Here is a 121,896-nt window from a genome sequence, read left to right on the forward strand (position 1 = left end):
CCTGCAAGCACAGCAGGTATACCTGCAGGTAAGAGCCTGCAGGGAACTTCTAACGGTGGAGCCATTTCCTCTGGGACAGCCACTATTCGCAGGACGCCATCCTCCAAAACGGGTGTGAGGCGAACACCGTCCACATCTGGCCCTATTCCCATCCGGCCCCCTATTGTGCCGGTTAAAACCCCCACAGTGCCAGACTCTCCAGGGTACGCTAGTCCGTCCCATCATCGTACAGGCAGTGAGGAGTTTCTATATGGAGATGACCCATCGCCTAGTGATTACATGAGGGCTTCTCCAAAGCGGATGAGTCTCCCTGACACAGCTTGGGGCTATGGAGAAGGAGGAGGAAGGGTAGACAGGACTGTTTATACCCAGCAGGCCCCTGGCATGGCCGCCCACAGTGCAGAGGAGGACCCTCTGCTTGCTGCCAACCGTCACAGCCTGGTGGAAAAGATAGGAGAGCTGGCAGCCAGCGCCCACGCCCTCGGTGAGGGTCAGTTCCCATTCTCCAGCCTGCTACCAGGGGATCCAGCTCAGTGTGCACTCCAGGAGCCGTCCTCTGCGACTCAAGGGGATGTGGATATGCTGGTGACCATACGCCGGGGGGTGAAGCTGCGCAAAACAGTAACTGATGACAGGTCAGCTCCCAGGATCCTTCGGTAGTTGACAGAGAGGAGAGGTTTTGGGGTCGCAGCTGTAGTGCCCTAGCTTACAAACAGTGTGTTTGTAATTAAATCTAAGAGCACTCGTCTGACACATGAACCGAAGCACAAGTAACAAAGAGGATGTTACGTGTGGTGAATAAAGGCCAGTCGAGTACGGAGACTGCAAACAATGTCAAGCCCTTTCATGTTATGTATGTATTGCATTATTGATTGTATTGATTACATACAAGGTAATCTTTTTTTTTTTTTACTATTCTGTTTTGTTTGTTTAGTTGGCTTTGTGACTGTGCTCCTTCTGCTCCCTGTGTGACCAGTAGTTTCAGTCCAGTTGGCCAGTTTGTCCCTGTGGACTCTCTAAACATCACTCTGCTGGGGATTGAATGCATTGTGTTCTTCTTATTGCTCTTATGATTATCATGATACTGTGCATTTCTCTGTTAACGCAGCCACTTATAAGTGGAGATTGAAGGGCGCAGTGCTCTGTGAGCCTGTCAGTATGTTGTGTTCCTCATTGTTACTGTCCAAGTACGGTATTACTATTTCATTTAATGAGCTGGACAGCAGCTGTATAATTTCATGTAAAAATAGAAGCAATATGGCAGTGTTTGTATTGCTGTACTGTACTGTCAATATATTCTGCAATTAAACTGGCTTTTTTCTTTAAAACAACTTGTGGTTTCTTTTGATTAGTTTCTTTTAACGGAGTTTTTTACATTGGGGTTGTGATGGCCTTAGATTATGTCTTATTATCATAAATTTGAGTTTGCCAAATGTGGACCAGTGGTTATTACTTGTTCTTGCAGCATAAATTAACTGAGGGGTATTTTTTAATGTGAAGTCACCTCCAGCTGTTTTTCTCAGCCTTTTGAAGTTCTGCATTCTTTCTATATGTTATACTTTTGAAATGTGTAATTAAATTAGAAATGTAATCCCCTATGGGCTTTCTTTATGTTCTTTTTTTAAATGTATATTGTTAATTATGAGTATTTTTGTCAAGCACACTAAAAACAAATTTCCAACCATTTTAAAACTTGAAACTGGAGATGAATTTTTCTCTGGGGCAGCTGAGATGTTTACAGTGCTGCAGTACTCTAAAGAGACAGATGGGGGCGCTGGAGATCCTTATAGTGCTGAGCATGTAATGTTAAATGGACAGTGAAGGAGGATTTCTGAACTTATTGCCTTAATGAGGTTATTTGGCAAGTTGTATAAATGCCAAGTTAATGGTTTAAATGAAATGAAGGGGACTTTTTAATAGAGTAACCAAGCTTACTGGGTTCGCTTAACTAAATAGTTTGCTGCAAAGCAACAAACGGAGACGAAACACCAGGTAAGCTAATTGTTCCCCAAAACTACAAGACCCACAAATACGGAAAACCAGGTATACTGTAAGAAAAAAAACCCAAAACAAACAAACAAAAAAAAAAAAAAAAACGACGGTATTTTACCATTAATGTTAAACGAAACTGTGAAAACAGCAGAAAGTACCTCATCATGTTAGCCAAAATACCCTGACAGCAAGAGCTTGGACTCACAGGTGTGGTGCTTGTTTGTATTTGTAAAACAAACTCTGGTTTATGTGGAATCTGTATTATCGAGAGTTGCCCCCCACCCCCCATTTTTCAGAGAAATATTGGTCCTGCTGCTAAACTGACTGTATAAAATATTTTACTCATGGACAGCGTAGATGATGAACGACAACTCCCTTTCCTGGGAGAAAACAAAAAACAAAGCTGTTTTTGTACTGGTCTATGATGTATGAGCATGAAGTCGTTTCAGAATCTTATTAAGGAGAGACACTTAACAGCGTATGCCTCTGAAAAATAAAATGCATATTAGTCATGAATAAGTGGAAAAGTAAGTCTGGAATGAGTGTGTTATTGAGTCAGAGAGGGGTCTATTCTACCGTGAGACAAATAACAATGATTTGCTTGTTATTATATATGGGTTTTGTACCAGAAATTAGACCAGCATATGAGGTTTCTGATTTGCTGTATTCAGGTATACAAGTAGAGTGGCAGCAAAGTGGAATCGAAATGAATTACAAAGACAAAATGCAGGTCTAGATAGGACCTAATAATGAAGAGGTGACATCTAGATCTCTGGTTTGACGGTTGATGGTGAAGGCTGGGTGTGTCTGGAAGCTTTCTTCCTTTTGGAAGTTATTTAGAAGATGCTGCAGGATCCACACGTCTGAGGAAATCATCAGTCTGATCTGCTCACTATGGCTTCAGTGTTTTTCACATTCTACCCAATGGGTCCCTCACAATGCAGCCGCCCTCGTAAACAGCTCATTATTGAATTTACACCATTAGCTTATTGCCTTGAACTGGTTGAGAGATGGAAACCTGCCTAATGGCAGTAGCTTGATGTGATAATTAACTCAGGAAAAAAAAGAGCTGCAGTATTTTATTATGCATCCAAGGTTATGTTCTTGCTGTCTAAACTGTGTTTCAAAAAGAGCACCAGCATTGCATCTTAGGAATATCTCACCTCTCAGTTAGGCAGAGTAATAAAGACAACTGAGCTGTGCATCTTCTTTTTTCTTCTGTGATGATCTCCAGTGGCTTTTGATGGTAGGAAAGATCTTTCAATTTGAGATTATTCAAGGCAACAAAGAAGATACTTTTCAGATGAGTGTATCATTTCTTCATGTGCTAATCACAGAGTAAACCCCAGGCTCCACTAATAACTCTGTAGATATGATAAAAAAAAACATTTCTCAGACAAGATGTGGCCCCAAGTGTTGTTTTTTGAACACAAACCGGAAGCATTTATTTCCATTTTACTTCAGTTTGCTGTTATTCTCATTTAATAAACTTACCAAATCATCAAATGAAGAAAGTCAGCTTTGTTGTAGGTTCATTCTAAGTTAAAAGGTTAACCAGATGCTCAGTAATGACATAGTTTAGTTTAGTCAATATTTTATTTTACTTTCTCACAGCCTCACAAAAGCTTCCTCTACAACATCATTAGTGAAGGTGAATTCTCAACCTGGCTGCACACGTTTCTCCATAATTAATAGCTCTATTAATAAACAGTTATAGTTTCCACAGCATAGCTTACATTAGGTGCTAGGTGCCTTAAGGGGTTCACAGATCAAATCTAATTAGCTGCTGTACCTAATTCACAAGGGGAATGCCTTTATATTTATCCAGCCCCTTCAACTTACTTTTTCCTTCAGGTTTTGATGAGGTAAAATGTCCTGAGGGCCTCATATACACAGGAACACTACAATAAAAAGCAATGCAGAACCTCTCCTCCTGTCAGGTGTCATGGTGTTCCCAGAAACAGCTCTTCACATCAGGGACAGGGTTTCCGTGAACGTTCACTCAGAGTGTTCACTGATGAATGGCAACCACAGCATTGGATGCTTAGTCATCAATTTTAATTGTCCTGTCATTCTTTAATAAACCTGCCTGTCTCAGCCAATTATTCCACCGACTTCTGCTGAACAGTCTATTTTTAAGACTTTTTAAACACTCCACTCTCTCTATGGCATAAACTGCCCATGAACTGATGTTAGTGCCAAGTCCTGTTAACACAACCTTCCATCATTTCCTGATGTTTTAGTCAATTTTCCTGGAAGAATAATGGATGATGCGAGTCTTACGGAACATACAAGTGACATAATGGAACCTCTTTTCCCAGAATCCCTCCTGGTGTACACAGAATCATAGGTAGATTGTTCTAAATGTTACAAGGCTACAATTTTTGCTTTTAGAAGCTGTGCCTGCCTCTGTTTGAGTGAAGGGAATGGATTTGGTCAATTATTCATTAAGTAAGCATGAAGCTTTTTAATGTTCACTGACTGCTTTCTTTGGTGTGAGTTTTTTTCTTACTCTTTAATGCCTTGCAGCGCCCAGTTATCTGTTAGAGAAGAGGGGTGATGAGGCTGTTTCATGATGTTTTTTGAGAATTCATTACAGCTTTGTTGTTTTTATGTGGTGTATGTTGGCGTTTCATCTCAGTAGATAACTGCAGAAACCCTCAAGTAAGCTATTCCTCACACTCTGGCCTGGCCCCTGTGATTGAATTAGCCTTTGCTACAGCTATCTCCCACACTAGCAGTCACGGTGAATTTCACCATGTGAGACAACGTGATAAAAGACAGGAGTTGATTTGCATTCATGAAGCACTTAGGAAGTTCAAAGAAATGTAACAGAGTAGGATAGAGCACATGGGTTCCTCTCTAACAGTGTCTCTTTTTGACATGCAAGTAATGCTGCATGAGGTCATTTCCCATCAATAGGTCCCCGTCATAAATAGGCATGAGATTTTTTTTTTTTTTTTTTTGTCTTTGGTGGACAGATTTGGAAATGTCCATTCCCTCTTCAGGTCAAAGATCGTACAAAATGCCAGCCGGTATACGGGATGGCTCATATATTTGGGTGACACAGCCTGGAGCTTGTGCCACATAAAAGAATGCAACGATCAACCAATATGAGATATGTGCTCCAGTTGCACGCTGTGATTCAGAATTGTCTGGAGGCTCGCTGCCAGTTTCCAGAGTTATTGCCTGAAATGAACAGTTTACTGCAGAGAGTGGATTTGGCAAAAACTGCTGTGATGGATTGTGGTTTCTGATTGATAAGAATCATTCAGTCGGCACTTTGATAAATTTTCAGATGTTTTCTGAAAGCAGAGAAATATTGCATAACATCCCTCCTCTGATGCATATAAGTATTGATCTGTGCACATCACGAGGAAAAAAAGCTTGACATGACATAGAAGACAAAGTCAACAGAGCCTGCTTTTTCACCTGTTATATCCTTATCCTTTTGACAAATCAAAGTGAGATGTTCAGCTTTCTGACCTGTCTCAGACAGATTTGTGAAGGAAATTAAAAGTTTTCACTCTGTGGGAATTAGCAGCTGCCAAATACAGATTATGATTTTCTCTGGGTGTTTGGTGCAGCAGAGTGAGAAAGGAAAGAAGAGCAAGGAGTGTGACAATCATATGTGCACATTCAGGCTGCAAAGACATATGGAACTACTCGGTGTAGGCTGCCATAAATCATCATGTTTACACAGTTTAACAGCCCAGATCCTCGAATTTGCATTTATATTGAGGCATTTTGCAGTTTTTCCTCGTTTCTTTAAGCTATAAATGAAATGTGTGATTGTGTAAACATGTGTGCAGTGTGGTTTGGGAACAGTAACCTAAAATTCAAAGGCTTGAGAGCATTAGGTCGTAGGTTCAGTTCCTCAGGGAGAGGATGAGTGTTGTGCATGAGTAATTCTCCCTTCAGCAACTAATGCAGACTTAAGGAAGGCACAACCAGTATTGGAGACACTATTGGCTGGATAGAGCGTGGCAAAGAAAAGGAGCATATGTGTTGGGTTTAGCCGACTTTCAGTGGATGGAAAGCATGAGTGATTTTCCCTCTATCGACAATTCTTTATGCTGAGAGCGGATTTATGTGGCACACAGCTGCGAAGGCGCAAGCTGCGTGTGCACAGGCTCAGCCGACGTGAGGAGGTGTGAGGCAGACACCCTCCTGACCATTGCACAGGGTGGGGTTCACCGAGGAGCTACATCCCCGTGCGCCGCCACGCCCCCGCGTTTGGCGCTGTCCGGTGCTCTGGTGCTGAACGCTGGATAGGAAAACAGCAAACTGCCTGCAGCGCTGTGGACTGCTTGCACGCAGCCGTGCTGCATGGAGCCAAAAGACGGATCTTCCAGGATGAAAAAGCTTAAAGTTCAGAGGGTTCTTCTGGAAGGATCGTGCCGTGGATAACTATGGAGGAAATGTTTCTCAAGTGTTTTTCTTTTCTTTTTGAATGATTTTCTGTCATTTCCCTCGAGTCGCTTGGAGGTAATAACTTGCCACCAACATGATTTGGGGTGTTCTTTTATTCTGCCTTCTGATGCCGGCTGCTGGGTATCAAACACACGGGCGATTGCCTTTCTTTCACGGGCATGTTTTTGAGAACTCGCCACCGGCTTCCAAAGTAAACGGACTAAGCATTCCGGTGAAGCGCATTGACGCGCAAAAATGGTGCCCTTTCTCCGGGATGCACTTCAGACTGTATGGAAACGGCAGTGAAGATTTCCGCGTCTTCGCCCACCACAAGCGGGGAAATGTATTGCTGAAAACTTCCAGGGTTTTGGACAGGGAGACTCGCTCAGAGTACCTGCTGAGCGTAGGTTTGTGTTGTCAGACCTGCGCGTCGGAGTCTGTCGTCTTTGAGGTTGCATTGGTAAAAGTGGACGTTTTGGATACCAACGATCACGAACCGACTTTTCTCAGTGCGGACAGAATCCACATAAGTTTAGATGACACTGCTGCTGTTCGTGGTGTAGTTTACAGGCTGGAAGCTGTCGACGAAGACAGTGGAAAGAACGCAGAGTTGACGTACGTCTCCATCCCCAAAAATGGCAGTTTCTATGTTGTCCCTAAAACGGGCGAAATTTTGCTGGTTGACTCTATTTTGGGGCTTAATTCTACTATCAAATTCTATGTTTATGCCAGAGACCACGGATGGCCCTCGCTGACCAGTAAAGCGGTGTTGGTTACCATTGCTCCCCAGAGGTGGGCGACGCGTCCGGCCGAAATGATGGGGTCAGCGAGGGCAGGGCGGTCGCCCAGGGCGCTCCTTGAACCTGGCACTGTGCTCTCCCTCAATGTATCCGAAGATGCGGGCATCGGCTCAGTCATAATGACCCTGAATCCCACCAGGTTTCAGTCAGCCGCCTACGAGTTGATTTACCCGGAGCCAGATAGCTCTCCAGTCACCGTGGGCCGCGACAGTGGAGATATCACAATAAGCCAAAGGTTGGATCGAGAATCAGAGCCTTTCGTGGAGCTCACTGTTAAGATTCAAGACAAACGAGGTGTGTTTAATATTCCTCTATCCATCCGCACTAAAGTTAGGCCACGCAACAGGCCCCCACCACCCTCCTACCTCGCTTCCACTTCCTTTCCCCTGCCATTATTTGCTTTGTGATTATACCCTGCTTCAAAATGCTGCACATTACATACACATAACCATCACTGGAACCCTCTTATGAGACCTGACATATCGATCACATACATACTGGTCCAGTTAGTGTAGCTGCTGTATATATTGCAGGCTCAATCCACAGGTGCCTCATTATTGTGTATCCATCCACATACCTGGAATATATTCACCAGTAACGATATATTCAGCCGAGAATTTCTTTTAATATAACACACTCAGATATTTGCCCAATTAAGTATATGTTTTAAAATTATTGAATAAATAAGAGTTCATTTGTAGCAGAGAGATGATTCATGAAGGGTCTTTTTTTAAACTGACTGAATTATGTCCTTGATTGACATAGTTTGCGACTGTGAAGTTGTTTTCAGAGCTAATCCTTGCAGAGTGGCAAACCACTGTGACCCTCTTTCTCTCATCTACTGGCATTACCCCTCTAATCCTCCTCTCATTCACTCTCTAGTCCCAGGGATTTGAAGTTGCATTGCCACAGTTAGGAAACCCTCTCAAATACTTGGAGGAAAGGTGAAATCCACATCAGTCAAGCTCTTGGTTTGTCTCTACCTGAAGTTTTGCTTCAAACTAAAAAAAAAAACAAGAACATGAAAAAAAGAAGAAAGAAAACATTGAATCCAAATGATTTGCTTTGTAATTGAGCGTCACAGTGTGCAGGAAACAGTGTGCACTGTTTTCATTCAAATTACCTGCTGCTGCTATATTTTACAGCATGTTCTGCATTCCTGATTGGGATACGTTCTTTTAAAGAGAGATGTTTGGAGATATTTTGGAGAGTACAAAAAAATAAAAAAAGAAGTCAGAAATATGACTTTTTTTTCATCGCATTCACAGATGAGTAATAGAACTCTAGTCTGACAGATATTCAGATACCGTACTCCATTTTACCTCTCTCACCTGCAAAATTCTCCTCCCCTGATCAAAGGCATGGCATGTCCTTTATCCTGCGACTCTGGCTTTTCAGACAGAATCCTGACGGGAGTCTGGGAGGACAGGCCTTTCTTCTGCTTGTTTCACTCCCAATCCGTGCATACACATCTCTGATAGAATGAGTCCATTTTAGCTTTTTTTATGATTCTTTGCAGACATTGAATCTAATCTCCCTGGTGATTTTGCATGTGGGTTCACTTTGGTGTGGGAGCAAATTTGTGCTCTGCCTCACAGATAAAGGCGTAAGCTAATGGATGAATAAGGGAAAGAAAAAAAGGGCGAGAAGCATTTTGGATTTGTACATCTGTTTTTGTATGCGAGTGTGACTGCGTAGTCATGTGCAAATTAACCCCAGGCACAATAACAACAGATTTAATGAGGTCTTATGTGTTGCATCATTTTGGCTTTTTTTTTTTTTACCACAGTGAACTCGCTGTGGCACAGAGCTGTCCATGTTCCTGACAGTCACCTGCTGAATTTAAAACATGTGGCGTCAGGCAGCAGCCCAAAAGCTGTTCAAACAAAACGTCAGTCAACAAGTAACTTTAAAAATATTGACGCAAGTGAGGTGGACAAAACAATACTCTAGCAGAGCTAGAGCAGCTACTAGTAGAGCAACATGAAAGGTATGGTCTCAGAAATCAATACCACAGCTAAAAATTGCTCCCAAAGGTAGTTGTTTTTGCAGCATCAGTCACTTATTATTAACTTTGCCTGCAACTGAGGCATACCATCAGTCTTATTTTATCTTTCAGCTCTGATTCCCTTTAGCCTCTGATCCTTTTTTACAATACCAACCCTCCTGCTCTGTACTTTTACTGCAGCTGTTGCAATTACCCACATAAGCCATGTTTTATAGAGTAAAGTTCTACTTTAAAGTTTGCGAACCTTCAAAAACATTCTATATTTCTGAATAGATATGACTGAAAACAACATCCTACGTGTCCTAAAATCCTAAAAGGAGAACCCAGTTGCACAAATTAGACAGAGTATGATATATGAGGGACATTATGTGATATGATTGAGCACCTTTTTTTGTTTTGTTCTTTTCTTTTTTTTTTTTTTTTTTTTTTTGGGTTTTCTCTTAAAACAAGAGAAAAAAAATTTGACATTTCAGAAAGTTTGGACTCCAAACAGATTATATCCAAATGGAGACAATTCAAGACCAATAGTCTTTACAGGCATGCGTTAATCTGTGATATCACATAGGAACTGACAGGAATTACTGTAAATGTTAATGTTCATTAGTCCACCTTCAAATGAGGCCTGAATGGTTGTGGTATACATGGCAGGGCTGCTAACAGAAGTCTACTGCTCTGAAACCACTACATTATTGGACATGTCAAACATGGCAGGGGTGATATCATGGTCTGGGCTTGTTTTGTTGTATGTGGGCTTCGACCATCACTGAACAGTGAATAATGATTTACACCAGGAAGTTTTTCAAGAGGAATGGGCTCATGTGCAGGACTGAAACATGTAGTTGTGACTGCACCAGATATTTTTTCACTTGTAGATGTTTGATCATGATCCTTGATGAATAATGAGAAATTAAGAGCAGTTGTTAGAATCTATGTTTTGGGTTCAATATTTTAGCAGATAAAGAGAAAAATGTTAAACTTCCAGACACCACTGTGTATTAATGTGTACATTTGTGATTTCTTTTTTCTATTAGTTAGCTGTTCGTGTCCCTCAATATTTCCAAGATTACACAGGTTACATTTTGTTTTGGGAAAAAGTACACGTTGTGATGAACTAGCAAATATGGATATGCTTAATGTATATTGAAAGCATTTATTAAATGGTTAATGTGGGCATGAAAAGCTAATCACAGTGGTGTGAGGCTGTCTTGCGTTAATAAGTTTGCTGTGAGTACAGAGTTATGATTAGAGCCATCTGATGAGATGTAATTAGTGTTGTTCAAATGGAGATTAAAAAGCCAAGTTTGACACTTAGAAAAACTGGCACGCTGCATATAAAGGAGAGATGGAACAGCAGGTCTGGATTACTCTCAGTATGGTGTCTATCCTTGCTGAGTTACTTACCTAAAGAGGATGTGCTTAGCCAAAACTCAACACTTGTTCCACCCGCGGGTCTAAGATGTGTCATGTTTGAACCATGAAAACTTCATCAAAGCTGCTGCGTGATTCAAAAACAATGTTAAGAGTATTTTGCCGTATCAAGGCGTACAGTTCTGTATGAACCAATGCTGATGTTCATAGTCATGCATTTGATTAAAGTAACTTACCATAAATCTGAAATCTGCTACAGATGTCTTATCATCAGACATAGTTTTGACTGGTATTTTCTGCAGTAATTGATCAGTTTATGTAATCATGCAGCATACTGTAACATATGACTGCCTCTCTTACCGGTTTGTGCTAGTTCATTACTCAAGCTCACTCTGAAGTGATATGCTTCTCTCACATATCACCGCCAAAATGCTGATTCATTACACTGCTTACTTTTAAGTTATATCCCCAAAGTTAGGCATTACTCTTTAGTAAAACAAAAACATTTTCAGTTGATTTCTTATCTTTTAATCATTTTATTTTCTCAAAGTTAAAAAAATCCATCATCATCAGAGCATGTCTGGAGCAACTTTTCTTATTTACTTGTACATTTTCAGAGGTCATAACAAGATATTTTAGATAAATTAGACTTTTTAAAAAAATTAGATCTCTGGAGCCCCTGTCAAGTTTTTACAGTGGTCCTCCCACTATGATGTGTCAGATTTAGCACACAGTAGTATCACCTTCTTTGTTTAAAGAACTTGTTCTTCCTCAGAGCCAAATGAAAGTGTCCTTCTATTCCTTGAAAAAGATCCCCTGCTAATGCTGGAGAAATATTTAACTTCTACGCTGTATTCAGTGCAACAATAATCCCCAGAGAAAACATTGATATTTTTCTGACAAAGCCTCTGTGTATCAACCCATCTAAAAGAAGGTAAAAGTAATGGAAGTAGGCCATGACTCATGACTCAAAGAAACTGGCTATGCAGTGTTGTTCTGCAGAGAGGGAGTGAAGGACCACTTCAGCTCTTCCTGTAAAGGATTTTCACTGGTCCACCAAGAATGTCAGTTTAAATTTGTGGTGGGGATTTTTCCTTTTTGGTTGTCCCACCCGAACAATCCCTTTCTTTAAACCTGAGTGGAAATCTGTTAATGGTATTTGATAGCTTCGAAGAAGTATTGAACTTGCAGTGCTGTCCTAAGTGGGTTGGAGTGGAGGATATTGGAGCAGCTTCTTCCCCTCTCCTTTAGTTATCTGTGGGCAGACTGGTATTCAGTTTGTGGTAATCACCTCTTCGCAGCCTGTTTTGTCTGGGAACCTTCACATTCTCTCCTCCGCCTTCGTCTCTCCTCCTGCCTCTGTCTCACAGTCAACATCTCGCCTTGTGCTGCCTTTAATCCAATTTCTCCTTTCCTACTTGCCCCACCCACAAACTACTTTGCATATTCCCCTTGTGATGTGAAATGAATTGAGAAGAGACTCGATCTAATTTTTGTTTGTAATTTGTGACTGAGGGGCTGTTTGTTTAAGTAGAAAACAATTTCACAAAAAACTATCTGCATTTATTAAATTTAGTTTTTAATGCCTTGGGGTGATTATGCTTCATTTTTAGAGTGATTGTGAGCATGTGTGTATTGTTTTAAGTAAATTTGTTTGTGCAACAGTCGGTTTAATGTTAACTGCTGAGATTAGTATTTCTGAATCCAGATTACCTGCAGCAGAGAATCTTTGTTGCCTCTGACGATGCAGCTTCAGAGCTGTAATGCAGCCCTGCAGCAGTGGATTTCTGCTTTGTGGTCTCTCATAAATCAAATGGAGGTGTCTAACATCCTCACAGTCCTCTCCTTTAGCCTTAGCATGCATCTGCTGTCATGTAGGAGGGAAGGATGTGTGTCTGCTAGTTTTTTGGGATTAAGCAGTAAGAACAAGAAGAAGGAAAGGAGCTCTACATGTAGGAGAGATAGTTAAGGTGGATATGAGACAGTCAAAAAGGTCAGAACAAATGGTACAGCTGAGGCCAAGAATGCTGCTATGAGATCAGGGAAGTTAAGAGAGGCAAAGGTGAGGAAGATAGAGAAGCACATAGGGAGAAAAAGATAGGAGTGTGTTAATACATGCCAATTCATGAACCTTTTTTTTTCTTCCAACACCCCTGCAAGCTTCACTGGAAATAAGTAAAGGGCAGCCAGATGAGAGACAGGGTGTTGTAGACTGCTGATGAGAGGTCAGCTTGGTGAAAAGTAATTGTCAAATGGTTATAGGGCAGAAGTGAGAAGCTGTTGGGGTGGCAGGAGGAGAATGAGGTGTGCATGTACTTTAGCCTGTAGTGCAAAGTGAATGGTTACAGGGCACAACAGGGTTGGGAAAAATATAGTGCTGTACAACTGTAAAAAGGGCAGTGTGTGCTGGTATTTGTCTGAAAATTGTTGTAGGGCAAAGAGTGAAGATGAGAAGACAAGAATCACCTGCCCTTGGGAATGGAATGAAGAGAGAGAGGAAAACAGTGCACGATAGAAGGACAAAATACATGTGTGTTGTCTAGCAACGATGCTTGGATTTCCTTTTCTGCCCTGAGAGTAATTATCCTATATTAGTGCGCTGTTTGATGCACAATTAATAGATGGATTAAGTGAGATTGTTTTATGTAGGGTAGCACGAGGAGAAAGTTTTCCATCAGTTGGAAAAGTAAAAAGTTCCTTGAATACGTAATGGAGTTTGAGTAGAGTTTCATGAAAAACATATACAGACTAGAAGCACAAATATCTAAAATTTGTCTTTACCTACAGCAAATTTTCTCGCTTTGCACCATTACCATTTACTTGGTTATGCATAAGGTATGTAACACGGACTTCTACAGGACAGAAACAGAAAGGGAACATTAAAATTGGCTTTGAGTCTCACTGGAGACATACTGATGATTGCAGTGTGGTGTAGTAACGTGGCTGGAGAGTCACTGAAGTAGTCAGGTTCCCTTTGCCATTTTTCATTTTTTATAAGAAACGAGAAAAGAATAAGAAAATATGCACGGAAAGGAAACCTTCAGCTTACATGCAAAAAAGCTTCTACCCTCGCTTTAGGTGGTTTTTGCTTGTTCAAAAGAAGAGGAATATTGGAAGCAAGTTTTAAATCCGGTCTGACCTGGAAAGGATTAAAATGACATGACTTAGCAGATGTTTCTGCTCTTACCCAACAAACAATAAACTCAGATTATTGGCCAACATCTTCCCTAATATGATAAAATATTCCTATTCTCAGAGATGAAAGTAATTCCTGTGGAAAAGCTCCTTCCATTTTCCACTTGTGGAAAACAACATTGTTTTTACCTCCTTGAGGTTTGTCTTCAAACCTTCACGTCCCGATTCAGTTATGTTTCAGAGGGCTGCATTGCAATTATAACGTGATCACTGGTGCATCTTGATGCATTCTTTATTCTTTAAAGAAGTTTGTTTGTGCTGTTTTTTTTCCTCACTGTGTGATTACATGTTAATTTCAAAGAATTTGTAACAATCCATAATTAATTAACTTGAAACAGCTATTATTGACAAACCAACTGGAGATTTAGACCATTACCTGGAAACATATTTCCCAGTATTGAACATAAAACACCAGGAAAGGAAAATTGCTTGTCGCTTTATTTTTGTTGAGATATATACAGACATCCAATATATTATGAATCACTCACAAAAAACATGTCACTATTTACAGTTTATGTTCTTGTTTAATGTTTTTGGTTGATCTGGGTTTCTTGTATTTAGGGTCATGTTTAGTTCTGTGTTCTTTGGTTTCTGCTCATTAGTTCACCTGGTCTGATTAGCTCGTTCACCTCACCTGTGCCTTGTTTATCCTTCAGTGTATTTAAGCTGTCGGTTTTCAGTTCCTCCTTTCTGTTTGTTTGTTGTCAGTTAGTGTAATCCATGCCATCTTTGTTTCTGTTGGATCATAGTCCATGCCATATCAGCGTTTTTGGACTGGGGTTTTGTTATGTAAGTTAGTTTTTTTGTTATTAAAACCTTTTTACCTACACTGGTCTGCCTCCTGCCTCGTCTGCCTGCATTTGGGTCCTTACGTCCATGGCTCCGGGACAAAACAATCAATTCTAACCATCATCCCATTGCTGCATGCATTAAGCAATATAATCACTCACTTGGAGCTATCTGCTAGTCAACTGTGGCATGAGATTATGTGACAGTGGGATGCCCATCACATGTAAGAAGCTACCATACCTGCTTTATTCAATATTTTCACAACTTTGGGTCTGGTCTTTTTGCAGCATGTGGGGATCACTTTGTCAATAAAATATCTCTGAGATGGGATTTTTTTTTATCTCGTCTTTGAAGTGTGTAGTATAGTGCAAAGTTCTGATTCTTAGCCTGAATGCTGTTGTCATTCCTTGGTAATAACAGCTGAAGTAGAGTTGGTAGAGTGCTTTAGCTTTCCCAGGTTGGGATGAGGTTTTGTCATTGTTTCCTCAATGGTCATCAGGTTGGCAGCAACTAGATGTTTTCATACATACTTTCACTTCAAATGTGTAATGTGGTTTCTCATGTTTGACACATTTCCATAATATTATAGTTCAATATTATAGAAGCCAAGGTGTTTCCATAAACTAGCTCATAATACAGGTCAGCTTTCTTTGTCAGCCATTTGTGCATGTGATAGATTTTACAAGCATTTAACTTCCACTTTTTCATTTTCTCCTTTTTGCATCCCATCAATGCTGCTTCAGTCAGTTAAAAAACTTCCATGTCTGCATAGAACAGATTAGAATAGAGTGGGATATAATAGAAAACCTTTGTCAGCAAAGTGAAAGTAATTTGGTTAAATACAAAAAACAAGAATAAACCCCAAAAGAAAGAACATTTTAACCACTGTGTCCTTTCACATTGCCATTCTGCATCTTGATGCATCTTTGATTATTTCCACTGTCCTTAATTTTCCAATGGGACAACTACTTCTTCTACTGAATTATAACAAACTGGCAACTCTACACAGCCTGTATCAAAGCAGTCTATGGAAATGTCTCTGGTTCTAATTTCTTTTTTTTTTTTTGCTGCTAAATGACTGCCTTAGATTTGCTTTTCCAGTAAATGGAGGCCCCGCTTTTAATGCCATACAAAATTAAAATCTTTTCCATTAAATTTGGACATTGCTGAAATGACTGATGCTGTTGTTTTTTTTATGGAGGGAGAGTCTCCAGGGAGCTTGCAGCTCATCATGACTTAACACAACTGAGGATAGAAACACCCCATCTTACCAGGACAATATGACAATGACAGCAACTGCATTTAATGTGAATCACTCATGAATCAGACATAAGGTTAATATTAAACTTCTATGTGAGATCAGACTGGTGAATCCTTTCTATTATCACAGCTAGAAGAGGGAAGAAGCGGCCAAAAACATAATTAAAGTCAAGACATTGAATGAGTGAGTATGTACTGTATCTGTCTCGATAAGGCAGAAACCTCATCCTTCAACCCACATGTATTAGCTTGTGTGTGGTGTTGCTGGAAATGTGACGGGTGCATTTGGCACAGCGCTTTGAGAACAGTCATGGCGACAGGGAGTTTTTATTGGGCCAAGCGTCTGCATTATTGATGCCCATTACCACAGACATGGTCAACTCCAGACATTGCACAGAGGAAGGCGCTGTCAGATAAATGTCTTGCTGACCTCCAATCGCACAGATTCCCTGAATGTCTCTGTGCAACCTGATGTCTACCTTTGTGATAAATGAGCACCGCTCGCACATTGTACAAGGAGCTTATCACTGACAGTGAAGGTTTTGTTTTATTAAATCTAATCCATGATGCGCTGGCACAAGCTTAGTGGGAGACAAAGGCTTGCGTTTGAGAGTTTTGTTGACATAATTTAATCATCCGTGGTTATGTTTGCTGTGATTGCCTAAATGTGGAAGAAATTTCTGATGAACAGTAACATTTCAGTTCACTGGCTGACTGCCTGGTCTTTTCCACACCTTTCCCCCTGTTCATTTTAAACTTTTGTTCTGGCTCCACTTTGGCATGCTGGGCTGTCTCTCAGTGGCATTTCCCCGGAGAGCTGAATTGATTTTGTGGTATTGATTAACCAGGAGCAGTTTTGCTCCCAGTCACAAAACATCACTTTAAACAACAATTTATATGTCGCAGAATAGGCTGTGACAGAGGCTTGCTGATAGTTTACCAACTCAAAGAGAGGTAGGTGTGTGATTGAGTTGAGGGGCTGATAGAACTCTCCTGAAGTGCTCTAATGAATCAGCCTTTCAGACAGGCCTGCCTTTTGGCTTGAATGAAAGGGGGAAAATTTGAGCCAGCGCGTGGCTCTGTCATGGGAATTCGATGCTTGTGCTTATTTATCTATTTGGTCTTGAATTTCTCAACCTTTTGTACCCAAAGGCCCAATTAACTGAGCATAACAATGGTTGCAGCCCTCTTCTCAGTGGCCCAAAGAGGGACTGATAAGCTAACAGGACGCAGACAACTTTGAAAGCTTTGCTGGTTGAACTGTGAACAAGGAGATTTTTAATGCCTTAAAAAAGATCACATGGCTGGCCAAGTTGCCTAGTGAGATGTTTTGACATGCCATGAACTTTGCTTTGGAGTAAAGCACACAAATTGCAGAAATCGCAGTAATTGTGGGACACCAATTTGCACAGTCAGTGTGGCTTTTGTTGAAAAGAAGAAAATGACTGCCATGCTAAAAAGAGAATGAAGACAAAGATCCTCGCTAAACTTTAGGCTGACTGAGGATCAAAAAGACTATGTAGAAGACAAGGGAATTGGGGCTCAGATTGTAAAAATGTGTTTGAAGATGATGTCCATCTCATGGTTCATGGTTCAATCAGTTTCAGGAAGACAGGGAGACAGAACAGCTCCATCACAGCCAGAGAATTGCTGATTACAGAAGCAGGTGTCTTTGATGCATAGAGAATGTAGTGCCTCTTAGGGCTGATGAGCATCTAAGGGGTTGTTATATGGATATTTTAAGATGAGAGGTTGTCTGTGTTTGAGAGAGCTGCAGTGATATAGAGAAATGCAAACAGAGGATCTAAAGATGACATTTCCCTTCCTGTTTGTTTTGTGATGTGGCTTTGGCTGTCTGTTGTATGCTTTTGTTCGGCTTTCCTCATCTCATTTTGAACATTTCTGTTCCACACTTGACTCATGTATATGTTTGTGATTTTTTAATCTGTGGAACCAGTGGATGTGCAGGGCTGTCTTTCTATCTTTCACTCTGCCTCGACAGTGTAGGGGCTTAATTCTGTGGACTAATCAGACCATATGGTCTCTGCAGTCTTATAAAATGATGAGAAGGATGCGATAGGGATGTTGCTGTGCCGTTAGTAGAGCCAGCTTTACCTTTGAAACAGAAAGACAAGCACCACTGTCTGTCATGCATTAAGTTTCTTGCTGCCTTTGCAAACCCAATTATTCAAAATGAAACTTGGAAGCTGAATGGACACAAATATAGATGAAAAGCAATAATTTGACTTTTTCTTTGTTTCCTACAGCAAAATCTACAAATCACTTGTTTAGACTCTGTCTGTATTTTTGCAATACATTTTCCACAAGTTATGGGCTCATAATTACTTCTGCCCTTTCTGCGTTGACACTGCAGCTTCTATTTAATCGTGTAATTTCTGTAATTAATTGTGTGACTGTACGGTAACTTGGTTTTGATGGATATCTCTGACTTAAAAATGGCTGCGTCTGTCAAACATTAAATTGAAGATCTGTCTCTAAATGTTCGTGAAGCACCATGAATAATTGCGTGTTCAAAATTACAAATGAGACACACGTTTGACTCAATATTTGGATTATGTTCATGTTTAATCCTACTGATGGAGCATTACTTTTAATAGTAATAATAATAATAATATTAGATCATGCTTATCCAATGTGAACACCATCACAGATTTAGGGCATTAAGGTTGATTTATGTTGCACTTTACAAACATATGTATGCTATAATCATAGATTTCCGTCATTAACATAACTGTGATTGCAGATATTGTGATAAACGGAGATGTGTTGGGGAGTTAAACACTTGGTTTCTCTTGCACACAGTGGGTGATCAACATTGATCTTGTTTAATCTTGCAGGCCTGCTGCTAATGATGGGAGATGATGGTCCACACAGGACAGACTGCTCACTGGATTAGATATCTAAATGAGGACTTTATCCTCATCCTCTCTTTCTCTTTCCCCCATTACCAATAAGCCAGAAAGCAGCCACATGCTGATTTATAGTTTTAATGCATGTGACTAGTAATGTGTAGCATGTTTTGTGTACATGTGGGTTTGCAGTGCAGACAATAGGGGGGAAAAAAAGCAAAAAAAAAAACAAAACTACACATCCTTGTGTGTTTTGTCCGTGTGCATTCATGCAAGTGTGCAGTGTTTACATTAGAGGAACACTGTCAGAGCTCAAGTCTAACTTCACACTGCTGCTCCATACTAATGTGCTGTACTTCTATGAGAATACATCTGCAGTGTTCAATGCATTATTCTGCCTTTACACAATAATAGACAGTCATAGGGGGTTCCCAGAATGCCTCCCTTTCTGGTGTGCTGAACAATCACAGACCCAGGTCTGGTTTCGGTGATAGATTAACGCTGTCTAACCCATACACTGTTGCTTGTTTTCCCATTAAACCTGTGCGGCAGCCTCTGTTGCTTCTTCCTGGCACTGGTCTTGCCTTTGTATTTGTGTGTGTTGGCATCTCTGCCTGTGCACAGGCTATATGTGATTGTTTGCCTAGAGACGTGTTTCTATGGAAAGATATCGAAAGCGCTCCATGGACCACCTCCATCAATCACCAGCTCAGAGGGAAATGGAAAGAGGGATGGGAGATGGAAAGAGAGATGGGGGTCACCAGAGGAAGCTGCATCTGGAGAAAGGGAACAGAGGAGACAGAAGAAAAGTGGATGAATGGATGGAGCAGGCAGTACCCGTCTCTGATTGAGCTGGGTACTGTAGTTTATATCCTTTAGAGATAAGGCCTGGGAGCACTGCTCAGCAACTTCCTCCCCTGTAGCTTGAACTGAGCGCGATAATAAGAAAGCGTGAATGGGGCAAATTGAATTAATGCCGCAGCACACCATAAAAGCCCTAACTATAATGCATTTTAAAATCCTATAATGAGGAGAGAGCTAAAATAATTTCACACTTCAGTGAAGAAGATGGCCCTGTAACAGATTTTGGGCCTGGCTGACACTGCCAGCGCTTTTGTCATTTAATGTGACTTTAGGTGCAATGTCGAAACGATACTTACTTTTGCTTTCTGGCGCGCAGCAGCACGAGACAAACTCGATGAACAAACGTTTGAATTTCGTGCAACACATACAGAGTTTAATCAGAGTGGGGAGCGGCTGCTTGCCTGCTGATGTCTCACTAGGGTCAGTTTTACAGTGTTGAGGTAAAAGTGTTTCAGCGAGGACACATCTGCCATGGTAGTATTCCCTCATTACTCTCCATTAGCAGCCCATTCAGTGATGGGGACAGCGGTAGGAACTGGACCTTGCCCTGCTTGAGTTCGCAAGTGCGTGCATGCTTTTATATCCATGCATATGTGTGGAAAAAGCACAAATGTGAGACTCTGTATGTACATGTGCAGAAACACCCAAAGCATTTTTCGCTGTCCTTGCATGCTCTCAGCTATCCTTTCCTCATCATTGGAATCATACTGCCATAAAGCTGAAATTACCTCTCCATTATCAAACCATAGGGAGAGAGAAAGATGGCTCTCTGACACAGTAACACCAACAGACGGGTGTTGATAGAGACTAATGACTAAATGAAAGCTGCTGCTATGAACAGTGCACCTTTCTGGTGGGAATGGGAGGGAGCAACATTACCTGCTTCCTCTGTCCTGTTCTGTTCTCTTCTTTCCTTTTCTCTTCTTAGCCATCTGGAACATCAAAACACAGCCTTTCTCACTACTCCTTAAGGAATAAAGTGTTTTTCTTTACGATTATTATTTTTGATGTGTGCTTCTGTTGAGCTGTGCTGGCTTTTTTTTCCATTTAACCTGAAGGAAGTGTGCGCTGAGGTGAGCACAGGAGCACATCATTCATCTGTTTTCACATGTACGGTGCACAGCTGTTGTTACACATCACTAGATAGCCAATGCACATGATTTAAGACAAATATACCTCTCATCCATACATGCACATGCAATTCCACATGCTTGAGATCCAGCAAACTCACATGGATGCACAAACAAGGCACGATTCCATAAAACATCAACACTTTTACATATCCAAACAAACCTTTGTGTAGACATAAGCACACACAAGCTAGGTTAACAAACACACCACATATTGTACTTCCTGTCCCAGACATGAGAATGAAAGCCCAGAGCAAGGTGTGAAACATGGCAGGGAGAGGTCAAACAACAATTTATGTATGTTTGCCTCATGCTGAGAGATTGCATTGGAATATTCCATCTTGTGGTGTCACTTAGATTAACAGTCCTTGCCAACTTTGCAAATGACTGTGAACTGTGTGACGGGGTCTGCACACAGTGTGTGCCACTGTGTATCATGTCATTTACACTGAGGGTTGGTGGGTGGAATGATGGGTGAGAGCACAGTTTTCTGTACCGGATATATGCTGGAGTGCATTTTATTTCTACATTAAGTACCTGATTGGACTGCTGCAGCATTTCGCCATCACAAACTTTACTTCTCAGTCAGCTCTAATTATGTGTGATATCACAGATTGTTGAGAAGTTACAATACTTGACTGCAAATCCAGTGCTTATAGTTGCAACCTGATTAACTGTTCACCTGTGTTTACAGCTATTTATCCAACTTTCATTTACGTAGAGGCAAGGAATCCAACACAGTGTCAATCATTGGACTTGGAATTTGATTTTTAAATGTAATCCAGGAAGCATCATTTATATATTTATCTTCACCTGCCCATCAAAAGCTCAGAGAAAATACAAACATTTATAGACATCAAGAGATGTGCTGTAGCAGAATGTATTTCAGCTTTTTATTCTGCCTTCCAATCAATTTCCAAGCTTTAAATCCTATTCCTCCACAATAAATGAGCTGCCTGCAGCCCCTTTTGGAGTGCATTTACCTTCCAATCATCAGCAATTCTAGAGAATAGCAACAAACAATTGTTTTGTTCAGACTGTTTGATCTTGATTGACTGATGGTTGATAAGAGACTGGCTCTAGATAAGAGATGCACCACTGTATATTCCTTTAAGACAACTGGAAGTCTATCTTCTATTCAGTCAACCTGTTACTGCCCTCATTACGCTGTAGGACTAGTATTGATTTGCTGTGAGCACCGCACCTTGTTGGCTTTGATGGTGTATTTAACATTTGCTGAAATATTGGGAGGACTTTGAGGTTTGTTTTTATGTATTGTGGCTGCACTCCTTTTACTGTGTCTGTCTAAACTGTTTTGCTTTAGGTTTAAAGGGGCCATAGTCTAGATTTTCTTGTTAATAGTTAAGTTAAACAACTTCTAAAAAATTTCCTGCTGATTGAGGTAGTTTGAAGATTTCTTTCAAGGTTTTGTCAGGGAAGGATCCTCACAAGTCCTCACAAGAAAAAATAGGAATTTAGAGTTACTCAGAGTGTGTGAGGCATTCGTCTCCATAAGCTACATGTTAAAGTTGCACAACTTAGTCATGGGTGAAAGATGTTATGTAGTCCATGTGTACATGCAATATCATGTGCTCCTGGTGCTGAAATGTCAAAATACTGTATGTCATTAGGCAACAAGACCTTCATAAAACACTGATTTTTGGATGGTATTGCTGCTATGCTAATTTAATAATTAGTCTAACATTTAAATATTTTATTCAACTCAATTGGTGTGCAAAATAATGACAATAATTGTTGTTAAAGTATAGTTTAAATTTTACACATATTCTAAAATCTAAAATCTTTAATGTTTATCTCTAATAGGAAGAAATATAGGATAGCTAATGTCAGCCCTTAAATAATTATCCACAGTCATTTAAACAAATAATTATTTTCTGGTTCAGGACATACTAAAAGACTATCTGTTCATTGCCAGGTCTTAAAATGATATACATACAACCACGCTGACACAATGTCCGTTCCAGCATGAGTCCAAATGCAGAAGAAGTGGTTAAAAAGCGATACACAGCTTAGTAGCAACCAGGTGCTGCTGATCAAATGCACCTGTACAAATCAAATCAACTCAAGCTTTATTGTCATCTAGCTACATACAACAGAAGTGCAGGTTAAATGAAACAGTGTTTCTCCATGGACCAATTAAAACAAATAAGTTACACCCACATTTATACAATCGCTCACCCAACACATAAACACATCTCTATGAGAGAGAGAGAGAGAGAGAGAGAGAGAGAGAGATTAATTTGTGTTTAAATCGTTGTTTTTCTCTTCTTTTTATTATGCAAATGCTTCCTATTGTTGTGTAAAGCACTTTGTGCTGCTCTTGTATGGAAAGTGCTTTATAAATAATATCTGATTTGATATAAAAGTAGAGGTTTTGGTAGTTTACTTGTCTAGAGCTTTGAGATATGTGTTAACACAATGCCAAAGAAAGACATCAGTCTTAGGAAAGCAATTGCTGGTCTTCATCACTTTAGGAAATGTTACAGGGATGTTTTGTTTGTTAGAGCTGCCAGGAGAAAACCTCTTCTTTCTAAAAACAACATGGAATCATGGCCTGAGTTTCCAAAGTTACATCTGGGGCCTCTGGACTGATGAGACCAAAGTGGAGATGGTTGGCTATAATGCACAGCACCATGTTTTGTGAAAACCAAACAGTATGTCAGCGCATGGTGGTGGAAGGTTGATGATTTGGGTTTGTTTAGTAGCAACAGCCATCTTGAAGTCATTGAGTTGACCATCAATCTGCTCTGAATACCAAAGCAGCGTTTCCCCTACCATTATATAAGGGGCGCCCTGCCCTCCCAAGAAGGTCAAGTTAATTTTATTTAATGGCGAGATCTATAAAATGATAAAATCATATCATATCAACAGGAAAATGCTGGTGAACAATAATCTTCAAAGCTGTGTATATTAGTTTTAAGAATTATATTATTATTCATGATTAATGGGGCCCAGTACTTTGTTGTCATAACTTAAGTCTAAGCTCTGTTGTGTTCAGCCCAGCAGGCTGCAGAAGTTTGTACATTTGTTTAAAATACAGGACTATTTTATGTAAAAGAATTTTACAGAACCTTATTCTAAAGCAAGCAGCAACATAAGTTTATGTCTGACTGTTCACTTATAAATTTTGTCCCATGGTCTGAAATAAAATGTGCCTTTTTGATGGAAATGCTTTTATTAGAGCAGAAAAGTTGAACATTTTTGATAGTAAAGCTTTGTCCTTGCATCTGTACTCATCAACACTGTCCAAATCCTGTTGAATTTAAAGTCATTATTCAGTATGCTTTTTCAATTATTGCTGTAGATTTTTTCTTGACTGGTGCAAACAAAAAGTGACATTGCAGCAAAGCAGAATAATGGTCAGGATGCACAAAGCAATATACAAGGATATTCTTGAAAGGTGGTGTCAAGGACACACGGAGGATTGATTCAAGTATAGAATTATGTTTGATTTCAGACATTTTATTTCTGATCATCTGTCGGCGGGTTCCTGAGTAAAACTGATCCTGTGGAGAGGAAGAGGCTGTTAGCTGTGGGAATAATCCTCTGTTTTTATTCCAGCATGCTGCAACCAAGGTAAAGAGGGATAAGGAGCAATAAAGTAGCCGTTTTTGAAAGACAGCTGTCAAGAGAGTGAAGTGACTAAACATAAATGTGGCTTAGTGTTTGCACATTTAGATCTCTGAGTCACAATGACTGTGATCATTCATGTGAAGGTAAAGTAAAAAAAAAAACTGTTGGTTTCATCCACAAGAAAATTCTAATGTTTTCTTTCCATAGAGGCAATTATTACCACATATAGGCTCTCAGAGTTAATCAGGCCTTTTTTGAAGTTCATATTGATTATCAGTAAAGTTTCTTTTATCTGTGAAGGATATGAAGGAGAAGGGAGAGAGAGACATTCATCCGTATGAACACAGAATGTCTCACATCAAACTGTTAAACAACACTGTGAATTTTTAGCAGGATTCCCCACATGTTGACAGCAACTATGAGAGCAACAGCCATGACGGCAAACCGCGGATCTTCTCATGACACAGACATCTTTGTGTGTCGTACTTTGCTGTGTGACAAATACAGAGCTGTGACTAAAAAGATCCATGACCGAATGAATCATCCTCCCTTTATGACTGTGCCAAATATTTTGTTGGCATCGAAATTGGAACTGGCTCTATCGACAGCTATTGACTTGAAAGAAATCTCCCCTATACGTATGTTGAAATAAACTATGTGGAGATTGCATATCGGAATGATTAAATAGAGACTTAGAAGTGAGGGAATGAAAAGGTGAAAAATACAGCAAAGATTTCTCCTGCCTCAAAGCATGAAACACCTTTAACTATCTGTGGCTGGTAGGTAGTTTTTCTGATGAATAATAATGATTCAAGCATTAATTTCAGCCTGTGCTCAATATCTTTCAACATCATTCCTGCCTACCTACTGATCACACACCCTGGGTTCCATTACTCTGGATTAACACTGACAGCATCCATTATCTACATTCCATATGTTGTTCAGCATACAATACATTGTGGGTAAAATAATAAAAAAATAAATCCTTGTTTTTATGCTAATAAATAAAACATGAATAATGTTGGATTTCACATCAGTTATTAATACAAACAAAGGACGTGAAGAGTAGATTTGTAATAATTTATTAGATTTCAGACTGTGATAAATTATAAGTTCTGGTCGTGTTTTGATTCTTTTCCATCCATCCATCCATTTTCTTCCGCTTATCCGTCGGGTCGCAGGGGCAGCTGCCTAAGCAGGGAAACCCAGACTTCCCTCTCCCCGGCCACATTCACCAGCTCATCCGAAGGGATCCTGAGGCGTTCCCAGGCCAACCGCGAGATGTAGTCTGTCCAGCGTGTCCTGGGTCTGCCCCGGGGCCTCTTTCCGGTGGGACGTGCCCGGAACACCTCACCAGGGAGGCGTCCAGGAGGCATCCTAACCAGATGCCCGAGCCACCTCATCTGGCTCCTCTCAATGTGGAGGAGAAGCGGCTCTACTCTGAGCCCCTCCCGGATCACCGAGCTTCTCACCCTATCGCTAAGGGAGAGCCCGGCCACCCTGCGGAGGAAACTCATTTCGGCCGCTTGTATTCGAGATCTCGTTCTTTCGGTCACTACCCACAGCTCATGACCATAGGTGAGGGTAGGAACGTAGATCGACCGGTAAATCGAGAGCTTTGCCTTTTGGCTCAGCTCCCTCTTCACCACCACAGACCGATGCAGAGCCCGCATCACTGCGAACGCCGCACCGATCCGCCTGTCGATCTCCCGCTCCATCCTTCCCTCACTCGTGAACAAGACCCTGAGATATATAAACTTCTCCACTTGGGGCAGGACCCCATCGCAGACCCGGAGAGAGCACTCCACCCTTTTCCGGCTGAGGACCATGGTCTCGGACTTGGAGGTGCTGATTCTCATCCCAGCTGCTTCACACTTGGCTGCGAATCGCTCCAGTGAGAGCTGAAGATCACGTCCCGATGAAGCCAACAGAACCACGTCATCCGCAAAGAGCAGAGACCCAATCCTGAGGCCACCGAACCGGATCCCCTCCACACCTCAGCCGAGGTGTGATTCTTTTCATTTTGTATAAAAGATTTACTTGCCCTCGTCCTGCAGGTTTTAGATGTTTCCCTGCTCCAACACACCTGCTTCAAATGAGTCACTGTGCAGGACTTGGTAGTTGTTAGATCCATTTGATTTAAACCAGGTGTGTTGGAGCAGGGAGAAATCTAAAATTTACAGGACTGTGGTCCACCAGGACCAGGGTTTCCATGCTTTGCTCCAAGCATTTATTTAAAAATTTACATTTTCTCTTAATGAGACAGTTTAACTGTGAAGATTGTATGTGCTTTAATTAATTAATCATTATTTATTTAAAAGGTAAGGACCTTGACTTGGGTTTCCTTTTTAGATGTCAAAGTGTATCTTTGTAAGCCCAAATCTCTCTTGCCTAGTATATTAATTTGGCTGCAGTTACAAGGACTTAGATGGGAGGAAGGAGGCTTTCTTTTCAGTACAGGCATCACATTTAGATTAGCTAACTTGGACTAATTTGTATCCCCATCTTCATGGCTAGCAGGTATTTTTCTGAGTCATTTTCAAAGTGATTAACATACCTGTCATGGTTTTTTTTTGTTTTGTTTTTTTTGCTTCGCCTCACTGCTGTCGCTTCATGTTCAAATGATATTTAGTCAACATGTTAAACTATTTGTATGGCACATTTTAGATTTAGAGGATTTTTTTATGTTTTGAATGGCATTGCTGCAGAATTATTCATTCAGCCTCTATCAGGCAAAGATCACAATTTTGACACTACAGACCCTTTTTACAGAAGACATAACTTGTAAAAGCATGGAACAGCATGAGTGGAAATGTTAACATTAATGCTGGCTGTTTTCCATTTGGGTGAGGTGGTTGCAGGGCTCTCGTATCGTGGATGTTCACTCAGTGACATCCCATACTAATGCACTGGGATGTGTGACAGTAACGGCTTCATCCAGAACAAACCAAACTAATGGCACTCTTATATTCAGATGCACAGTAGTCGGTATTATGCAAGACACGCTTCACGAGAGGTAACTACAAGTTCAGTTTATGCACTTTGAACTCTTTCAAGATCGTTGTTTACAACACCAGTTAAGAGCTGAATGCTCAGTTAGAAAAACAGATGTTTGTTTTTTTCAGATGCTGGACTGTTTTTTTTTTCAGTGAAATCCCTTCCTTTCAGTAAAACCTCCCCATAGCAGCTCTGAATAATTGCCACTTCACTGACTACATGAATCACTGTTCATTACTATCAAATCACAGACTTTTAAAAGCCAAGGAAAAAAAACAATCTGAGTGTATGTTTTACCACTTACGATTGGTTTACTGCTGTAATTCAGCTCCATAGGAGTTTTGAAGAAGTGTTAGTCATAGTCTCACACTCTGATAATGATTTCTTATTATTAGCCAGTGGTAAATATTCTCCATGACTGCCTGGATGCTTCAACTTTGTGTGCCTTGTCAAATTGGTTACAGATGCAGCTGATGTTTGGGCTAGTTTTTTTCAAGCCATGGTGCAACCAATAAGGGTATGCGATTTTTTTTCCCATCCAATTCATTGTTTGTTTATTCACAAAACTCCTTAGATTGTTAATAATTCTGACAACTACACGACATGTTAAAGATCTAATTTGAAAGTCATCAAGGGAGGTGAAATGCATCAGAGGTGAGAGATTTAAGGTTGCTGTGTTTTGTTGCACTTGCAGTAGCAAATGTGGTTAACTTTAAAATTTTAAATTAGCCCCCATATTAACTTTGTTTCTGAACACTTGATAATAAAAAAAATACTAAATGTAAGGCTGGAAAATATCAAAAACTTCCCAAATAAGGAGGATAAAGAGGTTTTTGGTGAATTTGTTTCACAGCTGTGATAAAGCACTTACAGTCAGGTCCATATATATTTGGACACTGACACATGTTTTGCTGTTTTAGCTGTTTGTTGTTTGTTTACATCTCTTTTATATGTAGCTGCCTTTTTCAAGGGACTAAAATAATTGGACATTTAGCTTTAAAGCAATTTCTTGGGCTTAATGGGCCATTGCCCTGTGAATCCATCATCAATTAAGCAGGTAAATGGTCTGTAGCTGATTCCAGGTGTGGCATTTGCATTTGGAAGATGTTGCTGTGAACCTACACAATGCAGTCAAAGGAGCTCTCAATAAATGTGACACAGAGAGACAGTAGAAATGTAAGGAGTAACTAGATGAACAGTTTAGTACATTCTGGGAGAGAGCGAGGACAGTGGTAAGCTTGGGCACTCAAAAAGTTCTGGATGTCCATGGAGGAGAACAGAGGTGGAGCTTTGCAGGATCCATGCATAGTTATATAAAAAAATCCTTCACAACATCCACCCAGTGAAGAACACTCTCCATGAAGCAAATACAGAGTGCAAATACAGAGGGTTCACCACAAGGTACAAGCCATTAATCAGCCTCAAGAATAGAAAGTCAAGATTACACTTTACCAAAAAGCATCTAATGTTCTGGAACAGTACTTTTTGGACAGATGGAACTAACACCAACCTATGAGAAAACTTGGACTTGATCCAAAGTGCTCCACATCTTCTGTAAAACATGGTGGAGGCAGTTAGATGGTATGGGCATGCGTGGCTTCCAGAGGCTCTGGGTCTGGTGTTAATTGATGATGTGACAGCACACATAAGCAGTTGTGTGAAATCTGAAGTGATGGGGATTTACATTCTGTTCAGATTCAGCAAAGCTGTCAAAGATGTCAAAGTACTGATGAACAATGACCTAAAACATACTGCAAAAGCAAGCCAGGAGTTTTTTTTTTTTTTTTTTTTTAAGGCAAAGAAGTGGAACATTCTGCCGTGGCTGAGTCAGTCATCAGGTCTCAACAAAGATTTAACATGAATTTCAGAGAGGGGGAGGGCAGAAAGCCCCACAAACAAAAACTAAAGACAGATGCAGCAAAGGTCAAACAACAGATCACAAAGGAGGAAACCCAGCGTTGGTGATGTTCATGGGTCATTGTCTGCAAAGGATTCTCAACAAAGTAATAAAATAAACATTTTATTTACAGTAATGTTGATTATCCAATTACTTTTGAGCCCCTGAAATGAGCAGGCATTCTATGAAATGATTGTAATTCCTAAATGCTTTATAGGATATTTTGGTTCAACCCCTTGAATTAAACCTAAAAGTCTGCACTTCAGTTACATCTCACTTGTGTCTTTTTAAACCCAATGTGGTGGCATACAGAGCCCATATCATGAAAATCGTGTTATTGTCCAAACATTTCTGGGCCTAACTGTAGGTTTTGTCATGTTCATTTGGTTCAGGGTAGCAAAAGTAGTTGAAGTTTGATAATAGATCAGTACAGGAAATGTGAGTGGAAGGATGCCAGTGAGAGGCTTCTGACATTTTTTTTTTTTTTTTAAGTAGGCTTGTGTGAAGTACTTCTGAGCAGTCAATGTTTTACCACTGGACAGCAGTCAGAGCATTTTAGACTGGCAAAAGGAAATAATTCTAATGGGGGAATTCAGCCAACAACTTACAAGGGAGCCACTGACAAGGGCAGTTTAACCATTTTGTCAACTGAAACATAAAATCAAATCTAGCTGTGTGAGCAAAGATCATACATAGTAAAAATTACACTGTCACTTTTGCCCTAGGTGTTTGCTTTTATTACTCTATTATTTTCTGTCTTTGAAGGCATAATAACTTTTAAGTGTATCCTCCTGCTGAAAAGTTTCGAAAAGCACAAATAGTTTTTGCCATCCGACAAGCCTGACACAGCTGACAAAAGCTGCTGTGCATGCAGTAATGCAGAGCAAAGAGGACTGTCTAACTGCAGGTAAGACTCGTAATATTTAACCCATGGCATCCATTCCACACCAACTGCCTCATAAAGTGATGTCCCTTTAAAGCAGGATTATCTGGTGTTTACTGAGCAGCAGTAACAGTGGCATCAGTGGCCACAGTTGTAATTAAAACATTCAGGTTCTTCTTTAAGCAGTAAAGAACTGTAACAGAAATTCATATAAACAAAACAGCATGAAATGGGCAGTCAATGTATACAGACTCTGAATTAAACTACCATTGTACTGTTTACCCTGAACTTTAGGATATTGAACTTGGCCACAAACGGCAATAAAATAGAAGTGTAATTCTCCCCAGAGTCACTTCAACACAACATGTAATGTCTGTAGCAAAGGCCACTTTTAGACATGTCATTAGAGGAAATCAGATACTCTCCTTCAAAGAGATGTCTTGCTAGTGTGTAATAAGTATCTTTCCAAAGAAGATTTGTAGCCTTATTATCAAAAACTAGACATATAAAAATAATATCAGCATCAAGCCCATGCTTACATACACACCTTTGGCATTCAAACAGATAGTCCTGGCTGTAGATTATTGTGTTGTTTGGAGCACCAACACTGGACCAAATGGAGTTGTATCTGGATAGATCCAGTTGTATACAATTTTTTGTGTATGTCACATGCATATAATATTTACAGAACAAATACTAGAAAATTTGATCTGTAAAAAATGCTTAATTCAAATAACATTTAGGTGACTTTTGTCACTTTTCCATAAGATATTTAAGTCATGCCACAAATCACATCTGGTGAAGGTATTAGTGGATTTTTGGGAAGTTTACAGGCAATGCAGACCTTTATCTAAAACATGTGGTCTGACACATATTCTTACATGACAGGATAGCTTATTGTTAAGATGCTAACACTGTATAATTTATTAGTGGTCTTGAATGTAAGAGTCCCAATTTGATGTTAGTGGAGGCAGTTTGGAGTTTCAGCTTCACCAGCTGGCTGTGCAGAAAATACCAGTACAAATGTGTAATTCAGTCCAGAGGTAATCGATCTATATCTATCTATATGTACATATCTGTAGCACTGAATAATAACAGTCATGTTAGTATGACTTAAGCCTGGTACATACATAACGATTCTTTTAATCTTATGAGATTTTTCATCTGGTCCAGACCTCACATGTGAAGATAAAAAATCAGTTTTGATCGTACTGTGTGTGGTGTTCTCTGATAATGTCATAACAGAACAACACACACATGACGACGTTGTTCTGCAACTCATAGATATCTATACAAAAGCTAGATGCTTTATGGCGGAGCTTCAAACGTCCTCACTCAGCGGCCATCTTACCACTTACCTGCTCTCTTGCAGGATCTATTGTATCTAATGGAAAGTGAGTGAGCTGCACAAACATAAATACTCTTATTTCGCTAAAATCTTGATGGATTTTCAAACAGTTTGGTTTCTTTCAAAATTTATTAACGTGGCTATAATTCTGGATACTTGATCATATTAAAATTGCAGCTTTTGTCTGTGAAAAATAACTTAAACTTGTAGCGTAGTTGTGTTCTCCATCAGAAGGCACAGTAAGGGTCATCAGAGCAGCACAGCGGCTCATTCTCCAGGCATCAGCAAGTTCCAGACAATCACAACCCATCAGACTGCTGGAGGTCCTGTACATGGTACGGAAGAGGATCAGGTCGGAGGATGAGTTTTTGCTTAAGGAGCACATTGGCTGCACACAGTATGACATAAATAGTTACCACCATGCTGCTGACATTAGTTGTGTGTTTTTTAAGCTAAGGCTGCACCACATTGGCAAGATGACTCCACTTAACTTCCAGAGAAAAAACGTGCACCAGAAGCCCAACAAAATAGTCCTGTTCCATGGGTTTTAGCTGAGCCATGTTTTGTTTAGGTTGTTTGTGTGTATATCTCCATGTGAATATCTCCACAACAGTGTAGTTCTATGTACAGGGTGGGGATTTCAACAAGCTGCATTCCTGGATGTATGTGTGTAAATAGTCTACCTATTTTGTTTTCCAAATAAATCTCACTTTTATGTCCAAGATTTTACAGACATTGAAGAGAATGCAAATGCTGATTAGCCTAAATATTGATTTAACATACCTTGTGCATGTGTATATTTACTGCATCTATCAGTTTATTATCATATGAAAGTCTATGGTTAAAGATCTGCTTAAGAATCTTATGAGTTGTCATAGCTACATCTCTGGCGTTTATAACGAACCAAACCTTTTGAAAATTGAGCAAGTTATGGTTATTTATAAAGGTCATGCACCATTAAAACAATGTTATGAGTGCGCAAGTTCACTGTGGTAAGATGGCCGCCAGCTGCAGCCGTTCTAACCCATTGGCCAACAGCGGGGATGAGACATCTAACCTTTGTATAGATATCTATGCTGCAACTCATCTACAATCTAGTCCTCCGAGCTGGACAAATATCGAAACATAGAAGAAGAACCATAGCAACAACTGGCAAATGAAGAAGAAAAATTGTATCAGAAAACACAACACCCAGCATGGACGAGGATATATAGAACAAGGGAATGATGGTGGTCTTGGGACTATTGTTAACAGAAAAAGCCAGAACTTAAAAAAATAACAGCCTGGAGACGGCGTGAACACAGGCTGTATCCGAATGTGCACCCTACTCCCTACATAGTGCCCTATATAGGGGTCACACCATTTTGTAGGGATGTCTGAATGTCCAGAGAGAAAAAAGGAGGGCACTTGAAATTACCCACAATGCATCTTGAAAAGTAGTGAGCATCGATGGTCACTAGATGGGTCAATATAGACCACAATGCATTGCGGGCAGAAGCTAAACATGGCGCAAGGAGGCGAAAAAACATTTTTATTTAATAGATATGCAACAAAGAATAAAATACAACATGAGGAATAAAAATAATTAAAGCCGCAAGCGGCATCCATCGGGTCCGAGCTGCCTGGACCCCGCCACCCGATGTCGCCATGACAACAGGTGCTGTAATGTTTTTTTGTATTAGAAAGATTTGAGGAGCGTTTGGTCCCCAACTTGCCAGGAAGCTTCACACCAAGTTTGGAGTCAGTCGCACGAATCCCCTCAGACTAGTTTGTTCAAATGGCAGTGAAATCCAAGATGGCGGGCACCCTGTTGCTATGGCAACAGGTGTTCGATTGACATCAATGCTGGACTTGGGTTGTCAGAAGTATGAATCCTGTCAAGTTTGGTGCAGATCCCACGTATTCCTATGGAGATATAAGCAAACCGTGTTTCATGGCGAGGGCATTTTTCGTCAGTTGCCACGGTTACACGCTTTTTCCTATTAGAAAGATTTGAGGAGCGTTTGGTCCCCAACTTGTCAGGAAGGTTCCCACCAAGTTTGGACTCAGTCGCACGAATCCCCTCACACTAGTTGGTTCAAATGGGAGGGAAATCCAAGATGGCGGGCAGTGCGTTGCCATGGCAACAGGTGTTCTATTGACATCAATGCTGGAGTTGGGGTGTCACAAGTATGAATCCTGTCAAGTTTGGTGCAGATCCCACGTATTCCTATGGAGATATAAGCAAACCGTGTTTCATGGCGAGGGCATTTTTCCGTCGGTTGCCACGGTTACACGCTTTTTCCTATTAGAAAGATTTGAGGAGCGTTTGGTCCCCAACTTGTCAGGAAGCTTCCCACCAAGTTTGAAGTCAGTCGCACGAATCCCCTCAGACTAGTTCGTTAAAATGGCAGTTAAATCCAAGATGGCGGGCACCCCGTTGCCATGGCAACAGGTGTTCTATTGACTTCTTTGCTGGACTTGGGGTGTCACACGTATGAATCCTGTCAAGTTTGGTGCAGTTCCCATCTATTTCTATGGAGATATGAGCAAACCGTGTTTCATGGCGAGAAGGCTGTTTTCCGTCGGTTGCCACGGTAACACGTTTCCTGCTATTAGAAAGATTTGAACAATTTTTGGTCCCCAACTTGTCAGGAAGCTTCCCACCAAGTTTGGAGTCCATCGCACGAATCCCCTCAGACTAGTTCGTTCAAATACGATGTGTGTAAAGTGCAAAAAATGGCAAAAAAATGGCCGAACACGCCAAGATGGCGGGCGCCCTGTTGCCATGGCGACAGGTGTTACTTTGAGTTTTTTGGTCAACTCGGGGTGGTGCACGTGTGTGCCGAGTTTTGTCTTCCTACGTTGAAGTAGACTTCCGGGGCCCCATTCATGTGGTGATTTTTGGTGACTGTAGGTGGCGCTGTTGAGCCAATTTTGCATTGAAGTGTATGCGGACCTTATAATATCCGAGTTACGCCGGACGTGACGTCTGTGCCAAGTTTCACAACTTTTCATGGGTGTTTAGGGGGTCAAATTTGGGGTCAAAGCGCTTAGGAGAACGAGAATAATAAACATAGCAGAAACAATAGGGCCCCGCCATACTTTGTATGGCTCGGACCCTAAAAATATTTACACACAACTTAGGATCTGATTTGGAATGACATGTTGACGCGCGTTGTGGTTGCCGTGGTGACGGCTGGTAATCACGTGGTTTGTGGCAAGGAAAAAATAGGCAGTTTTTGTGTCTGAATCACCAAGAGAATGAGTGCCTTATGTCGTGTGCTATATAGTGCAGCCCTATGTAGTGAATGAGGGGTTAGGGTTGGACATTCGGACACAGCAACGAACTTTATATACTTCCTTGTTCCCCAGCCAGCTCGCTCTCTGATTGGCTACATTCGATACTACGTCACCATCCAGTCACAACGCAAGTCGTCAGCGTTCCTCAGAAAATGGCTCTGAAATATAGAACATGTTCAATATTTCTGATTGTCGACTATAAACCGTTTCGGAGTGGACAAATCTGCTCGTAACACACCTCAGACCAAATGATAATTATACAGGGAAATCTCACAATGATCGGATGTTTGCTGTCCGAAGTCAGGAAGAGGCAAAATCGGGACAAAAACAGCCCCAAAATCGTTATGTGTGTACCAGGCTTTAGGAATTTAGCTGTAACAGTCCCAATTTCACCACTGCATGGGGGATGAGGCTAACTTAATCAGCCTTTCTGTCCAAATTTCCTGGTATATGTACAGCTGGGACTGAAATTATGTGATCCATAAATAAAGATAAGATTAAGTGAGGAAGTTGGCTGGCTGGGTATAGAACCAGTTTGGTGGATTATGTTAAAATAAGAATGTGTCCACAACAAATAATATAGTAAATTAAAAAGAAGCTTCCCATAAACTCATGAATTTTCCATCTGAACATCAAAGTAATGCTTGTGAAGTCAATTTTTAACATGGTGGACAAAGCTGTTAGACTGAATTACAGCTTTTTTATGTAGTTTACAGTTAACAGTAGAGATAGAGATAGTTTCACTTACAGTGTACAGTACATATTCCAGTCAGAACTCATTTTTCCATTTTTACAGTTGTTGCTATACCTTTGTTGTGTCTCATAAGAATACCTGCTTTTCCTAAGAGGGTGCAAGCAGTGTGGTCAGGAAGAGAAGGCTGAGGTTCAAGGCTTAAAAAGCAGCAGGAATTTGTGTAGAGATGTACAGCGGACACTAGGGGCATTATTATGTGGATTCTGTGCAGCTGTAGAGCTGGTATGGTCTGCTACTCTGCAGAACTCTACACAAATCAGTATAAGTACCACAGACTAACGTGGGTGGGAGCAATGTGGCAGTCTCCAGGTAGAACAAGATACAACATCCCTAAGCAAGAAAAAAGAAACACCTATTATAAACCAACAGAAAAAGAATTGATCATTGATTGAACTACTTAGTACATACTGTCTTTACAACTGTGTTTGCTAATTGCTTGGTAGAGATTAACTCTTGTGATTCGGTGTGCATATTACAATATAGATCTTATTTTAAAATATATTTAGAACATTGTAAATAGTGTGGTTTTTTTTTTTTTTTTTGTCCAGATAATAAAATATAGGACACAAATGAACTTGAGAGCATTTCTGCTTAATTATACATTTCCTTTCCCTGGAGGCTATACATACACTACCAGTATATCTCTATGTAACACTTGCTCCCTGCTAAATCCTCCTCTGTTATGCGAGTGAATAGGGCAGATTTTTCTCAGCTCAAAGCAATAAAACAAAGGGGATTGAATAAGTTTTGTAATTCTTTTGGCTAAACTACAAGAAAAATGAGCTTACAGTAACACAAAGGAATAGCTGTCAGCAGCCAGTTAGAAGAGATCCATCCATCCATCCATCCATCCATCCATCCATCCATCCATCCATCCATCCATCCATCCATCCATGTCTGTAATCAGCTCCTGTTGATATATTCACTAAATAATTCCTTGGTTGATGCTCCAAGTACTGGCTCCAAGAGCTTAAACCTCCCCACAACTTAAATGATGAGACAATGCTTACTTTTAATGTAAACTACTTTGACATTAAGACATTGTAAAGTTACGGTGAAGCTGGGAAATGATATTTAAAGTCTGATAGGACAAAAAAATATATCCTCTCTTTCTGACCTGTTCAAGTATGAAATTATTTCCAAACTGGCCACTAGCTCATGAATAAGAAATAAATCAGGTAATGAAAAGAAAACGACTTGTTGAATAATGTAGTGACTTTGTATTTTCTTTCAGAAGTTGGCACCTTTTGAATCGATCAAAGCTTTGATATATTTGGAGCCAGATCCTGTTGGCTGTCATTGGTATTGCACTTTAAGGCACTTTTCAAACCCAGTTGGTGTACTCAAGAATCGATTAAAGTACAGGTGAAACAAAAAAGAAGTTAGAATATTGTGCAAAACTTAATTTATTTCAGTAATTAAACTTAAAATGGGGAGCTAATATTTTATATAGACTCATTATATGCATTATTGCACCAGAGTCCCTGGGCAGGTAAACAAGCAACAGTGAATACAGAATATAAAAACTGTACATTACATAAAACAGCTGACAAACAATTTAATAACAAAAACAAATACAGATGATATAAACTGCAGAAAACACAAATAATGAATAATAGGCCATACTTTAGTTATAGCATCATCTTTAAAAGGATCAAACCCAATCAATCAATGCCAAATTTCCCTGAGGACTCTCCAAAGGGATTAATAAAGTATTTCTATTCTAAGCCCTGAGTGTGATTCAGTCCAAAATAAGTGAGCTGAGGCATTTAATCATGGTTACAGTCTTGTGTGGATTTTAGCCAAAGTTTAAGTCGTTGTTTGAACACTGCAAAGCTGCCACTTTTACAGTAACCACTTATTTTTCCATAGTTGTTCTCTTAAACTTTGGTATCCAGTCTCCGCTTGAGGATGCTCTGGTTCCCACCCGCACAGTTCTACCACTGTCGGGTGGGTTCAGGCACGCTCTAAGAGGGGGAGGTGTCAGACCATGAATAATCTTGGACATCAGGCATATGTCTGAGTAGAAAATGTAGTTTTCAAAGATAAGAAGATTATATATTTTTTAGAATATTACTGTGGCGATACTGCCATGGTTTTTATCTAACGTTTTAAGATCTGTTTGTAGAGAGTATACTGGTTTGAGGGTGGTCACCTCTGCTTGGGACCAAATTGTTATTCAATTTGACTATCGAGGAAGTATTGTGAAATGTTTTTTTTTATTTATTTTTGCAGCAGACATGGACATTTGATGCCTGATGCTCTTAAATAATATTCTAATTGACCTTTACATTTGTACATGTTTTTAAAAGACAAATTACTGTCCATAATGACGCCTAAGTATTTAAAGTGCTTTACAGCTTTGATAACTTCCCCATGTATCATGTTTTAGTAGTTTTTGATGTAAAATAATATGCAAACTGTTTTACTTACATTAAGATTTAAACATGATTTTGCAAGCCAATCAGACACCTTGTACGTGGCGTCTGTTAGTTTAGCTGCACCTTATAATTTTGATGATTATGGCTAATAGGTCAAAAATCTACATCTCAGAAAATTTGAATATTACATGAAATCAATTTAAAAAAGATATTAAATGCAGAAATGTTGACCCTTTGAAAAGTGTAGTCATGCATATGAACTCAGTACTTGGTTTGAGCTCCTTTTGCATGAATTCCTGGCTCAGTGTGGCGTGGCATGAATGTTATCAGCCTGTGTTGACTCTGGACTTAATAAAGCCCAGTGGACCAACACTAGCAGGTGACATGGCTCCCACATCAACACAGACTGTGGAGACTTCACGCTGGACTTTATGTGTCTTGGATTGTTGCCTCTCCATCCTTCCTCCAGACTCTGGGACCTGGATTTCCAAATGAGATGCAGAATTTGTTCTCATCAGAAAAGAGTCCTTTGGACCACTGTTCAACAGACCAGTTCATTTTTTCTTTAGTCCAGGTAAGACGCTTCTGACATGTTGTGTTCTGGAGCGGCTGGACTAGAGGAATACGACATGTGAAGTCCAGGTCCAGGATCTGTCTGTGTGTGGTCGCTCTGAAAGTCTTACCTCCAGCTTCAGTCCACTCCTTGTGAAGCTCTCCCACATTTCAAATGGCCTTTTCCAGACCATCCTCTCCAGGCTACTTATCCCTGCTGGTTGTTCCACCTTTTTCTTCCACACTTCCACACTCTACTTTTTATTGATGTGTTTTGATGCAGAACTTTGCTGCACAACTTTCAGGTCAGCAACCTTCCTCATGGTTATGAATTCTACTGAAATAGACTGAGAGACCATTTAAATGCTCAGGAGTCCTTTGCAAATGTTTTGGATTAATTAACTGTTTAGAGTGCGGCACTTAGAGGCTATAACATTCACATTATTCTAATATTCTGAGATTATAATTTTTGGGTTTTCATAAGCTGTAAGCCATAATCGTCCAAATTATATCAATGAAATGCTTGAAATATCTCACTTTGTAATGTAATGAGTCTATATAAAATGTTAGTTTACCTTTACTAACTTAAATTGCTGAAATAAATTGTTTTGTGTGACATTCTAATTTTTTGAGTTTCACCTGTATACAGAAGCAAAAAGTATCCAAAAAAATAAATACTTAATTAAATAAACTGTACCAGCAAGATTATTAATGACACCAGTGGCTAGCCCACAGCCAAACAGTGACACGGAAAACCGAGAATGCTTGACTGGGTTCATGCTAGAGAGAATAAATTAATGAAAGCCACCCAGTTTACATGCTAGAACAATTAACTGATTTATGTTTTTTCTTCTTTTGTTTGTTTGTTTTGTGCTTTCATATGGGCCAGTTGAATTGTCCATTTTGTTGTATCTGTGGCCAAGGTGATAAGAGCTGGTCAGGATGGACCTGATGTATTTCATGATAAAGGTCCATCCTTTTCTAAATGGGTTTAAGTCTATAAATCAGTGAAAACCATTCCATTCACTTATTCCTTTTTACAATTTTTCTTGGTTTCTAATTTCCAAACTTTACTGGTTTTTCCCTGTTCAGAAAACAAACTAAAAACTTTTATCACCAGGAAATTTTACAGTTATAGTCTAATATTTGCAGCTAAATTCACTATGGGATTAGGATTTTTACTGTTTTTACTTCTTCTTATTGTTGTTTTTTGGGGATTTGTTTCTGTATCCACATTGGCAACAATACTTTCCTAGTTTGCTTGGCTTTGTTTACTTTCCTGTTTTTGTAAGTTGAAACACAGACGAAAGCTGATACAGAAAAAAGAAACTGCCGCGGTGGTGTTGGCACCCTCCGGCTTCTGTAAACACAAAACAAAACCGAAATAAACTATATGCAAATACAGCATGAGTGGTGCTGCCGCTCCAATAGGAGACAACACAATGATGTCAGATAACAGCCAGTACAGGCTCAACTAAGGTGTTCAACCTGTCATATTTCACTAATGTCTGGAAATGTAAAGTTCTTCTGTTGTTATGCCACTTAACTCTTTGTTTTAAAGGAAGTGTTAGAATAAAATAGATCACTTAGATCAGTTTATTTAAGAGTATTGATGGGGACACCAATCATGGGAATCTACTAGTCTCTCTGCAAGCAACGGAAATTATGGAAATCATAAATGTTTACTTGAAATAAGAATAATTTTACATTTGTGCAATTTGAATCTAAGGATGCAGAAGTTGTTCATGTCTCCTGATGAAGCTTGTTAAAGTGGAACAGTTTATAAAACAGCATTATATTCTGTAGAATTTTTCATTGTGAAGTACCATTTAGTTAACAGTGTTAGGTTGCATCATAAAAGACAATAGCTGTTAGATCATGCAATTATAAGCCAGTTTGTCTACATGTGTTGCCTCTGTGTTTTTCTTATGTGACTTGCAGGTGATTACAGTTGCAATAAGATATCGATGCCACACCTTCTACTTCTACAAATTCACTTTTCATAAAAGTTATAAAGCCTTCTAAAATGCAACAAAAACCTGAATTGGAATTTTTTTATTTATTCATTTAAAAATATATTTGACAGACACAAGTACAAATTAAACGATTTACACTGACCATCCTTGTTGGAGTTACAAAAATTTAAACAAATCCAATATTTGTTGCAAGTTACATACTTGGATGGATTTTACACAAAGTGTGTTTGATGGGCCTCCTGTCCAGATTTGTTTCCTATTAAAGGTTCGCAACCTGGTGTTACAATCCTTGGAGTTTCTGCATTTTTCCTGCCAGAATATGGATGGTGTTAGGCTTTATGGAGGGACGACCCCTTGATGCATCGTGAGTTGTGCACGTCAACAACAGTGGGCGTTTCAGCCCTTTATCACAAGACACCCTCCATTGAGGCTGGCCCATCACAGTACGATCAGAGCAGGGTGTGTGTCAACTGGTTGCCTCACCGGGTCACCAATGGACCCAGATGGGATCCTCTTCAGCCACTTGCTCATTCTGTTGTATTGGCCAGCTGCTTATATGTGGAATGGTTTATTGTGAATGGGAGGATCAGACCACAACGACCACTGGCTATTGGGCAGCTGAATGTTAAATTCTGCAAGAATGGACATAAAGCCATTGGAAAAACTACAAAAACTGATTTCCCTCAGTTGTTAAACGACTGTGAGTGTTATTAAATCAAAGGGTGATGAAACACAATGGTGATCATGCCTCTCCCAAATTGTTTGTGCTGTTGGCATCACTTTTTGTGACTTTTGTCAGCTAAATAGAGATTGAAACAAAAAACAATGAGATATTTATGTTTTTCTTGTATTTTAGAACATTATTTATATATATATATATATATATATATATGTATATATATACACCTTGATATATGTGACCTTTTATTATTTTTCATTACCTGCAGCTGTGAGATGGGCCAGAATGATGTTGATACTCCTGCAAATTATTTGTGCATGTAGCTGCTTATGATCCCTTTATCAAACAAATATGTGTACTTCAAAGGAGGAAATTTTAATTGAAAATAATGAGCAGATCTTGACACCCACCGTTTTCTCTGTAATGAAAGTACCAGAGTGTGTGTGAAAGTCAAAGCTGCAGAGTCCAGACTGTGTTGCATGTCTTGCCTGAGTTAATAGATTTCAGTCCCCAGTGTTTTTAGTGTGTTGATCTCCTGCTGACGGCTTCACACTTTGCTTTAAGTGCAGAGGTTGAGAGAGGCTTGGAATAGAGCCTCCTTAACACTGCAAGCATTTGGTTAATGTACCTCATTACTCCCCCTTTGAGCTGATTTTCACTTTCCGTTCATTTGCTGCTAAAAAAGCACCCCTGAAATTCTACGTCTCACATGGGCCATTGATGTTTATGCTTGCAGACGCAGTTTGTTTAATTCCACACAGACATGTTTGTATCTTAATTTCTTCCCTCAATGGAGGCAGCGGGAACAAGGGATGCATGAGACAAACCCTGTGTTATTAATTATACTGCATGCTCTGTCTTAATTTTCTCCTCTCATGAACTACTATTGTATGTTTTCTTTCCAATCAAGGATGCGCTCAGCATCTTTTGTGGTGCTACGCTGTTTGTTGTTTTCTTGCGTCTGCTGTTATTTTACACTCTCTTCTAAGCATCACACAATACTTCTTCTACCATACTACTCTCCCGCCCCCCCGAGCCTCTTTCTATCTTTCTGCAGATATTTGTGTTCCTGTATCTGTGCTTCACTCTTTCGCTGTTTCCTCTCATCCCCTTCCCACACACACTCAGTGTCCTTGTAGTGTGGGCACTGTATATGTGCACAGAAGCACTTGAAACAACTTTTTTTTTTATACTGGCAAGCCACTTAGCAGCTTTATATAGCAAGTTCCCAAGGAGAGGATTAACAGCAGGAAACATCAACAGAATGGCCTGCAGTGAGATAAAAAATTCACACACACTCATGCATAGCTCACACACTTGCAAACACACCACAGTTATTGCACACACTGTGCTTTGGCCAATCACATATTGCACCTCTATCTTCCAACTTTTCATGATGCATTATTGTGTTAGTCGTCCAGCAGATGCTCTTATCCTTATGGGATTGTATGGTACAGTATGGACCAGCTTTTCATCACACAAAGTGCACAATATATTTGACTTTGAAAGATCTACCGGAGCCTGTGAGCCGTCGGCTGTTATTTCATCCCATCTTTTTGTCCTGGTCAGGTGAGGCAGCTTGCGTCGGTTTGTTGCTCACAGGGCATCGCTCACTGCTGTTCTCTACCTGACTCACCAGATCAGACAGAAATTGGACAAGTCTGCAGCCTCAGACCATGAGGTGTGCGCTCTCTCTGGCCCATATGCACATCCAGTCTTACACCTCACAAACATGCGTGCAGACAAACGCACTGCACACTCATACATTCTTCATTATCATTCCAGAGCTGATAGGCTCTAATTATCTGCCTTGGCTCTGATTAGTCTCTCTGTAACAAGCTAATTAGATGGAGCCTTGTAAAATCATCTCCACCATTACCACAGAGACATGGCTGGGAAAGACACCAACAAGGCGGAAGCAAGGAGTGTCTTACACCACTCCTGCAAAGATTTGATAGTTAACTAAAATGTTAAGCGCTAGAGCTCTGATTTCTTTTTGATTAAGTGCCTTTTAAACCCCCTCCACTTTACCATAGAATTTTTATCCTTTCTCATTATTCATCACAAAAGGATTGTTCCATCTTGCAAGGCAGGATGATCTGGCTTAAAGTGCATAAATTGCCGCTGTCAACATTTTAGAAGATAGCATCTAAGCATTGATTGGTTTCTCTGCCCCCACGATACAGTGGCTATTTATTCAAAAGGAACTATTGTCACATCTTAGTCTGAACTTTTTTCTCCAACAGAGCAACTTTAAAGCCTGAGCAGAAAGCCAGATTAATTCTCTCCTCTAGCTTCTTCCTCCCTGTGTTATTATTCTTCTAACAATCCTTTTAGGAGCTGTCACACACTTTGTAGCTATTGTGTTTTAGTTGTGAGTGCTCCAGAGCTAGTGTCGTGTGCATCACATTGTATTTTCCATCAAGACTTCAGTGTAGGCTGGTGAAAAAATAGGAACTGTGATCTCTTCATGCGTTTTCTGCTTTCCGACTCATTTAAGCGAACACAGGGTGCTGCAAAGGATTTACTACAGCAATTCATTCAAAATACTTTATACTATTAGCTACCAGTGTAATGCTACCAGTCATTACATTTAGTTTTATTTATCAGGTAGACTTTGGAGGGATGTTGTGTTGCAGAACATTAAGGAAACCATTAGAGTAAAACTGTTTCGTACATCACAGCATATCTGTTGAGTCAGGATGCATCACAAACTCTTACTGCTTTTGTCAAGGATTAAAAAGCACATGTACCTTGTGGTCACAAACTGGAGATCTGTTACATAATAGGATTTAAAAGCCATAGCCACTTTTAGCTCTTAGGTAGTTCACCTTGTACTTAAGTGTTCGGTGGTGTGTGTTTGTCAGATGGAGATGGTGAGGTAGAAGGAGATATCCTAATTAAAGCTATATCAAGTGTGCAGGCATCTTGTGTGGATGTGACACAGTAACTTACCAGTATGTCAAATCTTTGCACTTGTATTCATATCTGTATGAGCATGTGTTTGTCAGTGTGTTTGCCCTGGCAGGGGATTTTTCTTCTTCTCTGGGGTGAGGCAGATGGCCTCTGTGGATCGCAGCTCGCTGAACTGGTTGGCAGCTCTTCTGACATTCCTTCATGCCACATTGACATGTGATCACAGCCAATGTTTGCAGAAATAGTGTCTTAGCTCACCATTCTGTTTTGCTCGTTCCACTTTCATGCAAAGCAACTGTTCTATATTGTGGCTTGTGACATTGTAAGTCATTTTTGTGAACATTGTCTCCAGATTTAGAGCTTAATATGGATAACTATGCCCCTACAACTAGTTTCAGCAAAAGTAGTGCTACGCTCCTGTCATGGCGATGCAGCTGTACGTGGCCTTTCCTTGTGTGATGCTGTGCTCTCTTGCAGTCTGTATCAGCTTATACTGAGTGAGTTGGTAATTGGATTCTTGGAATCTTCTTATTCTCTTCAGTGAGGCAGTGTGCAGGCGACAAAGTGCCTGCTGTCTAGAGGCGTCATCGCAGCACCCCTGTGGGAAGATCAAGGTAGCTTTACTGGGCTTGGTAGATGAGGCTGGGGCTGTGGCTCCCTCCCATGGGAACCTGGTTGCCTGGATGGAAGAGCTGATATGGAATGGATAGATGATGTCACATCCACCAACCTGGGCCTTTGCAAAGCTCCTGGCATTCACTAGAACAATTCTCTCAGCATAATAGCTGTGATAAAGCAAAACATAGTTAAAAGATAATGGCTAAATCACTTCCTTTTTCATATGTTGAGTATTATGAAAAAAAAAAAACTTTTTTCTTTGTTCTTAAGAGCTCACATATTGATGTCTGAAGGGACTACCAGCTCAGAAACTCTGTGAAATCCTAACTCTTTTTGGGGCCAGTGAGTCAGCTGGTGAGATTTTTTAAATTCTGTTGTTTCACTGACCCATCTTAGAGTAGAATTATCCGGCCTCCACCTAAAAGATCATATTGTAGTTCCAGTTCATATATTATGGTATAATTATTATTATTGTGTATTATGGTTTAAATATCCTGATGAAATGCTGTGAAAGTTTCTATATATATAAGTCATTATGCTATAAATGGTTAGGACTAGATAAGTATTTGACCTCATTTTATGCCCCTTTAATGGCAGGTTTGATTTTGTGTGTTAAATGTTCACTTCTTTTGGAGGGGGACGTTAGAATTGTAGTTTTAAATAAAATAAAATAAATTATGCAATTATGGTACCTTTGAAGTGGCAAGTTGACAGTGTTTTGCTTAGAGACTTTTCTACCTCTTAAAGAGATCCCCATCAGTCATTTTGCCAATACAGGCCAAAACTATTCATATTTACATTAGAAGAATATATGACCTCCGCTTACTGTAGGAAATGACGACCATTGCGTTGATAGTTATGCCAAAAAAATACAATGTTTTTAGTCCAATCTTGATTGTTTTCAAACCTTAACCACATGGAGTTAAAATAATTCCACAGATAAAAACAGTGTTTTATCACATGTTAAGTGACTGAGTTATCCACTGGATTTATACACAAGCTATTTTTGTTTAGGTTTTTTTTTTAATGTGTGTGTGTGTGTGTGGTACTTTGGTTGTTGTTGTTTTGTTGTTTTTTTTTTAGGCACTCCGAAGGACTGTCAGCTTAGTTTACCTGTAAAAGCTGTAGGAAATTCTCTGTTGTATTTCTGTACAGGTGTAGCGGCCTGGTCCAGCAGGATTACATAAATCCCATGATACCAAATAAATAAGATTTAACAATATATTTAACAAATAAAGAAATTAAAGCTAAATGAGATTATCAAGAGGAGCCTTATATCCATAAAACTCCTCTTGGGAGAGCAAATTTGTTCAGCACAACACAGCAGCCAGACCATCATTCTGTTTCCTACAATGCTGGACAGGACAAGTTAAAATAAATTTATTCATTAATTAATAAATATAACTGAAGAATGTATCTGTCTTATGTTGATCTTGAACACATGTTCAGAAGCAGGAATGATTAATATTATAATATGTTAATCCACCATCTCCTCCCCATCTAATGAAGAATTTATTGCTTCTTTTCCAAGGAAATGTGTGAGTATAAGTTGCTCCAATGTGGAACCTCATGTGACTTGTATGTCCTTGTATGTTTGCTTTTGGGGTGGTACTTTAGAGGGTGCTTTTATGGATGGTATTTATGAATAAATCTAAATAGTTGCTTTGGTTGGAGGACTTTGGTTTTGTTTTGCTATTAACAGCAAATTTTCATCAGTAGTTGCAAATTCACCAACATATAAGGCAAATGACCTAAAAGTGCTTTTACTGACATGTGGTCTAATGTTTTATATTACTACTAGAAAATCTGACTATTTGTTGGCCTCTAATTTATTTTTTAACAATCATAAGCCGAAAATCACAACTTCCTGTTTTTTACTAATTTGGTTCATTTAAAAAAAAACAAACAAACACAAACTTGTGAATATAGTTCAACTTCATACAAGCAACAGTTCTTAATGTTTGTCTACTTTGACTAGAGTGATGGATACATTCTGACATGACTATCTATCTATCACACACCAGCTGTCTGTGTCTGGGATTTTGATGAGAGAAATGTGTTTGTTTGAGAGTAAAAAAGCTGGTGATGTATTTTTCAATCAGTTCTTGTATGTCATTGTTTTTTGTGTGAACCAGTCTGAACTCTCAAATGAGAAACTACGTGCTCTCTTATACAGTGCAGTGTGATTCAAGGGTTATTGAGTCTATTTTGAATCTAAAACAATGTTTGTATGGTTGCACAAAGCTATAGGAATGATCTCAGAAGAGGTGCATCCCATTAAGGACAGGTGTGTTGAGTGGAGTATTTCTTAAAACTGGCTGTTGTAAACAGAGCTGTAAAGACACGGTTTAAAAGGTGCTGTTGTACTATACCTCCTCAGTCTTTTGACAAAGGGATATCATTGCTATTTTATTAGGACTTTATAAACTTGTGTCAACTTGTGAAAAAAAGGACATAATTAGTCTCCTGGGAGGGTGATATGATAAATTGACCAGAGCTGTGAGCTGAATTTAGAGCAGTGGGATCAGTTTCACTTCTTACACAAGAAACACTGACATTTGTTATAACCCTGCTGATTTATCTTTCTCCATTTATTTGAAATAATTTATATCTCAAATACCTATACCCTTGGTTGACCCGCTGTTGGTATTTCATATTTCCCTGGTTGCTTGTCTTTCCTTTACACACACAATTACATGACAGCTGTCAGTTTTAGTAACCACAGCTCTGTCACTCTCTCTGATATATCCCCAGGCCCAGACTGGTACCTGAATAAGGTGAAGCTGAAGATCAGTGATGTCAACGACAATGTCCCTGAATGGAACATGAAGCCGTACCCTTACTTGGCTGTTGTGTCTCCTGAGGCCCCTGCGGGAACGTCTGTCTACCAGCTTCAGGCCCATGACGGGGATGAGGGCAGAAGTGGAAAAGTTGAATACTTTTTGTCAGATGGTAAGCTTCCTGGATTTCTGCTGCTCATATACATGTATATAAACATGCAAGTCATATAGGAGGGATGTAGGATATGTCATGTAGCTGGTAAGTAAACTGACAGGCTGTGGAGCTGTGGGTATAAATATAACCAGTCTGGCACCAGCACATTCGCCCAGACACACAGCCACAGGCCTTCACATGTTCATTCATGCATTTATATACTCTTTAGGTGTCCATTAGCTTCTCTGTCTTATTTTCACCCTGCCTCTCTCTACCTCTCTGGCTTTATCTCCCCATTTTCTCTGATACGTATAAACACAGACCCAAAATCACACAATCAGAAAATCCCACACAGCCAGAGGCATTCACACATTTGTTTATGCACTTTTTATGCACTCTTGTTTGTCTGCTTCTCTCTGTTTCATGCACACAGAGAATCGTGCAAGCACACATTCGCTCATACAGAAATACATGCAGGGGACTGTTGGAAGTCAGCCAGGATAGTAGACCTCCTGTGGTTGAAGGGATCGAGGCATGTTGGGAGAGGTTGGGGATGTGCTGATGGTGCTGGTGGGATTTACTCTTTCTCACAGCAGCCTGATTTAAGTTAAACAACAATTATCATGAGGTGCCCATTGATTATATGACCATGCTAGAAACTCTTAAGCCTTACTTTTGCCATCTAACATCCTACCCACAAGTTTCTCTTCTGTGTAATGTCAGCCTGCTGTGAGGATTTTACGTGCATGTATCCAACTTTCTTATGTGCTTAACTTTAAATACTGCAGGATAAGATGAGAGTAGCTGGCATAGTGATGATCACAGCATGACCCTGTTTTGTACTTAGCAGGGGTGGAAAAGTAAGACGTCCTGTGTAGTTTCCATGTGAACAAACATGATTTAGAAATTAAATACACGAGCGCTGATTAGAACTGTTTCAGCTTGTCAACAGGAAAAAAAAAAAACAACAAAAAAAACAAACACTAATGATTGTGTGTAGATTTCATTTTTGCTACTACAGTTAGAGAATTTAACCAAATGTGATGATGGCTGCCTTAGTAGCAAGAATGGCCCATACCTCTACCAGATGAGGAAGAAAAACTAAAAACTAAAAACTAAAAACTGAAAAAAAATTATATGCACTGCCTCTAGCACTACATGACAGCACCTGGGTCCAACTGGACTCACAGCAGTCTGACTACCACTTAATTATGACGTCCCATCTTGTTTGAATTCTTGCTTGTGTTGTTCTTACTCCCAAATGTAAGTTGCTTTGAATAAAAGCGTCTGCTAAATGACTGTAGAGTAGAGAGTAGAGGAAGAAGGAGAAAAAGGGAATCCTACTCCTACTTGAATGCTACTCAATCAAGGCAAAACCACAAAGTTGAGGCTTTGAGGAGCAGGCCTGGGGCACTGGAGTGATGGGACATGTGCCCTACACCCGATTCGTTGTGTTCTCAAAGCTGGTCCCCAAGAGTGCAGTAGTATGGCAGAAAGCAAGGCTTTAGTGTGTGGTTTGACCAGGGAAAGCATGTCTTGCAATGGCAGACAGAAAAAATACATGAGGACCGGGTAGCAGATTTTTGGAGTGGAAGGAGTAGAAGAGGTTGTCAGATTGCTTTAGACTAACCTGCGTAAACACCAGCAGTAGACCCTCCGCCATTGCTGTGGTGGCGTTTCTGTGCATGTGTAAGTAGAACAGATGACAATTGGACTATCTTTTTAACCACACCAAGGAAATCTGGAAGGACTTGTGCATTTCTAGGCTTTTTATTTATTTATTTTACTTTAATTGTGGTTAAAAAAAAGTGAATGCAAAGATCACAGAGCTTTACTGCTTGAAGATTACCGCTGTCTGTCTGTGTGACGTCGATGGCGGCAGCGGTTGACGCTGTTTGTCCGCTGATGGCAGTGTTTTTGCATTGGGGAGGAACAGAGGAGAAATTACATGCTGTTATTGCTGGGAAAACACTGGATTTTTATTCCCAACAATTAAAAAAAAAAAAAAAAAAAGACAAGTATATTTTGGTGAACAGTCATCAATCTGACACAAAATGTAGTACATTTTGCCACTCGGCACCATTTGACCAGCATAACAAATGGTGAATGTTTGTTATGCTAGTTAATGCTAACGGACTAAGAGACAAGCGTCTGTGGTGTTGCTGAGAATGATTGACTAATTTGGGAGATGTAATGTAATTTCAGTGTAAAGTTATTTGCTCTTATCAGGGCAACAGTGTGACCATAATCATTCAGTTAAATTTATATTCCCTGATGGTGCATTGATGACTAATTTAAAAAACACAATAGCTTGGAGATCTCCAGATGGCATACCCCTAACTGTAGACCCCTGTCTAATGTCATCAGTCCAGAAATCCATGTCCATGTTGGCAGATATGAAGTAATTAGGATTCGCCAGCTCAGTAATGTCAGTTCCACAAGATAACGCAACTCATAACAGCCGCCGGATTTATCTATACTTATGTTCCACGTTTGATGTCAACGCTGACTAGTTTTATCGTGAAAATGACAGAAGTAAACATTTCAGCCTTGGCTAGTGCAGAATACCACTAGATTTTAAAGTGACATTTCTAAAGGGAATTCTGCCGGCCACAATAATCATGATAAAAATCTGATATTGCAACAGTCCTTCATGCAACGATTTTTATCACTATCCATTATGCATATCCTTGTTGTCTAACAAATGTCTGAATACACATCCCTTTCCATTTGGTATTTATGAGGCTTTTTATTTAAATATTTTAGATTGTATCCCACATTGTTTATGCTTGCTTTCATGCTGACATCTTCCTCTGTGCCTTTGGCACTCTGATGGAAAACCAACAGCAAGATTGTAAAGTTAACCCTATAATGCCATATGTATCATATTTGATACACACAGTTTCTGAGACCTTTTTCTTCATTTTATGGTAAAAACTTTGCTGTACACAATCTGATACTTATCTTCTGCCTGGTGGATACAATAATAATACAACAGTGCTCTACAAATATTTTGACATCACAAAGTAATAAACTATAAATATTCAACAATTGGTTTTGGTTATTAAAAATTGTTAAAGGGCCAGATCTGCCCATTTTTTCTTGGTTTGAAAAAGGGCTTTAAAAGGATAAACGGTGTGGGTAGGATGGGGGCAACTGATCAGAAACTCAATCCCACAGGAAAAGAAATGGCAAAAAATCAAAATAACATAAAACCTTGCAGAAAGGTGAATGCTTTTATTCCATGAAGTAGAAATTGAAGTCAAGGGCAGGAACCTCTTCACTGTACTTTACTCTGGTGATAATCTTTATTTTTTACACTGCCAACAAATCCCATCACATAAGTCTGTGACTGTTTATCCCTTTGTGAATAGACCTCCACTGAACAAAGTCAAGGACACCTTTTATGAAGGACATGTGCTTTGTTACTGTTCAAAGTACCTTTTAGGTTCAATCATGTACTGTATGTTACCAATAATGTTAAGAATTAAAGTTATAAAGTTTTGTTTTAGTTTATTTATTTGTTTTTTTTTTTAATCCTGCACAGATTACACTACTCCAAGACGAAGTTGCATAGAATAATCCGGGAGGTTTCCCCTCTGTGTAACAAATGTGGGTTTATGGAGGCTAACTTGTCACATAACTATGCACTTTGCCCCAAATTACAAGAATTCTAGTGTAGCATTTTTCTTTTTTCTCCTGTAAATGCAGATAAATCCGGACTCTGTTTTAATCATTTTGGAAATACCTAATGAGCTTCCAAAACTGAATGCACCACAGTGATCCCTTCTACCACACGACATTATAACCGGAAAAAAAACAAACAAAAAAAACAGATCTATTATGGAAAAAGAAAAAAAGTGCCCTCCTCCAAACTCTGGCTTATAGAGCTGACAGATGCTCTGCATTTAGAGAGAATCAGATTCCTGGTAGCTATACACTCCTAGGGAGGGAGGTGGGTTTAAAAGGGTTACTAGAGTATTGTTAGTACAGTCTTTTGTCTTTTTTTAATGTGTGTAACATGTGTATCTAGTATTTTTGTCCATAATATTGCCTTTGAAAGAAACATGTTATTGTCAACAATAAATGTTATTTTATGTTTCTCAATAGACAGATTTAAAACACAAAGTTTTAAAGTGGTTTCCAATGTGCGTTCATCATTAGCAAACTGAAGGCAGGTCAGTCATGACTGATGAGTGATTATGCCTAATGTCTTTTTATCACCATTTTAAGAACATGTCAGCTGATAAAAGATGGCAAGAACGAAGACTAGTTGAATAAATAATCCATAGCAGGTGTAATTTACTGTAGTTTAACAGCTGTTGTCTTGTTTGTCTAACTGTTTGTGTACCTGTGTATGATATACTCTCTTAAATGCAATTCAGTTGGGTGCATAGCACCAAGTCACAACAAAGGTCTTCTGAGCAGACTTTTCAGAAAGCAGATCCCAACAAATTCCCTTTGAGTAAGCACTTGGTGACAGCATACACTCAATGTTCATGATTGAAATGATAACAAAGATGACTTGTTGTATATACAGGCACAAACCAACCTCTGTGATGAGAGTTTTTGTTCAATAAATAATCTTTCACATAGAACTTCAGAAAATCTGTATTTTCTGGAGACTTTGTGTGTGTGCAAAATGTTTTATAGATTACAGACATAAGAGCGTTTGAGTTTTAAGATTAATAACCATGAGTCAATGTTACTTTCTTTGCTGCATGTTCTGGTGTTTTGAGGATAAAAATGTGGGGTTTTGTGTTGTTTGAGTTCAAACAGGTGGACACAATTTTCTGAGTAGAGCCAACATTTTCTCCTGGGACAAAGCTGCTAGTGATGACCGGAGCTAAAATCTTCTCTGCTTGCACTGCTGTTACTGATAGAATTTCTTATAACAGGGCTACCTGAGGGTCGGTCCTCCATTCTCTTCTGACTAGAGAATTTAGGAACCTACAAATTGGTGAACCTTGAAATGGTTGCATGCAGCTTATCTAAACCAGTCATTTTAAACAACCTTTGGACTCATTTATACTTAGTGTTAAATATGCATGTACTTTACAGATAGAATCTTCCATCTGTCCTCTGCGTTCATTTCATGCATATTTCAATCTGTTTTCAGAGAGCTTGGGGATGCACAGTCAAATAGAGGAAATGGAGCAGTACCCCTGGAAATTATGGGGGCAGTGTTGTGCAGAATAGCCAACATGCAAGTAGTTAAAGGAACAAAAAAGAAGAAGTAGAAGCTGTGATGTATTTAAAGGCTGCACAGACCCCACCATCTATCTCTCTTTCTGAAAATGTGCATTATCACAATCTCCTCTCTTTTCCTCTTATTGTTGCTATGTTTGCTTTATTGCTTTTGAAACCAATGGTGGAACTCGAAATGAACTCTGAACTCTGGAAGATGAACTGCACAACAACCCTACCAAATTGAGCACATGCTGAGTTGCTGCCCAAAACCCTGGGGAAGGCAGAAACTGTGGCACCATGATCAGACACTCAAGACTATTATAGAAAGCAACTACAGTCCTATTGCCACATACTGAAGGCCCAAACCCAGGAGGCGTACCATCAGCTTCGTCAGAGATTGGGAAAAGCCAAGAACAACAACTAGAGCAACACCAGGGCTTCTTAACACTACACCGGACAGGCAGCTGGCATTGGAGCCAGCCAGGCAGCCCAAGTTCCCACAGCATGTTGCCAAAACAAGACCTGACATCATTTTGGTGTCAGCCGCAACAAAAAATGTTGTCAAACAAAAATAAGCTCACAGTGCCATGGGAGCAGAGGATGGAGGATGCTTTTGAGCTGAAGAGGGACAAGTACCAGGACCTAGACAGTAACTGCCACAGGCAAGCCTGGAAGGTACTTGCCTGTGGAGGTAGGGTGCAGAGGCTTTGCAGGTCAGTCCCTCTGCAGGGAGTACACGGCACTGGACCCAGAACACTCAGTGATTTCAGGATACTTCTGGCATCAGAAGATGTATCATCACAACTAAGTGGCATTGCAATGAATCTGTGACTCACTTTCTGCAAGTTAGGTGACATGAGGATCTGTGCTTGGTCCTCAGGATACCTTACTTGGTCTAATCCAGGGATCCTCACTTCCTGTTCTTGAGGGCCAAAGTCCTGCAGGTTTTAGAAGTTTCCCTGCTGCAACATATCAGAATCAAAGTTTCAAGTCTGCTACTTACCCATTGATTTGAGTCAGGTGTGCTGTAGCAGGAAGACTTCTAAAACTTGGAGGACACCACCTTTCAAGGATCAATAGTAAGGATACCTGATCTAGTCGAACATCAGTCAGCTACAACATTTAAAGACCATTAATAGTTGTAAGATTTCTGATTGAAGCTGATGATAACCCCGACGGATATGTGTTGTGACATTTATTTTTCTATCTACACTAAAATAAAAAAAGTTGAGAGCTATGCTAAATACATAAAATATGTGAGTTTCACTTCATTCTCCACCCTTCACCAGCTCCCGCTTGCTGTTAACATTAACTTCACTTCACTAATTTCACTCAGTGTGAAACACAGAAATATATAAAGACTACTGCTGGGTGATTTGCTTTGGACAAATACACTGGTCTAATGAAGCATAATTGTGATTTTAGCCTATGGCCATTGTTGAAGATTTACTGTAGAGCCCAAAAACAAAATAAAAAAAAAAATCCTCTCATTAATACTGATTTAAAAGTCTTAACTTCATCAGGTTGTCTGTTATTCTAGTCATTTGAATTAAAGCACAGTGAGTGTTGATCCATTTATCAAGATGCTATAATAGTAGCCTCCGTGTTTATGTCAGGGTTGTTCCTGACAAATCCAGTGTAGTATGATTTAAATATCTTCACCTTTTGATTTTAATTAAATTGTGTGAATTTAAATGTGGATGTTTAGAAAATTTGTCAGAAACTCAGTATGTGTTTTGAGCCTTAGTTTAATGAACCCAGTGAGACAGGCCTATTTCATTTCACTTGAGTAATTTTTCAAGCCAGCAGCATTGGATTGGTTTGGATCCAGCAATAGGAAATAATGTCATTGTATTTCCCCGTAGGCGGTGATGGTTGCTTTGCTGTGGACAAGAAGACAGGCCAGGTGGTGACCACCGGGCTGGTGCTTCAGAGGGAGAGAGAGTACTTGTTAAGTGTGGTGGCCCTCGACGGCATGGGAAGCCACAGTGCACCTGCCATGCTCTCTTTGGTGGCAGGGGCCAGAGCACCGCAGTTCACCAATGCCAGCTACGCCATCTCTATACCAGAGAACACGCCTGAAGGACAGCCGTAAGTGCTGCATATTTTATCATCCACTCTCATACTTAAGCAGAGAATAATTTAAGCTATGTGAAAGAGGCAGAGCACCATGAAATGTATATTTTACACCAAAAGTTTTCACCTTGCCCAAAAGTATATAATCGTTTTAAAAGAAATGACAGTAATGTGACATCCTACTGAGGTTCTGTATCGTATTTTAATACTGTCATTCATAGGTGGTGATCTCCCAGGACACTTTTTTGTTGCTATACATGTAATTTATGCAACATGTAAGATGTCCTACAGATGCCTACAGTAACTAATGCAGACATAAATGGAAACATATATTAGGTGTTGTATCTCCATTAAGACTTCACACTAGTAAGGCAAGGCAAGGGCAAGGCAGTTTATTTGTATAGCACATTTCATGTACAGGACAATTCAAAGTGCTTTACATAAAACAAAGACATTACAGATATTTAGAATAGTAAAAGGCATCAACACATAATCACAATAAAATAATAAATTACATTAAAATAATTAAAAGCAAGATAAGTTAAAAAAAAGTTACCGTGCAGATTTCATGCATAGGCGCATGAGAAAAGAAATGTTTTTAACCTGGATTTAAAAATGTCTACATTTGGGGAAAGTTTAATCTCCACTGGCAGTTTGTTCCATTTGTTTGCAGCATAACAGCTAAATGCTGCTTCTCCATGTTTAGTCTGGACTCTGGTCTGGACTAGTTGACCAGAGTCTTTGGATCTAAGAGCTCTGCTAGGTTTATATTCTCTGAACATATCACAGATGTATTCTGGGCCTAAACCATTCTGGGATTTGTAAACAAGCAGAAGGGTTTTAAAATCTATTCTGTGACTGACTGGAAGCCAGTGTAAAGATTTCGAAACTGGTGTGATGTGTTCAGATCTCTTAGTCCTGGTTAAAACTCTAGCAGCAGCGTAGTACTGACAATCATCATCACATCATCACATGATATTAAGGATCACAAACTCTCTTAACCATAAAAACAACATTGGCGTCTGCATAATGACATTACATTATTACACAGAACTGACAAGTACTGATTGACCATGTTTGTAGCACGTAGGCAATGAGGCATAAAGTAACTGATTTCATTACAGCTTAGTGCTGACGTAGGAAAGCGGATTTTGAACTTAATTCACAATGGATGCAGCTGAAATCAAATAGCACTCTTTTTTTCTATTTCTTTGTTCGCAGGTTCCTGGTTGTGTTAGCCAATTCTTTCCAGAATCAGCAAATCAGCTACAGCCTGCTGATCAATCCTAGCAGCCTTTTCAGCATTCGGAAGGAGACTGGAGAGATCAGCCTGACGAGAACGCTGGATTATGAGAGTGACCAACGACGCTACCTTCTGATGGTGCGAGCTAGCGAGGAGCCCGGCACCCTCAGCACTGCCACAGAGGTTGGTTTAATTAGACGGTGATACAGCCAGAAAACCCAAGTTATGTAAGAGTGCACATCCTCTGGTCAGCTAGCCAAAGCTGAGGTCTGCTTGTTATGTTTTACTATTGCATCTGGTAAATGGTCCTTTACTAATACTGCAGAGAAATTCTAAATCAGGCTACTGCTTTTGCGAGTGCTTTAAAGTTCCTGATAGCTGGGAGTATGATGACCCTGAGGTAAAAAATAAATGTTAGAAAACATGAAAGCTCAGAAAAAAACACAAGAAAAAAAATGCTGCAATGTTTTATCAAAGCGAGGAAACAGAAATATCAATATCAGAGAAAATAGCAGCAAAACAAGCAAAATGAAAAAAAAAAAAAAGTATTTTGTTTTATCGTTGTGTTAGAGAATATCTAAAACATAATTACTTTTCTTTCTTTATGGGAATTTTTGAGTTTTCCGTTGTCTTTAAAAAAGTTTAGCGTTTTCATTGTGTTTTTTTTTTTTTCCAAAACTTATGTTTATTCTTTTTTCTTTATTTTACTGGTGTGCTTTCTCAGTTTTCTTTTGTTTCGTGTGTTTTAAAATGTCTGTGATTTTGTCCTGTTTTCTGTGTCCGGGTTCGGGTCTGAACTGGGGTATCGTGTGATGGTTTTTTTGTGAAGTTTCCTTTGTGTTTTTGTGTTTTCTATAACATGTGGACCCATTGAGCTATTTTTGGTTTTTTGGTTTGGTTTCTAAATTTGTTTGTGTTTTCAGTTTCCATGTTCCTTTTTTTTTTTTTTTTACTCTTTCTGTTTTATTGTTCTGTTGTAGTGTTTGCGCCTCAGTGCAAACGTAGACCAGCCTGTATGAGTTTCAGTGAAAACAGTGCTGACCTATTGACATCACACTGCTTGGTGATAACCTCAGAGGAAGAGCAGCAGAGTTTGTCGCTGTCTGCAGGAATGGCATGGCTGAATGAATTTGAAATGTTAACAAGTGGACCGGTGGGCTTAGTGATTTTTTTTTTCTGTAGTTTGTTTCATCCTTTCCTTTTGTGTTTTGGAAAGTGCTTTTTGTGAGTGTGATCTAGAGATGAACTCTATAAAATATAGAGCATGCTCTGGGGTATGAAACCTCCGAATCTGTAAATTTCATTATCAAGTGAGCATTTATAGTAAAACTATTCATGAATCCAGTTTAAATTAAATTTTTACTTTAAACATTTTGCTACCCAGTTATCATGTCACAGGTTGTCTTCACATCACAGTTTTAGCTGACAAAGTCTTTCTGCACAGCTACACGTTGCGGAATAGGTGACGGAAACTGGGAAAAACCTATTCCTGCTATTTCAGGACTATTACTCAGCTGTCACTTCACACTTTACACATGGTGGTGACAGGGAGCTCGTAGGATGCAGGGCAGCTAAGGGCTTTTGTCGAAAAAACACAGTGAAGCACTCGCATGCTCAAAACATGTCTATTTTTGACTCAGGAAAATCATGAAGTGGAAGATAAAGGATGTGTTGAACGGGCAACTAGTGGGGCTAGAAAATGTAATTAAGATTAAGTTTTGGGGTCAACTTCCTGTACAGGGAATCTATATGGCTGTCTTCTGGATTTAAGAGTTAATAAAGAGTGGTTAATTGTCTTTCTTCTCTCCTCTCCTCTCCTCTCCTCTCCTCTCCTCCTCTCCTCTCCTCCCCTCTCCTCTCCTCTCCTCTTCTCCTCTCCTCTCCTCTTCTCCTCTCCTCCCCTCTCCTCTCCTGTCACCCGCACTAATCAGGTTCAGGTGTTGATAACGGATGAGAACGATTGTGTCCCTGAGTTCCTCCAGTCCATCTACAGTGTAGATGGAGTCCCTGAGACTGTAACCACGGCAACATCCCTGCTGCAGGGTGAGACTTCTCTGACCCCATATTTCACATCCATCTGTTTCCTTTTGAAACAGAAAATGAAAGTAACAAAAAAGTTACTTTTTAAATTTTTTTTATTTATTTATATATTTTATTTACAATTAAACTGCACATGTATTCTTAGATTAAACCTAAAGCATCACACCTTCCCTTTCATAGTTTCATTTTACAGATGTGCAATGCTTGCATGTTGCCTCATAAGCTCTTCTATTCTGATAAGACCAAATGGAGGTGCTTTTGTTGTATTCTGCATGACTAATGGTATATCTGATTATCAAATACTACATGTTTAATTAAGATTGGCTGTCATCACAGGTTAACTTGAATTAACACAAACTTAAAAAAAAAAATATTGTCAGAGAGTAGTAGAAATGTCTGTACTTATTTTCCCTTTTTTGTCAGATACAGGTGTTTATCGTTTAGTGTGTGAGCCTTCCTTTGAAAAGATAACTTGATATGCTTGTCACTGCTGCTTTGTTCCTTGAAATAAATTGCACCTCTAATTGAACTCACATCACGAGGCTGAGGTGTCGTTAAGATTCTTTACCTTTTTAATTGATGTGAAATATTCAGCTTTAGCCTCAAATAGAGAAATAGCAGTCACTGATGTTTCACTCTCACATTAACAGGGTCTTTGGGCAAATGCACCTCTTAGAAAACACATAAAATACAGAACTATATCAGATTATTTCCCTATACATTTCAGGGTCCTCCATGGTTGTGAGAATGTCTGGCAAACTGTTTTGTGAGAAAAATTGAACGAATTTAACCTGAGAACATTCGACGACGCAGCCTGTAACTGTTGAAACTGTTGGCACTGCAGAGCAAGCTGTGGGAGAAAATGGCAACCAACACAAACCGATGCATCAGTGCAAAACTAGTTTGGTGGGAGAATGTCAGCAGTGAGGAAATCAAAGATAGAAGTAGCAGAGACAGGGAGTCTTCTGACAGTAAGAGCATGAAAGTTAGATCTTTGTGCTACAAATAGACTGTAGCTCGAATACCATGAAAAAAATGCAACTTTGTAGTTAAAAAATAGATCAACTTTAAGGGGGAGGGGACATATTAGACCAAAGAAAAAGGTAATATTGGAAATCTGGATGTACTCCTTGGCTAAACAGCTAAAGATCAAAGTTTTTTTAAGCACTTAAGGGGGGAAAAAAAAACCTTGTCACCATTAGCATGTCTCTACTGGGCAAAGACAAATGTGATTTGTCACATTGAACTTTAAAGGAAATGTACTATTTAAATTCCTTTAACATTTAATGAATCATTCATATTAATCAAGCTAAATAAAAATAATGTATATTAAATCATCACTCAGGAACTGTTTTTACAAGTAGCTGACATAGAAGAAAAATAAGACATTGGCATATACAGGCTGCCGGTGCTGATGCTTGACACGCAGGAAATAAACACATCAAAGGAAACTGATGTATGCACGTGTTATGAGCCAGAGAGGATGTGTGTGAAACATGGAGCTTAAGTGAAATTCACAGTAGCTGGGGACTGAAGCCTGAAAAAGATCTCATCGCACATCACAAGCAAATCTATACTTTTTCTGTGTAATTACCTCAGCGTGTAATTATTTCCAAACACATACGCTCATACACATACACATACATTTCACTTTTTCTTGTCTTTAAGCTAATTTTTGCAAATGATGGTAATCATTCTGGCAAAGCACAGTTTGTGTTCTAGTAATTGTAGCTGTCTGAGCTTATGATTTATTACATGTTTAGCAAGGCCATAAAGACATAATGATCTCCACGGATGTCAACATATTTATCAGCTGATGCCATCTCATCAGCCCTTTTCCATTATGTATTAATTGATGGTCCTTGTGTCATGTCGTTCCTCCTGACAGTTTTAGCCACTGACTGTGATTCGGGGTTAAACGCTGAGCTCACTTATTACACCCTGAGCCCGGATTTCAGCATTTCACCCCACGGGACTGTTTTCCCTGCAAGGCGGCTCGACTATGAGAGGACTAACCATTTGTATGAATTTGTGGTGATGGCAGTGGACAGTGGGGACGAGCCTCACTCTGGCACTGCCACGGTTCGTGTGAGGATGGCAAATGTCAACGATGAAGCCCCTGAATTCTCCCAGTCTGTGTGAGTCACTTTTTCACTTATTCTTAATAAAGATTGTCCATATAAAAATGAAGTGTTTCTTGGTTTGTAGGCCATGACTGCCAGAAGTCTGGTCTCTTTGCTTTGCTTTGCTAGACTTGTGGGTCTTTCTGCTTCATTTTTTGCCTTTAGCATTTGTAATCCAGTTTGATCTGAGTGAAATCAGGTTGCAGAATATTCAACCTCCAAGGTTATTTTCAGAGTATATTTTGGTTTATTGTCCATCTGTTCCAAGACGTAGTGTCCAGTTGGCTTTGCTTCATATGGCTGAATCTCAGCAGTCCTACACACTTGAAAATGCATACTGACACATTAACAATAAATACTAGTATTCATGTGCTGTGGAAGCTATGCAGGCCACATTGAAGCCCCAATATGTTTTACAGATGATCAGAGGTGCCAAAAGTATTCACATTTATTACTCAGGTAGAAGTTTACATACTAGGGTTTAAAAAGTCAACGTATCAACTCAAGCTTTTTTACTCAAGTTAAAGTGTAAGTGCTGGTTTCAAAACTACTTTAAGTCTAAAATTACAAGTAATGTCATTAAGGACGAAATCTTAAAACATAATTAGGGTTTTAGGATGTTTTTGGCATCATGCTTGTTTTTTTCTGGTGGTAGATGGTTTGCATGGTTTGATATAAAAGACATAGAATAGAATAGAATAGAATAGAATAGAATAGAATAGAATAGAATAGAATAGAAATACTTTATTAATCCCTTCAGAGAGCCCTCAGGGAAATTTGGGATGGATTAACATGGGTTAAATATTAAAACAAGTTCATTCATTTAAAAATTATGTTAAAAAAGTCATTATTAAATAATTTGGTCAAACACAGTCACAAAAACCTAGCGTATTTTTAGGGTGTGTGAGATCATCTTATTTGAACATCCAGGCCTTTTAATGTTGCTGAGTTCACAAGTATGTTAATTTTTCCCAGAAGGTGCCACAGTGTTGATTAGGCCACTCTCAGTCTTCCTGCTGTCTCCCTGACCGATTGTTTGGTGTTTGCTGCTACAGGATGGCTCATTTCACCTGCATTAAGAGCTTCTTTGACCACTTTTTTTGTGTATTTACAGCATATAAATGCAAACGAAACGTAACATTAACTGCAGATGTATTCCCTGTTTAAGTGATGACGAAATGATGAAGCAAAGCTTACACCAACTGTATGTATCAAACAGCTTCTGAGCCAATTGTCCATTTTGTATTTTAGCCCCTGAGAACCAGGGCTGTGCATAATAATGAGTTGTAATTCCTTATCGTTTCCTACAGAATGGGTGTGAATAACTTTAAACTGAAGCTGAGAGTCTGAATTATGAGTTCATTTACAATATAACTGTGACTTCAGTGTGTTTTAGCAAATAGCTAAAATAACAGGCATTTTGTCACTGTCACTGTGTTATTTCCTGAAGTGTCTTTATCTCCTATTCACAAAGTAACCTTGCAAACTCTGCTGCTTTTAATGAGACTGAGTACTTTTTTATGATTTTATATGAGCCTGGAAAAGTTGCATGAAGGCAGAAAAAACTTTAATTCTTTTAGATATAACCAAAAGTATTAGTAGTTTCTCTGACTTTAAATTTGTAAATGTACTGGAGTTCAGCAAAGATCTATTGTCATCAGCAAAATGTTGGTCTTGAATTATGTTCCCACGGCAACATTCATCCCAGATCGACCAGCTTATCACGTCTACTTCTATCAGATCTCAGCAGATAAGGCAGAAAAATGGGTCATTAACATCACGGAAGCCCAGACCACCTTCCTTCAGGCCATTCATTGCAGTAACATTTGATGTTGGTAGTATTGTCCTTAATAGTGGCTGATTTGCCTTAAAAAATATGTAGCAAGAGCGAATCTCCTAAGACAAACTCAGTATGTTTGTTTGCTGTGTTAATCACAGCCATCTGGCAGCAATACAATCTGTTATCCACTTCTCACACTTTAATCACAAGCAAATATCATAGTGAATTCAAGCACTCATGCCACATCCTGGATTATATTTTTGTCCCCTCCTCTGTGCAGTAAACTGAAATATGGATGAAATCCACTGTGTCACCATTCGCCTTTTAAGCAAAGCAGTTTGACTGGGTGGGCTGCCACTGTCACTGTGGCTCCACTGCATTTATCTTCCCACGACGAGTCAGCTTCTTGTCCTGTCAATCATTTTTCAGTGACCTTCATAGAATACTGTTGCAGACCTCTGTGCTGCGCTCATGTTGCATTGTCAGGTGTCAGTCTCGGTTGGTGGCTAGAGACAGAGCCAAACAAACAGCTGGCAGGGAAGCGGAGATGTATGCAGACAAACATAAAACTCAAAGGAAAAACATGCTGAAACATGGATGCAGGGCAAGTCAGTGGAGAATACCAAAACACACACGGCAGGCATACAGAAGACAGCCAGTCAGATATGCAGATAAACAGAGCAGCCTGTCTGCAGTCAGACAAATGCTCATGCCAGACAAGCAGACAGATAGAAACACAGGCGGTTTGCCAGATAGTTTGTGTTGGCTCGCTGAGATGTTGATAAATGCTATGAGTGAAAATTAGGACATGATGTCCAAAAACACGTAGGAGTAGAGCGATGCCTAATGTGAGGCTCATGACATTATTTTTCAATTCGGACTAATTGTGATACTTGGAAAAACAAGCAAAAAAGCTGATGTTCCTCAGTATGTCCAGTCAGTTCACTGAATGAGTGATATAGAGGCTTAAACTGGCTGAAGTGATAGAAGGATAGGCACAGATTTTGTGGAAATGTGAGCAGCCAGACATGCAGGCCCACAGACAGGGAGACAGGCGTATTCTGTCTGAGCACAGCTTCACAGTTCAGTGAGATGAAAGAAAGATGCTTCGGGAGGAAAAGCAGAGGGAGTGAATGTGTCTCATCCCACGAAGCTGCGGAGGGGTGGCCTCTGAGCCGGGTGACAGATTACAGGTCACTCATGTTGCCACGGAGATTGCCGTGGCTGGCGGAGATGAATCACCCATCAGCATTCTTCTGTAAACCATCAATCACCTCTGACTTCTCAGCACTGACACCCGTGCCCCACCCCGCACACACACTTACACACATTAGAAGCGGCTAAGGCGTAAGTTCTCACATCAGATGAGTTCTGCTGATGAATCAACTGAAACTCTGGGAGAACACCTCCGCCTCTTATAACCCGCTCCTCTCTATCAGCCATACTTTGTTATCCTCCCTCTTTTCTCTCACCCTTACATATCACTTTAACTGTCTTTTCAGAAACCTTCTTCTTTGTCACCTGCTCCTCCCTCACCTTTTGTCCATTTCTCTACATGTCTTCCTCCTCATGGAGTTCATCTCCACCCTATAGTTCTTTGTGCCTCAGCGGTATATCAGTGTCTTGGGTCTTGCTGGGCATCTTGCTGCCCAGTGCAACAGAGAAGGCAAATCACTGCTGACATTTTAAAAGGCACTGGATCAAACGGCCCACAGTGGGCCGGATGTGAGGAAGCACCATTTGTTCAATGACTTCAGCATCCCTGTAGACATTATCATTTGTCTCTGGTCTGGCCAGCTAAGAGGACAGGTTAAATCATAGTGACAAGTAAAAGCCACAAGCATAAGTCTAATCAGCTCACTGGTGCTTTGGACTGTGTAATGATTCATATCACTTGTCTTCAAGTGCTTTTCTTATTAACTTGTGACTCTTTTTATGTTTGTGTACAGTGCTTGTGAAAAGTTTTCAAACCATTTTTTTCTGTCTTCTGTAATGCAAAAAAGGTTTAATACCAATAAATTCCATTTACATAATAATTTATTATACAAAACAAATTTCTCGTGCATCTCATTTAAATCAGTACTCCCTGAGATGCTCCACCTTTCTTTCACTGAATTCACTAGATGTCATTTAAAAAAGGCACACGCCTATCTGCAGCATATTATGTGTCAATGAATAAAAGCTAACAAAAGCTGAGAACTGGACCTGTGAGACAGGATTGTGTCAGCGCACAAATCTGGGTAAAATACAAGAAAATGTGTGCTGCAGTTAAAGAGATAGAGAGCAAAGTAGTCTTCATCATTTTAAAATGAAAAAGGTTTGGAATCACAAATAGACCTCCTTAACCGGGCTATGTTTGGCATTGGAGAATCAGCTAACTAACAAATGGATGGTCACTATGAATAAGATTCAAAATTCCTTTCTATCAGAAGAACTATGGTGGTAAAATCCACCAGTTGGGATTTAACGGTAGAGTGACAAAAGACAAACAATTCCCCATGATGCACCTGTCGGCCAATGGATATTTACCAAAAATGACCTGCAGACTCTCAGACCAGAGGATCTGATGTGATAAAAGAAAGGTTAAACTTTGAATACTAGGACATCAGGCTGTGAGCTTCACCTTGTTGAGTAACAGAGTAACAAGCACAATATTGGAAGTATCATCCTGTGGGGGATGAGTTCTACATTTCAGCGTGACAGTGACCTGAAGCATACTATCAAAGTCCTGGATTTATTATGATTTTATTGTGATTTTTGCTGTTTTATGTGAACTATTTTGAATTGTCTTGTACATAAAACATGATGTACAAATAAACTTGCCTTGCCTTGGAGTGAAACAAATAACTTTTGGACCTAAACCCAGTAAGAGATCATGTCTGTGCACAGATACTCCCCCATAATCTGAGAAAATTCATGATCGGCTGTATGATAGGAAAAATGAACGAAATCTTAAGTGAACTGTCTTAACTGTTATGCAAATGATTGTTGCAGTGCTGAAAACTTTCCAATAGCTATGTATTACTGTTTCTATTTAAACTTGAGTTCTTCTTTGCAGATACCGAACATTTGTTTCTGAGGATGCAGGTCCCAACACCCTTGTTGCTACGGTTCTGGCCAAAGACCCAGATGGTGATGGAATAATATACTTCATAACAGCAGGCAACGAAGAGGGAAACTTCGTCATTGACAGTCAGAAAGGTAATATTTCTTGATTCTCCAGGCACACTTCATATTTGCACCTCTCACATTAATTGACAGGTTCTCTGTCAAATCTTCTACTGAGTTTTATCTAATGCACTCCTGCTACAGTGGTGTGCATTGAATACCCTCTTCTTTCAAAGTCAATGTGGGAAGAAATTGAAAGTTGATATTAAAAGCTGTAATTTCTATACAATTTCTGCTCTCTTTATTATTGGGGTTATAAATATAATCTACAGCACTATTTAGAAAATTTCCACTTGCCTTTTTTTAGCAGGTGGAGAGAGGAATGTTCCACGTGTTTCTCAGCTTTCTAGCATTGGTGACTGCACAGTTTATCTTTTTTATTTACCCTTTGATCCGAAACCAGTGGCAATCGCTGTGACATTTGTCACCCAACCCTTTCAATTCAATTTCACAACAACTGCTCTATCATAGCTCACAATCTTCGGGCTGTGCTCCACCAGATCCTCTTTCTTTTGTCATCTCTTTATACTCCTTTCCATCCTTTTGCTCGATTCTCAGTCAGAGAAAATGCTATGCTTGAAATCTTCTGGGTATATATATATATATATATATATATATATATATACAGTATATATATATATATATATATATGTACATCTTAGATTTTACCTATTTTAATGTTTTGTTGTAGTAATTTTGATGTCATGCATTGTCATTAGGAGCTTAGGTTATTTTCTTCTCGGCAGGCAGCCAGAATCACAGGTAACATGGGGAGAAGGAAGATTTAGGCACTCTCCTCTGTGCATCAGCATGCCGTGTTGTCTTTAATCAAGATCATTGAAAGAGATGAATAGCAACCCAACAAGAGAATAAAAAACCTCCCCATGCTCTCACTTTAATGGCTGTTCCCCACATCACAGTCTGCTTGCTCGTCCTGCAACCTCTGATGTTTTTGTGTTACTGTTGACGAGAAAGATGTTGACTCAGATGCTCCGTGCTTTTATCCAACCTTTTATCTTGACTGTTACATGAAAGCAGACAAAGGAAGGGAAAGGAACAGCTAATAGGCATCTGCTGAGCAAGGTTAACTTCTAACTAGTCTCTTTACTACCTCATGTTTTCATTCAGATGCTTGAGCTGGATGGGCATCTTTAGAGGAAACTGTGCAATTATAAGATCAGATATGTGAGAAAAATCACAGCTGTGAAACTGTTTTTTTTTTTTTTTGGATTTAGTCTGCATATTATGTTTTACCTTTCTGTCGGCTTTTGTGGAGGTGAATTTCTACCACTCGCTATCTCACTCCAAACTTCTAGAACAACAGCATGCAGTATGAATTTTCAGCTGTGTTTTATTGATAGCACATCCCTTTCTATGCAAGGCCACTGTGGCAATAACATCCTGCTTAATGACTAATGGAGTGGATGTACATGCTTTGTGAGGATGCGTCATATTTTATAATGCATATTCTAATGGGTCTTTGCTCTCTGTAGGGTTGATTCGTCTCCGCTCCAATCCTTTGCCCAAACTTCAAGGTTTGGAGTACATCCTGAATGTAACGGCCACAGATGACAATGCATCAGGCGGACCGCACTCTCTCTCCTCCACCGCCAGGGTCATCGTTGGAGTTGATGATGTCAACAACAACAAGCCTATATTTGAGGAGGTAAAGAGCCTTTTCTGAAGAAAATTTGGTACTTTACTTAGTATATTACTTGCTGTAATAACTACAAAAATGACTTGGTTCTGTAGCTTTTTATAAGACTAGTTGCCAAGCAACCAACAGAAAATCCACATAGATTTTTTAAAAATTGGAAAAACACAGGATGGTTATTCTTCTGTTGTTCTTTAGTCTGTGTGCTGTATTATATTAATCAGCTACAAGCTCTTTACCTGTTCAAGAAGGGGGTATGATGCATCTCTGTTGCTCAACAGTGTCTTGTCTGTGAGTACAAAAGAAGAATAACGGGTCGTAGTTGGTGCACTGCTGATAAGCTTCTACTAAACTATTGATGAGTATATTAACCATAAGTTGTGTTTTTTTTTTTTTTGCTTTGTCTCACACTATTTTATAAACATGCAGAACTTTTTAAGTTTGTTTTATTCATATTGTGCATTGTCTGAGGTTGACTAAGACACAACATGAAAAAGACTTCCACTGGTTTCATGCACCTGCAGAGACATTGTAAAGCTGACAACATTCATTTACAGAAAATATCACAAGCTCTGATAGAAATTAAAGTTAACTTCAGGGTGAGCAAAGACCAAAAACAACTATCCAAGCATGAACCAGATACCTATTCAATTAAAAATAAAAGGAAGTACAATACTTATTCTTCTGAATAACAAAGACAAAAGACAACGAGAATGAAAAGTAATGGCAGGAACCTCTTATTATCAGTGATTGAAATTACATTAGGTCTCATGTATAGTACAAATAACTATTTAATTGAGAGGAGAAGGAGAAGGAGAGCCGTCTGGCTCGTCTTGGGTCTTTATGTTTGGGCTGTCCTCCAAAAGCCTGTCCTCATCAAGCTGCTGGTCTTTGCACCAATGGCAACTTGGCACCTGCACAATAGAATGTGCATAATTTATTTCACAGGCAGGTAACTTCACACAACAATGGTCATTAGAACCTCCTCCTTACTCAAGAATTAAGCATCCTCTTATTATGGTTAATTTTTTTTTAACTTGTCCTGTCCAGCATGGCAGTAGCAGTATGATGGTCTGGCTGCTGTGTTGTGCCAAGGGGAGCTTTAAGGGTAAAAGGCTTCTCTTGATAATCTGATTTATTTATTTATTTTAATCTTATTTATTTATTTTGAATTATGGAGTTTATGTAATCTTGCTGGAACTGACCGAAGGGGACAAACAAGATGGAAAATAGTGAAGAGAATATAAAAAAGGAAAGTAGAAAAAAAGAAGACAAAGATACAACAGAAAGAAGGTAACAACCCTTCAGTCCAACCTAACACCAGACAACCAACTGCTACACCTGTACAGAAACACAACAGAGAATTTCTTACAACCTTTACAGGAAAACAAAGCAGACAATCATCAGGAGTTCAACATATATTACAACAACAATCATAGTACCATAAACACACACACACAAAATAAAACCTTAACAAAATTAGCTCTTAGTGTAAAAACCCACTGGAAAACTCAGTAACTGTGTCAGCATGCAGAGTTTGAGGAATGAAGAGTGATCAGAGATGAGTGCGATCGTGCAAATGCAACCATGCTCTAAAGGGGCTAGAGGCAGACTAGGGCAGGCCAGAGACCCGGGTGATCAGCAGCAATCCTGGAGCACAAACCCAAGCCACCTCACCATGAAGACAACCCTGGACCCACCCAGAGGGAAGGAGAGGAAGTCCCCAGCCCCAGCCTGCGGCATAGATCGGCCCCGCCAGCCACCTAGGGTGGCCAGAGCACAGGGCCCAAGGTCCCAAGAGCCCAGAGTTAATTACCATGGCACAGTGTGGGGTTTGCAGGAATATTACATTTAGGCCATGTTGACATGTCTTCACATACCTGAAGCCAAAACCTGTGGACAGGTGTGCAGTACCACAGTACCACCCTAAACATCCTTTATCCTGTATAATGAGTTCTATGAAGAATTTTGAATTGAATTTGTTGCATATTTAAATTCTTAGTCATTTAAAAGGTGTTCAAACATTTATTTGATTACTCATTTTAGTGAATGGTAAATGGACTTTTACTTATATAACGCCTTTCCAGTCAGCTTGACCACTCAAAGCGCTTTACATACACACTCATACCCTGATAGGCACATTGAGAGGCAACCTGGGGTTAATTGTGTTGCCCAGGGACACTTGAATATGTAGTGAGGGAAAGCCTGGAATCAATCAACCGGCCTTCCGGTTGGAAGATAACTGCTCTTCCTCCTTTTGATTAAAGTTACAGGATAAGTCAGCCTCCCATGTTGAAGTTGGAAGAGAGATTGAATCTTCTAGCTTGGATAATAGTTTATATATTTTTGATAATAACTTTAAGGCATTGGGATTCAAGAATTCTGCTACCCGGATAGGTAGTTGCAGTTTTAATTGGTTATTTGTATATTTTTTTTACACATAATAGATTTAAGCTGGTGATATTCTAAGAATTTAGTGCTGCTGATTCCATATTGTGATGTGATTATATCAAATGTCAAGAAGTTTACATTTTCTATTATATGTTCTTACTGTTTTATTCCTTTATTTTTCCATTAAGTAAGTTAATCATCTTTTTGTTTTGCAGGATGTCAGGGTTGTTCCAGTGGGGTGTATAGAATAAGTGAAGACTTGGTTATTTTTAGAAAATCCCACCAAGCCATTAAAGAGGAACTGATGTTAATGCATTTCAAACACTAATGTGGTTTGATGGCTGAGCTGATGAATGGCAGGTCAGAGATAACTAGATCCTCACACAATGCTTGCTCTACAGCTAACCATGGTTCATCTAGACCGCTAGTTTTAAGCCATTTGGAGATATATTGCAGCTTGTTAGCTAAGAAATAGTGATTAAAGTTGGGTAGCTCCAATCTACCTCTGTCTTTAGTCTGTTGTAAAGTTTAATGTGTTTAATTCAATGAAAAAAGTTAACAGTTACAACTCAAGTTACAACTGTCAACTCCTCTTTATGGCAAATCTGCATGTTGAAATCCTGCAATAGGAGAGTGAAGTATAATATTAGGCTTTGGTTTGAGTCTGAGAAAGAAAAAGTTCTGAAAACCTGAACTGGGTATGGGCATGATTAGGTGTGAATCTCAAAAGTCTGCATAGCAAGCAGCAAGGCTAAGGCTTCCTTTGGCAATGCAAAGCTATGATCTTTTCATAAATCTGAATAATTAGCAACATGCTTGTGCATGCTATTGGAGCATTTGCTGAAAAATTTGAGATTTTTGTTTCTATCTGTGATTTAAAGAAACACAGAAGGAGAGTGCTTCACTCTGATTACTAGATATGTTCTTTTTTTGTCCTGTTTCCCCTCGTCTGCCAGTTAGTCTCGTCTTCTCAATGAACTCAAGCTATTCCTTTCTTTATTACTACTTCCTCCCTCGTTTCTCCTGCTCAGTTATTTTCCTTCAGAATTTCCCTGGCCTCTGTCTTTCTCCATTTTGTTTTCCCATGGGTTACGATTAGCCTGCACACCCACTCTATCTTTAGGCATCTTCTATTGGGATTTCAATTAATTTATGGGAAAATGTGCAATATCATCACAATATTGTACACCTGTTTAATTAACTTCCTCCTTAATTAGGTATGACTTGAACTTCAGCAGGAAACACACTTCTCTGGAGCTCCTGAGGTCTTTTGGGCAGACTGGAAGCTTCTGGCAACTGGATATGTGTAAATAGGAAATTATGCTTCAGAACCACATGGACTGACCTTATGTTTTATATTATGTGATTTTTATGACCAGTTACCTGTGGGTCATGCTATCTATACCATCACATTCCATGAACTCTTGTTTTATTCCTGCTGCTCACATCCTTTGATCCATCTCCATTCCCCTCTTCACTCCTGCTCCCTCTTGCTGATTGTTTTTCTTTTTTCATGGCCATTCTGTTGAAAGAGTAGCTTGCATTCATATCTGATTACAAAAAAGACAGACTCCAGAGGGATACTTTTAATCTAGGGCATATGTTCATTAGGGGGAATGGATTGAATTCTCTTCTAAGACTAAGCTTTTTGCTGTTGGCTCTTCAAAAGAAACCAGTTCAAGTATTTTCATAACCATTGATGAGGGCTACTGAATTTGTAACTGCTGCATTGTGCTGATGCACAAGAACCTCCCTGTGCAGTGTGTCCTGACCTTCCACATAATGAATTTACTTTCTTTGATCCCTGCATTCTCATTATTGTAACATATTCTGACTATGTGTATAGTCGTGTTTATTTGTCTCTCCTTCTTTATTACCCCTCCCCTGTCTTTATCTCAGTGCCAGCAATATCGTGAACAGGCTTCAGTACTGGAGAACCAGCCAACGGGGACTTTTGTATTGCAAGTGCATGCAGTGGATGCAGATGAGGGAGCAAATGGAAAAGTCAAATATGGCTTAATGCATAGAGACAGCGCCATGCCTGCCTTCAGAATCCATCCAGACACAGGTAGAGCAGTCGTTGATTGTCAGGGGCAAAATTGGTCTCAATTATACATGGAAGACAGGCTATCCTATTGATAGACAATGCTGTAGTTTAATGGTAAGTGACATCTTTAATGCTCATTTTAAAACAAAGTGTGAGATGAGAAAAGAGTATGAATTGATAGACTTGAGATAAATTCCCAATCCCATTTCACCCGTTACCCCTTTCAGTTAGCCCTATATCCCCCGGTTTCGCACGCTCACACAAATTGCTAGTGTGTTCCGATTCACTCTCGGATGGCGCAAAGTCATAGGGCTTTATGGCCCTACAGACTGAGAGTTTTCAGAGGCAAACTTAATACTGTTGGGAAATATTTACACATAATTCAATAAAGAGGCACAGATGTGTATAACTTGCACATGTTAATTTAACATGAACAATAACTGTTGTTACCACATGCTAATCAGCATGTGGCTAACTACAACACTTTTTAAAATGTTTTATTTTACTATTTATCATACATACCACAACTGATCCAGCAGAATTTTCAGGAATTGATGGTTTTGTGGTTATTTCCAAAATACTACAGACAAGTGCAAAAGCATTTCTTTTGCTCAAAAACAGTCTTATTTACTGGATGTGATTTAGCTTTGACAATTAGCGGGTGTGCCCACATTTAAAGTATGTCCATGCTAATTTTGGTGTAGAAATTAATGAAACAATCACTTAGGCTCTTCTGTATTTTGTATTTATTTATGTAAGATGAATCACTGGCAACCAGTACATTGGCTTCTTCAGATGATTTCTCATTACATAGGGGGATACTTCAAACATTAACCCAATAACTTTCTTTCAAGGGCAACAGAACACTTGAAATTAAGGGGCAGAGGTAACACTAAGAAATGGAATTGGGACAAAAGTGACTCATTATCAAAACTGTTATTCCCAAGAATATCAGTCAAACACCAAAATTTGCATGCTGAGAAACATTTCACTAAATCTGGAAAAGTCTGGTGTGTCTCTTCCGTATTTAATAATAAATAAAAAAATAAAATAAAGAGAAGGAAAATCGAAAAGCTGTTCTGAAGTGGAGTCAACATGTTATTCTGTCAGTCATTTTTCCTCTAAGCTTGCATTCAATCTTCTTCTCTCCAGATTTAATAACAAAGTCACTGCACTTGAAAGGAATGCACAATTTACTCAGAATAAATTCATAATTGTTTACTTGTCTTGATTTATGGATTGATGGATGAATGGACTCAGTTGGGGGAATTGGAAAAGTGCTAAATGGATGAATGAATTTATGTGCAATCATGTGTGTGTGTTTGGCAGGGTTGGTGTACGAGCTGATTATGGTTCTGATTTTGCAGGAGTGATTGTGACAGCCAGGCGCTTTGACAGGGAGCGGCAGAGAGAGTACTCAATTACAGTAACGGCCACTGATTGGGCTGAGGAGCCGCTCATCGGCATCTGTCAGCTCACCATCCAGATACTGGATCAGAATGATAACAGCCCCAAATTTGAGAATTTGCGCTATGAATGTAAGTGTTGAATATACATAAATCATGCTAGTATCCAAGTCCTAAAACTGAGGCAAGAAACTGAATAATGTAGACATAAACAGAGTAAGACTAAGTTTAAGAGGGTTATGTAACATGCCTTGTAATTTGATTGACAGAGTAATTTGAGTAAAAGAGCCTGCATATTAGTTGTCCTCTCCTTTTTAAAGAAAACTATATTTTTTTGCACACTGTACATTGCTAAAACCCTTCTTTTCACCTCTTGTTTAAAATAAAGCTAAAGTAAAATAGTTTAGCTCCTTTAGACTACCCATTACCCTCCCTGTTTTTTTGAGATGTGTTATACTAGACATTAGGCAGGTATTATGCAAATGTGTTCAGTTTTGATGCACAACCCCAAATCCAAAATAGCTAGCAATGTGTGAAGTAATTAAAAATCTCATTAACCAAATTTTTCACAATAGAGCATAAAAACCATCAAATATTTAACATGGGACATTTTGCTCTTTCTTGAATTTGATAGCAGGAACATATTTTGGAAAAGCATTAGGATGGACTAAAAGAAGTTAGCGGTAGTGGTTAGTGATCATAAACAGCTGAAGAAACATGTTGCAACTAATTAGATTTAATGACAACAGCTCATTAAAGTGGTTGAGTTTAAAAGGAGCACCTTAAAGAGGCAGAGTCTCTCTCGAAGCACAAACGTGGAGCAATTACATATAAGAATTTGAAGACTTTGAATATTCTAAGTACATAATATCTAAACTTTCAGAAAAACAGAGGCATAGCTGTGCTCACAGGTCATGGCTTTGGGATCTCAAGCAACACTGCATAAAAAACAGGCCCAATTCTGCCATGAAAATAACCGCATGGGCTCATGTACACTTCAGAAATCAGTGTCTGTGAGAGAGACCCTTCAGCTTGTTATCAACACTCACTTCCAATCCCTGCATCATTAATGGTATGGAGGTGCATTACTGCCTTCAGAACAGGCAACTGACACATCTGGAAAAGAACAATCAAGGCTGAAGCGTTATACAAGTTTTAAAGCATCATGAAATAATAAAATCTCTCACTTCAACATTTGATATGTTTCCTGCATCCCGTTATGAATAAAATATTTGTTTATAAAATTTGATGAGATTCATGAGACCATGACCATACTGAATTTTGGTACAGCTGTTGTAGATAAGAATAGTAAGAAAAACCTGTGTTATAGACAAAGCATTTCAGAAAGTTTAGCTGCAGTGTTTATTTGGGAGAGTAACTCCCTTTGATTGGGTAGCTGAGTACACATTTATTTTTTTTCTTTCCTATGTAGACTTTTTGAGAGAAGACACCTTGGTTGGCACCAGTTTCTTGCGTGTGGCAGCTCATGATGATGACTTCGGCACTAATGCAGCCATCGCTTACTCCATGTCGCTGGAGCAGCCTGAATATCTGCAGGTTAACCCTGTCACTGGATGGGTCTACGTGAACCAGCCCATATCTCAGGTTAGTCTGTGGTTATTAGAAGTCTCTCTGTGAGGCAACACACACACACACAAAGAGCTTTTATCAGACTGTGGCCTGTGGGTCTGTGTCAACAAAGTTAATGAACGAGCCACATCAAAGTGTTTCTGTCTGCAACTACCATTCTGGGGTATGTCTGCTCCCAGAGGTGCTGCATATGAAGATGGAGGCAAACTAATTCAGGCTAAACCAATTATTTAAAACACATTTTAACAAGCTGAGATTTCTGTGGTCATATTTGATGACTACAGTGCAATACTCAGTTATAAAAGACTATTTTAAAGCTTAAAGATCCACTTGTCTGTGTTACATGACTATTGTAATGGATTGTATGAATTTTTAAGAAACCAATTAACTCTCTCAACAACCCTCGTCCACTGTAATTTTTCTGGCTTTGATACACTAAATCCAAGCATTTTTTATCATCATTTATCATCTGAGACCTTGATAAGAAAACTGACAGCATTGTGCGACTTAAGATGAAATTTCGATTTTGAGGCTGTTATCTGGAATTCTTTTTGAAGATTATGCTTGAAAACTCAATTCTACCATCTTGTGAAAAATACTAAGTAAGTCATCCATTCAAGATACAAAGAAATACAATTCCCCTTAAGTTCAATTCAGCAGTTCATTTGGAAAAGAAGGCATAAATAATTCAATAAATCTTAAATAAATCTATTCATTTTCCATACCCACCTATTCCTCTGTAGGGTCATGGGGGTCTGGAGCCTATCCCGACAGCTACTAGATGAGAGGCAGAGTACATGCTGGACAGGTCGCAGTCCTCCGCAGGGCTAAAGAATTATCCTCAATAAAAACTAGCTATAAAGACTAACAGGCTTCCCTTCTCTCATTTCTGTATGTCAGCCAACTGATGTACATCAAGTAATTTAGTTTGTTAGTGTCAGTGATGTAACACGCTTTTTAAATTTTTTATACGTATGTTGTTGATTTTCTCTGGCCTTTCAACACTCTTTTTTTGTTTTCCAGAAATGAGTTGTTCTTTGGTTAGACATTTACTACAGCATCGTAGGGCTGTTTATTATTTAGCACAATTTTTAGCACCCTAGTGTCGGAAGTCCTGGGCGATATTGACTTCATGTCTTCACCACCAACTTCATGCAAAATTTAAAGGTGTGAAGCCCAAAACCTCACAGGCCAATGCTGCTGCATATTTTAGCATGGCTTCAGAAGCTATTTGAATCATCCCACAGTCTTTGTGTTGTATCTATAATCATAAAAGCACCTCATTAAATGTTTAATGTCTCAGTTGGTCCGAGACGATGCTCTATTTTGAATTTCTTATCACTTTCTAATCAAAATCTTATCAACATTAAGGTCCAGTTTTTAATGTTGCATTTATAAGCAGAATTTGCAGCATAATTTCCAGCACTGCAGTGTCACAGTTGTGTTTTCAGTGGGATACGGGGAGAAAGGTTACTGAACAAAGGCAGGTATTTTTATGTTCGACTCTAAGACAGTGCAGCCACAGCCTAAGTGTCAAAACATTGTAGAGTACAGCTCCACAGAGAATTAAGTGGCGGGGATTGAAAAGGTTGCAGTGACTGTACTTTATATGTTCTGGTTGAGTTAAAAAAAAAAAAAAAAAACATTATGCAAATTTAATTTCAAACTTAATTGGATGCTACTGCAGTCAGTCAGACATTTATTTATTTTATGAAGCTGCTTGGTCCACGTTGGACAGTTCAGATTACACTTTCTTAGTTTTAAGGGATTGTTCCAGGAATGGCTAATTTAATTTTGAAACTAATGTAGATCCCTTTTTAGCTGCACCTGGGTAGTAAAATAGTAGTTACTATTTGCATTGATGGTATAATGTAGATCACTGGTTCTCAAACTTGGACGGTCCAAAGGTAAACAAACACCAGTGTATGTTATCTTGGGGGTTGTGGCTCAGAAAGTTTGCGAACCACTGATAAAGATGATATATGTATTTGATATATATCAAATGAGATATAGATTAAATATTACAGCTTTGCAATTATATGTGCATTTTTTAAAAAAGTAGCTGCTATTACGACAGCGTGTTATAGAGTATATGTTTCACAGGTTTTAAGAATAAAGTTGTAATGTTATGGGAATAAACGTTGTAATTTTATGAAAAAAAATAGAATTTTACAAGAAAAAAGGTTGTAATTTATAAGAAAAAGTTGTAATCTTACAAGAAAAAAGTTGTAATTTTACAGGAATAAAGTCGTAATTTTACCAGAGAAAGTCACAATATTATGAGAAAAAATATGGAAATTTACCAGAAAAAAGTCAGAATATTTAAAGAAAAAAGTTGCAATTTTATGTGAAAAAAATCATAATTTTACTTGAAAAAGTTTTATTATTACAAGAAAAAAGGTTGTTATTTTATGAGAAAAAAGTCGTAATTGTACCAGTTCCAGCCATTTCCCTCCTCCAAGTCCGCCTCTTTCTGCAGAATACATTTTTTTTCCAAGTCCTGAGAGCTGCTAATGATAAAGTGGTGCTAATTGTCTCAAAAGTTTAAATATCTTTTGGTTTGTGAAGCCTGTGCTGAAGTACAACTTCACAAAATGCTCCACTGCCCTCATTTTAACAATTTTCATTTTCTAAAACAACTAGTAAAATATTAACTTTTTCTCGTAAAATTACAAATTTATTCTCAAGGTTTTATTGCTTGTATTTAAAGCTTTAAATGGACTGGCCCCCCAATATATTACTGACTGCCTCCAAATTAACACCCCAGCATGCGCTCTGAGGTCCAAGGGTCGGTCCCAGCTCATGGTGCCTAAGACAAGACTTGAAACTAGAAGGGACAGGGCCTTCTCTGTAGTTGGCCCCAGCCAGCCCCTCCATGTCCGATCTGCCGATCTGACAATTAACTGTGTCTTGTACACTTACCTGTTCACACATCAGAATCTATTCTACAGCATCACTACCATCATCTGACAGTTTCCACAGAGCCACTGCTGCAGTGTTAATAACTTATAACACTTTGATTGGTTAAAAATAGCTGAATGTAAGAGACTGCTTATGTGTTGTTTTTTTTTGTAGTTGTTCCAAACCAGCCACGAGTCTAGGAAGAGAAATGTGGACCACAAACCAGGTGTTCTAGAGCAGTGTGTCGTGGGAGCCACTCTCTTTGTTGTTGATTGTATGCATTTTATAACTCTAAACACCTTTTAGACTCAGAAAAACTATGCACAAAAACACTGAATGGAAGGGGGAAAAGCATAAGAGCGAGAAAATTTCATTGATCTTTAATATTATGATTCTTTTAGCAGCTGAATTTTTACTGTTTTCCACAGAGGACCTATATTACAAGGGAAATTATAGCAACTGATGGAGGAAACCGCAGCACTTCGGTGGAGTTGGCAGTCACCATCACTAATGTAAAGAACCAGCCTCCGCAGTGGGAAAAAGACAGCTACAACGTGGTCATCCCTGAGAACACTGCCAGGGACACACCCATAGTGGTATGATGCATGTTAATTTAACTGCTATATAGTTTATATCAGGACACATGCTGTCATGTTTTTTTCTTTTACTATAATTGTTTGCCTGCTATCTTGGATAAGTGCAGAGCATGGGCATTATTTAGACAGTGTACTCTTTATGTGCAGAACACACCTCTGAGAGCTTGTCAGTGCACTGGAAAATCTGTAAACGTGTTATAGTTTGATTCTCTAGGACAAAGCTGACTTTAAATTGCATGTGCCAAGCAAGTTTCATGTCTACATGCTAATTTAATTCATTAAAATGTCTTTGATGTGAAAATATGTAGCTATCAATCAGACAGCAAAATCACTTTTTTCAAGGTCTTTAGAAGGGGAGTCACTTTGAGATAAAGGGTTGTTTCAGGATTTAGACAAGAAGTTTGACTTTCATCCTACTATAGCTCTTACTCAGGTAATCAATCATCACAATTATAATAATCAAAACTTGTCAGAAATGTTGCTTTTTTTCAGACTATAAACCACAAATGCAGCCTGAGCCAGTTCTTGTGGCCTGTGATGTGTGAAGGAATGTTACCTGAGCAACCTCAAAGAGACAGTCTGGCATTTAGGAATAGGCTTATTCCTGTTTTTCCTTTGGATGTAGAGATTGATACTACTCCAAATCTGTAAATTATGAAGCTGTAGCCTGCAGTTAGTTTGTTCAGCTCAACAAAAAGACAGGAAAACAGTTAAACTGGCTTTGTCCAAAGTTAAAGAAACCTGCCTGACAGCAGTCCTGAAACGCACTAATTAACAAATTGTATCTCATTTGTTTTGCCAGATTAACTCTGTTACCAGCTTTTATGCTAAGCTAAGCTAATCGCCTCCGAGCTCTAACTCACACAGACATGAGAGCGGTATCATCTGACTCACGGCAAGAAAGCGAATAAGCACATTTCCCAAAATGCAAAACTATTCCTTTAAGCCCAGAATGATAACCGTCTTTTGCAGCTCACTTGAGCATGAACCAATAGCCAAGAAACGATTAACATGGCTGGCATAAGACCAGAGGCAGGGGCAAGTAGCTGGCTCTCTTCAAACTAAAATAAGCATGCATACTAGCACCTCTACTGTTATGCTATACTTTGTCTCTTTTATTAACACAGGAAAAACATCAAACTGTCATTTTTTAAAAAAAAAAAAATAATAAAAAAAAGGTCTAACTGTGATTTTATGAGAAGTTAAATGCTCTCATTATTTCTTGGCTGGACATGCTGACCTCATGGATTCTTTTTGCAGCTGTGAAATTGCAAAGTGAAGGTTTCTGGCACAGCTTTGCTTGCTTTCAAGGTGCAAGAAGAGGGGAAAAATTGAAGATGTCAACACTGCAGCCTCACACACAGCATTTAAAGAATTAGTTGGGAAACTACGCTTATTTGCTTTCTTGCAGGGAAAATCAATATCAATTTTGTGTGTGTCCATTTGATACGCTGCCGGTTACCCCATAATTTCACAGTAGCAGTCAAAACTCCTGCAAAACAGCATGAAAAACAACTTTATTAGTCTACCACGTTTCAGACTGCAGCATTAACTGGGCCATCATTAAACAGCCAATACGTGGCATTCTAAGAGAAGCAAATAATTTAAAAAAAGAAATTATTAAATTATACATACATATATATATATATATATATATATATACACACATATATATATATAGATGGATGCTGGATGGCTGGATGGATAGATAGATAGATAGATAGATAGATAGATAGATAGATAGATAGATAGATAGACATGTGTGTGTGTGTGTGTGTGTGTGTGTGTGTGTGTGTGTGTGTGTGTGTGTGTGTGTGTGTGTGTGTGTATAAACTTAAAATGTTGTGTTGAAATTGAAATACAGCATTTAGATTTCTTTCTTCTTCTCTATAGATTGGTGTTCCCACCTCTTAGGTTGAGCTGAAGCATGACAGTGCCTTTAGAAACTGAAGATTAAATGTATTGTTTTTCACTGAATAGTTCTCACATTTTTCATTTTTCATCATTTCACTTTGCAGAGCAGCTGTGAAGTGATCCTCTTAGCAATATGTCTTAGCGCTGCATGTTTCCTCATGAACTCCACATAAACGTATTTACTCTTACTATTGATATAATCTCATTTTCTAGAATCGAAGCATGTGGCATTTTGGCATTAGTTCTTTTTTTTGGGCATAAATGTTGCCATCAAAAAGGTTTGACTGAGATATTGCTGAACTCTTAACCTGCTGGTAAGTCTCTCAGATCAGAAAATCCTTTTTTTTTCGAACCTTCATATGGAGAAAATGAATTTCTTCACGGCACTAGTTAAGAGTAAATTTCAATCCTATCAAGTTTATTTGTCTTAAAACTACTAAAGCTCTACTGAGAAACTAGCAGTAGAAAGAAATCAACAATGTAATGTTTTCAAGATATAATAAAAGAAAGAAAGTATAATTCCCCTGTGGTTCATATATTATTTGTTCATTGAGGTATATATATATATATATATATATATATATATAGTATATATATATATAGAACAGAATAGAGTAGAATGTTATTTGTCATTGCAACAAGTGCAACGAAATTACAAAGCTCTCCAGTAAGTGCAAAACAGAATAAAATATAATAAACAACAATCATAATAAATATATATATATATATATATATATATATATATATATATAGCTAGTTAGCTAGTTTTGGGGATGTTTTATGACAATTATTTATTACAAGTGTTTCTGAGGTTTTGACCACTGCAGAGTGGAAATCACTGTTCAACCATTGGGGTGTTAAATGAAAAGGTATAAGATTGCTATTGATCCTTTCTTCAGGAAAGAAAGTAACTGATTCTTTAAGAGTATTAGGTGGTATCACAGGGACTGAGACAATCGTTATAATTTATAAGCAAATTTCTTATTTATCCATCAAAATATGCATGAGAACTTTGCTTTAATTATATTTCACAGTGTTCCTGCCTAATTTTGGAATAAGCTGGGACTCCGGCCAGGAAAAGGTATGATCAGCTTGTGTATTTTTTCAGACCATCAAGGCAACCTCTCAGCTGGGTGACCCAAGAGTGACCTACAACCTTGAGGACGGGATGGTACCTGAAACCAACATGCCAGTTCGTTTCTACCTCTCCCCCAACCGGGAAGATGGCAGCGCGTCCATTCTGGTGTCAGAGCCACTGGACTACGAGACCACTTCCTTTTTCTCTCTCCAGGTCCGGGCGCAGAATGTTGCCGCAGTGCCTCTCGCTGCTTTCACAAGAGTTTATGTTAATATTACAGGTATTACCACATCTATTCATATGAAAGCTTACAACCCATCATTGTGTTTTTGCAATGCATTTTCAGCACTAAAACATATTTGTCTCTGGTGTGACAAAAACATCAGTCTTCCTAAAAGCATCACTTAAATACTTGACAACCTTATTATCATGTAGCTGTTTGTTACATATTCTGTCTCATTAATCTACATGTTAGGATGTCGCCAGCCACACTGTATGACTCATGTCTTGCATGATTACAAAGGCTAGAATTTAGAAAAGTTGTTATTACAAAGCCACTGTGTGGAGATGAAATAATAATTTTGCAATTAATATATTCTATTCAAAGATGTCAATGACAACGTGCCATTCTTCACATCCTCCATCTACGAGGCTTCAGTAACAGAAGGAGCCCAGATTGGGACTTCGGTTCTCCAGGTGTCTGCACACGACAAAGACCTGGGTCTTAACGGCGAGGTTTGTGGCGATCTGTTTGTGTTCATGTTGTGGAAGAACAAGAAATGAAAAGCTTTAACAAAAATCTCTTCAGCTAAATCCACTGAGGGCTGTTTCCTTGCTAAACCATCCATGTCGGTGCAGACAGAGCTTTATGTAACATCACTCTCCACTCCCTCCAGTGTGGGAGCTTTTGTTCCACTGTTGTCAAAGTATTGAAGAAGCTGTGTCGAGAGTGGCTGTTATCAGCTGTCAGAATCAGTGTGACAATATTGGTGGAACAGACTGTATGAATAGGGTTTAATAAGGAGACAGACTCAGGAAAAATGATGGAGACCTCTTGGCCATTTTCAGATACAGCTCTTTTAATTTCTCATTTTTCTACATGCTGCCTGAAAGTATGAGATAGCTTACACTTTTCAAATCACCTGTGCTCCACAGATCACTTACTCTCTGCTTAATGACAGCAGTGGGGACCACCGTTTGTTTCGTATTGACCCAAAACATGGAATCATCTACACAGAGGCTGTGTTTGACCGTGAGGCTCGTAGCTCGTACTTGCTGGAAGTTCAGTCAGAGGATGGCCAAGAGTCAGCACGGCCTGGCAAAAACAAACAGCCCAACACAGGTGAGGGTGGAAAGACTGGTGCATGAATGGACAGATATTTGGATGGCTGAAGTAGTAAAAAGAAATCTGGACTTGAGTTTCTATTTGCAACATTATATTTGAATAGATGTTTCTTCACTGTTTTTGACCGTGGGCGTGTTTTTCAACATGTAAGTTCTCTTCCTTAACAAGGACTGGAAGCTTTATGAGGGGGATTGTCATTATTTAAATGACTGGCACATGCTCCCCTTTCATAAAACAGGAAACCATTTTCAGCTGCTCATTTGTTTCACTTGTGGGCTGTCTAGGAACAGATTTTCAAACCAGAACAGTGTTACTGGTTGTTTCTCTTTCTTTGACAATAACTCACCATAATGAGTTTGAACACAGACAGAGGAAGTAACAAGCCATGCTGAATCAGATCGACAACAACAGATGAGTGTAGTTTAAAACTTTTGTCAGGAGTTTCTATATGTAGTGGGTACATGGATCCTCCTGATAAAGTAGACTTGACTTCTGCTTCATAGAAATGTGGAACAGACAGTTTGAAATTTAAGAAAGTAGACTGAAACTATTCTTGTGTCTGTGCTGTGCATGAAATTTGGGTTATCATGGCAGGCAGGCAGGAAGCTGTTAGAAGCAGCTAGCTAGGCTATAGCTGTTTGGCTGCCAAAAACAAGACTGAAAAATTAAGTAAAATGTTAACGACTGCTAAGCTTTACTGGTAGGTGAGTTTTCCACTTTGGAAAAAGTCAGTTTGCTGTTTAGTTGTTGTTGTTCCAAGATTAACTAAGCTATAAACTGCTGGTTTTATTCTTCATAACATAGTGTCATATTGTTAGTCCTTTCATTTCACTCTCAGTTTCTCAGATTGATGGATTCTTATCCGTTTTTTAGTCAAACCAGAGTTGACTAGAGTGACCTCCTGCCTGTAAATAAGGTTTTAATAATAGAATAAACTGCATTGCTTTTCCCTGTAAGCCTAAAGGGCAATTCTAAACATCTATAGCTCTAAACCATGAACCTCTGTGCCCTGTCTTTTAAAAAGACTGCATTGGTTTACAGTCACACCTTGGGATTGACTTTAAAAAAGGAATCTTAATTTGATTTATTCCACAGCCATGACCAGACAGCCTAACACCCTTCCATGTGAAAACAGCTCAGAGATTTACTGGTATTCTCTTATTTTTGTCCCAAACCTTCTCTTGTACTGGTTTTAATTGTCACTGTTCAATATTTAACTTGTACAGTTTGTTTGTTTGTTTGTTTATCATGCTCTGTCTGTGACATTTCGGCAGCCAGAAAAAAATTCAGTCTGTATCTACAGTGATGTAATATGACATTTGTGTTCAGAAGTGGGCCTTTTGCATGTATTTGTAAAGCTGGCATTATGGGTAGCGGGTGATGTTTTGGAGCAGCAAAGCCCTCTCTCCAGGGTTGCCAGGGCTGCTTAGCATTTCCAATGAGCCTTAGCTGTGTCTACATATCTGCCACATCCAGAAGGGCTCATCTGCACTGCAAACATTACCTGCCTCTCTGACACCTCTGCGATGCACCAAAAGCAGGAGGGAATTATAAAAAAAAAAAAAAGCCAAGAAAATAAAGCCACATTCCACCATCATCATTTCTGAAAGCAGTTCCAAATTAACATGTCACCAGTGTGCTTTCTGAGCAGATAATTTACTCTTTCTAGCTAAAGAAATAAACAGTGTAATGAGGAGGGAACAGATAAGACAAAAACACTTGTCATTTTCTGAGTATTTAACCTTTTCAGAAGAGAGTTTCTGTATCTACTCACAGCAAAACAGTAGCTGGTGAAGAGGTTATTGTCAGCCCTGGTGAAAAAGTAGATGAATAATATATGTAAAATGCACTTTGCAAATAACATTCAGTCTGATTTTTATGTCATTGGTAAATTGTGTTAAGTGAAATGCCTCTTTCCATCTAAACAAAGAAAATGAAATGTAGAATTAATAAAGAGATGCGATGAGAATAACACATACTGTGTGGTGTTAGTTGAGTTGTGGGTGTGTATGTGCTAGTGTGCAGTGCTGTTTAATCTTCTTGCCATTCTCATTCTTGCAGACACAGCGTATGTGAGGGTTTTCATCAGCGACGTCAACGACAACAAGCCTGTCTTTGCTCAGCGGCTGTATGAAGTTGGTGTTGACGAGAATGCAGATGTGGGCCTGGCTGTTGTCACTGTTAGTGCTAATGACGAGGATGAAGGTATGTTTGATGAAGCGACAGACTGGCGCGGCAACAAGGTGATTTTACTGATGCCATTTCTTAGATCTAAAGGTTAAAGAAGCTAGCCAACCAGAACATACATTAAAGTTTTTGTGAAACTTTACAGAGGTTTGTGGATTTCTTTATCCTTATCCACGCTCTCTGTCTGGCAGTAACAAAATTCTTTTTGACTGTCTATCAGTCAGTTTTTAATTAAGCTGTGTGCCAAACAGACACCCTTCTTTTTTTCTTTTTTTTTTCAATATTGTATGTATTTGTAGCAGTACGCATGAAGTACCCCTGGGGGCAGACTTTTTCAATCTGGCCTGAGCTCTGCAAAAATTATGTTGTTGCAATCAAGCAGTGTTCTAGATTTAGTAGTCATTTAAGTGCTTGGTAGCACATTTGTTCCAAAAAGAGTGACATGCTCCCACACAGTAGGTGGGCGGGATTTAAGCAATAAAGCAGTTGCTCATCCTCTTTTCAGCAGTAGCCTAAGATCCTTTTATTGGGAATGTTTAGGTCCGTTAATCAAGTATTTATGGAGAGCGGGGGTGCTGGTTAGACTGGGCTGCAGCACTAATGATGAAAAGCTGTAGAATAAAACCAACCCCCAACATTAGAGTTACAATACTGTTGCACTTGTACATTAGAGACCATGCTCAATCTGTCTTGTTTAAAGACTGCACCCTGGGTCTGACTGCTGTAAGCCTGCCAGAGCCCTGTGGGAGACAGGAAGCATTTTGTCAGTTAGGGCTGTGTTAATAGAGCAGATTAGTGTATTTACATGGGATTTTAGCTTTTTTAACCCAATGGGATGATTGAAAGCAAAGACTGTATGTTCCAGAAGATTATCTCATCTATTCCAATGTTAAAACATCAGATTGATGAAAACACAGTGGATAAGTTCAGATATTGACTTCCCCTTTACTAAACTACATCCCCCAACCTCAACCAAGCCTTAAACTCATTCCCCAGAGGGCACTGTCGGGGTGCATTATACTGCCTTCCACTCTCATTACTTTTTCCTGCACTCACTTTCTTTTTTTTAATTAGTATCTGATTAAAGTCGAGGAGACAAAGTACAAAGTTTCCATTTAATTAAGTAATCAAAACAAGAAAGGTTTACATGAAAATATACTAATCTTCAAGTCTTGGATAAAATGAGTGTAATACCCTTGTGGGTTTACCATTCTGCTGTTGCAAGACTGCAACAACTTAAAGTTAAGAAAAAAAGCAACCAGCCATAGATGCAAATACCTCTTGAATTATTATTATTTTTTTTTTTTTTTTTTTTTTTTTTTTTTTTTTAACCTGTCTTGTGCAGCATCGTTGCAAACAGAATGAATGTCTGGCTGCTGTCTGGTGCTGGGCAATTTTACTCTATCAAGCAGGGATTTATACTACATGTATAAAGTCCCTCTTGATGACATGAAAAACTTTATTAAATCAGACTCTTAATGCTGGACTCGACCGGAGGGGACAGAGAGAGAGAGAGAGAGAAAAGAAAGTAGAAAGAAGAGGGAGGGGAGAGAGAGGGACAGAAAGGGTGTGGGGAGTGCGGGTGGGGACTTGAAACATCATACAGAAGACCATGTAATCCATACTACTTACAACATATATAGCTACGATCATCCTAGCCAGTAGGTCATTACACAACTAGTTGATAATAGTAACAATAATAATAATAAGAGTAAGAGTAATAATAATAATAAGAACAGAAATAATAAAAAAAATTAATAAAAATACCTCTTGAATTATAACGACATACCTTTCTAATCACGCTTTTTGTGACACCTGCCACAGGGGCCAATGCCAAGCTGCGCTACCAGATAACTTCTGGCAACAAAGGTGGTGCTTTTGACATCGAACCAGAGGTTGGGACAATCTTTATTGCACAGCCACTGGACTATGAACAACAAAAGCGGTACAAGCTACTGGTGCTGGCCTCAGACGGGAAGTGGGAAGACTACGCTGCTGTTGTAGTCACTGTGGTTAATAGGAACGATGAGGCACCTGTGTTCTCCATGAATGAGTACTATGGATCAGTCACAGAGGAGCTTGATGGATCACCTGTGTTTGTATTACAGGTGAGAGACCAATACGTTTGATGGAAAAAGAAACTAAAACATTAATCCATATATATCTTTAATTGTCCAATGAGCCCTCTCTTTTTAAAAACATCCCTCTTTCAAACTTTGCTCTTAGAGGTTTATATGGCAACTAAATAATTGTTGCATTTTTTTCTCCTGACATGTTATTTCAGTTTATCTACTGCTGCTGTTTCACCCTAGCTCAAAACATTATAGAATTTTAACTCTGTTCATTTGCAGAGACAGCAGTGATGGATTTTGTGTGGGGAATTCAACAGTGAGGCTGTCAGGCCTACTCTCCGGCCATATGCAGGAAACATGTCTGATCAGAGCTCACTGCTTTAATTTAGGTGGTCAGAAAAATATGCAAACACCTACATGAGCTGTCTAAAACAAATCCAAAGCAAAGAGGACTTGGGCGGTGGTTGAAAGGAGATAAGAGGAAGCAGTAATTTGGGTTTGAGTGGATGTGTGAAAACCCCTTTTCTTAGGAAGTCTTTATCTCTGCAGGTGACGGCCACTGACCCGGACAAAGATGCAGACCAGGATGCCATTCGGTACTCCATCCATGGTCAAGGAGCAGAGTCATATTTCATGATCAATGACATCACAGGGGAGATGTATGCTCAGCGTACCATGGACCGGGAAGAGCGTGCTGTCTGGCGTTTTGTTGTCATGGCGACGGATGAAGAGGGCGAGGGACTCACTGGGTTTACAGATGTTATTATCAACGTGTGGGACATCAATGATAATGCCCCCACCTTCTCATGTGCACCTGATAACTGCCTCAGCAATGTGGCAGAGAACTCTCCTCCTGGAACATTCGTGGTGGAGATGACAGCGGTAGATCTTGATGATGCAGCCGTTGGTCAAAACGCCATCCTCACTTACCGGATTACAGAGAATGCAATTAATTCAAATAAGGCTGACCTTTTCGCTATTGATTCTAGCACTGGCACCATATCTGTGGCAGCAGAGGGTTTGGACCGAGAGCTTGCTGACAGACACCACCTGGTAGTGGAGGCCAGGGATGGCGGAGGTATGACAGGTACAGCAACTGTAACGATTGTTGTAACAGACATCAACGACCATGTGCCAAGATTTAAGGACGATTGGTGTGGTGCTCGTGTACCTGAAAGCACACGTGAAGATGCTTCCCTTCTGGAGCTGAGTGCTGTGGACCCTGATGATGGCACATATGGACAGCTGGCGTTCAGTGTGGTGGCAGGAGATTCAGAGCAACGATTCTACATGGTTAGTCACAGACTGGAGCAGATGGGCACTCTGAGGCTGAGGAAAAAGCTGGACTTTGAGCAGCCAGGGGAGCAGCGGTTTAACCTCAGCATCAGGGTAGAGGATTCTGACTTTGCCAACATCATCCACTGTCTGATTCTGGTGGAGGATGAGAATGACAATGCCCCTGTGTTTACACCAAGCTCCCACTTGCTCTCCCCTTTGTCTGAGGATGTGGCTGTGGGGACCAGTATAATTCAGGTCGTGGCCACTGACTCTGACTCAGGCCTTAATGGGAATGTTTTGTACAGCATTCTCCCCCAGTCAGACCCATACGGGCATTTTTCAGTCAGCCGTGCCGGCGTTGTCACTGTCGCAAAGCCGTTGGATAGGGAGACAGTGGCAAGTTATGAGCTGGTTGTCATGGCGACAGACCGTGGTACACCAGCGTTGACTGGCAGTGTTACGGTCCACTTGCCATTGCTCGACATGAATGATAACGGGCCAGAGCTGGAGACAGCCTACATGCCTGTGCTGTGGGAGAACGGTCCAGCACCTCAAGTGGTCTGGCTTAACCAGAGCTCAACTCTGCTTCACGTTGTGGACAGAGATTCCCCTGAGCACGGGCCTCCTTTCTTTCTCTCTCTACCCTCAGTTTACTCTGCTGATTTCCACCTCTTGGACCACGGGAACGGCTCTGCCACGCTCACCACCCTGCGGAGATTCGACAGGGAAAGACAGAAAGAGTTCCACTTACCGGTGATAATGATTGACAGTGGCATTCCCCAGATTACAGCAACAAACACTCTCACCATCACTATTGGTGATCATAATGACAATGCCCACCAGGCAGGAGAAAAAGATGTCTATGTGCATACCCGTAAGGGTGAGTTGCTCGCCTACCCTCATTTCATTCTTTGCTTTTTCTTTTGCTTCAGAGTTTTGCACTGCAGGCAGAGCTTTACTGAGGAGAAACTGAGGCTACAACTAAAGGGAAGTTATCACTGCTCAGTGTAGTCTGGAATTCATAACTGTGCTTCAATTCTACCTGTTTTGTTATGGTAATGACATCAACATTTTCTTAAGCTGTAAGCACATTCTTCCATTGCTAGCCCTTTTCCTAAAGCCCTTATAAACTTCACTTTATTGCAAGGATCATCATTCTCTTTTTGTCTTTTTTTATGCCCTCCTCCAGGTAAGTTGGTTAGGTACTTTGGCTTGTTAGTGTTTTGATCCTACACAGAACTACATGGCAGTTTTGGTAATTGTGGGAAACAGAAGCACCGTGACTCATCCAGGCTGCCATTGTTTACTCAGCTGCAGTACTCTGGCACTGCAGGTCGATAATAACATAATCCATACTGAGATAGCCTCGCTTCCTTAAGCCCCTCGCTCTCTGAAGTGGAGCACTGAGAGCCTATTCATTCCAGCAGTGGGACTCTACAGTTATGAGCATAATAAGTAGAACAGAACACAAGAATGCAAGATAAGGAGAAGAGAGGGACGAAAAGATAAGTGTTGGCATCAGCAGATTTTGTCCTGACTGAACCAATGTGTGTGTGCATGGGTGTGTGTTTACCTTGAACAGGAAGGATGGCAAATGCAGTACTAGGGAAGGTGTATGCCCCAGATCCAGATGACTGGGACAACAAGACCTACACTCTGGAGACAAGTGCAGCCAAGTAAGAGCTCACTGCTAAACTAATGTTTTTTTTTTTTTTTTTCTGAAAGCCCCCAGATCTCTAAATGAACAGGGGTATCCTAAAGCCACAAAGCACCAAAACTACTGACGAAGTGTAGAATTTGAACAATAAAGAGGATGTGGAATCAGTGATGAGACGGAATTTACCCAATGATGCCTCTGTGGATGATATCGCTTGTCTTCAAATGCGCCAAACTGGTTTTTCTTCTAATCTCAAATGCAATTCCCTGGGCTCTCATATGTGCCACACTTTTCGCTGAGATTTTAATAATTTTCATCATCAGTAATTGCCACTCTGGAAACTACAATCAAATTCAAGCAAACTAAGGAATCTCGATCAGCCTGCATGACATTCTGGAGACGAATCAGCCTATTGGAGCACGTTTTAACAACATCAGGGACCTTGTGCAGCTATTCAGTATTCAAACTTTCATAATCAGATTAGAAATACCAACTGGATATTTGTTTTATTCATACACCAAATTCTGACAGTTACCATGACAACTACCAAGCCTCCTTAGGAGCTTAAGGAGCCAAAGATTTTTTTATTCTCTCATCTTTTTCTTGCTGTCAGTTTTTGTTTTTCTTCTTAATCCACATCCAGTTTTTCTGGCCTAAACCCAGTTATCACTGACCAGTTCTCTGTTTGTCTTTCTGCCAAGAGCCACAGAAACAAATGCAGCCACTTGTCTTTTATTTTCCTTCTCTGTCATCTTTCACTGAAAGACTCCCTTCCCTCCTTTTCCTCTCACAGGTATTTTAGTTTGAACCAGAGCTCAGGAGTGCTGACCATCCGACAGAGCACTCCAGCAGGCAGCTACTGGTTGAGGGTGGAGGTTTCCGATGGGGTGTGGCCGGATGTGATCTCAGGAGTAAGAGTTCATGTCAGGGAGCTGGAGGAAAAAGCCATCCTGTCGTCCGGCTCATTGCGTTTGACAGGTAACGTTTGCAGCAACATTGACTCACCTGATAGCACAAATTCTGTTTTAATTTTAATTTCCCAGAATTTCTGCAGCTTAGCAGATGGAAAGATGCTGCAAATCACTTCACCTGTTACTACATGACCTTACCACTTTAAGTAAATAAATAAATAGATAGACAAATACTAATAAAGCCTCGCAGTTTAATTCCTAGTCTAAATCTTCCCTCTGAAAAAAAAGGTGAATTTTCTTGTTGCCGAAGCTGATTTTAAAAGAAACAATGTCTGCCATCAGCATGAATAAATTGGTGCTTTTCATTGAATGATTATCAGGTTGTCAATCCAGTTAACTCTGAAATAACAGGCTGTCAGATGTTTTATTCTAATCGCATTGTTTAACATTTCTAAGCATTGTAAAGCCACAGTTCACACTGCTTGTTCATAACACTTTTCTTTTTCTTCTTTGCTGAGACTGAAGTTTAAGTTTGTGTGTTCATTTTTCTGACAGTCTCTCAGATCATCTAAGTTATAAAGGTCAATTTGGAAGTGTCAGGTAAAGTCCTTGACATTTAAAAAGCCATTCAGTGAATGGAGTCAAAGACTGTTATAGATTCCTCTGACTTCAAGTCATTATCTTATTTGAGAGATTAAAGATGACGGCTGAAATTCACCAGATATTACTAGGAGGTTGCACCCCAAATGTGATTGATTTTTCCAGTCATTATAATATTTTGTACATGGCAGTTTGTCATGGGGACTCTAACTTTATGTCGGTGAGGAAACAAACGATTTATACTGGGCTGCATCAAGACTCAGGAAATGGATCAATAGAGGTAGATGTTAGGCTGTCTCTGATGCTAATGGAAGCAGGAACTTCATGGACTTTGATCAGCTCTGTAGTTGTCATTGAAGAGTCAGTAGTTCTTCTGTCATGAGCCTATATTCTCTTTGTCTCCTGAAGGCATTACAGCGAGAGAGTTTATCGACACTAACGTTGAGGGGAAGAGTCGACTGGAGGCGTTCTGGGACTTCCTGTCTGAAACCCTATCCGTCAGACCAGGAACTATCAACATTTTCAGCATAGCAGACGTAGAGAAGAAAACAGTGGACATCCATTTCTACGTGCTAACTGATAATGGATACTTGCACCCAGAGAAACTGCACAGTATCCTCGCAGCACATAAAAAGAAGGTGTGTATATACTATCCTGTCAGACTGATAGAGATCAGTGTTCATAAATCAAGTGATAAACTTGGGAGCTAAAGGGGAAAAGATAACAAGGCCTCTTTTTATCTGCCCTTTTACTCTCACACCAACTTTCTGTCTGTTTGCTGCCTGACCCTGTCATGTCTTTTGTCTCTCATTCAGTTATCAATTTCTCTTCCTGTTTCTGTGATACACTTTCTTTCCACCATGTTGCCATCCTGAATCAATGTGGTTATCATTCCTCTGTAACATTTATGCTGACGGCCTTGTCTTCTTCTTTTGCATGAATTATGAAGGCAATTTATCTCTATGAATGTACTGCTGCACTATGTCTTGCACGGCACAAAATTTTGGGGTAGAAATATCCATTTTCTTTTCTGCCAATTAATGTAACTCCCATTTTTGTCTCCCACTACTGCTCCCCCCTTCCATTTCCCTCTGCAGCTGCAGTCAATCCTCCGCACGTATGTGAGCCAGGTGCAGGTTGATGAGTGTGTGCGCACAAGCTGCAAGACATCCGGTGGCTGCTACACACAGTTAAGCATCAGTGACTCACCCACCTTGATAGACTGTGGCGCTTTATCCCTGGTCTCAGTGAAAGTTACATCCTCGGCTGTGTGCGGCTGCGCTGCCAGGGAATTGACCCACCAACCCTGCTCCTCCTATCCCAGTAATCCCTGCCTAAATGGGGGAACGTGTGTCGATACCCAGAATGGATACAGGTGAGAGGCATGTCTGCAGCTGGACTTAAGTTGAAATAGGCTCTTTGAAAGATAGAAGGGTTAGACTTAATAATTTCCTGATGTGCTGCAGTCTCTAGTCCTGCTAGAACTGCCCGGAACAGTGATTACTCGCAGTGTCCCTAAAGACCAAGTGGTCTTGAACTACTCTTTAGAGTTGTAAGCTGTAAGTAGAAGAAGGCTGATTTTCAAAAAGGTTGAATCAGTGTTTCAAATTATTCTGGAAACCTTACTGTCCATATTCAGTATTTGCAATGATGAGGTATCTGGTGTTATAACCTTTAAATTTTCAATTTGTGGCAAGTGTAAATCTTCTCAGCAGGTGTTATACAAAGAATGTATCAAGGTTATAGCCGGCGCTGGAATATTAACCTTAAATATTGATAAATGCCTGTAGTCAGTTTGAGGGCATTCACCTCCAAGTGTAAAGGTCTCTGCAGCCTTTTGCTGAAAAAATGCATGCATTTCATTTCATGCACATACTAATGCCCAGATTAAATAAATATAGGGCAAAAGGATTATTTCAAATCTGCCCCCTTCTATGCTCACAACTTTTAAAATCTCATTTAATGCCATTTACATGAATATGCAATTTTGTCAAAGGTCAGGTCTTCAGAGACGGCATGTACAGAAAGTATTACCTAATTATTCTTTAAATTGTCTCTGCTGCAACTTAAGCCCATGGGAAACCCATGATGATTTCTCATGGAATGGACTGCGTATGCCTTGATGTGAATGCAGTCCAGCCATAAGGCATTCAATTGTTACTCCAATCCTTTGTTACAGGAGCTAAACGGAAATCCTCAGACAGCAGCTAATCAGATATTGTCAGTCAGAAGTGAGAAAAACAGGCCGTGTCCATCCTGATTTGAACTAGCGTTGCTCTCATGAGCCACATGAAAGAGCAGCAAAAGAGCGAGGTGCTGTGCTCAGTGTTTACATATTTATGCATAAGGCTACACTCCGACTAAGCCGTCCCTTTTTGCTGCATATGGATCAGTATTCTTGACATGTGTTGCCCCTTTGCACAATAAACAGTGGTGGGAGAAACAGCCTCATACAGACAGCCTTTTTCAGACATTGCATGAAAATAGATGGCTTTGACATTATCAGCAAAGCCAGCTTGTCTCACATGCCTGCAGTAGAGAGGACAGGATGAGATCAACCAGTCCCCTCAATCCTTGCCGTCGTTTTGACTGAATGGGCTGTTTGTCACCACCACATGTATCTCCACCTTTATGCCATTCATTTTTGCTAGATTAGATTTACCAGTTCGGTCTTCTGCACAAACAGATTCGAGAGAGCCACGAATAACGTTTAATTTCCAGTTTGCGCAAGAACAGTGATCCTTAACTCTAAAGCTCTAATCAAAGAAGATAAGTACAAGTGGAGGCAATTTAGCTGTGTGTTTAATACCTTAAAATTGAGAAGAAGGTGGCGGAGGATAGTAGAAAAAAGTCAGTGATGGCTTGACACGTAGAAAAGTGAGAGAAATAGATTTAATTATCTCCTAACAAAAGGTATGTGATGTGGCGAGCATGAACAGTCCCTGGGTAGTTCGGTTCAGACAGCTGTGATAGATAAGGAATAGACCGGAGAAATGTTGTGTTCATAGCTAATTGATTTAATATAGAACTGAATATTCAGGGACTTTGTCGCTAATGCAAACAGCTGATTGATAAAAGTGCTCTCTCCACTGTCTGTTGACAGCCAGTGTGTTTGAGCAAAGTCAGATCCCAGCCTGTGTGAATCAACAATCATGTCACGTTTTCCAGAGAGTCAACAATGTGAAGATTTCTTAGAGCTCCAAAACTGACTGACACTGATTATTTCTTTCCCCGTGTTTTGTCCTGATTTTTCTCACTTTCTTCCCTCCTGTGTGCTACAGGTGCCACTGCCCCCCGCAGCTTGAGGGTCCAAATTGTCAGCAGACGATTCTTAGTTTCCTTGGCAACGGTTATGCCTGGTTTCCTCCCATAAGGCCATGCTTTGATAGCCATCTTTCACTGGAGTTTATGGCAGAGGAAGATGACGGACTGCTGCTGTATGCTGGCCCGCTGGCCACTCTTTTACCTGGGGACAGTGAAGACTACATGGCAATAGGTAAAGAGTCTGGATAATTAGATGTGTGCCAGGGGGGCTTCTGAGCTCTAAAACTTGGAACTTAATTATGTGTGTTTAATTACTTGGTGAAAGCTGATGAGAAGCAAATCTAAGGCAAATTTTATTTTTTAGTGCAGTGAGGCATATTAGCATTCACTCAAGTGAGATATTCAGCAAGTACTTAATGTGATGCTTCACTGACAACCCAGTTTCATCATTAAAAGTCTCAGTATTACTCTGTCATGTGTACCCCAGTTCAGTGTCAAAGCAGCACTCAGGCTATTGAACAGACTCTGTTGCTTTTAGACATTCAGTTACTTCATTCCAGCCCATATTAATGGTCCTGCCTGCTCACTGCTCAGGAATGTCAGCAACCTTTCTCTGACAAAATTCTTTGCACCCTAAAGTATCACCGATGCAGACATCACCTCTTCCTAATTTATTTTCTTCTTATACTTACACGATTTGGGATACCAGAGGGTTTTGAAGCATGCCACAGGACATTTGCTCTTCATGAAAAAGCAAGATTAACGATGAGCAAGAGAACTTCGTTATAAGCAAGAGAACTTCTGTAAACATATGAAAAATGCCAACATTTATGTGTATTTTTTATTTTAATCCTAAACTGGTTCACGGTGAAGTACAACTAATGGCTAAACCCAGTCACAGATACATATTTTCATCATTTACTTGGTAGTCCTGCAAATGAATATCTGAGAAACTCCGATTTATTCTTACTGACAAAGACTCACTAATGTGGGCTTTCCAAGTGAAGAGCAGCAGTAAATATTTAATAAAGCTAAACCAAGGGATTTTGGAAAATGACAACAAAATATAAAAAGTCTCATTAATTGTTTGGAAAAAGTGGTACAGTATGACAAGAAGGATATTTCACTGCAACCCTGTGAGAGCTAAAAAGCACTTAAGCAGTGTCATTTCTGGTACTTTTTTTTTCCTTTTTTATATGTATGAATAAAACAATATGTGATATCATGTCAAGTAAGTGAGCTTTTTCTGATTAAAGAAGCAGAAAAGACTTGGTAATGAGAGTTGCTATGTGTAATGTGTTCCATGAGTTGGAGATCCTGTTTATATCATACACATTATTAGGAAGGACCTCTCAGAAACAAACAGATCTTTAATATCTTACTCTTGGCACAGAGAATCAGAATACGCATGTAGCTAGGAAAAGGCAGGCGCTGGGTTCTATAGATATCCGGGAGAGTCAGGACCGGGAAAGGGGACGCAGGAAAGTCCAGCGTTAATGAGACGAGGTCCGACCAGGACTGAGTGTGAAGCTGGGGTTTATGAAGCAGGGTGGTAGATTGATTGCTGGTGTGATTTATCAGAACTCCAGAGATTGACTGCGGTGATGACTGGCTGGGGAGGGTATGTCCGTGACAGAGCCTGATCCGGTGTAACACATGACATTCCCTGTGAAATTCCAGTGTTTGTTCTCATCAAAAGTTTAATTATATCTTTATCCCTCAAAGCACAGTTCGATACTTGGGATTCTCATTCACCCCAACATTTCATCTTCTTTTTACTGCAACCTTCTTGTTCTTGGTGTTAAATTTACCAAAAGCAACACGTCACTCCATTACTTACTGAACTTCACTGGCTACCCACTAATACATGAATCAAATTCAAGTCAATCAAGTTTGCTAACAGAGTGACTGCAGGGTCTGCACCCAACTATCTAAATTCAGTCCTACAGGTTCATGCTTATTCTCGACGGCTGCATTTTTCTGAGGAACATCGTCTGCTACTGTCATCCCTTCGCACAAATCAGTCTTAATCCAGTCTAAATCATGCATTTTTGTTACAGTGCTTTAAATATTACAGACTAAATACTCATTGTTTGCACACAGTTCTCATTTTATAACCCCATGATTATTTTATTTTTAACAAAAAGGGTGGGTTCACCTACATAAAGTCCTATTTTCCTCCTTCCCACTGGTTTTTATTGTTGAGCTGTCATGGTGTCTGTCTGTCAAATTATTGCCTTCACCTCAATATGGTAAAGGTGAATTCAGTTATATTTTTTGATCATGTTAAAATGAGATTTGAAAAAAAAAATCTGCGTCAACATCACATCTCATTACACAGACACATTACACGGGATAATCCATGGAGCCAACTGTGAACAGTAATTTGGATGAACTGACACTTTAATTGGTTTTTATTTCCTCTTTAAAAACCATGTCCAAGTATTTTTCTGTTCCATATTTCTCCTCCAATCTAAATTCGCTGCTGTAATCCAGCTGTGCTATGCCCTGTTGTCATTTTTCTTTTGTTTCTTTTGTATGTTTTGAGGTGAGAAGCTTTTCTTATACCCCTTGGGTTTTTATCTCTGGCTGCACAAAATAGATATTTGTATCTTGACATTCTTTTTATTTTATACTTGCAGTGCATTTCATCACAGTTCTTCTTTTATTTTTATCAACCCTGCCGTTAAATTTTATGTTATCAAGTCAAGCTTTTTTTTTAAATTCCACGTGTCAGTAAGATGGTTTTTTCTACTATTTTCACTCAAACCTAGAAATGAGTTTGAGAGTGACTTGTGTCCACTGTGATTGTTCTCTTTCATAGAGCTTATTGGCGGGACCCCTAGCCTTAAAATCAACCACGGTTCTGGGACCCTGGTTCTCCAGTTAACAAATAACATTGGAGTGGCTGACAAACGCTGGCATCGCCTTGATGTGAGAAGCAACAGCAAAGTAAGAGAAGTACATTTGTGCTGAAGCTCCTACATGACTGTCACTTTTCTCCCTGTGTGCAGTGAAGATGTCAGATTAGAATACAGCCTGCAGTTCTTAGACGGTGCCAGGCAGCCCTAAACTCGCCTAACCCTGCATGAAGCAGCGTTGACCTCTTTCTATGCTCTTCCTCAATGTAAAGGAAGTACGCTTCACCCTGGATCGATGCTCCAGTGCAATCGTCATGGAGACAGAAGGTGTGAACTCATGGGCCATGACAGAGGATCGTTCATCCTGTGAAATCCGAGGGGTCACCCCCAACAGGGACAAGTAAGATTCTGAATTCAAAGGTAGCAAGTTATGATGCACCCTCAGGTGTAAATAATGAGGTAAATAATAGATGCTATTTTAATGAATAAATGCGGCTACATTTGTTTTAATTTAGGTAACAATTACAGTTTAGAGCCTCTTGTAGCACATATCTGCTCAGCTTTCATTCTGTTCACTGTTTCTCAACCAAAGTTGATGCGTAGCCCATAGGGACAGTGTCTAAATGTCCCACGTTCCCACCGGGTTAAACAGTCTGTGGAGCGAGCATTGGTAGTCATAGCGACAGAAAACTTGCAGTGTCATAAAACTGAACATTAAGTACTTGAAAAATTATTCATGTTCAGCTTTAATAACTTTTCATTGTACATTATATAAAAAATCTTTTCATCAACACTCTTCTGACATTTCCAATGAGCAACCAACTAGTTAAATTGAATTATTTTAATCATTTGAATGATTTAATCAGAGGGAATTTAGTGTTTTTGCTTGACAACTAATTTAAAGCATTGTTGTTTTTTTTCTTAATAGATACCTCACTTGGATATCTCACCTCTGACAATTTACTAAGCTATCTTTAGAATGATCCTCTTTGTGAATTGTGATAAAAATCAAATACTCATAAAACTCCATCAAACACAGAACTTATCCAAAACATTGTATCTCAAATGCTCTTTATGTAAATGCAAGCTGTATCAGTTCTCATTATGAAATCAGATACAACGATGGACTGGCGACTTGTCCAGGGTGTACCCTGCCTCTCGCCTGCTAATTTCTGGGATAGGCTCCAGCCCCCCGTGACCCTGAATTGGACTAAGTGGTATGAAAAATGAATGAAATCAGATGGTGACTTTTTAGACCGTTTTAGGCTCTCACCGTACCAGACGTCCCCTCTGGAGGAGGAATATGTGGACAAAATCCTCAGATATAATCCTTAAAATGCCAATTAATCTTTGACTCTGTTTCTGCTCATAGCAGCTCTTGCTTGGCTGCAGCTGTGTTTGTTTACCCCCACAATGGCCTTGGCTTCAGACTGTACTCATTATTATGTTGTAGAATTAATCCATGAGTTTAATAAGTTAACACTACCCACACACCAACACTCTATGGGAGCTCTCCTATTATTTGTAATAACTTTTGAATTTTAAAAATCTTTTCACTGTGTCTTCTTGGCTGTATTTTAGTTTAAGATTACAAATAGTAATGTCATTAAACAAGTTTAATAGATTCTTTATTTACCCATGCATCACCTCTTAATTAAGTTTTAGAAAATTCATCTTGGTAATTTTTTGCATAATCTTACTGAGAAGAAAACAAGATTGAGAAGGCTCTGTTTTTACTCCTGCCTTGGCAAAGGAATTATCACTTTCTGCTTTTCATCCATATTTTAAAAAAAAGCAAAGCTGCTGTAGCAAAAAACTGGGTTGGGATATTTTCGACCAATGTAATTTACCTATCATGCATATTTTCAAAATAGGCTCAAAGAAAAGAAAACAATAACAAGGTGTCACATTTGTTTTCTGAAGGTAGGAAAAGTGATGACAGCCTCAATAAGAATCGAACAAAACAGAATTTAAACCATGACAGCTTATGTAATGTGTGTATATGCTTTGGTACATTTCTGTGTGCTCTGCATTTGCTTATGATCTGAATTTGGTCTTGGATGGTAACCTTGAGAATCTACAGTTGTGCATGTTTCCTTTTCCTCAGCTCACATTCTTCGCTTGTACTTCACTCCTAGGTATCTAAATGGAAGTCATGTGCTGCAGCTCGGAGGAGTCAATGAGAACATATCATATGAATACCCACAGCTCCAGCACAAGCATTACACCGGATGTATAAGGAACCTAGTTGTGGACAGCAAGGTAAAATACAGAGTTTGATACATGCAGATGATGAACTGATTGCTATGTTCTACCCTTTTCACCTGTTTGGATGACAGACATCATATTGATGGAAGAGTCTACTTTAATAAGAATGTAAATGTAACATCAAGGCTGCACTTGGAAACCTGTGAATGCTGATGTTCTTCGCTCATCATTTTTTCTTCTGGACAGATTCACTCTGACAGTCTCTGATGTGTCTCTATCGCAAAAACAAAGAAAAGAAAAAGGTCCTCAGATAACAAAAGCAGAATTCTCTCAGGATTCAGAATGATTTATGTCAAAATGTCATTATGCATGACACTGTTGAAAAGTAATAACAGATGCATTAATGTGTGAGCTGAATTTTTATGTAATTAGATGATGCTGAACATACCTATCATGGTCCAAATTATTATGAATTTGGATTTCTGTTAATTAAACATCTGGGCTTTATGCTTTTTTTTGTGGAAGATTTATATTGTGTTGTTTCTAGATCACTGAAAACAATCTCAGACAGGTTTGATAATTAGTTTCCCAGGTGAGGTTAATTAAAGGGAAAATATGTAAGAAGGTTGTTTCACATTATTAAGCAAGTCACAGTTTCCTTGCAGGATGGAAAAAGGAAAGATCTGCAAATGAAAGGTGTGAAATAGTGCAATTAATTGTGAAAGGAATAAAAACACTGTACATTTCACAAAAACGTACGGTATCATCGTACGGTTATAACATTTGTGTGTGATTCAGAGAGCAAACAGGTTGTTCAGATAAAAGCATATCAAGTGTCTGTCAGGCAAAAGCATCGTATTAAGAAAGCAGCTGTTAAAGAGCCACTGAACATCTTGGCTTGCAGTTGTGCATAAAGCTGTATTTCGGCTCAGAGATGGATGGATGGATGGATGGATGGATGGATGGATGGATGCTGCTGTGGGTATAAAGAGAGACAAACTCATGGTGTGGCCACCATTATCCCCTGACCTCGTCCCTTTTGAGAGTCCGCCCTATTAAGAACCTGTAAAGCATCTTTCATAGGAAGCTCTTTGCGGGTGGGGGGCAATTTATGTCCAAACAGCAACTTAAGGGAAACCATTCTGGTATCCTCAAATAAGATACAGGCACAAACTATCCATGGACTTACAAGTTTAATAGATGACATAGTTGCTAAGGTGAAATTCAAGGAGAACTCTTTTGGTAACATGACTTGATCTGTGAAAATACATTGGTTTCCTTTTATTGCTTTTTTCAGGGAACCATTTTAAATTTTTTAAACTGTTATGCAAAATCAAATCAAATTTTATTTATAGAGCACTTTTCATGCACAAAGCAACACAAAGTGCTTTACATAATAAAACAAAATATGCATATTAAAAACAAAATTTAAAAGCCTTCACAAACCAAAGTATTTAACAAAAAATAAAAAACACACCTCATAATAGTTCACACACAATCGCACACAAACTCACACACATACAAACAAAGCACATGTACCCCATTCTGTACGAACATGAACTCCCATCTCTAGCTACTGTCTCTGTACTGAAAGTTAGTTTAAAAATAATAATAAAATGAAAACACTGGGCTTGATGCTGCTGTGAGAATAATTTGGAGCACCGTAGTTAGAACGGTGGACAGTTTTGTTCAATAGAATCCAGATAGATGATTATATAATCTAATATAATTTATTTCTATTAAAAATGTATTTACTGCCATCTGCATTGATTATTTTTGAGAAATTAAAACAGTGGATGATTTAAAACAGTGTAGTTTTCTAGAGAAATCCAGAAAAGAAGTATTTTGCATGAATTGGCTTTAAGTTAGTAGAAGTACGCTGTAGTACAGACACCTTCCACTGGTCCTGCAGTCAGTGGCTGTTACTAAAAACTTTGAATGTGTTTGTTTGGCTGCTGAATGTTCACCAACATCTGTTTCCTGCTGCTGACTTTGTTGATTTCAGAAAAATGACAGCTTGCTTTTTCAGTGAATCGTTGCAGTTTAATTATCATATGACATTTGTGTTTCAACATCAGACTTCCATGCTGCAGGAGATAAATTAAAGGAAAAAACCTGAACCCTGGACACCTCAGGAAGTGGATCCGACAGCTTTGTTATGCTATGCATATTACATCTGAACAAATCCTGCTCTAAAGAGTACAGAAGAAAATGTCCTGATCCTGAACCGCAAAGAGTCACAGAATTGTTTGAGTAAAAGAATTATATGAAACATAAGCTATGACTTTCACATTAACTTGATCTATGCCCATTTGAGCACTTCTGAGAGATGTCTGAGCACCGTGTGAGAAACCGCCCTCTAAGTTCATTACACATATGCTAAATATGATTTATATTTGAAAACAAAATATAGAAATAAACATAAGAAGCTAGGTAACAAACAAAAGCACGAAAAAGAGAAATCTTAATCAATAAAGCATACACCCGGCCTACATCAAACACCACACAGCAATTAAAACCCCAAAACACATCAAAATGATCAGACACACAAATTACAGAAGCAGAACACACACACACTCACACCCACATACATAAATACATACATATTAATTAACCATCCCTCTGGGTAATTAAGAAACTTTAGGGATTGCTTGTGAATGGGAAACAGTTGTGATGGACCTCAAGCCGTGCCACAGTGCTCTCACCAGCCCTGGATCTAATACTTGGTGCAGTTATGGGAGTGAAGATGGCCTGGTAGGCCTGACTGGGTTATCCACGTTAAAATGATGAAATGAAGCTTTTCTGGATGTATAAAGTGGCCCAAAATCTTCATTGGACACTTTCTGCTGTTTTCTTTTTGTTTGTCCCATGTGTATTTAATTATGCATATACAGTAGTATCTGTGGGTTACATTCTTATGGTTCTTTATTTTTGGGATCATGTCTCTTTCCCTGTACTACTAAAACCTCCCCCACACTCCTGCACTGGTTCAGTAATAATGTATTTTATCTTTATCATGATAGTAATAATAGAATGAAAAACATTCTTACATATAGTGAGACAGTTCTCTCGCCATCTGCAGGCACATTCCCTTCTAGTCATTTGCTTGGATTGCAAGGACGGTGAATTCAACCCTTTCATTTTCTTCTATTCCCTGTGTTTTTCTCCTTTTTATATATCCTCTTTTTTTTTACTTCTACCATCTAGCTCTATGACCTTGGTTCCCCTGCTGAATCGTCCAACACTTTGCCTGGCTGCGGTCTTATTGATTACCACTGCACCAACGTGGAGCAGCTTCCCTCCTGTGGAAGGGGCCACTGTCATGGGGAGCGGGGCTCTTTCAGCTGCCTGTGTGAAAAAGGGTTTACAGGCCCACAGTGTGATCAAGGTAAGCAAGCTCAGAGTTTTAGATTTGAAACTCACAAAGTGCTTGAACCAAATGGAAAATCATGGTGTGGGAAGACAACCTTGCCTTAAATAAAGTTCTTCTGCACGGCAACACACCCCCACTGAAGCATGACATGTATTTCCCATGTGACAGCTGGACTAATTGAACAAGCCTTGTGTGTTTTTGATTGAAAAGTGTCTGCAGAGCTTTCCCTTGATGGTCGGAGCCACATTCAGATCCAGCTGTTGTGGTCCTTGCCTACACGACAGACGAGGGTCCAGGTGGGGGTTCGCACCCGTGTTACCGCCGGTGTCATTCTCAGCCTGTTGTCCCAGGAGCAGAGTGAATATCTACGCTTAGAGGTGAGTCATGACTTGTAACTCGCCTCCACCTTGACAGCTGTGATTGTCGTGTTTGTCAAGCTTAAAATGATGATTAGGCCCTATAAATGATTGCTTCAGATGCTTGTCAGGCTGAGAGTGAGTAATATCAGGGTTGGAGACATATGGGTGGATACTGAGGGGTGGATGACTGACATATGTATGTTCTCAGCATGGTCTTTTGGTAAGTCTGCAGAATGCTGTTTTTTGCAGACTTTGTTTTAAAAAAAATAGACTTTATTTTTTTCAAGGTTATTTCTGTTTCTGGTTTCAGACCCAGTTACATATGGCAGGAAGGAGATTGTGTACTGTAATAAGTGGAAGGTCAAATCCCCGGCTTGGGAGTTTTGAGTTTAGACACAGCTTGCTTTAAGTAGCTTAAAGTCATGTCTGCATACATGCTACTTGCTTTGCCACAACTGCAGTGGAATGATGCTCACACAGAGTCAGGTCCACTTCATTTTCCCAAACCTCCATCACAGCCTGTCTCTCCTGTCTGCCTCATTTCTGAGTGTTTACGAAGGCTGCATTAGTTTTAGCTTCCCATCAACAGACAGGCCAAAGGGAACAGTATCTGAAGGTAAATGACTCTCGGACTGTCACTCTCAGGTCAGCTGGTTACACCAAACTTGTCTCTATTATTGTGAATTTCACACCACTGGCCTGTCTGTGAAAACATCTTGTTTCTCTTGAAAGTTCTTGTTTGTCAGATGTTGTTTTAAGCGTCATTTCTTGTTTTTTCTTTGTATTTTTTTCCCCACTACATATGGGAAAACAATGTCGTCCTCGTCCCTTGTCACTGCTTTTTAGTGACAGAGGAAAGAAAAGACTGTAGTCTTTACTGTGCAGTGTACGGGCTGTGAAGCCTCTCTGTGATATTCTCTCTGGAACTGAATTGGTGAGCTGTGTAAAGCATCTGATGTCTGTCTGCAGCTAGCACACTGAAGCATTTTCAGCCGTCTTGTCCCCAAGTTGGCAGAAACACTTGAGCAAAAGTCTGCTGTGTGTTTTTTTTTTTTTTTTACAAAAACAAGCTCTAATTTAAAGGTCTGTCTTTATGCCCTTTTTTGTCCTTTTTTAAGGTTAGATATAGAATAGAGTGCACACTGAATAAATAACTACACTTTCACACAGAGGTTACTGGGGGGCTAGCTGTGAATACAGCATGCAGCTCTCTGAGGAGTATGGTCTCTCTGGAAAGAAAACACTTATCCAGTGCATTCTGTGAAAAGTGACTGGGATGCTCTGAAATTTGTGCCAAAGATTGAAAAACCCCAAATAAATAAATAAAAAGAAGTCATGGCTTAGAAATTGATTTTCAAACTTCAAACATGAGCTTGAACATTTTGGGTTTGTGATGATTGTCTGCTTTTCTGTGTATGCTGCAAAAGGTTTAGCTATTCAGATATTACTTGAATATCAAGTCCTTTGCACATTTTTTTCCCCATGGATCTGCAAGCAAGATGAGACAATAGGGAGAGTACAGTACAGCTATTACTAAGCATGTGTGTCCACACACACATACACATTATGTGTGTCCAGTAAGGAACATACTTTAGTTCTTCGTGCTGAGGGAGCAATAGTTAATGTAAGCCGGGCTGAATGTGAATTATTTAGCTCTGCTGTTTCCAATTAAGCTTTAGACATGTGCAAGCTGCAGTTATAGGAGCCTCGCATTGGTTCAGTCCATTGTGTTTGCTCATCCTTAACTGCTGAAGATAGTTGTTCTTTCATGTATACCTTCCCTTCAGGATGACTCTGCCATGCAGTGGTGTTTGTCGCATCTCTGCAAATCATCATTGCTGCAAAATTGCTAAATTGCTAAAAGTCACAGCTGAAATTTTAATACCATTTTTCTGTCATGTTCACTGCAGAAAGTCTTGTCTGAGTGGTTAAATTTCACTGTTTGTGCCCTGCTCAACCTTTGCTGACTTTTTTTCACCTGGGGACCTGCCCTATTTCCTAAACTGTTGTTATGCTCAAGAGCTTTTTTTGCCCATGAACACAGCACACTATGGTAGGAATCCAGGTCTGTCAGACTGTCAGTCTGCTGGCATTTGTGTCCGCCTCTGTTTCTTCTTTCTTTTTTTTTTCTTTTTTACAATCTTGTTTGCAATCCTTGAAATCTACTCTAACAAAAATAGTGTTCCTGCAGCTGCTGACAAAACCGAACAGCTTGTTTTACAGCAGCGCAAACTCTTTCAGTAGTAGAGCGATGATGCCTTAGATGTGGAGCTGTTCCTGAATATTAAATATGTTTCATGCTTCTTCGACTGTAAGAATAAAACTCAACTGTGTATCTCAGGTTGTTCAAGGCCTGCTGGCTGTTTTCTACAACCTTGGAGATGGGGACTACAACATCTCACTGCCCTATCATCGTCTAGATGATGGGGAGTGGCATGAGGTGGAGCTGGATCGGTATGGCAGAGAGTTCACGCTAAGACTGGATGGAGGTGGAGGACGACTGGAAGTTACAGCCTCACCCGGCCAAAGTCAGGAGATCATTATTGATCCGTCCGTGGTGATGTTTGGAAATTCCTTTCCCTCCGGACACAACCGCAGCTTCATTGGTAGGTGTCTGCTCTCCTGTTCTAAATAAAGAAGTCTAAATAAATGAACTGAACCAACAGGAAAGTTTTGAGATCCCTTTTCCATTGTTTTGTTATTGGAGTGTTAAGTAAACTACAAATAAGTGGCTAAAGATGGTATTTTAAATTTGGTTCTTTGCAAAGCTGTCCAAACTAACTGGTAGTGTATGTAGACTCAACACTGGTCTATACCTTGAGTTAGGGTCCGTTTTATGCTTGACTGTTCTATAGGTCAGAATTAAATAACTTAGATGGCAAAAAAAAAAAAAGAGAGAACATATTCCTCTGAAACTGGTCAGATACCAGGACTGGAATTAAACTGGACAAAAAAGTAGTCAATGTCCAAATAAAAACTGCAAATGACTTTCAGAAAGCCGGGCGAAATATTGGTAAGTGGCTACTTGGAGGCAAAGGATGAAGCATGGTTTTGCTCAAGGCTTTTGCACAATACTGTTCACCGGTTTTTAAATCTTTTATTTAGCAGCTGATTAAATCACCTTCAGCAGCAATAGGAGCCTTACATTTTGTTGGGAATTGTCTGAAAAGTTTTGTACATCTTCCTCACAGAAAGTGAGACTGTCAGCCACAGTTATTTCCAGAGACACTTCTCTGGGTTAGGGTCTGAAATATGACTAGTCCTTAGTCACTCTAGGAGTCTCACAGAGTTTTACTAAAGCCACTCCTGTGTTTTCAGCGGTATGTTTTAGGTCATTGTTGTAGTTGTTATTTAAATATTAACTTTGGCAGTAGCATAAGATTATGAGCAGTGTAGGAGAATGATTCCAACAGGACTGCTCTAATTTCTTCTACAATCATCTTTCCCTCTACTCTGGCTAGTCTTTCTGCCACATAGAAACATTCCCACAGAACAACACTGCCATCACTATGTTTAACAGAAGGACGATGAAAGTTAATACATCAATCATTCAGATCAGAGGATTTGCTTTCTATTTGTCTGTAAGTCATTGCTAAACATTTTAGTAAATTCCCATTCCCATCTCATGTGCCCTTTATTGAGGAATGGCTTCCATCTTTCCATCTGTTCACTATACCATGAGGCCTGATCAGCAGCATGCTGCACTAATCTCTGTTCCCTGTATGGATCTTCATGAAGGATTACAGCTTCTCATTAATAAAATTACCATTGACTTGGTAGTTACCTTCCTATTCAATCCATTTTCTGGGTAAAGAGACAAAGCCCAGATAGCAAAATATGTTTGGCCCAAATTCAGCCTACTTCTGCAGTTTGGTTTGGCACATTTGGCCTTGACTTACACCGACTTCATGTGAGTGCGACAGCCAAAACTCAGCCACATGACTACCAGTTGTGGCCCACAAGGAACCTGATGTAATTTCCAGGCCGTCTCCTTGTCTTTGGACCACAGGTGGCCCACCAGACACTTCTCATAACCCACAGCCAAGCTGGCCACTAATTTCCAGACCACATTTTTGCCCACACAACACTTGCTATAATCCACATCCAAGCGATGAACTGACATCTGGACCACATGTGGTCCACAGAACACTTGCCAGTGCTGTAACTAAGCCATAAGTGCCTAAAGTAGCCCGGAGTAGTCCCAAATGTGTCTGCTATCTGGGGGAAGTCTTTCAGTGATTTCAAACTTCCTCCATTTTAAGTATGATGGAGGTTGATTACATTTTTTGTGCTTTGACACAAATCTGTATGGAAGGTCTACAGGCAGCTCTCTCAGCCACACATCTTGGCACCATCCAAGGTTAGATTTTACATTCTCTGGATAAATGGATGCCTTTACAAAGAATATTTTAGGAAGGATATATATATATATCCTTCCTAAAATATTCTTTGTAAAGGCATCCATTTATCCAGAGAATGTAAAATCTATATAAAATCTATATATACATATATATATATTTTTTTTTTCTTAATTTAAAAAAACTTATGGAGACATCTCAAGACCAGTGGTTGAAGCAGGAGGCTTACTAACTCTGTTGTGTTATAAAAAGTTTCCAAGCTTATATAAATGTGGTGTTTCAGTCTTGTATTTTCAATAAATTAACAAAACACACCATAGACTTGTTTTTCCTTTGACATTGTAAAGCAGTGCATGTAGATTAGGGTGAAAAAATAATCAAATCCCTTTTGAGATTAATTTCAAACACAAAGGAAAATAATGAAAAGTTGAAAAAGGTCTAAGAACTTTCTATCTGTGATGTATAATGAGATAAATTTGTAAGAGTGGATGAAGTGAAGGAGAAATTAGGTGGTATTAGATTAATTAATTAATAGACTCTTTTTGCTCAAAGGAACAGAGCGCACAGTTGGAAATACAAATGATTTGATGCTTATCTTCACCCTTTACTGGTGCTTCTATTTTTCCAACCTGTTAAATGTGTTTTCATGTCTTAGATGACATGAGAGCGAATGAGTCAGAGGCATTGATATGTACTGTATTTACATGAAACCATAGATCCTATGCTTCCTGCAGAATGAGTAAACTAAATAGCAGAGGAAAATATCCAGGAAAAAAAATGAGAAAGAAAATACATGCTGACAGCTTAGCCTGAGGCTGTTTGTGTGTTTGGCTGTGTAAGAGTATTGGTCTGCAGGTGTGTCAGTAAGTCTATGAGTGTCAACGCATCTGTCTGTGTATCTGGGTTTATACCCTGCTGTTGTGCAAATGTGTGCCTATAAAAGATTCTACCTGAGGACTAGTCTTTCCTCTTCCTCTTTTTCTCTTTTTTCACTAGGCTGTTTACGAGATGTAAGGTTCAACGGACGCTCCATCCCTCTGGATGCTGAACAGCCTTCAGAGGGGCTTCAGGTTGTCACTTCACAGGGTGTCTCTGTTGGCTGTTCTTCAGATGCTTGCAAAAAGCATCAATGCTCCCCCCCCTTGGTCTGTGTGGACCTCTGGAGACACCATGAATGCAGGTAGGGTAAATATGCAGAATAAATAACCCAGCATTTTAAAGAGGCTTTACAATGCACAAGCACGTTCTGTACATATTTACATTATCTCCACAGAACAAAGGATGCATAGCACAGCCTTACTTATTATAAAGTTAGTAATTCCAACTCAAAGATTGCATCAAAGGATTATATCAATATAAAAAAAACAATGCAAACATGATACATTTACTGCAGCAGGTGCTTTAAATGTTATTTATTTGCAAAGTAAAAAAACTTCCTAGTTGTTCACATTAGGTTGAAGGCTATTAGCATTAGCATTTTCCTTCCATAAACAAGGTCTCGCAATCAGCATTAATTTGCATGAGCTTGTGAAACTACATATGAGGAAAAAGAGGCAAAGAAGGCACATTATTTGTGACCAGACTGCAGGTGCAACATTTCAGAAATGCAAAACAGTAGCTAAACACAGCACAAATAACAGTTAAGAGAAAATAATTGGTCAGCTAGTCCCTCTCCAAACTAAAATTTTGTGGAGACATGGTCCATACTACTTATAAATTGAGAGTAGGTCAGTATATCAATCAAGGTATTTTTTTTCTATTTAATGGCTAAAAGTGATCAAATGTCTAACCAGGACTGTCATCTCAAATTGTTGATAGTTACTAGAAGCATCTGATCGAGGTGCAACTTGCTACGGTACAAAATGTGCTGTATTTACATTTGAATCAATCCAACAAACTTCCAGTAGACGACGCCCTTCCTCACAAGCTCCAGCTGGTATGTTAGTATCTTTTTTAAATTGCCTGGAATGCATTAAAGAGTCAGAGTTCATATGAAATGAATGAAATGAAATGAAAAATACTTTATTAATCCCTTTGCAGGGAAATTCATGTTTGCTAAATGAAATGGTTTGCACCCAAAATATATGTTTTCCTTTAAGTAGGAACAGTTCTGTTGTGCAGTTATGCTGCCGCCACACAGAAAGAGCAGTTACCAAGAAATAACCAAAAGTGTTGAGTTTGTATAAATGTCTTGTTGTAATACCGTTAATTGATTTTGCGTATTTTGAAACATACAGTGATGAAATTCTGAGCTAACCATTGTGGTGGCGAAGTGGCTTTTTTTTTTAGCTGGATGGTTTAGACCAGGGGTCACCTGCTGGTTTTAGATGTCTCCTAATCCAGCCCACTTGATCCAAATTAAATGGCTCTTCTCAGCAGCTTGTTGTTATGTTCTGCCCAAGCATGTTGACCCATCCATCTGATATATGGAAACATCCAAACCTGGAGGACAAGTTCAGAAAGACTAACTTAGTTTGGATCCTATTAGCCAATCATGACAACAGACCCTTTGTCTAATTTGTATAAACATCTTCTGTCCAAACAAGAAGCAACAGGATCAACAAAAAACACTACAGAAGAATTCAGATACTAAAATGATGTAAGATTTTACAAAGCCACCTTTGGGTCAAGTTCCTTAACTTTTAATTGTCTCATCATTTGCAGGCTTCCAGTTCATTTTGAACGGTGACCGGGAAGTGCAAAACAAATTTACATCCAGTGAAACACTTACAAAGATGGTGTTTCACCAAAATCCGTGACCCATCAGACTCTGTGACTGCAGGGAGCCCTCTGCACGTATGTCTTGAAAACACTTTTATTGAAGTCTGAGTTCATTATAATGCAGTAAAGTCACACATTCTGACAGCTATCAGAAATGCTATCAGCTATCAGACTTTGCTCGTGTTCTAAGACATACATTCAGAGAAATGTACACTATCGCCCCCTGTGGTCACAGATTCTGATGGATCACAGATTTTAGTGAAACACCATCTTTGTAATTGGGTTTCGATAAACTTGTAAAAGTGTTTCGCATAAACTTGTAAAAGTGTTTCACTGGATGTAGTATTGTTTTGCACTTCCTGGCCACAATAATTTTGGCTTTTGCTGCACAAATAGTTTTAAGGAGACAAAGAAGAAGTTTCACTACTAATGCAGCAAGTCTCGTGCAGCCTTACAACTTAGACCACTAAATCTGACAAAAGGAAGTTCTTTATAATAAAGCCTCCACACTTTTTCATATAATATAAATATAGGTAATATTGTAGCACAAAGGTCAGGGGATGTACAGTGATCTTAGCACAGTGCCAAAATACCACAAAGCAACTCGAAACAGACTGGTAGGCACTAACAAGTGTAAAAAAGGGGGGAATAAAAGCAGCAAGATCCTCACATGAAATCTCAGCTGCACTTACTGCACATTAGCAGCACTTTCTAAACCAGATGATGAGATTACTGGACAAGAGTCTAAAATCTTAATAAAAGGAAATACTCCACAAACTATTAGTCACAGAGATAATGGGAACACAAGGAGGTCCGTGAAATTGTGCACAGCATGTGCCAATGACAGACAACAAAACTCTCATGGAGGGGTTTAATTTTGTTGACAACTTGAAAAAAAGAAGAGGTCAGCTTTATAGGTTAATTGGTAAGCACAAGTACTTTTTAGTGTCCTATCCAGCATCCTAACATACAGAACGGTGGTCTGTGTGCCATATTTTGGTTGACAGATTTGCTCTATATACATTACTGCCCTTGATATTTTTGTTTTTTATATTGTAATCTTATTTTCTTTAGTCTTTACATGTCAGTGCCGAACCTGACATCGAGATAAAGGGAGAGTGAAGAAAAAAAAAAAGAAAAAAAAAAGGGGGGGGGGGGGGGGGAAAGGATTAAAACGTGTAAATAACAGTTGTCTAGGCTGCCTTAAACACACCACAAAAAATAAATAAATAAATAAAAACAATATAAACTACCACAGTACTACATGATACATAAAAAATAGGATAATGATGATATGAAAAAGTACAGTTGTCATCAAACGTACCTGCAGAGAAACATACCAACACACAAACATCAGCAACATCTAGTCAGAAGCAGATGGAGAGACTGAACTGTAATAACTAATAACAATAGCATTTTATCCTTTGACTGTCTTAGTGTTTTAGTGAAAATCCCTTAGGTTGTGGCAATACTTTGGTTGGTAATTTAGATATGTACAGTATATTAATGTAATTATATCTTATGTGTTACTGTTTATGACTCTTTATCTTTTTTGTCAGGTTTGTTAATTCACAGTCTTACTGGTAGTAAACTGTGTTCAGAGCTCTCCCAGTTTGGAGAATCAGTGGATTTCTATTGGCAGCTAAGGAAACAGCTGCTCACAACCTAAATCTAAAAAACTTCATAGTGTAGCGAAGGCTAGATACAAAGATTTTTACACCTTGTCACTTGCATCTGACGTTAACTTTGCCACTACTTTGCATGCATTGTTTCTGCCCAGCATATTCCACAGCTGATCAGCTGGGACCCAAAATTCTACCGGGTTAAAGCCAAAATACAGATCGTGAGATTTTAAAAGTGAATAAAAATCTTGGAAAGGCACAAGCAGGTTCCATTTTTTTAACTTTTGTAAAAAATAATGCCCAGCATGAAGCTAGCCAAAGTTTCAAACATCTCCTGTTATACTCAGCCAATCAACAACAGGATATGCTGGGCAGCAACATGGATGTTCTTCAGTTGAGAAAATAGTAGAAAATCAGTCAGTAGTTGTCTGATATAAAAGTCATTCAATTTAAAAATCAGTTTTTATACCATTGCTGTAAAATTTTTGAGGTTTGTGTTGTTTTAGGTGGAAATATGTTGTTCGGTTGTCCACCCTGAGTAGCTCCAAGTTTACTTTTCCATTAAAATTCCTCCCTGATTTTCCAAACTGAGAGCCCTCTGACCATGATCTACTGAAGAAAAGATACTGATTTCTCATTTCTACTCCCTACAACCCAACAGAAAACAAATGAATAAATAAGGCACCCCTTTCAGTGTTCCAGTAACCCATGACATTTAAAAAACAAGCAAAGAAGCACAACCTTCCTTAATGAAGACAGCACAAATGCTGTCTTCATTAATTCTGCTGTGTTGCCCCACTATAATTAATCAAAATGTATGCAAAAAAAATATTTAGAATCATCATAATGCAAGGTCTGTAATCTTTATAATTAGTTACATTTTCTGAATACGTATGCAAACAAACATCTACACAAGTAGCAGCTAATATAGACAATAAAGTCTGCACATCTGCATGCACCGTGTTACACTGTTTGTGGAATGGTGTGTCAATTTGAGAGAACAGCATTTACCACTGCTGGCTGTTTGAGTCCTGGCTGCCCCTTTAAACGCTGCAGGACCACAACGTCTCCTTGCTGTGATTTCAAGACTTCACACCAGTGGGGACTTTGACATCCATATTCTGTGATTGCTGCACAGCCTCAGGATACAAAGCAGAGAGAGAAGCAAAGGGGGTGAATGATATTGGGAGGATATTTTGTACAAATATACTGGGGGAGTACTACTGCAAAGCCAATCTTGGCTTCTCAGTTTGTATTCTTTCTTTCATTTGCAGTCGACACTCTGTAACCTTCAAAGAGCATATCTTTGAATCTGAAATAAGAGGTCTAACTCCTGAGGGATTTCTTTTTACACCATCAGCTTAGGCCTCAGAGCTCTGTGGAATTCAGTGTTCTTTTAATGTTAGTTTCTCATGTCTCTTTACTGTTCTTCATTTTTTCTGCACAGGTGCCCTCCAGGTCATATGACCAGAGAGAGCCCATTGGGCAAAGTGTGCATTTACACGCTGTGTGCCAGCCGGCCATGTCGCCACGGCACCTGCGTGGCCTACTCTCCTTCCCGCTACTCGTGTCACTGCAGCGAGGGTTACCGGGGCCGGCACTGCGAGGTGGCGCTCGCTGTTTTCCACAGCGAAAACGGCAACAGCCTCAGCCTCAGCTCCATGTTCGCCATCAGCATCTGTGTTCTGGCCTTTCTAGGTAGCTATGTTGACTATGTCCTCTTCTACCTGTGGTAATCCAACTTCATTATCATCTCTTGTCATGTTTTTTCTTGTATTTTCTTGTGGTACCTTTTTATTTACTGTCATTGTCACGGGTTCATTATTTAATGTTATAGTTTTCTCTGTAACATAGTCTGTTTTTATTTGTTTTCCAATCTTTTTAGTTCTGTGACATCTGCTCACAAAGATCTTTTTAATGTATTGATTTGTTGAGTTGCACCAGGATGTGATTTCTCCATGGGCGGCTGGTAAAAACGTGAAACAAATATGCACAAGGAAAGAGGGAAAAAAAAAAGCATTGTGTGTCCTAATTTTTGATTCACGGGGATGCTGTAAAAATCCCTTGAAAGTTGTGGAGTTTCTTTATGTTTTCTTTATTTCTCATCACTGCTGTTTCCCCTGTCTCTTTCAATGTTAACTTCAGAAGTCAATTTCACCCACAGCCTTACTATTTATTTGTTCACCTTATTTTATATTCCACCCTACACTCGTTTTTACTCCTTCAATGTTTGTCTTTCATGCATTTCTGGGTGCATTTCTGCTTTCCCATGTCAAGCTGAATGTCCCTTGATTGTGTACTTTGGACTTGTGAAACATATGAAGCACACAGGACAGACAAAACCTGCAATGTGAGGACAGCTTTTAGTGTACCCTTGTTCAGCTTAGGGTTAGATAGAGTCCAGATCTATCATGAAGTCTCTTTGTCAGAGAATGGGATTGTAGAATCAGGGAACTGTAAAGAGATAGGTGGACTTACTAAGAAATTTAAAAAGATAATAAGGATGTATATGTTGTGAAAAAATATATAAAGCTATTTGAAATCTCACAGCACATATCCAGCTGTAAGACAGCTTGCCTCCAGCAGTAAACTGAGTCAGGTGACAACGTTTAGTCCTTATTTGTGGGCAAAGTGGTGGTTGAGGCAAAATTACAGCATCAGTCAGCAGACGTCAGTCTAATAAACAAGTTTGGATAAAATAATTCGAAGCCAAAGAATATCCAAGCTTTGGATGTGGGGGTTTAAGGGCCCCTCGCTGCAAAAGTCTCCCTTTGAAGACGCATTGGATGATCTAAGGCTGCACTCTGACATTTAAGGGGTCATGAGTTCAGAGACGTATACCAGAGAGCAAGCTCAGACTGCTTTGTAGTTGAGGAGCAGAATCTTGAAATCAATAATTATAAGAGGAAGGTTATGTGGTGTCTTTGTGCCTGCTGAGAACTGAGCCGCTGAATTTTTGAGATTTATCACTGATGCCGAGTATGTATTGTTATTGAGGCCAGACAGTATAGATGGAGGTGTAGGCACCCTTTTCCAGGTAAGTAGTAGATTAAAAAAATCATTTTACGTGTATGTTTTTGATAAGCAAAGCACATGTAAACCAAAAGGTGTGGAAAGTTTAACATTTATTTTGGCTCAGTTTTTTTAAATATTAACAATCTAAAGATGTACAGTCATCTGTGGCATTTGTGGCATTTGAAGGTGAAACAATATTTAATCCTTGCTGTGCATTTTTAGAACAATATCAATACTGTGATGCAAACATCAGGAGACAAAACGAGAAAAAAAATCTGCTTAAAGCAACACTTTTTAACACAAAGAACACTTTGTTGTCAGAACTGATGTGATCTCTGTAGAAGGTGAATTGAAGATATGAGGCAGCATTATGTTATAAAAACAAAATGAAAATGACCCAATTTCACAACATTTTTCAGGTAAGGAGACTAGATTAAGACAGAAAATGAAGTTTAGAGTACAGGAGTTGCAGAGGTCTTCCTGTTCTTTATTCTTTAAATTCTGCTTATTTTCTCAGTGAGTTAATTCCCTTAGCGTGTAATATATCAGGAAACTGAAAAAAAATGCCCATGGCCTGCACTCCAAGCATCTCAGTTTAAAAATAAGAAAAGAAAGTAAAAAACAACAGAGTAAAGCTAGATGAACCAAATGTTTAATCATTAATAAAAAGTGATCAGCTAACTGATTATTCAAATGAGGCTTCAGCCCTCGACCTGATCCAGTTTGGTAATGGCGATGACGCTTGCCAGCTCATATGAGCAGTTGAATAAAACTGCATGGTTGATGGTCTCATAAGCTGTGTTAAGATCTAATTGGATCAAGATTCAATATCTACCCACATGTGCTGCCAGCGGGGCCTTTGTTTTTTTAAATAAGTATGCATCGATAACTTCAAAATTGTTGCAAAAAATGATGGATGATCCCTTTAATTCATTTTTAAGATTGAAGAAAGGGGTGAGTAGATTGTATTAGTTTTAGGGATTGTATAAGAGGAATCATGCTCTTTCTGGTACTCACAAAGATGGAAGGACAAATGGTTCACATGTTGTTGCACTTACTTCCCTCTAAAGGGCCTTTGCTGTTTATGAGCCTTGGTGTCACATATAAAACGCTTGGGCGATTCAATACACTGTCCCTGCCTATAACTGACTCAACATTCCCTCCAGGGCTGTGTGGCTGGTATTAGGACATCACTTATTCTGACACTTGAGAGTGAAACATGTAAAATTGTCTGCAATATTTGACAATTAATTCAAAGCTGACGGAGTGTGGCCTTGGCCTCTTTCATGGAAATTCATGTCTCGCTTGCAATGCTTAGAAAAAAGATGCCGTCCATTTGAAATAGCTTGCCCACTGTTGCAGATGCAGCATTTATATTCAGAGCGCAAACTTTTCACCTCACCAAGAATCCCCTCTTTTTAATGTAATTCAGGTGAGAATGAACCCTCGTTGGGGAGTGTAATTACATTTTCACACCTTAGAAAAATAATAAAACAAGCTAAATCTCTCACTTGAACTTAAAGGAAAAAGAAGAGTCAGCTCCACTTTCAGATTAACTGTCCTTTTGGCTGCTTGTGGACATCAAATTAGTTAAGGTTTCGAATTCAGTAAACAGCTGCTTTCACAGCACATGTAGTCGTTGTTTAACAGCGGCCCTCATCACCACAAGAACCACAACCATAAATACTCACTTGGAACACTAAGCAAGACTGCTGGCTGCTAAATTAAAGGAGGACTCTTACTTTGCCTCAATGTGCATTAAAAGTTAAAACGATCATCCATTATTAAGTTTTACATACGCCATCACAGGCCGAGCGGCGTGTGAGCTCAGCGTGCGTTATTGACAGAGCCAGATGAGCTGACCGATCCTCATTAGTCCTGCAACAAATCTGATTCTGTTTTTGATGAATAGAAGAAATGAGTTGCCCATATGGGCTCCGATGCCAAGCGATTGTGTAAAGTGCCTGTTCTTTTTACTTTCCTGAAAGATGTATGAATAAATCTTTTTTTCAACTCCTCCTCATCTCTCACCTGTCTCATTTCCGTCTGCTTCTTCATTACTTCTCTGTTCACCCTCATCCTCCACTGATGTTTCATCAGTCTCATTTTTTCCCTCACTACTTTCATACTGGAGTTTCAGTGAAAGGGTTAAGTGTTCTGATCATGCTAGGTTGTAGTGTACTCCACACTCATTCATAATGCAGAGTCCAGTCCAGACTAACATCATAATACCCTGTTCATAGTAACGGTTAGAGGGCAGAAAGGCAGCAGAATTATAGATTGATGAATGACTGTGATGTTTGGGCTCCACCCTGAGTGATATTGATCTCGCTGGGATATAGTTGCACTTTCACTCGCACAACTCTGTGTGGTGGTCGCTGTGTGTCTACCTTTGTATGTTTGTACGTGGTGGAGAGCTCAGCTCCACGTCCAGCTCCTTCCCTATAATGATGTGTTTAATATCAGCTCAGGTGATGCTGAGGGATGATGTAAACTCAGGCCTGCGGGCAGCAGCTCAGAGCAGGTAATCCTGGACGAGAGGACGAGAGCCAGCATCTGGTTGGCGCCTGGTCTGATCAAGATTCTGGTGTTTTCTCCAAGGCTATTCTGGTTTAACGGTGAAGGAGCCAGGTCAGCTAATCAATACCACTCGCCTCTCCACCACATACAGAGGACACTCAGTTGGGGATTGAGAGGGAATGCTTCAATCTTTTTTTTTCCAGTCTGAAATGAGAGCAGCACTGAAATAAAAATGTGTAGCAGCTGAGGAGCAGAAGAATTTTCCAGGCACTAAAAAGAGATTATTTTTAATTGAGATCACATTTTACTGGTGGAGATGAGCTCTCAGAGAGTTGTTTTCATCTGTGTTTATGGGTGCTCAATACCTACTTGCATGACCACCAAAGAGTCGTTGGTGCATAATTCTCTTTCGAAGCAATTACTTTAAAAATCCAGACTAATGTCATTACCTTGCATTTCTCTGAAGATTTCCAATTAAACTGATACTCAGCTCACACCATGTAAACTACTCAAGGTGAAATGGATCCTATCTAGTGAGCGAGATAAAAGCCAAGGCCAGAAGAGGCCAGAGAGAGTTTGAAAAACAGGAACGTAAGAAACTTAATGAGTGAGGAGGAGAGGAGGAAGGACAGAAGAAAGATCCAATATGTAGAGACAAAGATGGGAAAAAACAGAGATAACAGAGAAAGAAACCTGAAGTGTGAACTAGTAAAAACAGATAGCGGAGGAGAGAAAAAAATGACCAAGAGGGATGGCAGATGGGAGAAAAATATTGGTTGAGATTAATGGACTTTAAAGGTCAGTCCTGCATGTTGTATAATTCAGCACACAATAGTAGTGATTGATGTGTATGCTTTAGGACCTTTCCTGCTCAGCTTCCACGGCATTCCTCTCTGCATTTAGCTGAGCCACTGAGGCTTTGAGTTTAAGCTGGGAGGAGTACAAATTCATTTAATAGGTTTCTGAGGAACTGTGGTCTTTGATAAGATGGGAAACACAGAGACAACTTCAAAGGGAATAGGTGGAAAGGTGGTGCCTCTATTTCCATGTGTGTTCCATTAGTATGTCTTCACTGTGCACTCAGTGCAGCGGGCAGGTCTTTCAGGACAAATCAGTGTTATGTTATGTTATGAATTGTATTATGTATGAATGTATTATTTATTTCAAATAACACAACATTCATTGTTTCATTGCATTAAGTAAATGAATTTATTCTTAACACCACTGTGGCTTTTACATTTATATCATAACTTTCTGCTCACATTTCCATTTTCTGTTACACCCTAAGATGTGTTTTTCTGCTCGATATCTTTTTTTAATTATGCGAGAGTGCTCCCTGCTGTGCTAACACGCTCTCTGGCACCCCTCAGTGTTGATGCTGGGGCTGTTTCTCTACTCATGCTGGAGGAGACACAAGGGCCTCAAGGAAGGCGTGTACCACGTGTCTGCACACCACGGCGAGTGGGAGGACATCCGAGAGAATGTTCTCAACTATGACGAAGAAGGAGGAGGGGAGCAGGACCAGGTGAACATATGCACTCGCTGACATTTAGCAGTCAAACGGATACAAATGAAACAGATGTCAGGGCCTCTCTCTTTGACTTTTACATATTTCAAATGTCATTACACACATTTTAAGGTCTTTAAAAAGGGTATATGTGGAAGGACAAACATTAGACTAGTAAATATTAACATTTGATGAAGAAGGTGATGGAGTTGTGAAATGAAAACTAAATATCAGCTCCCTGGAGATCAAGAAATCTGAGTCAATTAGTTAAAATTAAGCAAAAAGACACCAATAGCTGTTAAAGCCTCTGTTTTAATAGTGCTGGTGAGAGCAGAACCCCCCTTCACCCCCACAATCAGATAATTAATTACTTGGCTGATCAAAGGTGCTGTTGTTGCCAACATCCCTTCCTATGCTGGTTTCTCATTTTAATCTGAGAAACAGGCTCATTTGTTTGCAGAGGCATTAGCTGCACTGATCAGACTGTTGTTGTGTGCAATCTTGTCTATCCTTATTTCTTAAATTCTGAAAAGGGTTGCTCCAGAAATAAAAAATGTATCTTTTCTTCTCCTCTGTCTTTCTTTCATTTTTCTCAGAATGCCTTTAACATGGTGGAGCTGCAGCGCTCCCTCCAGCCCAGCCCTGCGCAGTCACTTCGCTACAGCTATCCACAGAGCATCATCTCCTACCCGCAGACTAAGCTTCCCCAGGACAACAACAAGAAGGGCATGCCAAATGGGAATGGCAGCGCAGCTATTGCCTTGCGCCTGGCCATTCCTCCTACAGATGCAGAAACCTTATCGTCCCCTCTGACCTTCCGCCGCTCTCAGAGAGCCTTCTCCTTCTCCAGCCAAGACTTAGCTCGCTACTTGTGTGAGGTCATGAGGGACATGGAGCACCCAGAGGAGCTCGGCACCAGGACAACACCGCGCCGTCCCTCCGGAAAGCAGCGCAGCCTTGCAGCGGTACGCTCCCTGAGCTCCCTCAATGCATCTCAGGATTCAGAAATCAGGCTTGAGGCAGCACAGAGCACCCGGATGGACAGGTTCAAAACCCTCCGAGCTGTGGTGTGCGATTTAAGAGGAGACTCCAAGACCCTGCAGGCCCAAAGAGACAAACTTAAGGAGAGCAGAGGGCAGCTGAACTGTGAGAAGAGCGGGTGAGGCTGTACTTGGAGACACAGAACTGCAAGTTGCAAAAGAGCAACACTAATCAGAAGTCAGTGGTGGAAATCCAAAGGGAGTTAATTAAATGTGAAATACTTTGAGACTGGGAGTTTGCCCAGGGTCTATGTGAAGTCTGCTATAAATGTACTGTATTGATGAAACTTTGAACATTTATGTTCTTTGATATAAAAGATGTTTACCAATGAATGATCAGATGTGATGTATTGTTTACCTGGCATTGCACTGTACAGTATTTACTTCACAGAAAGCACTTTTTGGAAGTGACCTGTGTCAAAACTACTTATGTCATTTAACTCATCAAGAGTAATGTCTGCAAGTAAGATGGCCAATGAGTTTCCTGCGAGATAACTGGATTCTCTTTGCTTTTAATGACTCATGAATTCATTTGTGACAAATTGAATTTGCTTCATTTGTATTATCTATTTCCTTTTAAATAAAATGAGTATCTTTGATAATATTTCAAACTCCGTCTTGTTCAAACAGTAGTTCATATAAGTGAACCTCAAATACTCAGTTTTTGAAGTTCAAGCCAACTTTCGTCTTCAAATGATAGTCAGCAAAGTAAGATAAAAGTTACCTCACTGCCTATATACGGAAATGACTTGAATGCATCTCCAGAGTTCTCCACTGACAACATTCCCAACTAACTGGGACAGCTGTTCTTGTCATATTCAGCTAGTAACAGCAATACAAGCTGCTGATGAGAAGAATGAGTCAATTTGGGGATTAATCATTCACGTTCAGAGCCTTCTGCACCCCTCTGACCTAAGCTGCTCAGACTCTCCGGTACAAACTGAAAATGTGGGTGTCCCAGCAGGCCGCCCTACATCACACTTAATTGGCCAATATTACTGGAGTTAAATAAGTGTGACACTGGAGCGAGCCTCTTGGGAAGCGCACGGAGCTGCAGCCTGCAGCTGATGCTTTTGATGTCTGCTTTCGGTCTGTCTGCACACCTACATAATGCATCATGCTTAGATATAAAACAGGCGAAGAAGTTGATTTTAACACCCTGTAGGTCTTTATAAGCCTCTATATTTAGCCATTTGTATTCCTGAGTCTTAGTGTAGAATCCACATGAGATACCACATCTCTCTGAGTTAATAAAAGTCATCTCTATATTAATGTTACTGTGCATCTACTTTTATGTGGTTAGTGATCTCTCACGAGCTCAGAGAAAGCTGTGATGCATGAATCCACACTGCCACCTATTGGCAAGATACTAACACTACCTTTGATTTAAACAACATCTCATATTTGGTTTATCTCAGCACTACATGCAAATGGGATTTCTGACAGCAGGGACTAAGAAGCCTTGAACGGTTCATGATTATTTCTGGTATCATGATTTACAATGTAGGCCAGATATATATAACACTTAATAAAATTAGTCCAACTACTTTATGCATAGTAGGTGGAAAATTAAATTAGCTTATTTTATCACTACAGTATATTTTACTTACTTCATCAGTTACATAACAGGAAATAAATTTGAATTTAAATGACAAATGCAACTGTAAATGTGGCTCTTGACCTATTTTCAGGTCATGACTGATGTCAAACTTAACAGTTTATCATCCCACTTTGACATTTTTAGAGTTTAATACTCTGAACCTCCACCCACTGTGACACCACTGCTCATTTTTGGCCATGCACGTACTTAATTGTGTGAACATTTTCAGTCCTTTCACATGGACTATAACAGACTGACTTTCCCTCAATAAACGGAGACATCAGCGATATTTTCTCCTTTCAGATGTTAGTAGGTGTAGTTTGTCTTTCGGTCATTAGAGGGCACTGTAAGCCCAACAAAGACATGCATTTTTTATGTGAGAATTGTGTGTACACAGGATGACTGTTACTAATAATTTCTTACATTATAAACTGATCTCTTAATTATTGTTCAAAAGCTTAAATTTCACAAAATGCTGACAAATAAAATGAAGATTTCCTAGATGGAAATGTCAAGTTCTGTGTAATCAAAACCTAAAAAAAAAGCTGATGTAAAGTTTACAAAGGCAGGAAAGCACACTGGTGTGGTCTGGTTAGACTGCTGCCTCACAGCAAGGCTGTTCCCAGTTTGGATCTTGGTTTAGGCCTTTCTCCTCGTTTGGCGTGGCTTTTCACCTGGTTCTCACGCTTTATCTCAGAGTC

General features: G+C 39.5%; 2 protein-coding genes across 4 annotated transcripts in view; both read left to right on the forward strand.

The window, feature by feature from the left end:
* The window catches only part of mtss1la (MTSS I-BAR domain containing 2a), a 27,894-nt gene extending 26,567 nt beyond the window's left edge, over window positions 1-1,327 (forward strand). For all 3 annotated transcript variants that reach the window (XM_041997043.1, XM_041997046.1, XM_041997045.1), the window contains one exon: window positions 1-1,327. This exon is cut by the window's left edge and continues 134 nt beyond it. In XM_041997043.1, coding sequence (XP_041852977.1) covers window positions 1-660 — 660 coding nt within the window. In that variant the 3' untranslated portion in view covers window positions 661-1,327.
* A 46,047-nt stretch (window positions 1,328-47,374) lies between these two features.
* LOC121648042 (neural-cadherin-like) lies at window positions 47,375-120,199 on the forward strand. The gene is made up of 32 exons (XM_041997954.1): window positions 47,375-47,518; window positions 54,556-54,781; window positions 55,988-56,192; window positions 57,941-58,052; window positions 59,938-60,187; window positions 65,011-65,153; window positions 66,614-66,786; window positions 71,065-71,233; window positions 72,580-72,750; window positions 74,051-74,223; window positions 77,538-77,705; window positions 80,728-80,977; window positions 81,305-81,432; window positions 81,853-82,039; window positions 84,104-84,247; window positions 86,054-86,337; window positions 86,851-88,459; window positions 89,162-89,255; window positions 90,030-90,214; window positions 91,156-91,385; window positions 91,845-92,122; window positions 94,029-94,243; window positions 96,836-96,963; window positions 97,145-97,272; window positions 99,011-99,134; window positions 102,288-102,468; window positions 102,664-102,830; window positions 105,154-105,418; window positions 108,167-108,350; window positions 112,961-113,211; window positions 118,419-118,573; window positions 119,152-120,199. The coding sequence occupies exons 1-32, from the start codon at window positions 47,392-47,394 to the stop codon at window positions 119,716-119,718; spliced, it is 7,671 nt and encodes a 2,556-aa protein (XP_041853888.1). The 5' UTR covers window positions 47,375-47,391; the 3' UTR covers window positions 119,719-120,199.
* Window positions 120,200-121,896: the final 1,697 nt, after the last annotated feature.

Source organism: Melanotaenia boesemani, chromosome 10, assembly GCF_017639745.1.
Source record: "Melanotaenia boesemani isolate fMelBoe1 chromosome 10, fMelBoe1.pri, whole genome shotgun sequence".
NCBI classification, from domain to species: domain Eukaryota; kingdom Metazoa; phylum Chordata; class Actinopteri; order Atheriniformes; family Melanotaeniidae; genus Melanotaenia; species Melanotaenia boesemani.

What these genes read in the sequence shown, in the direction of transcription:
- LOC121648042 (XM_041997954.1), top strand. Translation starts at nt 47,392, where the DNA reads ATGAAGCCGTACCCTTACTTGGCTGTTGTGTCTCCTGAGGCCCCTGCG. An exon ending in CGTCATTGACAGTCAGAAAG is followed by an intron (nt 65,154 to 66,613) that starts GTAATATTTCTT and finishes TGCTCTCTGTAG; the next exon opens with GGTTGATTCGTCTCCGCTCC. An exon ending in GTCACCCCCAACAGGGACAA is followed by an intron (nt 97,273 to 99,010) that starts GTAAGATTCTGA and finishes CTTCACTCCTAG; the next exon opens with GTATCTAAATGGAAGTCATG.